This window comes from Micropterus dolomieu, linkage group LG03 (genome assembly GCF_021292245.1).
Source record: "Micropterus dolomieu isolate WLL.071019.BEF.003 ecotype Adirondacks linkage group LG03, ASM2129224v1, whole genome shotgun sequence".
NCBI lineage: Eukaryota > Metazoa > Chordata > Actinopteri > Centrarchiformes > Centrarchidae > Micropterus > Micropterus dolomieu.
Window position 1 is genome coordinate 8,521,565 of NC_060152.1, and position 137,938 is coordinate 8,659,502.

Below are 137,938 nucleotides of genomic sequence, written 5' to 3' on the forward strand. Positions count from 1 at the left end.
GAATACAGCCTCAATTAGGGATGCCAATAAAGTCTGTTTGAGTTTGAATTAAATCTGCTCCAATGATCTGAATTGTTAAGCATTATATAATTATATTATATATAAGTATTTAAGTATTGCGCTCTATGGAAGTGAACTTTGGGTCCACTCAGTCATCAGAACTACAACAGATAGAAGAAGAATCCCAATGAGATTCTTCATGCAGAATTCTGCAGAAACATCCTATACAGTCAAAGAAAGTCTCCTCCAGATGCATGTAGGGCAGAATTAGGGCAGTTTCCACTGATAATAGATCCCCAAAAAAGAGCACTAAACTTTCTGATGCACCTCAGATCAAGTCCCCAAGACTGACTCCAAGGCAAGGCTCTTAAAACCCAAGAGCTGAACCCAGAAAAGAGTCCCTTATGCCAGCCAGTCCTGAGATTACTAAACCCTGCAACATGTCACACACACCTTTCTCAAGCCAACACTGCTTTACAAACACCAGTTAGAGTAAACCAAATGATCACTCAAAGCAAAAATACTTATTTGGAACAATGTGAGAAAGAGACAAAAAACAGAAGAAGAACACAAACTAGAATGTTATCTGGCCCTAAACAGAGATTACTATCTCTCTACTGTCAGAGATATCAAGCAGAGGCAGCAAAGTACAGACTCAGTGAACACACCCTTGCAACTGAAAAAGGGAGACATAAAAAGTCCTGTTTACCAAAAGAATATAGAGTCTGAACGGCCATGATTTAATTAATTCTTGTTGTGTTATATTCAAAATGTAAACTTTAGGATTTTGCTGCAAACAACTTTAGCAGCAATGTTTAACCTAAGCATTCATGCCAATGAAGCATGCTGAATTGAACTGAATTGAGAAACAGATTCACAAATGTGCAGTAGTGCTTTGCATTTTTCACATGTATAGGTAGTGCGCTTGTCATAATAGCAACATGTCTGGAACCAGTGCATCGTGTTGATTGTGCCAGTGAGAAGCTTTGTCATATCTTGCCTGATCTTCAAAAGAAGATCCATAACATATAAAGAAATTACTGTTCTCGAGTGCACTGTTGAGAGACCACGCAAAGATGGGCTACCATCACTTCTTAGACCTGATCGAGATATGGTATCTTGAAATCTGTAGGCTGTGAAGATTGATACATGTGCTCATTGAATCAGTCTTTTGTTTGTGGGACTTTGTCAAAGGCACATCGCTCCATGTTCCATCTCTTGGCAGAGGTCTCACTGTATTTCTCCTGTTTGTTGCCACTGTGACAATGCTATTGTCTTTCCAATAATTTTGCCCTTCAGTTCCAGAGCTCCCATATCTTCTTTTTGATATTTCATTGAGGAGTGCAATCAGAATCAGAAGTGAAGTGAACAAGTTGTCATGAATGACTTGAGGCACCTGAGCTTGCTCTGCAAGACCGAGAACGACACTGGGTTTCTGACCCAATCCCGTCTCAGGGAGGAGAGTGTGGGGGTCACCATACATGGAACCAGTGGATAAGGCAAGGCTTTCTAGCTTGTAAGCAAAATGGATTGGTTTACCTCTTATGAATTGCTTACATTCATGTCGGCTATTGTATGGGATTATGATTTCATCCACTGACAGCCATTGCTGAAATTGCATGACTTTGTATGACATGCTTGAGCACAGAAAAGATAGGGCTTACCTTAAAAAATAGGTCATCAGTGATCTTTGTTTTGCCAACCTCATGAACTGAGGCCCAGTTCATGTGTGATCTCTCTTTGGATGGGTGGATACATCGGTAGGAAAACATCCGGCTTTGTTTTACCCATTCTACATCATTTGGGCTGTATACTATGTATTTGCAATCACAGGGGTGGCAGGCCTTCACGATCTGTTGATAATGAAAAGCCAAGGGCCCCTTCCCCCTCTGTGTTGGGGGTGTTGAGGGGGAGGTCATCATCACTGATAATGTTGTTCCTGTCATGATCTGTTTGCACAAGTTCAGCACATGTGTTAAACAGCCTGGCAGGCAAATTGCCTTCTCCCCCTCATGGTCCATACTATATCTGACCTGTTGCTATCCCAATCACTGAGGACAGCATCTTCCTCATTTTGAGGGATGACTACAATGTTGCAAGCCTAGTCTGGGTGGTCAGCTAGATCCAACATATCCAGAACTTGACTCAAAGTGAAGAACGCAAGGTGGAACAAAAGCTGTGAATGTGTATACCTAGATGCACTGTGTTATCCCGCAGGTCACTTTTGTTGCCCTAACCCAAATGTTTACTCATTCATTGACCACATTCTAAGCACAAGAAGAAGAAATTGATAAATCATATTCTGTGCATAGAAGTGAGTGTATGCATGGGTTAAACTGTGCTTATGTCTAGTTAGTAAATGAGGCCACAGGCTTTATAAAAAAGAGCACTGGACATTTGTACTCCACAGCAGTAAAAGAACATTGTAGTGCAGACAGACACATCTCTACTTTATCTACTCATTTGAAAAGATCAAGTGGGCTCTCCATCACTCTGCCCCGTTCCATCTCTTAGCCCTCCGGGGGAGAACACACAGTCATGCAATGATTACCTAACAACTGAGAGGAGTGTCAGAATGGAAGGGGAGGGGGGGGGGGTGTATCCAGTCAATTCAGTTCAGTCAGTGCTGGAACAGAAGGCAACTGAGGAGACCCTGCGTCTGTCCTGCTCTCACACTGCACCGTCTCTTCTCTTTTTGTGGCAGCTGCGCAGAGAGAATGCCGAATGATTTCTAGATTGAGATATATATACATAATAAACTTTACAATCCAGATACAAAATGCAAAGAGAAATAGATTCAAACATTCCATCACTACACTTGAATAAAAATATAAATATAAATGTGAGCGGCAATGATCGAGATCCAAGCCAGTCACGAAAAACGCAACATTCGACATATTCAGAGGAGAAGAACAGTCGCAGACGACATAAGAGATTAAGGAGATGAAAGAATTTGGACTTTGATATAATTGCGGAAACGCAAACTTGATTTTTACAGCATCGCCTAGAGATCAGTGAGTGTGATTATATTTACCTGACTACTGGGTGAAATGTTCAACCCACCTGCGACATTTTGTGTTTCCAGGATTTAAAGTATAAGCTGCACAAAAACTTTTAAGCAGAGAAAAATAAGAAGAAAGTATCACAGGATCCAAATAAAATAGACACCTGCTATTATCGGAACACCCCCATTGTCAGCAAGTCTGACTCGTTGAACTGGGGATTATGAACCCTGAACCTTCAGATCTCCAAAGCAGGTCATTTACTGGCTGAGCTACTGGTGAGAGGCTGTTTTCCTACACCTTCTCACAAGTTGAGGTGGTGATGTCACATGTGCCAGAGCCAGATAGTTTTGTCAGTTTAAATTTAAAACGCTTAAAACAGTCAAGATGTAGGTGAAATCATTCTGAAAAAAATCACACATCATTCTGCAGGTTTTGGATGTGTTGTTAATTAATTTGGTGGCATTTGATCCAAAACTGAGTTAAAAAGAAAATGTTGTTCATACTGTACAAGTTACAGCAAGATAATGAATATCACGCTTTGAAACACTTGATATCGGCCATCTGGAGAACGACTCTGTCAAGTTTGGTAGTGTTTGAAGAAAGACTTGTGGAGATATAGATGTTAATTGAATTAGTATATTCTGAAAAATATAGAGTGACTGACTTCTGAATTGACCATAGGTTGCAGTGGGGCAAACGTTTGTCACATATCAGTGGATGTGATGAAAATGTTTCAGCTCTCTAGGACGCACGGATGATTTTCTTAGATTTTTGAATTTAGGAATGTAACATAATGTAGAAATGTACATTTCTTGTAATAAGCTATGCCCACTTTGCGCAATCATTACCAATTTTTTTACATCTACTGAGTAGTGACCTGAGATCGTACTAACCGAATTTCGTATGAATACATCCAGCGAATTACGAGGTATAAACTTTTTGCAAGTGTTGCGCCACCTAGTGGAAGAATATTCCAGGACTGCTCAGCGAAGCTCGGGCTGAGCATCTGAATAGACGCGTCAAGTTTGGTTACAATAGCTTTAGCCAATTATGATTTATGGCATTTATGTAAAATTGTACGGAAAGACACAAAAGTAAAAAATTGTGAAAAAAAAAACAGATTGACGTATCAAAATTCTTTTGATAATTTTTGATCAGCGACGTCCATAGATGATCCTGCCAAAGTTTCAGGTTGATTGGCAAAACCGTCTTGGACGAGTTCGCAAAAATAGGTTTTGGAGAAAAGAGATCAAAAGTCGTAAAATCTGACATTTTTAGAGCAGAAGATCATAGGAGCAAAGATGCAAATGAATCCAGAGATTAAAATAATGAAAGAAAATTGACTCTAAACGAAGCCGTTTTCGAGATAATTGCAAAAATGCAAAGCTGATTGTTATAGCGCCACCATGACGTCTATGAGGGCCATTTTTTTTGCCTGAGTAGTGGGTGGAATTTGCAACCTACGTGCCAGTTTTGGTGAGTTTTTGTCTAGCAGGTTTTGCTGCCCAAACACTTTTAGTGGAGAAAAACAAGAAAGAAGAAGAAGAAGGATCAGAACAAAACCAATAGAGCTCCAGCAGCTTCGCTGCTTGGATCCCTAATAAGGGGGAGCAGCAAATTAGTAATTTAAGTAGGAGCTAAATCATGAAGGGCTTTAAATGTAATCAGTAAACTCATAAAATCAATTCTTAAACTTACTGGTGTAGAACCAGTGAAGAAAAGCCAGAAAAGAGGTGACATGATCTTGTCTCACTGAATCTGTTAAAAGCCCAGTAGTGTACAGTAAGTACATTGTTGACCCTGCAGTATGTGCTGTTGTTTATACAGATTAAACAAAAGAGATATACCCTATCAGTTGCTGAGTTTTAGAAATGCTGGTAGACATATACAGGCTAGATAAGCTAACAGGCTGCTGTCTGTAGCTTCATATTATATATACAGACATGATAGTGGTATTAATGTGCCCATCTAAATCTACACAAGAAATCGAATAAGCACATTTCCTAAAATGTAGAACTATTCCCTTAGGCTCTAATGATGCAACCAAATGAAGTAATCTAACTATTAATTCTTAAGAAATTATACTTAACTTGCACACAACCTTAGTAATGGATATTTAATTGGCTGTTCTGCTCTTCCCGCTGTATGATTGTTGTCACGAGTTTGGGTTGGTTGGTTGGGTTTTGTATTTGTTTTCTGGGTTAATTCCCCACCCTTGTGTTTGCTCTTCTCTGTAGTAGCCTATGTGTTACTTTGGTCATTTGTTTATTCGCCAGGTTTCCTTGTTATGAGTTCATCACCGTTGCTAGTCTTGTTTTACTGTCTCTGTGGTCTCTACCTTTTTTGGTTTTTGTCAGCAGGTCACTTATGATGTCTCTGTTATGTTTCGTTTTGTGACTTTCTTCCTCGTGTGTTTTAGTTACATTTACTTCCTGTTTTAGTTTGTAGTTAGTCTGCCCAAGTGTCTGTTGTCATGTTTTACTGCCTGTGCTTGTCTCTGACTGTCTGAGTTGTGTCACCTGTGTGTAACTAGTTTCTCCCCCACCTCTGTATTTAAGTGGTTGTCTGTTTTTGAGTGGTTGCCAGTTCATTGTCTGTTGTAAGCTTGTTTTTACAGGAGTCTGTATGTTTCTAGTTTAGTCTCTTGTTAGTCACCTGTTTAGTTTCATGTCTCCCGGTTTCTTGTGGATCACTCTCTCATTTGGATTTGGAAACTTATTCTCCTGTGTTCAGCCCTGCCGGCTGATGTTGATGTGTAGCAGGTATAAGGTTTATCATATTAACCGTCTTAGTTTAGCATTACAACATGCTACAAATTAGCACTAGCTGTCTCCCTCTTCTGCTCTGTCTCCCTGTCTTCCTCCTCCTGTGCTGGCCGTCTCCCTCTTCTCCTCTGTCTCCCTCTTCTCCTCTGTCTCCCTCTCCTCCTCCTGTGCCCTGCAGTATACCTGGGCAATGACTTTTGAGTCACAATTTGAGAGCATGAGAACCAGACAGTAGCATATATAACACTTTTTAATTGCAAACTATCCAAAATAGCACAGTATTTTACCTGGGTGGTTCTCTGGTGTGTTTGCTGTAGATTTGTCAGTATCGCTGTCAGATTTAAAAGCTCCATGAGTGGGAAGAAGACACAAATGTCAGTTGCTTCTTTTTAAGATATCTTTGTTTACAGTAGCAACACATTTCTACATAGTGCATACTGCAGAGTGATTAGAAGGTTATTCTGTATTCCTGTGAGCAGAAGTATTGCTGTGAATGGTGCAATAAAGCAATGCTGAACTGCTTCATCCAGCTGTCTGGAAAAAGATGGTAAGATAGCTACGCACAGCTATGCACACTCTCAACCACACATGCATGCACACAGTCTGTGTTTCTCATGTGGGAAACAGCTGTTGAGGCCTCTAGATGATGTAATGACAAAAACTGTTTTCAATCTGAACTTTTATATGCTGTGTATGGCCGTCTGCAGTAGTCTGCGCTTGATTGTTCTGCCAGGTAGACTGATGATTTAATTTACTCCTGTTAGCCCCGTGGCAGTGTATACAATCTATATACGTATGTGAGCGTATGCATTTGGAGAGGTTTCAGAAAAATACTCCACACTGACAAGCCATCACACAGAGATATTGTTATGCATGCATGTTTACTCATAGTGTACGTGGCATTTGTTTTTTTTGTTTTTGTGTGTGTGTGTGTGTATGTGTGCGGACTGTGGTGGTAAAACAGCTGGTCTTTTGTTCGGGGAAAAGATGAGTCAGACAGGTTGAGCAGAACAAAACAAAGGGCTCCAGCCTTGGAGGGATAAGACAACACACATATAAAACCACAGTGTGTATATCTGTGTGTGTGAGTGTGTGTCTCGTTCAGATGAATAAGCTCTATGATACATGTAAAAACCTCAGTGTCAGTGTTTTGGATGAGCAGATATAAAATTACAAATATAAAGCTGTGTGTGAGTCAGCTGTTCAACCTCTGGGTTCAGTTTAGTGTCATTTAACCTTCAATCGTATTATTTCACTTAATTAACTGTAACATCTCTTGAGGAAATGCACAAGTCATTGTGGAAACATGCACTCATTAAAAAATTTTATTAATCCAAATAACAATTTGTCTGCTTCTAGGTAGACGGATTCTGTTCAGAAATATGCAGGAAACACTTCTAAAACCCAATGATTAAAGGCTCAGTGTGTAATATTTCTCAGGATCTACTGACAGAAATGCAATATAAGATCCTTAACTACGTTTTCAGTGGTCTATAAAGACGTTACATAATGAACCGTTATGTTTTTTTTACCTTGGAATGTAACCTACATAACCGCAGGCACCCCCTGCTGTGGAGGTCGCTCACTACTTTAAATGCGTCTGTAGAAGAAGAAGAGGAAATAATAATAATAAACAGTCTCTGAGAGTCTTCTGGTTTATTAGAAGTAAGAAGATAAGTGACATTTGGAAAAATGAACGAGCACACGTGTTATTTAGCACGAGAGCCGACAGCCTGTGGACCTTTATACCATGAAGCCAGAGGAGTCGGGACAGATGCAGACAGATGACAGCAAAAAATCACAGACATAATCAATGTGGATTTTTCCAGATGGAAGGCTTTGACGTGGGACAGATGTTTTCAATGCGGAACTCAAGTTGTCTGTTTTCTGCTGGACAGGTAATTAATTTAGTCAGACTTTAGCGATGCAAATGAAAGCTGTTCTTTGATAGCTTTAGCTAGAAGCTGGCTATAATCACAGAGAGCCGTGGCGTGTTTCTCCTGTTCAATTCTGTAAAATAAGTAGTTCGATTTATTTCATGTAGCCATGGTTTTACTGATTAATCAAGTAAATATAATTTCTTAATTTATCAATGTAAAGAAACCTGATATCTTGACTGGCAACTCTCTGCTATCTCACAGAGGACATCTTTGTCCTGTCTCAGGCACCGTAGGTATACTGCTTGTTTGGATAGTGGAGGGGGGGTGCAATTCATAACTCTCACCACTAGATGCCACTAAAACTTACACACTGAAGCTTTAAAGTGTTTTAACATTAACGTTGTGACAAGATCTTGCAAGATTAAAAAAAAAGCTTTCTCGTGAGATTCACTCTTCATTTTTCATTTACCAGCTCTTATGCCACACACATTAATTTTCTGAAAAACCAATGTATAACTGATAACCCAACTCACGGAGCAAATCAACTCCGCCCAGCTGATGCGACATCGACATACACTGTGATGGTGCTCAAGTGATGACCCCACCTGTAAGTCCCCACAGTTGTGACTGAGGGTAACGTAACTGGTAGAGTTAAGCAAAATAACAACGTAACGTTAAAAACTGATGTGCAGCCTTGCTCTGTTTGGGATTTTGAGCTGCACTTTACTGGAGCTGCTGAAGTTAACGTGTGGATTACTGTGATGAGATGTCTGCCTGATCTGAAGTGGTGTTGGTTAGTTTCGGTTTCCAAAGTGAGAGTATAAGGCAAGTAGATAAAAAAATATTTTCAATTCTCATTAAATGATGACGTTATTCTCGGAATATTACAACTCAGAGTACACAGAAGATTCTGAATGTGCAGAAAGTTTTGAACATGAGCAGAACACCTCCTGAAACACAGGAGCTTTTAAAGTCCAGGAGTTTCTAACTGAATTAAAATAAATAACTTATCATTTAGGTGAAACGCTGGTACAATCACGTTTAAAGGTTACTTTACTACTAAATTTTAAGGTTACTTTCCCAATAAAAGACTCAAACCTGAATGGAAGACTAAACCATATATGTTGACTCAGCAGTGATGATATTAAAGGATCTAGAGGAGAAACAGATCTGAAAGCAACACAGAATGCCTGAATGATCACCTGCCACCTGAATTTAGTGTTTCCCAGTGTTTTCCATTAATAAAAACATTTCCACCATTAACTGGTGAACCAGAATGCAGGAAATGGTTTAATGCTCAACACCTTCTTATAGTAATAGTCTTAAAATCTCGTCTCAATCTCGTGAACCCAACACCATGTGTCTTCTCCGAATGAGCTAAGTGTCCCCTATTTAACATCTACCTATCAACTATCTATACCGGAAAACTTTAAATAATAGCCCGGGCTTTTATTTGCTAAAATCACTGAATAGACTCTACCTTTATTTGGGACACGCCTTTAATTATTTTTGCACAAAACTGAAATAGGCTACTATGATTATGTATTTCCCTGCGACCCGATCCCGGATAAGCGGATGAAGATGGATGGATGGATGGATTATGTATTTCAAACAGAATAGTACTTGTATAAAGTATGTAATAATATCAAATACAAGTCATTCATTTGATCCAGCTCCGACAGACCGGGTCTGTCTGGACGGCTTATGTGCTTTTATTTGAAGGCAGCAACATAACGAAAGCAACAAGATGTTGCAGGATGATAAAAGTGTGGCAGAAGTTAGCAGACAGAGAGCGATGGACTTCACACGACAGGACTCACAACTTAATTTTTATGAAAAGCTGTCTGGACTCTTTTGATGGGTGGACCCTTACAGACTGAAGGAATATAAATAATCAAGGAACGGACACATTCGGCACTTTTTTTTTTCTTTTCATCTTTTGTACCATGCAGGTTACACTGTTCGTTGTTTCCGTTAAATGAACTGAACAATTGAATTGTAGAGAATCTAACCGATCTAACGATGTGCAGCATGTCCATACTGACATATTGATCATACGTTTAAACATTAATATGTAGCATATTAACAATCTAAGCAGCTAAAGCGGGCGACCCTGCAGGGTTTAAGAGGTTTTATACATCCAAAGAACTTCTATAAAAACCAGACCAGGCGTTTAATGGAGACCTGAGTTTATTAGTCAAAATGTGTTCCCACATAGTCAACGGGGTAGCAGCTATCACATTAAAATGCATTTATTATGCATTGTATTAGTAATAGTAGCTTTATCTTTTATACTTATTAGCTTATTAGTAAAGAAATAGTTCAGAATGTTGAAGTCAAGACCGTCCAAACCGAGACCAAGACCAGTTCCCTGCATTGCATAGCACGCAATAAAATGTGGAACGAGATCATAGGTGCTTCTCAAAGTGATCTGAAAGATCCACATTCCCATTTAAAACACCCACATACAAACACTAAGAGCTGAAATCAACGTAAGCATCGCAGGGAGGGGTGACAGTCATTAATTAGGGTTATTGGTTGCATTTGAAGCAATAAGTTTTACTTCCAATCAAAGTTAGGATGTTAACAAATCAGACAATGCAAAAGCAATTTATTGATATTCCCAAAGTTATGGTCTTGACTGGTCTTGAAATAAAATCCCGAGTCCTCAATGTCCGAGACCGAGACAAGACTGAGTACAAATACGGTCGAGTCCGAGACGAGACCAAGACCATCAAAAAGTGGTCTTAGGACCGGTCTTAAGACCAAGACCAGTCTCGAGTACTACAACACTAGTTCAGAAAAGAAAATGGTTGGATTCTTTGCATTCTAGTTTTGAGTCAGTCCCACATACACTGTTCTGGTGTCATAATTACTCACCACCATGTGCACAATTTAACTTGTACTTGCTTCTGGGAAATCACTGACACTCTTCTGGATATGTTAAGAAACAGGCCATCAGAATCAGGACGATTGGGAGTTTCATCATCATCTGTTTAGATCTTTGATTGGTCGGTGTTGGAGTCGATTCTCTGCTGATGTTTACCAGGTGTGAAACCGACCTTGTGACTTCGCTTATTTCAGGCTTTCTGGTTTCCAAAGTTTTGCATTTACACCACAACATCTCAGACCCAGTGTGTCTGAAAAACAGGGTGAGGGAGCAGCCGACCCTGCAGGCTTGACCAGCTTGAGTGTATGTTGTTGTTGCTGAGCAGCAGCAGGGGCACGGCAGAAGGTGGATGGAGTGTGTCTGGTATTCCAAGAATGCACCATGACTGGTATTTTTGTCTGCATACCTCACAGCCCTTTAACTCTCCCTCACACACTCTGGGTGTCACTCACTCTGTCAAATGCCTTTCCTCATCTTTACTGAGCCTGTAGTGTACACACAGTTAAAATAATCTCTGTTTTTAGGATTTCTTTTCCCAACATTCATTTTGATGTGTCAGTAAGAATATACAGTACACCTTTCAGCAGTCATACTCATTTTAGGACAGTGAAGGGTAAATCCGAGCGCTCACTGTCACAACCAGCTGTTATTACAACACAATACACAAATAACCACAGGCAACTGCTCTTCTAAGGTACAATAGGATTTATTTACTCTAGCACAGATTAATAATCAGCAACTTCAGCCAACAAAACACTATCATTTATTCTAAGCACAATTAAAGCATGAAAGCGAGAAAGAGAAAAAGGCACACGAAGCACGGTATATCAGATCCTGGTTGGCACAGCTAGAAACAATGTAACTACCACTTTGTCACACAGTACCTGGCAGTAAAAGTTGCAGGAACCAACATAAGCAAAGATACACAAAATCCTAATTACCATTGTAAAACACAATAATTACCACTTTATCATAGAGTAACCGGCAGCGAACTTGCATTCAGCAACCGTGTTACTGGACTTGTGTCTTGATACAGTTACTGGCTTCACACAAGCAGCTTTTTCAAACTTCTCCATTTTAGGTCTCCGGATTTGCTGTTTTAGTCTGGACAGGAGGTGCACACGTAGCAAAAGGTCTGTGTTTTTAAGCTAAAGCATAGTAGTGTGGATGTAGCCTAAGATTTACACACTCTGGAGGCTGTTTTTGGAAAATCTCAGTTTGAAGAGAGATGAACTGAGGGCTGAAACTGAGAGGAAAAGATTTACAAATGTAACCAGTTTAACCAAGCCAAGCAGCTGATGAATGAGCCATTGATGATGCCAGTGAGCTAATGCAAGCTCCACTTCAGTGCGCAGCCTGAACTAACACTATGCTCCATTCCTTGGATGTAATGAAGGGTTTTGCAGAATTGTCCGATATTAATATTCTGTCTGATATTATGATTGGTATTTCAGTTGCTATTATTCAGTTCAGTGCTGTTTCTGTTCATCGTCTTATTTTAATTTTGAGGTGAAACGTGTTTCCATGATTACTTGGTTTTCGTATCAGTTTGGCTCAGTGTGGCATATTTTCAGCTCCTGTTACTGAATTTATTGCTTACTCATGAATAAAGAGTACTGTCTATGCTTTGGTGACTACATGAATATCCACTCAGCGTGATATTAAACCGTAACAGTTGTCCTCTTTCTCTCTGTCTCTCTCTCTCTCACACACACACACACACACACCACACACACACACACACACACACAGTCTCCCATATACTTCTCAGTTGACTAAACAAACAGTTCAGTTTTAGAAGCACATGACTGTCCACAGTCTTGTGCAGAGAGCCTACTGTCAGCTATTTGTGTGTGTACCTTTAACAAAGACTGATGTAATACATGTACTCTGTACACAGGAAGTATTACTGTATGCACACACACCTTTATATTTACAGGTAAATATGTAACATACAGTATGTTCATAAACATGTATACTCTGTCTTGCTTTTATGCAGCTCACATTCTCATACTGACTTCCACAGAGGCCAGCTGGATGAAAACAAAGGTAAGAGAGATTGATTTGTTGGAAAGGCAAAGGCACAGTTTTATGGAGCAACAGTCTCTTTTTGTCTCACTGTCTTTTGATTTTGCACTTTGTTTTTCTCTTCCATATCTCACTCTTTTTACTTCTCATCCAATTGCATGCATGCTATCCCTTCATTTTTGTCTTTCTCTACATATGCTGTATGTTAAAGAGCCTCATCCAACGATCCTAATCCATAGACTGTAAATAAGAAATGGACGTAGTCATGGTGACGTCACCCGTTGGTTTGTGGACTGCCGTTCTGAAGCCTCGAGTTTGGCCGATAGGGCGGCGCCATGTTGAGTTTTTGCAACCAGGAAGTCCCGGAAGTGACGATACGGTGGAGCTTACGTCCGTGTGCGGAGCTAGCGAGCTTGCTTAGCTAGGTGCAACTGTAACTCACGTTAACTGTCATTTTAACTGGGCTGATAACTTTGTCTAGCGAACAACAGTTTTAAACTAAATGTACTCACCAGAGAAAGTGAACAGCCGACTCCTAATAAGCTTTTTCAACGGTGCTGGTTAAATTTACACAGCGCCGAGGGTACGAGTCTGCTCTAGCCTGATTGACAGGTCGCCATGGTAACGACTTGTCAATCATAGATAATCCCGCCCTGAAACATACTCTGCTTTCTGGTCTATTTTAAAATAAATGGGACCATAATTTACTAAATGAACATCATTTTGTATTGAAGAAGACTTGAAACTAGCGACTGAGACCATAAACTCATCAGGAAAGTGTTTACTGGGGTAATTATTCAGCTGAGAAGTAGGGTCATTTTATTTCTAATGGAGCCGGACTTCTTTTCGCAACCAGAAGAGTCGCCCCCTGCTGGATTTTCAATAGAATGCAGGTTTCAGGGACTTCCGCATCGGCTTCATATTGTAGACCGGAAGCTTCCCGCTTGTCCTAACCGTTTCTCTTTCGACTAAATTACTCAAACTGCTCATAACTGAATGAACCTGCAGAGACACAAGATAGAGATGCAAAACAATGTGTGTATATATATAAAAACCTGTTTCTCTACTGCGTTCTTGTCTGTACTATCCCAGAATGCATTTTGCTGCCAAAAAGTGGAAATGTCGGACGAGAAAACTCACAACTGTAACTTATAATACTGCTGTTCTTGTGTGACATATAGTAGAGTACAAGAGTTTTGTATGTATGTATATATGTATATGTGTGTGTGTGTGTGTGTGTGTGTGTGTGTGTGTGTGTGTGTTTGTGTATATATATATATATATATATATATATATATATATATATATATATATATATATATATATATATATATATATATATATAGAGAGAGAAAACATTAGGGATAACAGGAGCAGGTTTAAATGACATACTGGAGTGTGATGGAAGCAGACAGAGCAGGAAGTTTGTGGTCAGCTTTCTTAAAAAGGACAGGATTGATCTGAAAATCTGACAATCCAGATAATGTAGAAGTTAACTAACCCCAGAAGATGGCAGTAATACAACAGCAATGATGTAAGCTGCTGTTGAACCTGAAAGAAGAAGAAGAGGAAGACAAACAGACAGGTGATTCTGGAGGGTTCAAAGTTGTAGATCGTGTAACTTTAAGTCTGATGTTATTCATTAATGAGCCATGTGGTGTAGTAACGTTATTCATTCAGTTTTCAGTGTTCATCTGCGTTAAATGTCATGTTCTGTAAAATTAGATTATTTTTGCTAACCTCTTGAGTCGCAGCATTAATGTCACCTAGCTAGTAGGGAGCCTTCACATTTCTGTTTGTTTGTTTGTTTAAACAGTTATTTATGTAGATTTGTGGGTCCTGGCAGAGACTTTATATAGAGGTCCTGGTCCTGAAGACCAACGTGGAGTCTCGCCTGGCTGTTAAAGGGAAAATACACCTGAAAACAGATATTATCTGCGTTAGTTAGCATAGCTTTAGCACTGTTGTGGAGGTCTCTTGCTGCTCATGATACTGCAACCCGACTGTGTAATCTTGTATTTTTTGAAAAAGTCATTGCAAATTTTTGACAATTTTAGCAACTTTCTTCAGTTAGCTACCAGTGAATTGTGTGTATAAATGTGGTTGCGCATTCTGCCATAACTAACGTTACTAAAAGTATTAACCTTACCGTGTTTAAAGTAAAGTCTTTCTGACGGCTGTTATCCATGAAGCTTTGTTTTGAGTCTTGGCAGAGACGTTTGGACTTGGAGACCCTCTACTCTCTTTAACAGCTTTAAACATACATAACATTGTTTTATCTGCGTAATACTTATATAGTTTTGTCTTAATACTCCAGGTTGGGGTCTCAGAGACTTCAGCTGTGAACCATGTTTAAATACAATTAATTTATTGTGCTTTTTGTGATATGTCTTGACACTGCTTTTAAGGCAGCACTACACCTCCAAACTCCCCCAAATGTGAATTGTGTATATTTGTATTTCTGTCATTGCCGTTGATCAGAATTTGCTCAACTTTGGGATCTCTTTTATTCCAAATTAACATCACTATGTAGAATTACTTACATTTCTTTTCTTGTGAATCATTTGTCAGTGCCAAGCCCATATAATTTAAAAAACATGAACCTTATTTGGTGAAATACCGATGCTTTATGGTCATTTCCATGTACTGTATTCATTAAATGTAGCTTACAAGCCTAGTTTGTGAAAAATTGAATGAGTTACCACAATGAGGAAATAAAGCCTCTGTCAACAAAGCAGGATTATGGGAGACAAGGTGAATATTTATCAAAATGTACTACCAGCATTATAAATGTGCAAAAAATTTATTTAATTTTATAAATTTAAACTCCCTGAACAATAGACATTCAGAACTTGACTTCTTCCTATAAATCTAATTTCTATCTTTAAATTATTTGTTGTAGTACTCTGATGTCATTGCTTCATGACCCAAATATTGACTTTGTTGTTTCTGTAAGCTCTCTCTTACCTGACAGAATGAGCTTTCTTTCTTTAAAGATACTTTATATGACTAATTGCATTTTTAATAACTTTTGCTTTTTAAATCCACAGGAGTGTGCCAGAAATGAGTTGCACTTTCCACCTCCTGGTTTCCCGCAGTGACATCTACCATGGCCGTTTTCTGCTTGTCTTGTCTCGACAGTCCGTGTTGCTCAGAGCTCTCAGCACTGGGCCCCAGATCAGCCGCAGCCTGCAGGAGAGCTACAGGCTTCTGCAACTGCCTGACCAGGGACATAGCAGTCCTGGGCAGGTGAAAGAGGCCTACTTGCGCCTAGCCAAGCTTTACCACCCGGACTCTGGGGCTCCGACTGCAGACGCAGTGCTGTTTGCTCGGGTGGAGGAGGCCTACCGTGCTGTGCTGGCGCATCAGAGCAAGACCAAGCAACCTGATGGAGGAAAGGAAGCAGAAGAGGAGGAGTCCAGAGGTACAGCACTTCCACACAGACACTACCTCAGCTACGAGGGTGTGGGTTCAGGCACACCCAGCCAGCGTGAACGTCAGTACAGGCAGATTCGTATTGACCGGGCATCTGAGCAGGTTTTGAATTACCGACAGAGGGAGCATGAGAGGGCAGCTGCTGCCGAGGGGGCGCTGGTGGAAAGGGACATGCGTCAGCGCAGCCGAAAGGTCCAGATCACCCAGGCTGTGGAACGGCTTGTGGAAGACCTGATCCAAGAGTCCATGGCCCGAGGAGACTTCAGGAACCTGAGTGGAGCTGGAAAGCCCCTCAACAAGTTTGAGCACAATCCTTATGCTGATCCAATGACCCACAACCTCAACCGCATTCTCATAGATAATGGCTACCAGCCACCCTGGGTTGTCACACAACGCGACATCCGAGAGACCACTGCTCAGATTCGAAATAGGTTATTGGATGGTAGGGTCAGGCTCGGTGACCCCATGACCTCCAAAGAGCACAGGCAATGGGAGCAGCTGTGTGCATCTGTAGAGGAGGAGTTAGTGAAACTTAACAAGATGGTGGACAATTACAACCTCATAGTACCGATGCTCAACATGCAAATGGTTCACTTTAGTTTGTCACGAGAGATTGACCGTGCTGTGAAAGGAGCCTGCCAGCACCGACTGGACCAGCAGAGAGAGAGAGACAATGAGAGAGAGAGGAGGAAGGAGGAGAAGAAACAAGCCATTGCAGTAACCACACCTAAAAATACCAAACAAGACCTGATGTCTTGGATGAAGGCTTTGCTCAGATTAACACACTAACACTCTGACTCTAAGTGAACAGGACAGTGATTTGAGATCAGTGGTTTATTTGTCAACCAATAATTACAGTCCATGGGGCTATTTCACACTTGTTCACCTGCTTATTTCTGTGTATGTCAGACACAATATTGCCACCAATTTTACTCTGTGTTACAACCGTATTGAGCAATTGTAGTTGCTGTGACTGTAAAGTGTGAAGAACTGCATGTGTTGATAACAAAGATTACAACATGAACCATTTTTATGATATGATGTGAAGTTGTTTCTGTGAAATTACTGATCTGAACATACAAACCTACCTAACACTAACTGTTGGTTGCTATGTGACATTAAAAGTTATGGTAATTATAAATATTGTGTTTGTATTTCTTTGTTGAGAGTGTTTGAATCTTGTTTAAGTAGCTGAATGTCTCATTCTAGTCTGGCAGCTACTCCAGTGTTGCAGGGTTGCAGATGACGATGGGCTCCTTGCTCCTGGCTCCGGTACCTGCAGCTTCCCTGTGCACAGCCTGAGCGATGACCCTGGACGGAATCCTCACCTTGGTCCAGTCGTGGGCGATGTACTGGTGGTACGGATCATGAGAGCTCTCCAGCTTCTTGGAGCGAATATAGCTGAGCATGATGCCGAAGGTGAAGAAGCTGAACATACCGACCACCAGGAGGATGTACATCATGCCCTCAGTCTGAGCGTGGGCCCGGGCTCCATCCACGTGGTGCACAGCTTGCTGGGTAGTGTAGTTCTGAGGTATTGGTGAAGACAGTACACTTGTGCTGTTGAGGCAGTGCTGCAGGAAGGAGAGCAGGAGCGACTGCAGCTCGGTGGTGTTGATGTGTGGCATGACTGACATCTGCTGGACACTCAGCTAACCGCAACTGAGGAGGAAGAGACTGTAAGAAAAAGTCTTGTCTCAGGAAAGGTCAGCCTAGAATTAATTTTGTTTTTGTATTATTAACACAGTTTGTATTTTATTAATATTATATCTTAATATAGGTTTTATATTTAGACAAACAACAACAAAAAAAGATGGAGGGGAATGAGACCTATATCTAACTGTGATTTTAAATAATTAAAGTTTAATTAATTAATAATTAAACTAATTTATCCAGGAAATAAGGAGATATCAATTTAATGTGTATTTAGGGACACTTGTCATATATTTAAATGATACCTCTGAAATGTGTTCTGACTACTACCCAACAAACTTCAGCTTGAATGCTGAATACACCTTTTTTGGTTGACCTTTCAGAGTTTGTTTTGGTGTTATGAGAGTGAATGTGAAATTGATTCCCACATATTATACCTACATCATTATTCAAGCTTGTTTTTAGTAGAAAGAAAAGCCTACCTTTGAAGGATCTGGAATCAGTTCCTGCTGTCATTGGGCATCAGCAGACATCGATAATTTCAAGTCATGTGTCTCCAGCAGGATTAGAAGCAGCTAGTCCCATAGCTAAACATCGAATATAAACGTACACCTCCCACTTTTCTTAGTCATAATGTGCCCTCCTTCATGCTCATGCTTTTATGTGGAAGAGATATGCAGCATGTCCAACATGTCAACACATTTAATGAAATGAAGAGGTCACAGGGCAAGGTCAAAAGCTCAGTGTAGTTACGTTGTGGTGTTGCATGAATTAAATGGCTGTCCTATACTGGTGCAATCAGCTAAAATGAACAGTTTACTGTGGATGAGAATGTTCAGAGTTAGCATATTGTCTTTAGATCAGACCTCATTCAAGCAGTGTCATGAAAATCCTAAGAAAAATATGTTGAATTGGCTTTAACATATTTATGTTATGACTGCGTGTGGCAAAGTCTACACATTATTAACACATTAATAATTAACAAATATTCAAAATTGCTTGTAGATACAGTTTTGTACCTGCTGAGCGGACCATCATCTTTTGTAGCTCAAGACTGGTGTTGAAGCCCAGTTTGTGAATTGTGTATTTAAAAATAAATAAATAAATAAAAAAAACCTCTAATGTTCACATTTTGCTGGAGGAGGAGTAGCGTGTGGTCATTTTCAGGACGGTGCCGGGCTGCAGCGGGAGAACAAAGCTGCTTTCAAACCGGAGGTAGTCTGGACAGTCTGCTGCAAAGCTCAGACTAGATTGAGTTACAACACAATCACCTCCAAATGTCCTTTAACTCTCTGTTGTAGTTGTGTGTGTTTTTGTATGTGTGTGTCTCTGTGTGTGCATGTTGCCTGAAACGTACAAATAAGTGATGTTTAAGGGAGAGATGTTTTTACTCATATTCTCTAGTGGGACTGGCAGAAACAGCAAAGGGCAAAATTCTGTCAAGAGATCAATGTATTTTCTCCAAAACATTATTAATTTCTCTAAATGAACATATTTTATAAAACACATTACACAGTATTTACACAAGAAATGTTGTGTCTCAGATGAACAGTGGATCATTGTCCAAGTTAATACTGATAAGATCATTAGTTTCTGTTTTTAAGTCATTGCCAACAAAGTAAATGCAGCAAGTGCAGTGGACATAAAAATTATATACAAAAATATTTAGTTTATGCAAGTTAATTTACTAATTTGGACAGATGTGGACTAGCACAAACATATAAATTTAGATTTACTAGAACAGTGTTGTTAAAGACATGCTGCTTAACAAACGCTTAAGCTTTGGGAGTGATGTCAATGTCATGATAAGTTTTCTCAGATACCTAGAAGGTCATGTTAATGAAACTGAAGAACTATCATTTGGTGTGTTAAAGACATGACGGTCAAAGTTCAGCACATAGAGATCTAATTTGTTACTTTGTTATTTTCAACTGATGGCAAAATTATTACAAAGACAGATTTCTCTGGCATGTGGTAAAAATAGAAGTAAAAGAGGACATTAGTTGCTACAAATGTCCTGGGTTGTATTAAGCCTTGCATATTTACATGGTACACGCCTCAGTAATATTTACTTAATAAGTCAGTCATTTGAAAGAATAGAAAATTCATGACTGGCCAATTGGATAACGGATAAACTTTTTACTTTAAGTTGTTTGGACACATTACTTTATGCTCTGGTAAATTGACATAGTCATTTTTGACATTATTCAACAATAAGAATAACCATTCATTGGATTCCCTACACTGAAGGCCATTTGTTTTTAAAAAAAACCTTTAAAGGCATTTTTTTCACAGATCCATCCAATAGTCTCATAGCACACCTTTGACATTGCATTTCACTGAAATCTAAAGGAAATCTGCCTATCAGCTTCTATTTGTACTTAACCATACAAGTTGCATATATGACTTCGCAGACCAAGGCGTTTAAAAATCAACTTCTCATACAGTAATTGTGTCTTTGTTAGAAAAATACAGTAATGAAGCTTGACTCTTGCAGAGATGATCTTTTTTCACCTAGTGGATAAAAATGACAAATAAAAATACTATTTGAAAAAATGCAAGGTAAAGAGAAAGACAGGTTTCATATGTGTCCTAAATCAGATATTGTGCAAGCCAGTAAATCTATATAATAGTGTCTTGAAAGCTAAACCTAACTCACCAGTAGTGTTACTCTAGCTGCACCCCGTCACAGTTGTCTTTTGATTCTATTAGTCTGGAAGTATAAAAAGAAAAGGTGAATTATTTAGATGTGAGAAACATCAGGGAGATAATCATAACAAATTCACAAAAACTTTTGTGACATTATATTTATTTAAAGTTAAATAAATATAACGACACAAAAGTTAAAGATTACTTGTTTTCCTTGCTAAATCAAGCCAATTGTGGTGAAGACAACTTCGGAATTAACATCTCATAATTTGGTCACAAAGTATATTGTATTAAAATGTATGGAACGGCCAGTATAAATCCAAAATTAATCACTTCAGTAAAACATCAACTCACTGTGCCTGAGCCTTGAGAGCTTTACGGGCCTCCCGAGCTTCGTGCTCCTCCGAAATCTTCTTATAACAGTAGACCATAACTATAATGAGCCACAGCTGCAGAACCACGATCAGCACGTACATCATTATCTCTGAGATCACCGCTGTCAGCTCCGGATTGGCTGGGAAAGAGGAACCAACAATGCTGCATTTTAGAGGAAACATGTCCACCAGGAGACACTGTGTTTTTCTGCAGACCCTCACAAACATAAAGTAAAGCTGCTTTAAAGTCAGAAATCATCTCATTGGATAAGACAAGCCTGAACATCGTTCAAGTTGACAAACAGGAAAATACTCTTGCTAATAATACATAGATCAGAGGAAAAATATGGATTACAGTAAAAAAAAAAAGTATAACTCCAATGACTGTGGTGATTCTCTGACTCTTCCTTATGGGCCACCAGTAGGTCAAAACTTTTACTTATCAGAGAAATGTCCCAATTATCTAGGCTACAAGAAAGATAGACCTAACAGGTTTTATTGATACAATGACATTTGGTGCAGACATTCATGGTCTTTGTGAACTATGGTGATCCCCTAACTTTTCATCCAGCACCACCATCAGGTCAAAATGTCAATTTGTTGAAAACTGTTAGGCTTTCTTTACAATGAGGATTACAGCCTCATAGAGCCCTTAGCATTGCTTTAGGCGCTATGTCTTGTTGTAAAGTCTAAAGATTCAGTGGACCACAGATAAAACAGTCAAGGCCATGAAGATTCGAGGAAATTGTCCTTGACAAGACACTGTCCACTGTGTCTTTCTTTTTGTAATTTCCTGCTCCTGGGAGACTGCTTGTTTGGACTGCAAGTGTGGCTCATTTGACCATGGACCTTTTTACCTGGCTTGTCATCTAACCTTAAGTAGAAGGTTCTTTGGATCCACATGCTGATTTTTTGGTGCAACTCATTCGATGGGATTTTCATACCTGAGAAACATTTGTTTAAATACATCTCCAAAACTGAGCCATGAGTCATGAGTGGTTGACGTGGAACCACGGTCTTATGGTTAGGTTTAATATAGTGGAATGACAAAATCGTTTTCAAAAATGGGCTGAAATGAGACAAAGCAAAGATGCCAAATAGAGGGAGAAGAAAACTGACAGCCAGTGGAGAAATGTAACTAAGTACTTTTACTACTTTTACTTTTTATTAAGATATGTACTGTACTTAAGTAACAATTTTGCAGGTTTGCTACCCCGTTTTAGAGTGAAATATGTTACTTTCCAGATTAACATTTTACGTACAAAAGAAAGGCTAGATTTATAGGATACAAAGCATTTTATACGGGAATGTTAAACCAGTGGATTCCAATATTTTTAGCTTGTGACCTATTACAAAAAAAGCAATGTCTTCCCCTGCCTTTTCACAGGTACACCCCCCTTACCTACAGCCACTACGCTGAGCTCCACCTCCTTCTCCACAGTAACATGCTCGTGATATTGCGACAGGAAGAGAGTGCGATGGACCGTGCAGCGGTACATCCCTGTGTCATTGAAGGTGACATTTTGAATGTAAATGGATCCTGTCTGAATATCGCTGTTTTGTGTCCCATGCCACTCCAGGCGGTCACTGAAATCTTCATGGAGGATGTCGGCACTGGGGTGCTCATAGTGGAAAATCTGAGAGAAGGTGGGTGGGGAAAGGGAAATCTATAAATATTCTATATTTACATTTCCTGCTCTAAATATACTCTTTAGTACTCTAACTTCTATTTATATATTGCCATAGGCCTAATACACATTTACTCTTTAGTAGTTCCAGTGTAACATCTTCTTCTAAAGCAGAAAACTACTACAAATGTTTATTCTTGTGTAAGTTTGTTGTAAAGATTAACTTTTCAAGTTAATGTAAAATGTTCTTGTGTTTATGATTGACTGCGGATGTCTCCCAAAAATGTTTAACAGCTGCTGTCCAGTTTCCAAAAGTTCATGGAGAGCTGACATAATACAAATGACAAATGTAGAGAAGTAAAAAAAACAGAAGACAGTTAATGACTTTGAAAAAGTAAACAAAGTTAAAAAAAATAGGCCTGCTAAAATGTATTTCCATCTGTGGTACTATTCAGCTTGATGGCACAGTTTCAAAGTTGCTCCACAAGGCACATGGTAGTAGATGAGAGACCTTTTGCATTCACAAACCCAACCAGATTTCACAATTTGGTGAACTCACATGCATGAACTCCTCCTCTCCCAGCGGTTTGAAGTGCCAATCTACGGTGGCTTGGGCAGGGACCTCCTCTCTTATTTTACAGGAGATGCAGCCCAGCAGGAATCCTTCTCCTGCCACGGCTTCAGTCAGGGAGTCCACCTCCGCACAGCCACCATAGCACTGAGACACTGCATGAAAAAAGAGGGAAGCAAAGAAGAAGAACATAAAGAAGCAAGTTTATTTGTATTGCACCTTTCAACAACAAAGCAATACGGCAATTTGACTTTTTAATGAATGTTTCTGATTTTGATTTCAATATTTCCAGCTGGGCCTATTTGTCGCAACCCTCCAGCTCAGAAGGCTTTTAATGAGTGTATTGTTGTTTTTATTTCTTGTCCTGTGTGAACTTACTGGAGTTTCCCCTTTGGTGATTAATCAAGCTTTCTAATCTAAAGTAATTCAAAGTTCTTTATACAAACATAGCAAAATAAAAAGACACATATAAACAGGATTTCAATAAAATCAGATAAAATAGACAATACAAATAAAAAAGTTAACAACATAAACATTACAATGCAAAAGATATTTAAAATATGTTTTGGATAAGTTTTCTGTAAGATAATATTTCATGACTCAGAGTAAGAACAGCTTCCCTTTTCTCTGATGAAATGTCTACTGTGATGGCTGCTGATTTTCTGAGTTTTATTCAACACCTAAAAATGTATATTCAAGAACATGTTAATGTGAAGTCTGATAATGAGACCCTTTTTTAGTACTTTATGAATGGCAGGTGCAGCTGGAAATATCAATCTATTAGGAATGTTGAAGTCCAATAGAATAAAGAATAAAACTATTATTATACTATTAATATTATATTATTATAGATTCACTTATTTATTACTCAAATATAAGAGTTTTTTACTATTAATTTATTTCATAACCATTTTTGTTATATCTTTTTTAATTCTCTTTAATCCCAACAGCAATCAATAAATCAAATGCATTGAGAACCTATGCACTCATTGCACATGAAAATGTGTTTTGGGGGAGTGGCTTTGGAGGGAGGGGTGGGATGTTTTCGTTAGATACTTTCAAAAGTAAGCTGTCTCTTGCTAGCTTTTCAGTTGTTACCTACCCTAGCTTAAATTTACAGTGAATGGATGGTGATGTAACCAATGTTTTAAGGCTTTTAATAAATATGCACGTCACTTAGTTTATGATCTATTTATGGTCTCTCTTTCAGTGATTACATTTTAGCCCCCCTCTTTTTTCATCCATCCATCCATCATCAACCACTTATCCTGCATACAGGGTCGCAGGGGGGCTGGAGCCAATCCCAGCTGACTTTGACCCTGGACAGGTCGCCAGTCCATCTCAGGGCCACACATAGACACACAACCACTCACACTCACATCCACACCTAAGGACAATTTCGGAGACACCAATTAACCTAGCCTGCATGTCTTTGGATGGTGGGAGGAAGCCGGAGCACCTGGAGAGAACCCACGCAGACACGGGGAGAACATGCAAACTCCACACACAGAAAGGCCGGGGCAACCGGGGTTTGAACCCACGACCTTCTTGCTGTGAAAACCCACGCCGCCCACCCCCTCTTTTTTCATTTTTAATTATTTCTTTTTTATGAAAAAGCTCTGAGGACCCTGAAATCAAAGAAATTCAGTTCACTTAAAGAACTCACTTTGAACTGTGCAACTTCAACCACCAACATCAGTAGTTAATTAAAGCTAAGGACATAAATGATTTTTGACTTACCGAAAAGACTGCAGATAACTAAAAAAGACAAATGGCATATCATTTCTGCTGGAGCAACGACCAGCCCTTGAACAAACTATTGGAACTTTCCTTGACGTAAACCTGCGTAGAAGTTTCTGTGGCAATTAAAATTAGATCACTGACATAAAGCCTCTTGATTCCTGATTAATCCCATGTCCTTCAATTCCATTAGTTCAACAATCTTGCATGTCACGTAGGCCAAAAAAGTGACTGAAAGCCTTAGAATACAGAAAGTGTTGACTAAAAAGACGTGAGTGAGTTTCTTCGCAGTAGTTTGCAGTCCCAACTGACTTTAAGGCAGCTATATTTAGAGCTTGTGAATCCAGGAGAGCTGGACGTTGTGAGTGTTGAAAGCCAGCAGGAAACCTGAGATGATGAGACCTGATCCATAACTACACAGCATGACTGTCTAAAGCAAGACTATAGCCCTGTTTCCTCTGGGAAAGTTTCTGTCATCCTAAAGATTTTCTATGCAGGCTTTGGGAATTACATTTTCTTTCATATTTTCTTACATATTATCGTTGCCACCGCTGAGTATATCATTGTCTGTCATCTGTGTTACAGTAGCTAAGTATGTAGCTGGCCATTTGTGCACTTTCCCAAGAGATGGTACACAACAGGAACATGCTAGTCAGCAAAATGACAGATATTTCAGATGAATTGAATCGTGATAAACATGGCTAAGTCCATTTCAAATCTTCATGAAGCTTATGTGTTTGTGTGTCTTTCATTTCAAAGTGTCCTTGGGATGTCTGATGTCTTTTCAGCCTTGCTTTGTGAACCACAGATCTACAAGATAATACAGCCTGAATTCCTGGGGTTCTGTTTAAGATTTCAATATCACTCTTCCCAAATGAAATGGAAATTATACTTTCACCTCAAAGTTTATTGTACTCTCACATGCTTTGTTACTGATCTGTGTTGTAGAGCTTGCTGTTTCATGGGTGGGCACTGTCTGTCCTTCAGCTGAAACACGGGATGATTCTTTGGAACACAGAACAATACTTTGATTTCTCTATCTTTGTCTGAAACTGTCATTGTCGGGTGACTCTGCAAAAAAGTGCAGAATGTTCAGTTCAAAATAGATACAACTATGAAAAGACAATTGTGCAGCTGGACAGCAGCGTTGTATCAATTAAACTTTTTCTAAGAGATAGGCCTACAAATTTTATATGATGCATTAGACTGTATGAAACACCACCAATGATTTCTATATTGCAAATTTATGGTTTATATGGCAATAAATCTCTGAAAGAGCTGTTCTGGGTGAATTTCACTTTATTTCAGAAAATTGCCATGACAGCTATTTTTTCTTTTTAAGAGATCTTTTAAACTGAAGATTGAGTTTACAATGAAACAAAGGCTTCACTTTGTGTTGAAAAGTGGTGGGGACATAAGAGCTCAGATTAGGGGTGTGATGATACACAAAAACAAGAGGAGAAGATTTTTAACACTATTTTGAAGAAATATGAATTGCTGAAAAATATTTATTTATTAGGATCCCCATTAGCTGTAACCGAAACTACAGCTATTCTTCGTGGGGTCCACACAGACACCAAATCGATACAATGTAGGACAAAATTACAATACGAGGTCTGGGGGTCACCCCCCCCCCCCCATTAAACAATAATATTCTGCATTCTGGAGACATTTTTTGCTCCAATTTATGGAATTTATGAAATGACTTTATTTATATAAAGGGAAACAAAATATTCAGCTGGCAGGTGACAATTCATAAATATAAAAATATAACAGAATATAATGCAGTAATCAGCAGGTTGTTTTATTTATATACACTGCACATTTGTGTCTTCTATATTTAAATTGCATTGCAATTTCCATATTGTGCAAATAATTTCTATAGTAAAATTTATATTTCTTGGTGCTAGCAATTTTTCAGAACATTTTTAATAAATGCTTTCAAAAAGTGATGGGGAAAAAATCAGCCATTTCAGAATGTGGTGTGGACATGTCCCCAGCGTTCCCAGTGTAAATGACACTAATGCATTGAAAACTTTAGTTTAAAATACAATATGTGCTAGGGATAGTTTATGTATTGAACAGTATGCATGAGCTAAGCACATTCCATTTGTCCTATAATAACATATTTGATGTTAAACAGGCTATGACATGTTTCATTGACTTAAAGATGTTGAAATGTTCTCCTCGATTGTGCCTAATTGAACAAAACTTCATTTCTTCTGTTTCTGTGTCTGTTTCTTGCTCTTTCTTTTTAGCCACCACAATCATATTGTTGCTGCGAACTATATTCAATAATTGTTTTAATAAATCATTTACCCACTCATTTCACAAACCTCTGTCTTGTTCATTTACTAACACCAGAAACATTTTGTAACTGTAGGATATAGTTTCTCTTCTTATCAGTTTGGATGTCTGATGTCTGCCGAGGGTCGGACAGTCTGTCAGTGCCAGTTGGCCAGTCAGAAAAACAAGGCCACTGAAGTCAAGGCTGACAAAACATTCAGACATTGACTGAAGGCCTCAGCTTGCGTGCTAACTACAGTGATTCACGTGGTTGGTACAGCCATTTGTTGACATGTGGTGGTTGTTCTTTTTTTCCTTTTTAAAGGTGAATGCCTCGTCACATGGCAAGTCAAAATTATATCCAGTCTAAGGTCATACAAATACTTTCAAAAATTGTAATATTAAAAAAAGATGTACAGGGGTAGGACGCTGTATTTTGCCAGCCAGGCTGTGTGTGTTTGCGTATATTGGTTGGAGGTCGGGGATGTTGCCGTGTGTAACCAGATGACACAGTGAGGCACTCAGCTCTTGATAAGGGTCCGTGCCTCTTTTAACCTTGTGGTAACCTATGAATGATAATGACAATAAAAATCTGTGAGAGCAATCTTGGAAATTACATGCATGTGACCAAGAGAGGGAGAGAGCAAGACCTTGAGGTTGGCACACACGTGTGGGGAAACTTCAAGGAAATGTTGACATACAATAATCCCTGTGTGTGTGGGTGTGTGTGTGTGTACTGTGGACTGTGTATGTGTGTTGTGTATATGGGGGTGGGCAGCACCTCTGTGACCCTACACACGCATACACACAGTAAGGGACACACCTCCTTTCTCGCTATGCTGGTGATGTTTTTTTTATTTTTAGCACAGATCGAGTTTCCAGTCCCCGAATCAGCAACCAGAGGTGCTCAGCAACACAACTCTCTGTATCCTGGAGCAGTTTCTTGCTCGGGCTGCATTTGTAACACAGACATCGTTCGCTCTGTTTTGAAGAGGAGCTATTTAAGCGTTGCAGGAGGTGGCCACGGGGAGTGAGAAGACAGATGATGCCCGGTAAACCTATGGAGAATTTGAAATTGCCTAGTCATTGTGATGCTCTGCCATCGATTTGAAAGGATACAGAAGCAACTGCTTGCTGAAGATCAAATCTGAAAGGCAGGTAAAGGCAAATTCATTAAAACAAAAGATGTGCACATTTCCAGGATATATGCTGGTAAATATAGTAGGTCCCTTAACAAAAAAACTGCTTGAAATGATGTAACTTTATTTCTATCAGGGCAGTGGATTTCTCTGTTTAACAGCTTCTAAAGTGGTTTTCTTTCCTAATATTATGGAAATAAACCACGATGGGGAGCGGGCATTAGAAATTAGATAAAGTTCAAGTGGTAGCTTACTTCCAGTGCCATACATTAAAACTATTCGGTTCTTTTGAATCCACAATAGCTGAAATCATTAATCATTTAATCAGTTAGCTGATCAACACTTATGTGAGTGGCATCTATTTTGATAATCCAATCATTAGCCTATTTAAGTTACTTTACAAGCAGAACTGGTAAACATCTGCTTGTTCTCGCCTCTCAGTTGTAAGGATTTGAAGCATTTCTTTGTCTTATGTGACAGTAAACTTAATATTTTTGGACTTTAGGAAACAGTGATGGACATTTTTCACCATTTACGCCAATTATTTTCTTGATTAATAAAGAAAATAATTTAAAAATGAATCAATAATGAAAAGAATCATTAATTACAGCCCCTAAATCAACAGCATTTCAGTTTCTGTGTTTAATAAACGAGTACATTTTGAACCCATGTTCATCATAAAATCTCTATGTTCAGGCACCATCTTAACTCAAAGTGTCTTGTCAATTTATTTCCTTTTGTTTTCAGCTTCAGACAAAGTGACCGGTTATTGGCCCTGTTTACAGTAGGTTATGTGTGGTGGAGGAGAAGATATCCAATATCCAGTACAGGCTGCATCCTACCCATAGATCATGAGACCATATGAAGCGATGCTGCAGGAGGCAAGGGGTGAGATGAACGCGACTATTACCCATACACACTCTGCCACACTACTTTTCCTTACACAGTGTTATAGAAATTTAGTGAGGTACAAGATGAGGCATTTTAACCTACTTATCAGGTTACAAATAATGAATGCAGTGCACACAACCTCGTTAGACACAAGGGGTCGCAATGTGTTTGCCCATTAATTTTGCTCACATAACAGCTCCCTTCAAATTAACTCTGAAATTGTGCTAAAACTGTGGATCTACCATGGATGTTTTATATGATTTGTATCCTGCTTGTTGCTCATGGTGTACTGAGAAAAGCTGTTGTGGTCACTTCACGTTTATGCGAAAAAATAATAAAATCCCTGTCGACTGCTGAAAACATTGTTTTTCTTCGCAATAAATCAACTCAACTGTAACAGTTGGCTCAATTTGTGCATGTAAAGATTTGTTTTAAATTAGTAAACAGATTAGGATATATAGTCGATTGAGGATAAAACTAACAAACACTCGTCTGCTTCTCACGCCACATCCTCTGGACAGTTATTTTCCTGGATTATACCACAAAGTTTTCAGAGGGGTGTTCGTCGTATTTTGCCGGTGGTTGTTTGTATTTGACTGCATAATAATTGATGTTATTTATAATTTCTAGATTAATGTGAGTTATTAAACGGTTGGCTGATTTATTTCGTATTAGAAACACGTCGAAGGGGTCATACTTCTTTTTCTTGACGAGACTTCTCGTAACCCCCAACGTAGGCTACTAAGTCAATCCCCCGACTGACTGACTTTGTTCCTTTTCACTTTTGGCAATATAACCTATTATGTGTTACTTCAAAACGAAGTTAGTTACGCTCCTAATGCTAAGCTAACTTTGGTTGTTAGCTTTACATTTCATTTGATAACAGTGTTTTATACCAGGGTGCTTTTAAAGTGAAAATGGAAGACGTCGGCATAGTACTTTCTCTGCTGGAAATTAAAGCCTGCTAGCCAGATAGTCATCTTTTTGTGAGTAGTTGGCCTTCAGAGGTTGGACTCCGGGGTAACGTTAACCTTAGCTAAACTTGGTTGTCTTTAGCTTTAGTTGGCTAAAGACTAACTGTTCGCTGCAGCCGGCAGATGCTTCTTTACGCACCTAAGGATGTTGATGTGTTCCTGTGAAAAAGTGGATTTTAACATTACTCCCCGCACCGTCGCTCGGCTTGTTTTCGAGGCCGAGCAAGATAACAGAAACGGAGGAAACTCATCTAATGGAAGGTAGGAGTTCAACATTAAGTCTTCCAGGCTGCACAGTTTTTTTTAGTGCCATATAATTAAACTTCACCCGATTTCTTTCCTCATACCCCTTTTGTCCTTCGGTGTTTAATTGCACACATCATGTGAACAGATATCAGTGGCTGGCAGTGTTTCACATAAGTGCAGACCGTACAAGTGTTGAGTTTCTTAAGCCGAAATGAGCAGCAACAATGTTGAGCAACGAATTTGATATCGCAGGATCAGCTGTTCCTGTCCACTTGCTTCACGCTGCAGAAACATGTATTTGCTTGCGTGCACCGTAGTGTTCTGCATCTGCAATGGTCGTGGTCGGCGTGTAGTGTGCACAATCAACAGCTTGATCTGGCCTGAGTTTTAAGGCAGAAAGATCAGGCTTGCGTGGACCAAAGAGTGAAGGCTGCACGGGGGATTATGGTGGATTACTTTGGACAAACAAGTCCGTGCCAAGATTGTTCTTGTTCAAACAGATCACAGCAAATACTGTCCGACATGCTTGGGCCCTTGTCTTGGAAGTGCCTGCTGTGAAGGCAAACAATGGAGTGACACACACACACACACACACACACACACACACACACAACCCTTCCCTGTCTGAGGACAGGCAGTATGTTGTCATGTAGTTGTGACCTTGGTAGCCTGTAGTGGCATTTAGACCTTGTTATTGGCTGTATGAGCTGTGTATTTTCAAAGGGTGTTGTTTATGTCTGCTTCAGTGTCTGGAAGTTTCTGTGGTGAGTTTGTCTGTTTTGTTCTTTCTGGCTAGTTTTAGGATCAGCTGTGTTTGGAAATGCTGTCATTAAAAAGAGCACCTGCTTTTTTTTGTCCAGAGACTGGTCTTGGAGTGGATGAAATTTCTCGTGGTGTCTGTTACTGTCTACTGATAAACGCAAATTGACTGGTGTCTGTCAGTGCCATGTTCATCCAGTGTTGGCTATTTCTGAGTTGCTTGAAGGGAGAACATTAATAATGAATAATGCTGCTTAAATAATTAAAACAATTCTCCAAACCTGGGCAAAAAGAATGCACATAACATAAACTACCACACTGTAAATAAATCCTATTGATTGGCCTTCTAACGGGAACATGTCATCATTGTCATATGATACCTCATATTCCCAGAACTGGCAGAGGAGACAGTATCAAAGTCCAGACGCGAATAGTCGTAGTCTCGCAATCATTTGTTTTCGTGGTAAAGTTTCATTCATATTTTCAAGAAAACATTTTAGAAGATTGATAGTCAGAGATAGGACAGCCTTTTGAATGCAAAGTTTCTGCTCTTTTCACTCCTTAGGTATAGATACTTCCAGACACAGGTCTGTCTTTGTCTGAGCCTTCAACTCTCTCAGACGAAGATGAGCCTGACAATGCAAATATAAGCTTGAAGTCTGTCAAAAGGAGGAGAATGGCGTGCTGAAGAAAAAAAGTAAACACCAGACAGTGCAAGAGGTGCAGAGATGGAAGCGGTGAGGCACAGGAGCTAAACACAGAAGAGGGATGTTCGGACATTTCAGTCACTCTTTGCCAATATATACAGACTGAAAGACTGGAAAAGGATTGCCTAAAGAACACTGATTAAGAAGGCATGTGAAATTGTCTGAAAAGCCTCCTCCCAGCCTCCTGCTGGATCATTTGTGACCGTAAGGGAACGCCCACACTACCGTTTTTACCACATATGGGGAAATTTACTTAACTGATTTGAAGACATTTCCTTAAGTTCACAGGCAATGTGGAGAACACCAAATCCTTTGTAATTATAGCTAGTGTTACTTTCTATGTTGATTTATCCAGAGGAAGTACTTGATGTGTTAACCCATCCTGTTTCTACAAATGCAAGCATGACTGGAACATCTTGGTCAATCATGGGTCAGCCTCAACTCTAAAGATGCAACAAGCTCTTGTTGGTGAACTTGACTGAAAGAGAAAACTAACCCCTGGAATGCTCTGAAGATGACTATGTCCTCTCCTGTGGGACCAGATGCTATCACTCTGGCTCAGCCCATCCCCGTCCCCACGCTGACTGTCCTGCCACCATCCTCAGATACCGAGTCCTGGTCTCGGTCACCTAGCCCCAGACCGTTGCGTTCCAGCCGCCATGGTCGATTCCACCGCAGCAGGACCCGAACTAAGAAACGAAACGAGGACGAGCAAGGCTGCACTCCTAAGCGACAATGGGGTAAGAAAACGCAAATTGTAATAGAGGAGACTGCAGAGAAGGGCACCATTCAAAATCGAAGCTCCTCGCCCTCCCCCTCTGTGGCCAGTCAGATGGAGGGGGAAGAGCAAGGTCAGGACAGCCCTTCACAGGACCTCCTCCTGCCACCGTCTCGCTCCTGGTCTCGTAGTCCCTCTCCTAGCCGGCGATCCCGTTGGTCCCTCAGGAGCCTGCTCAGCAGAGACTCTGACTGGGAGAGCTGCAGGTTAGTGTGCTGGCAGCATTTGTTTACACTCTCATGACCAGAGGCTGAAAGTTATTATTATGCAAGTATCTGTACATATACAAGGAATTTGACTCTGGTTTTTCATTACTCTGTTACATTTATCCGTAAACTGCTTTCACGAAGATGGCAACAAAGTTGAACAAAACAGGTAAAAATAAACCCCTTAATTCATTCAGTCAACAGTTCTGTCTTCGAGAATGGGCTCACTTATCTTACAGCAGCACCACATAGGGTTCAGTGGCTTAGAACAAAGCGTCAGCACTCTGTTTGACTCCCTCAGGAGTATTCTACGTTTATAGCTCTGTAAAACCTCAGACAATTTGCATTCAGGCCTTCTGAGAGCAGATTTGCCTGCAATGATTGACTGGAGTGAGTAGCCTCTCGTTTGTGCATGTTGGTGGGGGGAAAAATAAAGTCTTACATCTGACAGATTTACGCTTGGTCGACTTTTCTCTAACGTCCCAAGAGGTTAACTATTTTAGAACAGGGTGTGGTTAATTAGCTAATGACTAAAACTGAGGACAGATTACACACTGTTAAAATCCTAATTAAGTTGAGTTGATTCATAGTACGCTGCTATGACGTCAGACAAAACAATCAGGCCAACACTCACATTGTAGAATTTCAGTGATGAAGCAAGCCCTTGCTATTTAAAACCAAGAAAACATACTCGACACATGACCTTTAATGGATTGGTATTTTAAAATAATAGTATAACCCTTAAGGAAAGATTACCTCTTTTTTTAATAAGCGAAACTGAAAGGTTATGTAAACTGTAAACAAAGAAAGTGAGACTGCTCTTGTGGCAGCAAGCAAAAACAAAGCTGGGTCGGTCATAAGGAGCTAGAGGCGGGGTTCATGCGCCATTTATCCTTCCGTCGAAGCATGACATCACCTTCAGCCAATGGGAGTGGACTCTCAGTCTGATGATGTCATGTGAGTCCAATCAGAGGAGGTTCTGGGCACCACTGCAGTGGACTACAGAGAGGGCAAGCAGAGGGTGATTCTCTCCTGTGCTCCATATAAACAGCTGTGCCCTTGTCCTCTTCATTTAAACATCATTTTATTGACCCAGTTATATTGTTTTGCAGGATATCAATGAAACGTAATATCCACACGATCTTGGGTAAATCCTAACACACATACAGGTTTTCAGAGTAATGCTCCAGCACACAAATGTCTAGTTATGTAAACCATAATTCAGAGAAGCCATAAAAGAAAGCAATAACCCTATTCACACTTGGCACTAAAATTTAGCTTTGGTTATCCAATCCTGGGTTTTCAGCTCAATTCAGAGCGAAAACACCCTGAGGAAGCCTTATTGCTCAAAAAACATTTGGACTCTTCTCACCAGATATACAATGTACTTACCTACAGAAATCTAATGCAGCAGGCAGCTCACAGTCTATGACCATGTTTAAGTATGTTTGATATTGAAGGAGCAGGATTTATGGTAGAGAGGGAGGAGTCCTGCCAATTTGTGCTATATAGTCTTTGTGATCCTGTAATAATTCTTTGGTTACCACATAGTAAATGTATTATATATTATAATACTATTATAATATATAATAGAAATACTAGAACTACTAGACTAAAGGCCCATGTTAACCTATTCAGACTAAAAATGCAGGTTTGTCCCATATTATGGTGTTGGTCTGAAAGGTGTTTAAGCTTGCTATAAAGGCTCCTTAGACAGGCACAACAAACTACTTGTGTCTATGTCTTCATCCAGTGTTGGCGTCCAGTCAGTGGACACAACTCAAGGGAGATGTTATCAGTGATTGTTTTCAGAAAGGACTCCAAGTTGCTAAGCTTGTGTGGCTGTAGCTTTTTTAGTCATGTCTTGTGTGTCAGTTTCCACCTAAGGCAATTGAGGACAACTCATTTTATTCTATAAAAATATCCATCCTTGCAAGAACTGACATGTCTACTAGCGTGATTACTTTCAGTAGAAGGCAACTGATGAAAATAAATTGATAGCTGTTACCAAAGCTGGGAACTCGAAACAGCTAACAGGTTAGTATCTTTGTGTTCTTGTGGGGGCTAAATCTATTAAGTGATCCACTATATTGATGTCTTGATTGTTTTTTATATAGAACACTGGTCAATAAAGGCGTACCTGCATATGATGGATTATTCAGTTTCTAGATTTGCTCACTGCACTATATAAGTTTCTAGCGTTTGAATGTTGGAGTTGCAATCTAAATGTCTGTCACCAGATTTGCAAATGTAAAGCTGCCATGACTTGCTTTGGACCAATGCATTTTCTACAGTACAGCTGAAAGGATAATTCTGCCTTGCACAGAGACCTTGTTCTACTGATGTAAACATGTTGTTAAATTGTCATAATGGCAGCTTATCACGTTTGGCTTTACAAATATGCCAAAGGGACATGCACTTTTCAGATGCCTTGTTTGAAGTGGCCCAGGCCACAATGATTTGTTATTGAAGACAAACTCCCCCTTCCACCTTTTTATATACAGGGCAATCAGTGCAACTGTGAAATCAATCTGTATAATGTGTATGCACATTCAGTGCAAATGTACACACACATTGTCAAAAACACCTGACTTAGCCTAGGTAAGGTCAGTTTTTCAGAGACAGAATGTAACTTAAAATGACGTATTTGCAAAAGACGTTTACCATAGCCAGATAAACCACACAGTGACCTCCGGAATGATTGTGTTTGATTATAATTGTGACTTCTCTTTATGTTTCTGCCATACCGTATCAGTGCAGCTTTGTGACTTTTCCTAGTTCACAGAGTCTTCAGTTGGTGTGTTCACATTCTATCAGATTAATCCACTTTTGACACTAACCTAGTTTCAGACTTTCTTCTAGGTTTCTTTCATTGTTAGCACACCGCCAGCACAATGAACCCATTTGAACCTATTTTTAGTGATCCGCTTCTATAGTCTTAGTTTTTGTATTATTGATAGTGTGCACCATGTGTATTCCAGAAGCTATACAATCTCCTAACTAGCCTAAAGACATTGATCTGTACTCTCAGAAGTTCACACAAATGTCTAGTTATGTAAACCATAATTCAGAGAAGCCTGCTCTCATTTCTCTTGCCCTGTTGCAGTGAGATATTTTTCTATAGGCAGGAAGGAAACGAATGTAGTATGTTTACATTGTGTACTGTATACCCACATCCTGTAAAAATGGTTTGGCTTTTCTTCTAAGCTGCATTGCGTCTTGTTTCTTTCCCCTTACTCAATATCTACCCGGCCACCGTGAAACTAACAGTATTATAGGCCACTGGACCTCGGAAAAGCAGATTACACAGAGAAGACAGAATGGTGGAGATGTGGGCCTGGCTCAGCCCAGTGTGGATTATGATGTGGACTAATCCAGAGGAATGGACAGAGAGATTGAGGGTTAAGGGATTTTGTGGGCTGTGGGCTTTGGCCAGGTGGATTCACTACAGGCAGTCATGGTCTCTGTATACAATTCTGGTCATGTTTAAGCTTTTGTATATGATGCTATGCTTAAGGGCCTCCATCTGATAGTGTCAAGATATTCATCACACAAAAAAACAACCTAACTTATTTTCTTGATTTGGTCTATAAAATGACTGAAATTTGAAAGAAAGTGCCCATGACAGTTCCCCAGAGGCCAAGGTGAAACTGCTTGTTTTATCCAACCAACAGTCCAAAATCCAAAGAGGTTCAGTTTCTTATCACAGTGGACTAAGAAGTCCAGCAAATATTCACATTTGAGAACTTCGAACTGTTTCACCATTTTGGCACCTTTGCTTAAAATTGACACACACATCATTCATCAATTATCAAAATAGTTGATTAAACCACTAATCATTTAATTATGAGGAGGATTATCCATAATATAAAACACATTGTACCTGTTGTGTTGCTTTGTCTTGCTGGAAATGCTACAGATCCTCACAAATGAATGCTGAAGCTTGTTTTGAGCATGTTTAGTTAATAAATGGAGGAAGCATGTAGAGGCTACACATGTGGAAAAAGATAACGGTGTTAGTGCATGTTACTGCTACCTGCTGTCTGAGGTACTGGTCCCTCTGAATTCGGCATAAAACCTCCTCAGTGAAGCACCATCTCACTGTGGGGGGGAACAAGGCCTCACTGAACACATGGAGCCGCCTCCCTCCCTCCCCCCACCCTCTCGCTCGTTGCAAAGGGGATTACGGATGGACGCAGAGACTGCAAGCCCGTTAACGGGTCCGGTAAGCGGCACAGGGAGAAGCGGTCCGTCGGGTACCTGGGTGTGAGGTGCAGGGGGTCGACCACGATGGGAAATTAACATCCGACCGCGGGACGGTGGACGATGGGCGCATTTCTACCCCGAAGAAAAGAAGGCGGAATAGCTGAAATAACACCCCTGTAGCGCTTGGCTTGCTTTCGCTGTACACAGACACACACCAGGAACGCCGGTGCCATATTGATATAATAGTGAGCTGCAACGTGTTTTAGTGGATATCAGCTGGATCGCAAACGCCTCATGACATGTTCGAGTAAGTGATATGAAGACGGTCTCATCTGCTGTGATGAATACTGGTGATCTGTCTTTGCTCCTCGCTGTCGCACGTTTGGTGTGGTTTTATGAGTCACAGCATGCAAATCTCACTAGTAACACGGGTGGAGAGGCACAGTTTGTGTAAAAGCACAGCCGCAGTCTGATATTAGCTGTATTAAACTGATAGCTAGCTGTGTGTTTATGTGCGTCCTGTCGGCGCCCCTCGGCCACACTGTCTGACTGGAGTCCCCCACCCATCCATCCATCTCTCTTCCCCTGACCATATCAGCCTCCATCCTTTTACAATCCAGTGCTTCCTAACTGAAACGAGTTGTGTTTATTCCTCCCGACGACTCGTGTTTGACTTTGTCTCGTTTCATAGTGTTTGTCCAGTTGTGGCGTTGCTGCACTGGGTAGTTTTTGGGTAGCCGGTGCTAGCTGCCCATTACTAGCTGCTCTGTGTCAGCTTTAGGTAATGTGTGAGGATATTAAGGTTAACTGCACCAGAGAGACAGCTAGAGGTTTATGTCGAACATTCTGGCAATGCTGCCGATTAGCCTTGTACATTTGTTTGGATGAAGGATTTAGCCCAGGTATGTAAACACATGCTGACAGTTTCACATCAACGTCCTGATCACACTCACGCTGTCTGACGGCATAAAGGCCTGTTCAAAGCGGCCGCTGGTCTTACGTAGGTTTACTTCAGTTAATGCTACTTGTCAATAGACGTGAGGTTCATGGATGGACCCCCAGCTGCACTGCTCCTTGTCCCAGCCATCAGTGGCCTTGCCTTGGGAATCATTTTTGTCTCATCCCTTTTCCTCTGGAGCGCCACTGAGAACTGCAGCCACCTCGGCAGGGTCCTAGCTGTACATTTTCAACCCTTTTTCTTTAAGTGTTGAAAAATGCTTTTCAAGATAGACCTGGCAAAGAGGAAAGCATGAAAAACATAGACCAAGACAACTGCCACACATCAAATACAGTATAGAGAATATTCTGTTTTCAAAGCATCTCAAAAAAAGTAAATACTAATTTAGGAGCAAATACTTTCAGCTGTATATTGTTCCAGAAGAAAGAGGCAGCGTATTTAAAAGCTTTGTTGTTGGGCTATTCCTTTTGCCTTGATGTGCAACTGTGGCAGAAGAAGTTCCCTTCAGGGATCAATGAAGTATTTCTGATTTGAAATGGAAAGAGAGTTTGATGGACGGAAAAAGGAATTCATTGTCAATAATGTGGCAAATTGTCCGAGGGATACGCCAGTTGCACCATAAATTAGGAGGAGAGACTGTACAGCAAGGCACTTAAGCAGAAACATCTGATTCATGGTGTCTGCTCAGGATTATGAAATGGACAGTGACGCATAGCTGTGCGTGCTTGAAAAACAGCAGCTAAGTTTGCTAATGGTGAATGTGGTCGTTTTTACTTACTGACGAATGAGGTGCAGCCATGGAAACTGATATGGTGTAAATTCAGCTATTTTATTAAGTCGCAGCACATATGGTGGCAGAAGTAGGATCACACTGAAGTGTATAGTGTGTGTGTGTGTGTGTGTGTGTGTGTGTATATATATATATATATATATATATATATATATATATAAAATGTAAAATCATGAATCAAGTGTTTGTGTCTTGAAATTGCATAGTGTAAAAAGATTTCTGTCAATTGCCTCTGTATCTCTGTCTTTACTCAAGTTCACCTGAAGGAAAACTATTTGAAAACTTGTAATTACAGCACAAACTCTCTGAAGCTCTGACTTGGTAGTGTTTTATTCTAAAGGAAACAGAGTTCTGTGTTTTGTAGTTAAACTTTTGGATTGGATAGTCTTAACACCCATTATTGAACGGCTTTAAAAATACCCTCACCATTTGGCTGCTGTCCAGCTGATAACACTTGCCTAATATGGCCTTTATCTAGTCTTCATTAGGCAATTTAAGATGGCATGATATTATCAAATAGTAAATGCCTGCAGCCTTTCTTCATAGCATGACATTAGGCATTACAGGGCAAAATTTAGCAATGAAAGAGTTTGCTCTGTTCACATCTGAGCTAAATTTGTATCTATGTCTTTTTTTTTGTCTCCAGTACGGCCAGTAACTCTCCACGCAGCACCCCCGGCAGCTCTCCCTCCCTGCGGCGCAGGGTCCTTGGGGGTGGCAGGGCCAGTGAGATCGAGGGAGGAGGAGAGAAGACCAGTGGTGGAGGAGGAGGTTCAGATAGCCCCCTGCCCTCCATACCTTCTGCTTCCTCCCTCACATCCGCCTACCCTCTTGCTTCTCGCCACTTCAGCCGCAATGCCAAGGTAACTCTGATTATCCACTTATCAAGGTCATCGTTACAGATGGGTGCTAAGCTTGAATGCTTAAACTACTGCTCCCCAAGAGGTCTGTAGATATGAAGACATGGAGAGATGAGGCTAAAGGCAAGAACTTAATATCAGTGATCCAGTTCAGACAAGGTATTGATATGTAAACTTTATGCAGAGTAAAAGACTACAATCTTGTAGCGTGTCCTTATCAAGATAAAAGTTTCATGATTACTTTAAAGAGTGTGATGTAAAACAGCATATAATAATAAGCAAGCAAACCATTGTGCACCATTCTGGCAAGAATTATCTAGGGTTGTGCAGAGGTGTGTCCGTATTTATTTATGCTTTAGAACGTAACTGCCGTGGAAAAATCAGAAAATACTATTTGTCTCTGATTCACTGCTTTCTTCTTAACTTTCTACTAACTTTGCTCCTTCGCTTTCATTCGCTCTCTAGCTCACTCAAGAAGGGAAGGGACTAACTTTGAATTGCGTGTTTACAATCCTACTCATTCTGCCTTTTTTAAAGACCAAAAATATTTCTGGGTGGGAAAATGGCATTCCACTTTCATGCTAGTGAATTCTCATCTACACCAGATATCCTGCAGTGAATGTAAATGTTTGATTTAGCCGTGTGAGCTATTATAATGTTAACTGTTTCTGTAATTTTGTGTGACAGGCTCACAACAGCTTGTTAAACTATTGACTGTTCATTTCAGCTGGGTAGTGAAACGTACCTTTTAAAATGGAGAAGTGGTGATTGTTCTGACACCTTAAGGTTACATAAAACAGGCTTAGCCTAGGGAATAGACTGGCAGAATCACATGCACTCAAATATCAAAGTGGGTTACTTCAACAACACTATGTATGCTGATAGATTTTTCATACCTGTATAAAATCAGTTTGTACTGTAAAGTCTTTATTGTTGCAGATCATTTTGAGTACTGCTCACTACTAAATAATATTCTTTTCTTTACAGAAAATGCAGAGCTGGTACAATGTAAGTACAGTAACATGCATTCGAGGGTGCTTGATTTTCCAGATGCTTTTCTGATTTTCCTTCCAGACAGGTGGAACTAGTTGTTACAGTAAAATGCTAATAATTGGTGTTGAATAATTTTGTGTTTATCCTTTTGGTAAAAAAAAGTGTTTTTCTCACTTGCTTAACCAAATATACAATCCAGCTCACTTCAGAATACTGTGAAGGCTAGTTATGAAGTAAAAACCATGTTCTCCTTTCTCTTTCCTGTCCTTACCCACAGGTTCTCAGTCCTACATACAAACAGCGGAACGAGGATTTTCGTAAACTCTTCAAGAAACTTCCCGATACAGAGCGACTTATAGTTGGTAAGTGGGACACATAAGTGTCAAAGGCATGTTGGCATATGATAAACTCTGTGCTGAGCTTGTGTGGGGAAGCTACACCATTCACTCAAGAAGATTAAATATTCAGCAAAACCCCTCACATAAAATCAACCTCTGGAATTGTTGAAATTGACCTTCTTTTTCTCTCCCCTGGATATTTCCTCAGACTACTCTTGTGCTCTGCAAAAGGACATACTACTTCAGGGTCGCCTTTATCTGTCAGAGAATTGGCTCTGTTTCTACAGTAACATCTTCCGCTGGGAAACCACTGTAAGTCATGCACACACTGTGTACACATATCGCACGCGCGCAGTCAAACACATATCTGTTTAAACCTAGTTAATGTCACACCTGCAATCTGATAAGAAGTCCTTTTAATGCACTTGTATGCAGATCAATATAGATACGCTCAGGCTCTTGGTGAGATAAGAAATACACACTGAAACATACACATGGAAAGTCTCTCTCCTTATCTATTCAGATCACTATCCTGCTGAAAGACGTGACCTCTCTGACCAAAGAGAAGACTGCCAAGCTCATCCCAAACGCCATCCAGATCAGCACTGACAATGAGAAGGTCAGACTCGAGCACAACAATATTTCAAAGAACTGAAGTATTTTAATTTTACTCCATTAAACCAACATAATATTTCTGTTATTAACACATTCTCTATCCTTTTACCGTTTTAAGTTAACTGCTGCTACAAAAACGTGTTTTTGATAGGGTTTACTTTAAATAACCAATTTTGCCAGGGAAGCAGTATGAAATTCCCTGACTCAACTTTGAACTTTACTGACAACGACAAAGAAAACATCCCAACAGAGAAAAAACACCTGTCAAATTTACTGTTAATATTTTCTTTCCTCCTTTTCCTCCCTCCTTCCTGTCCCACTGATGTTCAACCTCTCAGCACTTCTTCACATCTTTCGGAGCAAGGGATCGCAGCTTCATGATGATTTTCCGACTGTGGCAGAACGCACTGTTGGACAAGGTACAACCTCCTCTCCCACCCTCCAGGGGGTTTATGCCGGTGCCTGGTGTGACACAGCTAGTAGTTAAGATCTTAGAATAGAGCACAGTGTCAATAAGTAGGAGAAGGCCACAAACACAAGCTCGGAAGAACAATGTAAATCACTGTAATTTGAATATAGACATTTATTTGGACAGAGTAGGTGCAGAAACACAGCAGCTTAGTATTAAAGCACATGGCAACAGACAGCAAGATGAAACATGTATAGGTGGAACATTACAAGATGTTGACTCATCACTGTCAGGCTATTGACTTACTGTTTAACCTGCAAAAGGCTATCAAACAAATTACTAATTTGCTGCCAAGACCAATCATCAAATGCTATAGTATGATTAAAATCGGTTACATTGTTAACTTCAAACTTACTAATTTTCTGATATGGATGAAATGTGTAAAATGTAGTTTATTGTGAAGCACAATTCCAAAGTCTGACAATAAGAAAAGACCAACATATTGACTATTTGAATGTCATTGGTTCTAAAAGATGCATCTCATGTGATGCATGACCCTTATGGATTTATTCACTGTATTATGCAGGTAGAGAAGTGACTGCATATGTGTAATTTACACTGGGGACCACTTTTTAATATGGCTGCTGTTGTCCCCACCACTTTTTGAAAGAATTTCTAAAAAATGTTCTGAAACATTGCTTGTGACAAATAATGTTTAATAACAAATGAATATGCTGTAAGAAAGTTTATTTGCACAACAAGAATTGAATAGGAATTGCGATGCAATGTAAATATAAAAGAAACAAATCTGTGTTGTTCAAAAAAACTAACCAAAAAACAAAACAAGCTACTGATTTACTGCATTATATAAAAAAAACAAGCTGCTAATTACTGCATTATATTCCAGTATGTTTTCATATTCTGAATTGTCACCTGCTACCTGAATTTTGTGTTCACCATAAATTGGTGTCTCCAGAATGCAGGAAATTAAGTGTTTAATGCTCAAAATCGTCTGGGGGAGGCCCCCCAGGGCCAACAATAGTATGTTTCATCAAATATCTTCTTGTCTTGTTCTTGTGACCCCAAAATTGTGCACCATCACATCTTATGGCCTAAGTGTTTCGTAAACTGAGCCCTTAAATGTCCCCACCACTTTTCAACACAAAATGACGCCCTGGTTGGATGTACTTATTTTTATTGACTTAAATGTCACCTAATCTGTTGTTCAACTCATTAACAGAATTAATTGGTATTCGAGGGGCATTGATAATTAATCACAACTGTCACACTATATTTCACAGATGACACATGAACAGAGGCGTCTCAGACTTCTGATTATGCCTCTCTGTATCGTGTAGTCAGGGGTAGAGCTATAATAAAGTATGGCAATACATTAAAGAATTTCCCCTCGGGGATCAATAAAGTATTTCTGATTTCTGACATCAATGTACAAATCACTCATTTTAGTTTGATACTGATTAACTACTTAACAAGAGTTTTGTGTTTATTTTGCAGTCTCTATCCCCCAAAGAGCTCTGGCACATCGTACACCAGTGCTACGGCACTGAACTGGGCCTCACTAGTGAAGACGACGACTATGTCTCCCCCACCTCCGAACATATGAATGGCCTACTGTGAGTGTGTAAAAACATGCCCTGTATACGGTGCAGTGCATGTTATTTGAGAGTTATATATTGGTGATGTATGTGTGCAGGCATGTTAACACACTTAACAGACTGAAAGAGTAGCTAAGTAGTTTGTGTGAGGGAAATGTGTAATTGGTTATTTCTTTCTGTGTCATTTGTTTACATTTACAATTTCTAAGTAACATTTTTGATGTAATGCTTGTGTCAGCTAGAACAGGAATATGCTCTTCTATTTATTTCTTTTTTCCCCCCTAAATACTATTGATTGTCAAATAAATAAAAACCACTAAGCATCAATAATCATGCTGATTCTGCCTTTGCTAGTGCTGGGAATTTTGTTTACATTAAAACATTTAATCATCAGTTATGTAAATTACTTCCTTACTTAAATTACAAGTTTATTTAAAAAACATAAATACCCCCAGAACAACTGACATTTAGCCTGAGGGGGTATTTTTCTATTTCTTCAGTCTTTAACCAAATAAGTGGATTCTCACTTATTAGGAGGTGTGTGTGTGTGTGTGTGTGTGTGTGTGTGTTTTTGCCTCAAAGTCATTAATTATTAATTTAAGTTTCATGAACCAGTGTTTTTAATGTCAGCTAGCATTAAGTGCCCGGTTGGTTAAAGATTTCCCACTGCTGGCCCTAAATTCTCTAACAAACACTTGGCTCTTTCTCTTTCTTTCTCTCACAGTGTGACTTTCTCTATATGCATCTCTGTCTCACTCACTTCCTCTCCATCCGTTCTCCAGGCCAGGAGACGATTCAGTGTCGGTCACAGATCTACTAGACCTCAGCTCAGTGTCTGTTCCCTCCACGGGCAGCTCTCCCCCTCCGCTGGTGCCCTGCGGTCCAACCAGCTCTCCCTCATCTACCAACCTCGTGGGCTCCTCTCCGCCTTCCACCGCCTCCTGTCTGCCCATAGAGGTGCCTTCCTCATCTGGACAAAGATTCACAACAGAACCCATTGAACTCGTCTCGCCCAGCTTGCTATTATCCTCCATTTCCACCAATGCCTCTGCCCCGGGCTCAGCTACTGCCTCCTTTGTGAGTGTTCTTCTTGACATCCCCACGTACTTAGGCATACAAAATTGCAATAGCTAGTCTTCAGTGCAGTGTGATGCATAGTCTGGTGAAATTCCAGGTCTTTTTTTAAATTATTGCTTCATTAGCAAGACAATTGTTCAAGAATGAGAGACCTGCACCACCTACAACGCTGCCATCATTATGCATATTGGAAAAAATACAGGTTATTCCATACAGCTATAGACTGTACCAAATGCTTAAACAAAGAACCAACTTTCACTTTAATAATCCAAAGTTTCAGTACAGACAGAGAAGATGTATCCTGCTGGTGGTGTTTCAAGATGTCAGCTTGATATTTGTAGACAGCTGGTTAGCTAGTGTTAGCTACATGGCAGGGATGGACTGAATAAAGTAGAATCTACACACTGCTCCAGCGACTCCCATGGCTTCACATCTGATAACCAAAGATAATACCTCATCATTAAACTCAAACCAAGAGCTCAGATCAGTTTTATTTCAGTCTCCCTCTTGTAACTAAAAAGACGTCGTTTGGACAATGTTTATTGCACATAATGTATTATCTCAATTTAAATAGTAAAAATTGGTGTGAAGCTTTAGACATGTAGGATCAATGAATAATTATCTCTATCACTCATGATGTGATTGGTTGCACAGATGGAACATAATTCCTGTCATACAGGAGATTATAAGTTAATATTTTTGAGTGAGCAGGATCATCGTGCAGCTGTAGAGTGTAGTTAGAATGTGAGTTATTTTTTAATAGTCAGCACATAGGCTGACCATGTTAGACTGTGATCTTACAATCATGCTTCTTAATCTGTCTTTTAAAGCTTCAGCTATATTTTTCATCTTCAGTTGCTGGTCCCTGTGTTTTGTCCCCGTCAGATTTAAAGCTAATCAAATATATTTAAATTAAAATTTAGGCTACAGCTTAATACACAGTCAGAATCCACCACTTTATCACCCATTAAGGAAATGTAAGTCTGGTAAATGATAGTTAATGGACAACAGAGGAAAAAAGCTTACTTACTGACACTTTTCCTACACTCAAGCTGTTTGTTCTGTAGATAAATGTGCGCAGTTTTTATTTACTTGTTGCCATGGTGAATCAGACTATCGGCGCTCCATTGATGATGGCTTTTTTTAAATCCCCACGCACAAATTTAACTCATTGAAACATAGTGAGGGCTGATTGAACTGACTCTGACCAGCTGTTCTGGAACTGAAAACTCTGTGTTTTCCACCTCAGAGTTCATCAACTCATAGTTCAAGGTTTGGCTCAGAGTTTGTTAAACTTGCTTCTGACACAGGGTCCTGGTGGAATCTGTGTTTGTGTAATGTCAGTGTGTTAACAAGTAAATCATTTGTACGCTTGCAACATATACAGCATGTCCAGTACAAGCTGGCATTATTAGTGCTTAGTCATTTCATTTTAACACTCAAATTGATGTACTACTTTAATCTGTCTGCTGGAGTTGTTCTCCTCAATCATCTATTCACTCGCTCTTGAAACACTGCTGACATGATCCTTCTAGAATATCTCTGTCTTGTAAAACCCTGATCCAAATCCTGTCTATACATGTGATTTTTTTTATTTTTTATTAACTGGATTCAAATTACTGTAGTGTTTGGAACAGTCACAAAATAAATATAGGGCAACACAGCTTCTGTGCTTCAATAAAGGCAAACATAATGCATTTAATTTACATTTAAAAAAGCAATTATTATTAATTAAAACATAATAAAATGCAGTAAAATATAATACAAATAGACAAAACATTCTTGACAGGAAATACAGGCTGTATATAGGTAAGATAAGTGTTAAGAAATTTTTTGATTAGTCCTGTGTCCAATCAGTTCTGCTCAAAAACAGCTGCTGTGCTCGTTTCCCTGGCAGATCAAGACAAAGCCAAACTGAAGGGAATAAATGGAGTGCTGTGTTGACTGTGTGTCAGTCTCAGATTAATTGCACGGTTGCAGTGGTATGTCTGCTCAGGCCGCATCAACACGAGGTCAGCTCAGCTGAGGCCTCTTTACTCTCAAGTCATATGACAATGGGGTGATTTCCCTACAAACCTCTTGCTAACTCTGGTGCACTTTTTCCCCCCTAACTGCATCAGAGTCTGGAAGAGGGAGGGGACAGCCTGTCCGAGTCAGCCAATCACATGCTGCCCCCGCAAACCACCTCTCTGGGAAACCTCTCCTCATTGGACATCACCAACGATGATGAGCTGCCCACAGACCCCAGCAACTCCTCCGACACGCAAGAAGAGAGTGAGTGTTTTATTTGGGTGAACAGACCACAACAAGAACCCAGTAGAGATGGGGAAAGTGTACATTTTTATGAATATTAGATTAGAGGACATATATTTTATTTCACTTTTTGTTTTGTTTAATGATATACAGTGTGAACTAAAAATCAGTGAAAACACTTCGCTTAGTTGTTCTGAACTTGCAGCCAAGGTACCATAAGGGCAAGGCTTTTAAAAATCAACCACATGGGAATGGGGTTGCAGATTCAGTGTCAGGAATCATTGCAACTTAAAACTTATTTTGATAAACTCTCATGGGATGTCTTTTATGCTTTTATACTATTTTTAAAGGCTGGTCTTCTATTTGTGGTGTCTTCTGAATTTACTGTGCTCATTTAAGGTTGTTCAGCTTTACTGTGAAATAATTTTGTCTTTATGAAAGTGCTAAAGTTTAGTATTTTCCCTTTCTTCGCTTCTCTGTGAACAACACATTCCCTTCTGCTTGATTGCTTCCACCTCTTCTTCCTACCACGTCAACAGTAATTGTAGGGAAGCTTTTTCAAACACTAACATGGAGCGATTTACTGCTCTGTGTGTGAATCTGCCCTGAACTAAATCAAAAATGCTCAGTAGGCCATCACCCATTCAGGAATATGCAAAGACACAACCGCATCTGGGTTTCCCCTGAATTAATTTGCATTAAAATCCGTATCACAGCTGGAGGAAGTGTGATTATTAAAATGTAAAATTTACCTATATTACCAACATATATACATAAGTATGTACTCAGAGATAAGTTTAACATTACATTTGGAGGCATTTTTAGAACAGGAATCTGCACGAGATTCACAACTCGGAACATAACAGGGATCTTAAACCACAGCTAAAATATAGTGTGTACTAAATTAACCAGAAATGGGAACTGAAACACAATCTAAAGAAAAGTGAATCTTTTCTGTCTTTCATCCTGACCTTCAGGTGAAGTGGAGTCGTTCTGCGCTGACCTGAGCGGGCGGCTACACATCAACACGGCCGTCCGCATGAGTGTAGACAAGCTGCACGACCTGATCTTCTCTGCTGACACACACTTTATCCAGCACCTCTTCTCCCAGCGACACTTTACTGGTGGGTTAAACACAAATATGATGGTCAAAACTGTGTAACTGCTTGTACACAGTTGGTATGTAAGAATACAGGTTTTCTCTAGGGTTACACAATTGCCTTTGATTTTTAATGATGGATTATTAAGGCACTTTTTGTTTTTATTGGCTCATTGAACCCATGTTTGAGTTCTTTCTCATGCTGTGAAACTGTGACTTTGACTTTGACATTGCCCAGAATGCATTTCAGCATTAACTTATTGCATAATATAAAACGCAAGAGAGCAAGTTTTTCCTGTTAAGACAGTGACAGTTATGACCTGGTATTTGTTGTTGCTCTGCTACTTACTGGACTATTGAGGCTACTGTCTCATTCATTCTTTGTCTGGCACTTTAAACGGAAGTTTGCCGTTGGTGCTGTTGATATTGTGCCATTTTTCTGCCACTAAGCTCAGCAGTAGGTAGCACTGCATCTATTTGTGTTGTTTCCACAGTGTTAATTATACTTAGTTCACACCTGCAAACATGTCATCATCTACATTTTCTTAAACTGTGGTTTCTGGTGATGTTTTGTTGCTCTAAAGCAGCTGTTTGGGTCCAGCTGATAACTTCAAAAGTAGTAGTAGAAGTAGCAGTAGCTTTATTTGTAGAGCACTTTTCAGTACAGGTAACAAAATGTAACAACAACAATCAAATCAGCAAAAACAAGTCAGGATAAAATGACACCTATAAATAAGAATAGGCCTCACACAGTGGTTTACGACAGTCATTATATAAAACAAACCTTCAATATGCAAATAAGCAAAAAATAAAAATGGGCATCACACAGTAAAAGCCTTTTTTGTTATAATGTATCTTAAGAAGTTAGATAAAACCAGTAACGGACTGCGAGCTGTACCCCCCAAAACCCAAAGATATGCTGTAGCCCACTGTATTGTGCCACTAATGAGGGTGCCACACTGGCTGTTTACGCTGTGTTAATCACTCTCCATCATTGCTCTATCTTTTCTTTACCACATTTTCAGGCCCTGCTTTGACACTGTACAACTATTATTTTAGTTGATAGACAGACAGATAATCGAGATCATCTTTGCAGAAATGCAGTTTGTATTTTGGAAGTGCCTCTGTAGTGGTTTAAAAGAGGACAGCGGTGGACCTGTGGAGTTGATTTGGTCAGTGCCTACCCCAGTTGGAGGCCCTGCCCGCTTGGGAACATTGTGTAGCTCTAATTGGGGCATTTCTTTCTTCTCTCTCTTTTTTTTTTTTTTCTTATGAAGGAGCGTGGATTGACCTCTCTTTTTCCGCCTCTCTCTTTCTTCAACCCCTCTGAATCACATGGTCTCTATCCTTTTCATTTACAAATTGTCAACCTCTCCTTGGCTTTCTCTCTCTCATTTTCACAAAATCTCTTGGGACTTTTTGTTCTCTCTTGAGTTGCTCATGTTCTCCGTTTCTTTTCTCTCTCTCTCTCTCACTCTGTCTCTCACTCACTCACAGACCTGTCGGTAGGTGAATGGCAGCAGGACAGCAGCAGTGGGAATACCAGCCGTGTGCTTAGCTACACCATCGCCCTCAACAACCCCCTCGGCCCCAAGACCGCCCCTGTGGTGGAGACGCAGGTCAGTCCATGACAAACGCCTGCCATTTTTCGTTTAGTTATTTAGCCCTTTTGCACACAGGCTTTGCTAATGGCAAATAACCAGACAGAAACACTATGCTTATTTAGCTGGAACTTGAGTGAAACTATTATTTAAGTTGTATGTAATGTGTCTTGGGGATCTTTAAATTTTAGCTTTGTAATGGTTGGAGTTTCAGGCCCAGTTAGGGGTTCCAGTGCAGATGTCAGTTACTGAAAGTGATAATGTATTGTAACAAAAACCACTAATCTTACGCCTCATGAAAACAAATCAAGAATTTATTACATAATTTGGAAATAAATGTTACATCTGCTCAGACCTATATCTTTACAAGTCCTTCAGTTTTGTCATGACAACATTTTGTCAGACATTTTAAATCATTCAGAATTAATTAATCAGTCTTTGTAGCACTTGTGTTAAAGTGCAAAAACTTACTGTTGAAATGTTGTGTTGTACTTTTTCCTTTTTATACTGAATACAAAACATAAATCCTCAGAAACCCACAGAGAATGAAGGCCGGGTTATGCTAGAAAAGAAATGGTTTGTATGACATTCTGTCAGACCATGTCAGAAATCAAAACTCCAAATGGCCACACAGGAGGGCGAAGTGAAAAGCCACCTGAAGGGAGGAGACGTGAAATTGTTTATTGTTAGACGTGATATATAGTCATAGTGTTGCACTCGGTTGTTTACATGAAAAGTGAAAGAAAAATAATGGGGTGGAAAAAAGAGCTTGAGAGAGAAGTTCAAACCCTGCTTACTTTCTCACATCCACACAGCTGCCCAATCATAGCATGAAGCGACAGTGAATATTAGATTATTGGTTTCAGAAAGCTGGAAATTGTTGGACACAGCCCCCACACAAAGGTAACTAATAAGTTTGCATACTATTACATACCTCCCCTTTTCTTCCTGCTTCCAGACATTGCATAAAAGCAGCACCAAGGGCGAGTGCTTTGTGGTGGACTCGGAGGTCATCACTTCAGGCATCCCCTACCAGGACTACTTCTACACTGTCCACAGATACTGCCTCACCTCCATCAACAAACACAAGAGCCGGCTCAGGTAGGTTTGTAGTTGTTTTATTCATTTATATCCATCTAGGTGGGATTTTCTTTAACTTTGGGATCACCCATTGACTGTAAAACAGTTTTTACAATACTTTCATGTTGGATTTGCTGCTCTCCTATGAGAGCTTATCGGATTTCATGACAGATCCTGTTACTGTTTCATGATGATAAATGTACAACTTTGACTCAAAGTTACAATTTATGTTTAGATACAACAGTTAATAACGGTTTCATCCTTGATTTTGATAAAGGATGAAGAAGGGACCTGACACATGACTTCAACTAATGATTTTTAATAAACATCATCTAAGCATAAACAGCTGCATCACATTAAAGCCAGTAAGATTAGTGGTGTAAAAAGGGGAATAGGATGAGTGGGGAAATATATGTGGTACTGTTCTGAGGTGCTAAAGGAACCCTAAATATAAACCAAAAAGCATTGAAAGGGCAGCAAACACTGACTTATCGTATTAACCTGAGCAGCTGCTTAGAAAAGCAGTGAGTTTTCCACTTGCCTTGTCTCCTGCAAAGGGAAACACGACACAAAAATCCAAACAGAGCAGAGAAAGCACCGCCAAGTTTGATCACCTCTTTACATTTGATCTATAGGATCCTTGTTTACACGTGTGCTCTCGGTTTGCAGCAAAATAGATGATGCAACCTGTCTTGAGTGGGTAAGTCCCTCAGCCTGGGGACCAGAAAGTCTCGCTGGTATGAAATGTCCCATCAGAGCCTTCTCTTGCTGTTTTCGTAGGATGTCCCTTGCTGCTTTTGTGATACTTGAAAAAAGCTAGTTTGAACACTGAACAGCTACTGATGATGTTGCTTATTTATTTTTTTTTTTTTCTTCTCCAGACATTATTTGCCAAACATATTGTATTTGATTTGATGACACATCAGCATGTTTCCAGTACAAGTACAAAAAGGTTTAAATATCATTGGCACAAGTCTTGGCATCATTCTCACACAGAGGAAGAAAAAGAAAATACAGACACAATCGTTTTTCCACTCACAGTAGCCTCAATAGACTGTTATGAAATATGGCCGCAAGATATGGCTCATTTAAATAAGGGCTTTCACTGGCTTCCTGTCTGCTTCTCAATATCCGTAACTGTCTCACTAGTTGCCTTTTTTTAATTAATAATCTGAATAGAATCCAAAATGGAATAAACTGGCTCTACTCAAACTATTATTTTAGCCAAAATTGATACTTTGTTTATAAAGCTAATAATGGAAAAGGCTGTTAACCTTTATAGAATTACTTAAAACAATAAATTTGACCTGGAAAGACAAACCACTATCAGTTCTACTGTTTGTCATTTACAGCATCTCTCTAGCACTTTGTTAGAGTGGTGTGTCTTTCTCCCCAAAAAAGCACCTTTGGAACATGGAAACACGATGTCTTAGCCATAAAGTTTACTTAAGCCCTCATGTAAAAACTTGGATTGATCAGTTTCAAAGAAAATTAGGAAAGCAGGAACCACCTCAAGTTCCCGCTCGTTATGACGCTCAGGTTCAAAGTCATAGGAAATGTATGATATAATTAACTGAGAACTGTTCTGATTAATTTTAGATCAATATTCATAGTTTTCAGTCACGTGACATGCGTGGTGACCTGGACGGCAAAACAACAGACCAACATAGCGGCTCACACCATGACTGCCCCGTAGAGACGCCTGAAAAACAGTCAAATTTTATTTGGATCACCTTTCAACTTAAGAAAAAGAAATATATGAACACAAACGGCAAGTGTCGGGAACCTTGTGGGAACATTTTGGCAATGCAAAAGTAACAAACTCAAAGTAACAGTGTATCACTTGCTTATTGGTTGGCAGGCAGCAGAAAATAACGTCTTTTTTGCCCTCCAAGGAGCGTTTTCCCTGCAATGTGATGTGACGTGAAAACTTTTATTAAATTGTCTGTCAGTGTATGTTTTAAACAGGATTTGTTTGCCTTTTCTCTGCCCAGAGTTTCCTCAGACATCTGCTACAGGAAGCAGCCGTGGAGCCTGGTGAAAGCATTGATTGAAAAGAACACCTGGAGCGGCATTGAAGAGTATTACAGACACATGGGTGAGTCACATGGTTGGCCAATTCCAGTGTATCTCTGTGTACACAGTCTGTGGAAACCAAATTGACCTATTCAGGCAATTTTCTCTTTTGTGCGTAACCAAACAAAAGCAAAGTGAAACTGCATGAGCAGGGAATATTTGATATGAAAGCCCAAATGCACAGTTTCATGTTGCAGATCATATAACACAAGAGGGCTACTTATTGTCCTATTTGTGTGTTTTAGCCTCAATATATTTGCCAGCATCATGTATCTGTTAATAATGCTTTTGAGAGTGACTCTTAGTTCTTTGTTTTTAGATCAAGGAATGATTTTCACCATCTATACAAAACATTTTTTTTCAATGGCTTGCTTTGTATTTAGCAAAAGAAAATGTAGTTTGCTTATTGTTACCTTGTTTGTGCTTCACTGTGCAGAATCATGTATGTGCGAGTTTGATGTTAGAAGGCTGTGTTGACATTCATCTGTTGAAGGAGGAAGGTTTATCTGTGCTCATCTTCAATCTGAGTTAATACATGTACCTACGACTTTGAAATCAGAACTTGTTAGGAAACCACTTGTGATCCAATATGCAATTTATGCAAGTGTGATGTTGAAATTTGAAACAGTCGGCGCACGTACACTGAGAATTGACTTTTTACTGAAGTAGGAGACATCTTGTGTCCAGGCGTCAAACATTTGAAAAACATTTTTTAATGTGTCCTAACATGTCACTACTTTTCCCACATAATATGCACACATAATTCATCTAAAATGTTTCTTAAATGATGTCTGGTCAAAGGATAAAATACCACGTATTCAGTACCAGTGTTTGGTTGTTACAGGTTTTGATACTTAAGTGCTTCTGGCACAATTTAGTTGGTGTATTCTGATTGGCCCGTCTGTCCCTGTCTCTGTTCCTCCACCTTACCCTCCTGGATTGTACTTTAATTACTCCGTCTCTTTACTTTCCCCCCAAATGCAGAGAATGAGGTGTGCAAGCTGGAGACGCTATTGCAGACTGACGTTTCCGTGGTAACCACAGGTGAAGCGGTGGGGGCCGACGCTGCCAAGACCCCGCCGGCCCTGCGCCGCCGCAAACGTGCTTGCTCTCGGCGGCAGGGCGAGAAGGAGAGAGAGAGGGAGGGAGGAGGCATGGGCACAGGAGACCGAGGGGACAGAGGAGTCGGAGAGGAGAGGGACAGGAGAGACACCAGTAAGTCCGCCAGGATGCAGTTGTAGAAATGTTTTGAGTTGCTGCTGGAATTCCAATCCTTGCCACCGCCACCGACGTGACGGGGTCATTGACAGAAAGCCTGAATCCATCTTCTGTGCCATAGAACCCTCTGGTGGTTCTCTTTGGAGCTACATGACAGAAACATCAGCCTTCGGTCACTGAACATTTTACTGGGATCTTTTTGCTGTTTATGAACTGAAACGATAGTATTTTTAGTGGCTGTAAACATTCTAATTTTGATAACCTCTGTTAGAAATTTACACGGTGGGAACCTTGATCACTGAAAAAGTTTAGCCTTTTATTTTTATTCATTTTTTTTTAGGTGCTCCGTATATCAAGCTGGGAGAGCGCTCACGTGGTGGAGGACCCAACAGTATATCCACTATCCTCCTCATCGTCAGCTTCATGTAAGTTAAAGTGTGCTTGTGCGGTGTGTTTGTGGCATTGTGTCCATGAATAACCGCTGACTTTCTGAATCCCTGTTTTCAGCTTCCCTTCAGGCTATTTTTACTCAAGATCATTTGCAGCATGTTTTATCTTTTACTGCACACTGATCATATGAATCTTGTGTTATGTTCACTAGTCATCTCACAAACAATGAGTTACTCATTAACGAAGATAAATAGACTTTCTCTAAATAGAGAGTGGTTGTGAGATGTTATGTAAGAAAAGGATTTTCTGAGTGTGCAATTATAAAATGGATTTTAGTGCAGTCTACACAGAGAAGCAGCTGTGTGTCATTGCATGTGGACCTCCTTCTTAGTAATACAGTAAGTCCTTTCCTATTTTGTGTAATATAGATGGATTTTAGTGGTTCTTTCCTGATCAAATCCACGGTTTGATTGTATATCTAATTATATTTGCTTCCTGCTGTCTTGGTTCTATCCTGTCTGAATGCTCCCTCATTCAGACACTATCTTCTGCATACTAACAGCCTCACAATGCCTTTCTTGCCATTTCTCTTCTTTTCCCTTCCTTTCTGCAATACTTCTTGAGCATAGGATCTGTATCAGGTTCGTATGAGAGGCTTTGATTTTATACCACTGGCTACATAAAAAAAGAACTATGTAAATGATACAGGAAAAATCCACCCTTTGTATTTTTAACAAAAATTCAACTGCCTGAGGTATTTTTAAGTAATTTGTTTTTAACAAACCTCTAAAGGACTTGACAGAGGTTTGCTAACGACACACACACCAACTCCATGTATGTACGTGTGACACTCTATGCGTTCATGCTGCCATTTTGCTTTTGTATTTCATCCAAAAGCACCTTTTCACACCTGTAGTTCAGTTTTTTTTGGTCCGGAACAAGAAACATATTTAATTGTTGCCTCTTTTAGTTCTGATCTGCTTCATGTTCGCACTGAGAAACGAAACCGATTCCATCGACTGACTGAGTCATGCAGCACTTTACTGTGTCTAATAGTTTTCATTTATCATCTTTAGAGTTTACGAAAAAATAACTCATTATGAGCATTATTAATCGAGACTGCAACCTAACCTCATTTTATCAATATTGAGGACAGTTACTGTGTGGTCACTACATTTCATGTCATATTAAATGAGGGTGAGCCAAAGCTCAACATAGGTCTGTTTTAATCCTTTTTACCTTCTGATTGTTCAGGGAAAATCCCCACACTGATGAGCTGATGCACATCTGTATTACCATTGTTATTTACATAAATATAGATCGCTTTGTTGACAGTTCATGACCAGATATCTGCTGTCATAAAATCCTGTGGTCCACTTGTAATTGGACCCTCCTTTTCATTCATTTCATTCACCATCTGGTTGTTAGCACCAGAGTTTGATTGACAGTTGTCACAAACTGGGCAAATGAACCAGAGTTTGTATGAACTCAGTCGAACAGCTTTGGTGTGGAAGCACCATCATGCTGTTGTGTAGAGTAAGGGAAAGTGTTTTTGGTCAGCATACTTTTCCTCTACCTGATTTATGTACTACCAGTTCAGTTAAACATCTCCTACATTTCCCAGAATGACTTTCAACAACCTTTTTAAAGAATAGGACGTGACTAGTTTTCATCTGTGGGCTGAACGTGACGACGCTGAAATGAGCAGCTATAGCAGAGCAAGAAAAGGGTTAGCAGCCTTTCCTCAACACACAACATGGTTTGTGGCTGCATTGCATTCTGGTCTATGGTAGCTACCCCCAACGGAGAAATTGCTGCATGTCAGTAATGTGTGATTCTTGACAACAGTAGTCCTTTTTCAGGCATTAAACTGGAAATATTGCATGTCTTCTACTTTTGAGCAGTTATCAATAGGAGCAAAAAATCTGCACAGAAATAGTTTAACAGTAATAGTTGTTTACATCACTGACATTTGTGTCAGGGTGGATTTTTCCTGCAATAAACTTGCATCGTGTTTTGAATAGGTGCTGGGTTGTGTGACACAACACTGAAGGATTTGTGCCTGTTATTTTTTTTTTTGCGATGAGTATTAGCATTTTGCTGTTGATGTCCTACTGATGTTCTCTTAGTGATTTGTTGAAGCATTTTCACTGTTTTTGAGCTTTTTCACACCAGTCAGTAAATTATGACAATTCTCTCTCTGTTCCTTTCAGTCTGGTGGTGCTAGTGGCTCTCAACATGCTGCTGTTCTACAAGCTGTACGCTCTGGAAAGGGCGGCCCATACACTGGAGACATGGCACTCCTACTCTGTTGCTGACAGGTAAACACACCACACTGTTTTTCATACAAATAGAGACTCTATTATGGTGTTAATTGGCGTAAGGTTCTTCTTGTGGGATCTGAGGTGTGAAATATCCCTCACAGTTTTAAGTTACTGCATAGCAACAAATCATCTCTTGCTTTTTGTGAAGTAAATGCAGTGGAAACTGCTTATGGTCATCACATTTATAAGCGGTTGATTATTATAACCACATTTTAAGACAGTTTATGCTACAGACAGACAACTTGTTTGTAACATTTGCTAATTGCCAAGCTAACATTAGCTGTGCTTGTATAAAACATGCAGGATGACCGACTGAGGACAGAGCAGACTAAATGAACCCTTTCTACATGTTTACCTTACAGACAGGTGTACTGATAAAGTATTGTCTTCTTACTCGTGAAGGTTTTATTGCACATAACGAGCGGAGCTGTTGGCAACTCGTAGTTTGGAGCTAACTTAACTTCACCGTCTCCACAGCGACAGAGCGGCGTCTGCGTCTCTCTCTGCAGGGCGCTCTGTGTGTGTGTGTGTGTGTGTGCGCGCGCGACAGAGAGCAGCAGAGGCTGCAGCCTGATAAACAGTCCCAGGCCTGTTTTAATACCAAGTTTCGGTGCCAACAATAAATAAACATTAGTTTTCTTATCCATTGTGTTTCAAGATAATTCAGATTAGACTCTCGAGACATAACTACATTATAGGACCCACTAGTCTCGATAGCAGTATTGATAAGCTCAGACCATATTGATTTTCGGGTTTTGGAATTTTGGAACCGGGTCCTTTTTAGAACCGGGTCTTGATCCCCATCCACTAATGTTGCTCCATATGTGCTGGATGTGTAAAGAGATTTTACAGCTTGTTTCTGCTGCCCCTGGTGGTCCACAAAATCCCAAATTGCAGGTTTAAAAAATACGACCATACTACTACATACATACTTACTGACCCTGCACTTGTCTTCTTCTCCTTTTTCCTCCTCCACCCCTTTCTCCTCTCCTCTTTTTTTCTCTCCTCAGTCCTTTGCCTCAGACAGCTGGAGAGTGGGCTCAGGTCTTGCAGCTTCAGAGGCAGTTTCACCAGGCTCAGCTCAGCAAGTGGCAGCAGATCCTGCAGTCCTCGGTCACACTTCTCGACCAGGTAGGTGTGTGTGTGTGTGTGTGTGTGTGTGTGTTTACTGTGAAGTTAAATGCTGGTAGTGCACGTCTGCAGGAACCAGTTAGAAAGAAATCTCATGCAACTGCTTGTGGTCATAATGTGATACATTCTCTCTGCATTATATAATCCAGTATATCTGACCTGACCTCTCTTTCTCACCACCCCATCCATGTTAATCTCCCAGATGAAGCAGTCTTTAGAAAAGCTCCACCGGGGCATCGTGGTCCCGGAGGTACAGCAGGACCCACCCGATGACACCCTCACAGAGTCCCTGACTGACGCCTGAGCCCTGCCTCTTCTGGTCAGCACCCCCCACCCTGTGACTGTCTCACATCTCTGGTAGAAAAGAGGGGCCTGGTCAACTTGGATCAGGACACAATATGCTATTCCCTCATTTCCAAATCGAAAACCAGGAATGGGACATGTAGGGGGCACTACCTACCTAGGGGATTACCTACAACTCTCCTCGCCTGACTGACTTGAAATGGCCACGTTCGCCTTCAGCCTCAACCAGTAATAACTTCAATGAACTCATTCAGACTGGAAGCTATCAGGACCACAGCAATAATTTACCTACAGTTCCTCTATATTTAGTGTATGAAAACAGGCCACTGGTGGGCCGATTCAGACCATCCACTCCACAAGAATCATAGACATTTCAAAATGGCCAACTGTGTTTCAGAATAACTTGACCTCCTTAATTTTCAGAACCCCACCCCCATTATATGACTATCACAGACTTCAGCTCTTCTTCTGACAGGCAACATTTTATAGGTGCAATGGGAAGGGATCAATGATTGTGGAAAGTGGTCGCTCTTCCACTTAGTCCTGGGAACAGTTAGATACCTTTTGCCTCCAGTGAACGCCTGCTGAAACAAAATGGGGGGGGGACACCACCTGCTGTGTGGATGAGACAAACACCCAGAAGGAGAGGGGAGAGTGCCGTCCCCAGCAGGGCGCCTCTCTCGCTCTTTCTGATCTGACAGGGATTTGTTCGTCCATGTCAGAAAGGGGATGAGGGACATTACAACCCCAGACACTTTAGTTTTCACCCTTATTTTTAGATATAAATTATACATTGGAAGATAAACACCCTCCCACTCCTCCCAGTCCTGCCTGGGTTTTATCTTTTTTCAAAATTCCTGTCTTGGGTTGGTTGTTAAGACAGCAAGCTGCATCTGACTGTTACAGTATTTATAATTACCAATGACTTTTGATCTGAAGTCCTGTCCTGCTCCTTAAGAAGTCATTGGGTGGGTGTTTTGTGCTCTGAATTGCTGTTGCAGTGCGGACCAAGAGGAGCAACACGAGAAGCATTACTGTCACAGCAATAACGACAATTGTGATTCTAGTACTTTTTGAATGTTTCAAAGTAGTATATAATAATAATGATAATAATAATGATAATAATAATGTGTTGTGCGTGTGTAGAGGCAGTGAAAAAATCAAGCAAGGAAGACTTGACAGATGCGTGCGTGTGTGTTCATGAGGCGTCCTCAATGTTACATTTTCAGATGTTAAATTTTCATATTAGCGTTTCAAGAGTTTGTTTTTGGAGATTTCTCTTTCACGTTTGGTTGCTCACTCTTTGTATCACAGAGCCAGACTTTAACAGTTTAGGATTTACCATAGACTTGATCAGGTAGAAACCTTAATATCAGAACAGTCAGCTACTTCGTTGTCCAACTGGGCCGGTGTTTCAAAACAAAAGGACCAACCAGAATTTTGTAGGCTTGTGTGAAGAAAAAGGGAATCGGTTTCCTCAGTATTGTTTTTTTTGTGTTTGTAAGATTAATTTGACTCACTGTTTTTATTCAGTTCTTTTTTTCTTTTTTTTCTTTCGTTTTCTATCTTTATTATTTTGTCGTCTTTATTTGTTGCTTATTTTGCCAGTCCTCTCCATCCACTGGATTCAGGCCTCTTCTGATGATGTGAAAACATCTCACCCATCTGTTCTCCCTCTTTGTTTTTGTTTTTCTTCTTCTCATCACTCAAACCCACTCTTCCTCTCTTTCCTTTATGTGCTCTTCCCCTTAGCCCCACTCTCTCTCTCTCTCTGTCTCTCTCTCTCTGTCTGTGTGTGTTTCATTGAAAATGGCGGCTACAGAAGCATGTTGACCATGCTGTGCGTGGCCATCCGTGGATGACAAAAGGGTGTAATATTTATTTAGGGAGGGAGGGGTTGGATGGGGGTGGTGTCTGTGGTAGATTGAGAGAGCGAGAGAGAGAGCTGTATGAGGAGCAGGGATGAGAATGTACTGTAAAGATGTGATTGTACACCACACCATGGAGAGAAATGAAAAGTTCTAAAAGATGCAACAACTCCTTGCTCATCTTTGAGTCTGTGTGTGTTTTTACTTGAAAATATTTGGGAAAAATGTATTTATTTTCACTACTGATCTAGCTGTCTGTTATTAGGTCCAATAAAGGTCAGTAAATGGTTAACAAAAATGGCCATCACAATATCCCAAAGCACAAGTTGACATTATTTAAATTGGTTGTTTTGTCCAACAGTCTAAAACCCCCAAATATTCACTTTTATATCAGAGAAGACAAAGGAAAGCCACTGTTCACATTTGAGAAGTTGGAAAAAGTGAGATTCAGCATTTGGATTAAAAAAATACTCAGATTCTTCAGGTAATTCATTGTATCAGGTCTAGTTTCTCTTGAGTCAGTAAAAATCTACTAATAAAAAAGTATAAAAAAAGTATTCCGTTAACAATCATATGACAAAGAAAGGCATCTTTCATTTGAGAAATGTTTGGCATTTCTTCTTTCCTAAACATTCCTAACATTAATTGATTATCAGATTACTTGCTGATCAATTTTCTGTCAGCCAGTTCCACTCTATTTTACTTTAAAGTAAAAAGCCTTTCTTTAAATTAAATCAAGGACGGATATAACATTACTGAGTTCACACAGTGATAAGAGATCTTCTAAGAGCAATTCTCTGTTCAGGAGAATCCAGTCACGAGGTGAAAGTCCCGACTCAGGGATTTGTGCTCGTGCTGAGTTTGCAATTTTCAGCGGTCTTTCAACAGATTGACATTTCTGTGTAGCCTGAAAGTCACAGTGGCTTATCTTATCTTGAAACCAGAGGACACCAGTTTAAATCCCTGAGTCGACTGAGAGAAATTAAATTAAACCCCCTGAACTCAAGCGGCTCTTGTTTAGCAAAGACCAAACTCTTGGATAAGTTAGTAGAACATGCTTGAAAAATACTGAGGACAAAACGTTTGCCACCATCAGTTCATTGCACAGAATGAAAAACCAACTACAACGTTGGGGAATTACAGTAGTAGACATGAAAGTTTGATCAGAGGCACTTAATTGTTTTCATTTTCATGCTGTTACATTATGTCCTGCTCATTTTAAACACTGCACACCAGTGGAAAAACAATCAAAAAAGGTAAGACTGTCCAGCGCAATAGAGGAACATTCAAGAAGTTCAAGCAGAAAGTTTTTGTCCTGAGCTGCAACTTCTACATTTTCTTTTTCGATCAATTGACTTGGTCTTAATTGCTTAATCTAATCTTCCCAGAGCCAAAGGTGATGGCTTCAAATTAGCAGTTGTTCCTGATTAAAAACAAACAACAACTTTTGCTTGATAAATGATTTCTGATTGAGCCATTGATTGGAGTTGAGTAAAATGGTGTAAGGCTTTTCACAAGTGTCTAACAAGTTTGTATCTCAAAAGGTTGTGTTACACCACCTTTATTTGACCTGTTATGACCTGTCGAACAGGCTCGTAACTAAATGCTTTAAGCGTTTGTGAGTGCCTGATATGAGGAAAGAAATGTTAAATTATCCCTAAGTGTTAAATCAGGAGTTTTTCTCCATTCCAGCCTTTTCCAAAATAGCCTCTGTCTGCTATACTGTTATTATGTAGTTACGATGACCCCTGTGCCCCCACACTATTTAATCCTGGATCAAGCATTATTATCGTGAGGTGAAACCCATCCATCTGATGGTCTGTACAAGTTAAAATATATTTGTTAATTCTTGTTTGCTCAGACCCAGATGAGCAAAAACGTACCTACAGATCACATGTGTCGACACATGCTGGTCTTCAAAAAGTCATGTTTTCCCTTAAAAAATGAATGTGTACTTGCTGGTGTTAGTGAATGAAGTATTAAATAGGATTTTGGAGAAGCATAGTTTCATGGTTTACAGATTTGGATGGAAATAAAATGAAGTGTGAGCTGAAAGCCCTGACACCTCACTGCATATCAACCACCTCCATATTCACCTTTTATGTAAGTAAAGAATTCCAACAGACACGTGGCTGATTTTCACATGAATTTTATTTATTTCTGTGAGTCACTTTTTCCTATCTCTTATCTTTTTTCCTTTTTTTTTTGCCAACCAACACCTGCACATGAAGTGAAAACTGCAGTTTTATTCATTGCTGATGGTAAACACGTGGACACAAAGCAGACCAACAATGTGGTGTTCATTTCACTGGTTGGTTCATCTGTGTAAAAGGTGTTTAGATGATGTGAACTGATGCATACCCTAAAAAGTAAATCCATCAGTAAGTGGTGTATAAAATAGCTTGAATGGCTTTCATATAGGACGTCATTTGTTTTCTTGGCTTTTTTATGCTTGTTTCTCATTGGACATTCTGTTTGTACTGGAAAAAAAATATCACAGCCTTTGTATATTGCATCAATAAGCATGCAGTTATTATTCTGTATAAATTGAGCAGGTTGTGTGTGTCCCCTTCTTAGTATCTCAAAATGTATCAAACTCAGTTTTAGTACAAAAAAGTTGAACAGTAAACATGTAGAACGGCAGTGTTTGGCTGCCATCTAGTGTTCAGTCAATAACTGGCCATCTGGAAAGAGAAGCTTATGTTTTTTTGTTTTACAAACACTAAAGATTTGTTACAAGGCTTCAGCTTTTTCCTTTTCCATTTTGGTTGCCACTGGCTTCACGCTGGGAGGCACACTGTACAGGTTTTGTGGTACATTTGCCCACGGCAGTTCATAGCAATTTGACAAGCTGTTAGGTTTCTACAAAGACACTAAGACATCTGTGTGAAATTACACATCGGCAGGAAAGTTTCCATTGTAGACAAATTCAGCTAAAGGTGATACTTTCACATCACTCTGGAAAAATTGGTAAAGCTACATTTTTTTCTTTTCTCACACATTTTGGGTGTGATAGAAATTGGTTTGGTGTGACAGGGGTAGGCATCATCTTTATATATGAAACAGGAAGTCACACTTGGGCCTGAGATGCCATTTTCTGCGGAGATATTTTCTGAGCTCTAAAACATGCAACTTCAAAGAGGAAATCAAAATGAGCAGTGAGCCTGCTGCATTACACAGCCAGTGTAAACAGGGTGGTGGTGTGCTGAGAAGGCCTGTAATGCTTTAATTGAAACAGGAATTCCACTGACATTTAGCTTTAGATTGTTGTTGCACAAAGTATTGGCTGATTTATCATTATGAGCTCTCGGGATCGAGTAAAACACAGTAAAAACATCATTGCCTCGTTTGAGAGTTTAAGATAAAACAGGATCTCATCTCAGTTGCTTCTCCAGTCCAAATGAAACATTAAAAACATGACCGGCACTATGTTTTTCTATGAAGTTTAACCTAAAATTGACAGTGGCTAATGACTGCATGTCCCTTTATTTGAGAACTAAGAACTACATTTTCACAAACACCCCGCAGTGACGAGCTAAACATTTAGCAGAATTCATGTTTAACATTGCTCTTAGTGAGCTCATGTGCGAGTGTGTCATCCTGAAGGAAAACAAGAGAGAGACACAGTAAATAGAGAAAATAAAAGGTCTAGATGTGTTGTCAGTCAAGGTATGACCGTTAATATTGGTTTGCCAATTTATTAGACTAATAAATAAATCGATTAGTGTCTTTTAAGTTTAGACATCGGCCTGTTTTGTGGCCACTGCTGATATGATAGACCTGCAGTTATGTTTTTTTCTTTGGGGTTTTCAGTTATTGTGTACAATTTGGTTTAAATGCTGTTTTCTGATGCAGATTTTAATTAAATTCAAATACTAAATACATATTTTTTGGGCAAAATGAGGACAAAATATCAGCCATTGTAGAAGTGTTTCCTCAATCCCTCGCCAAACGAGTTCACACATTGCTAATTAAGCCTATCAACAGCAGGTCAATCTCTTTGTATTTGCAGTACACCCAAGTTTTTAAATCTGGTGTCTGTGGCGACAGGTAATGATTCTTTTTATGCCAACCAGCAATGACTGGTTTGTCAGAGCTGAACGGGGGAGCAACCCAGAGCCACAGAGAGCTCCATGATCCGCCATTGCTGTACAAAAAGAACATTTCTTATGGAGATTTGTTCATTTTGTTTATTTCTTTTTATAAAGATTGTATAGTTTGTGTTAATATGCTGTGCCATTGGTGTGTGTGTGAGAATGTTAGTCCTCCTTTCTGAATAGCAGTTGGCACCTTGCATGGCAGCCACTGCCATCAGTATGAGAAAGTGTGTGTGTGTGTGTGTGAATGTGATGTAGTGGTCGGAAGACTAGACAGGTGCTTTTAAGTGTAGTTACCATTTACCATTTAATAATAGATTATTTTATTGGAACTGTCAATTTTGATGGATTTTATTTTTTGTAACTATTTCTGAACACAAGCTCATCTGACAGCATATATCATGAGCACGAGTCAAGTGTGTGTGTGTGTGTGTGTGTGTGTGTAATTACTCTCACTGCCAGAAAGTAAAAGTATTTTTTGTTCTCAGAATGTTTTGATTAAAAACAGTTATGATTTGTTAAAAGACGGCTTTATATAACCAGTCAAACACAGTGTAATGGAATATGACAAAACTGATTAATGATTTTAAAAACAAAACTGTGACAGAACATCAGAAGCATGGTGTCGGTTGTTTTGAAAAGCTCAAAAGCATGCAGATAGTGGTTATACAATGTAGTCTCATAATATACTCTACATGTGTTAAAAGATTTTCTGTTCATACTTATTGACCTATATACAGTACTACTCTCTCTTTCCCCCTCTGTCCAGTTGGGCCACCCCCAGATGTCTCCATCCTGTATTTCAGAACGGGATATAGCCCAGTCCTTTCCAACCTTTTCCAGAAAGTCACTTAAAAAACCTTTCTATGAAGAGCTTTCTCCTCTCTGTGGTTCTATTTTTCCATCATGTGGAGAGGATGGTGGGAGGTGAGGGCGTGAAAGTGGATGTGAGAATCCTCAAGGAAGTCTTCCTGATTTCTTTCTCAACCTGAAGTAAAAAAACACAAAACTGTCAGGAAAATGAATAATGGATTGTAGAAAACACAAGATCTCAATCAAAATATGGAGAGGAGACGGACAAAAGTGAATAGTGAATAAATTAAGTAATTTGAGGGCACAATTTATCATAATTTTGAGGGTAAAAATAATTGAACTGAGGGAGGGAACAAAATAGGTCAATCCCACAAACTGGTAATTGAGGGGGTAAAAAATGTTCCCTGTGACAATTATATAATGGCTGGAAAAAAGTTAAGTGTAAACACACTGGTTGTGTTAAAATAAAATAAAATCCAAGTCTACTCTTTTCCTTAATTTTTCCTTCATTGAATCTGTTGTCCTGCACCTACATATAGGATGGGGTGTGCACACAACTACCTCTCTATCTTAAAGCAATCTGAGAAGAGAAACTCTTAGGGACACTTAACAAGTTGTAGACATTGCTTCATTTTAAAGAGTTACAAGCAAAAAAGAGAAGGAAAAGACTTGCATGGCTAGCTCTTATTTAAGATGTAATTGGACCATTAAAAATAAACAAGATATGTTTATAATAGTATGCTGAAAATGTTTTACTTTTGAACCCGTTCTGCCCTAATTGTGGTAACACTGCAAAATAAATAAGAAAGAACAAAGAAGAAGAAACTTAATTCAGACATCAAGTTTAGTGAGAATCCAGACCTACCGGTGCTATTCTGCCACTTGTACACCTGCACAATTATCTTTACTTTCTGACGCTATAGCTAAATACTCAGCCCTGAAGGAAAGAAAGTGGAAGAAAGGAGAAAAGGGAAAAACAGACAGTCAAGATCAGTTAATCAGAACAAAGTATCATTTCAGTGAGGAAAAAGGAAAAGTTTAGTTATTTTGAAAAGAGCAGACTGAAACAGATTGTGACTCTGCTGTCCAATGTGTGGCAGAAAGGAAAAACAAGGGTGAAAGGGGTTGGTGGGAAACCAGGACATTTGGACCAGCAGGAGCTGGACATGAAGGACTGACACTGGAGAGAGGCTGGCTGTGTGTGTGTGTGTATGTGTGATTCTAAGTGTTACTCACGCGCTCTCTCTCAGAGCTTCCTCTCCTGCAGCTGCAATCTTCCTATAGCAGTAAATCATCTCAACCACCAGCCAGAGCTGCAGCCCGATGATGGAGACATACATCATCACCTCAGACAAGATGGATGCCATTCCCCTGGTGACTAGAGCGACAGAGAGGGATGTAAGGGGAGACATGTTGTATTGGTGTGCTTACAGAAATGGGGTTGGGTTTAATTTCTACCATGAAAAGGATTGGGGCTGCCCAGGCCATACATTTTTAAAAGATTTTAGTCATAATTCATGACCCCCTGTGCTGAATTACAGTGCATCATTGTCAGTCATCAGTGCAATTCCTCACTTCCTGAATCCCGCTGCAGAAGCAGTTAACCTATCTGATGTCCACAAGGGCTCAATGCTGTAAAAGCCCCACAGGATAAAGGTTACCCCTCATCATAGCCTAGTCACAAAACAAAAAAACTTGCTTGTGTCAAATAATGACAATTCAGAGGATTAAGCGTTGAACGGTGGGGGACTTTAATTTAAATCCGATACATGTCTTTTTGTCAAATTCTCCTCAGTGTCTGCTAGCTGTCTGTTCTGTGTGTGTGCTGAAAACAAATCTGGTGTTTGTACCCAGCTCTGGCCCTCTGGCCATGTGCCCTGGAAACAAACAAAGTGGTCCACACCACACCACAGAACACCATTCGAGTCACCCATTATTTGTGTGGCAGAAAATTACTTAAGCTTACTTTCTAGTTGGCCAAAACATGCTGTTAGGATGTTAGCTATAGTAGCAGAAGAGTTGTGAGTATCACTCATAGACTGTATATAAAAATCACTGTCTGGAACTGGTGTGCTGGCTCTGGGAAACCGTCTCTGCATGTTAGCTTCACAGCTGCAACTGTTTGCTAACCCACAACTTAGCTAACGTTAGTTACATTACTTGCTGTGTCGCTCTATATCATGGTATTTGTTATGTTGTTGGATTTCTCCAGAATTGCTTACTCCACATTTAAAGCACCCATTTTAAGTTTAAGTGACCATACTTACCTGCATTAACATTTTATTTTTTAACTTTGGGGCAACAAAACAAGCTAAAAACACATTTTTCCACTTGTTAAATATGTCAATGTGACAAACTTGTGGCCACCTGAATGTTACCACCTCCAATTAGCACTTTTTTTCAGGAGTAAAACATCGGAATCTTTATCAGTTAAATGCTCCACTATGTTCACCAGCTAGTTGCTAATTTTGTCCGATTGCATATTACTGTAACCGACATTAATACATTTACTTGACCACTTGGGGGCAGCAAAACAAACTCACAAACAGCTGCCATTTTACACATCCAGCAGATTCAGAGCAACACTATGATTCATTTTGAGTCCTGTTTCTGTCTACCTGGTGAATATAAGTCTGATTTTCACTCTCTTTTTAGCTCTGTTTTGGTCTCTACCAACTCTACTTAACATAGCTGCTCCACTATATTCACCAGCTAGTCGCTAACTTTATTTGTCTACTGTTTGGTGCTGAGCAGGTAGTGTACAGTGGGTTAGACAGATTCATTTGATCTATTGATAATATGAAAATATTGATTGGAGCAGGGTTTATTAATGGCAGCTGTGACAGTATAGTTTGCTAAAGGAAGCATGTATTCTGTTCAAGAGTGTCAGCACCATTACACGAGGGCCCTACTAGTGATTCATCCCTTTAAGCTGCTGCCACGAACATGTTGGTTTAGACGTTTCTATTTGGGTCATATCTGTTTGGCGAATTATTTTAAGCTGTGTATCCTCTTGGATAAAGCCTTCCAAAGTTTTGTTTTATTGGAAGTTATTGTGAGATCTGTCTTTTTTTCATTGCATCTCATAATTCAAAAACAGAACTATATATTAATATAACGAGGTGAGTCATGAAAAGGTAAGTAATGCTTAGGGATAATGAATAAATAAATAAAAATATATGAATATTACAGTGCAAGAATATTCCTGAGAGTTTCCTTCTTGGATATTTATGATACTGTATGTGGAAGAAAACCACATCTGCAGCACTGCAGCTTCATAAATATAAATTTCAGCTCTGCTTACAAGGCTGTTTTTCCTTTTGTTTGGTCTGGGACCTTCAAGAGACACACAGAAGACAGTGTTTATCTAACACAGCCACATGACATAATCAATTGCTGTGTATATACTGAAACAACAGAGCTGCCCTTACTTGTTAAAAGAAAATCCTACATGAATAAATCTGTGATGTTGAATGTTATTTTCTGATTTTGTGTTATAATGTACTTTTAAACTTCATCTACTACAAGAATTAGAAATTAAACATCAAAATAACTTAGCACGCAGGATGTCTTGTGATTGCATTGCACTGTGGTCTTAAAGTGGTCATATTATGCTCATTTTCAGGTTTATAATTTTATTGGTTTAATTTTCAAAAACACCAAATTTTTGTCATACTGCACATTGTTGCAGCACCTCTTTTTACCCCTGTGTGTTGAACGCTCCATTTTTAGGAGTGAAGAATCTCTTGTATTCGATCTTTGTTGGGAGTTGCACAATTGCAGTACCTAGTTAAGGACTACAGCCAATCAGAAGCAGAGTAGAGCGGGTGTGTTACAAAGTGAGGCAGATATGTTACGTGAGTAAGTAAAAAAAGTCAGCCTGGGCTCATAGTTACCGAACTGCTAAAACTGGAATATAGGACTTCAATAAACCAACCTTGTTAGTCCGAATATAAGTGCCCGGAGGCATTACCAAGATGGCTGCGGAGTTGCAGGACTTGCCTATAAGAACCTTGCCTTACTCACAACTCTCCTGCTACTATAGCTAACATCACAACAACAGCATGTCTTGGCAAACGGAAAAACTAAGCTGAATGTCTGTGGGCAAGTTATTTAACGTTACTTAACGTTACTTGTCCCATGGGGATAAATAGTGTAAGTGTTTTGAAATTGAAACTGAAGTTGAAAATTGAGACTCTTCCCCTTCAAACATGCACAACATTATTCCCCTCTGTCCTTACGTTGTGGCACCACGTTAATGACAATAAGCTTCCTGGTTTCAGTTTGAAACTCGTAGTTGGGATACTCGAGGGTGCGGCTGAATATGCACTGGTAGGTTCCTGTGTCATTGAAGGTCACATTGAGGATGTAGATGGAGCCGTCCTGTAGGTCCTTGGTATTCTTGCTGCCATTCCAGTCCAGACGCTCCTCAAAACGTGAGTCATGGATTACAGGCATCTGGTCTTTATAAGTATATAACTGGAAGAGATTTTCAGAATGGGATTTCTTTTAAAAGGAGGCAAAGTGAAAAGAAGATTGTGAATCATCAGCAAAGTAATAACAATGGTTGTCAGGCATACAAGTGTTGAAAGACCATATTGTGGTTAGTGTCTCTGTGTATTTTAATTCTTTTGCTACAAATGCTTTGCGTTATTGCAAGTATTTAGGCTGAGGAATGTGTGTTTCCCTCCTTACACGCAGCCTGCTGTGAAAATGAACATTTCCACACCTGAAATATGCTTATACTTACACGAGGGATAAGGCTAGCTATATTCTGTGTTTTTGTTATTGTCAACAAATCTAATTAAAACAACAAAACAAACAATAGTGAGTGGTGATGACGCAGTGGATTAAGACACATGCTTGGTGTGAGAGAGTCTGGTTCAATTCCCCACTGTGACACATCCACCAATGTGTCTCTGAGCAAGACACCTGTCTGTGGCACCCAGACCTAAGCTGATTGGTTCCTAATTAAGATGTAAGAATAAATATTTAAAAAACACTAACTGATTTTTTCAAACAGCTGGGCGCTGTAGTTTTTAGCAAAAGTTACTCAGACAGGAACAAATAGTTTATTTGTTGGGGACTATTTTTAGCTGTGGATTAATACACATTTCATACTCTGTGTTTATGGTAGTGAGTTTGACTGAGAATAAACTACACTGTGTGTGTGTTCACGATAATGAAGGAACATGTCACTGTTTTTGGAAAGCAATGGCAACCTATAGCATGGGATTGTGTGAAAATGATCTTCATCCAGTTCTTCACAGCTTGCTCCCCTGATTGGTGGCTCTAATAAATAATTATTTAACAGAAAAGGCCATGAACAAGCTTAGGTGTTAAACTCTTATTAATGTATAGGTAAAGGTATTGATTTGGTACTTTCACTCTGATTGTTGATTATTATTTCAGGTAATTCAGGTGCTTTAACAGCATGACTCTTCGCTAAGCCACGCCTTGAACATGCAGCTGGCCAATCACAGCGCAGTACGGGACTCCCTCTAAGTGAGGTCCAACGCTTTCATGGCTGCGCTCCATTGACTCCTAGGCAAAAGGAGGTGTTTTCTAGCTTTCTTTTGCTGTATTTTTCGAACATATGGTGAAACGCTGTTCGGCACTTGTAATAATTACAGTCGCTACCCAGAGAGGTTGAAAGGAGAAGTACGATTTATTCCCTTTCCAAAACCTACAACATATCCAGAAAAATATAGGCTGTGAATTGTTCCTAATGTAATGTTAGTTAGCTGACGCTAGCTGACTTACTACTGAATGTACTATATAGCCCTTTTGTTCTGCTTTTTGATGATTGTAGTGAATAGAGACTTACCCGGCTGTACAGGATCAGTGTGATCCTTAATAATGTTGTCCTCTTTCTCAATAGTGAGATAATGTGGTGGTTCACTTTTACTCTGAGATCGGTAGGCATTAGCTTCTATCATTATTTTTTTCATGTCAGTTTGAGTCTGTTTGACAGTCTGAAAACAACCTTCAAATTCACAATGCAACTGCAAAACTGCGTGCTTCCTTCTGATCTTTTTCCCCAAAAATTTGACAATATTTCTCCTGCCTGACAGGTCCGACAGTTTGTCGGTCTTAGCAACAGTAACTAAGGAAGCATGGCTTGATTGTGCTGATCTGATGATGAAGTGATTTAAAAGACCCTGCCTCAAGACAATTGAGTCTGTGTGTTCCCCTGTCGTGGGTCGTAAATATATATCCACGCATTAAGTGGTGGAAAGTAAAAGTACTCTACTTTTAGTACATTTCTGAGATACTTGTACTTACCTTCTGTATTTCTATTGTATACAGTAGGCTATTTTATTTTATACATATATCTTAGTAATTGTATTTTTGTGGCCTGTAGTCCTATTTATTAGTAAACAACAACAGAAAGCTGCTGCTGATTTCTCCTGGATGTTTGTAGGTGTAAAAAACAGATTGTTAAGTGTTGTTATGCTGCCAACAAAGACTCTCTGCCATCAAAAAACTGAAATCCCTTTCTGTTGCCCCACCCCTTCTGCTGTTGCTGTACACTTCTTGTACTCTTCTCCTTTACAGCTCTACCTGTTATTTCAACATACTCACTGTGCCCAATAGGAACAAACTCATACGCATCACAAACAACACCTCTAAAATAACTGAAACCCAACCCCAACCTCTCTGACCTCATCCTCTCAACCCATTCTTCACTCTGCCGTAGATACAAATCCCTGGCCTGGAAACTGGCTTGCTATAGCAGGAGTTCCAACCCCTCTGCTCTGTTCAATTGGTGTCAATTTGCGTATAAATGTGCTTTCTGATATGGTCATGTTGTTTGTATTTAAATATATGTGCGGATTGTGGAAACAGATTTCCTGAAAAGGACAATAAGGAATCTGATCTAATCTAATGAATATTCACAACACATCCTTTAGCTGGTCTCCACATCACCACTGCTGCTGCTTTTCCATATCGAGCGAGCTGCAGTTATGGCCTCACCTCTGCACTTTGTGGTGAATTAGTGAATACAGATTCTAAATGGGCTAATGGGATCACTCTTGCTCTAGGTATATACTGTAATGGCCTCTTTGCTTTGCCTGCTTTGCGGACTCCTTAGGTAAGCAAAAGCAGTGTCTTCCAGTCGACACAAAGGGAGGGGGAAAAAGCCCATCATGAAAAATGCCAGACTCGGCTCTCTCTCATGATAAATGCATTGCAGTCTTTTCCCAGAAGAGGAGACGAATGTAATGATAACTAATTACATATGGAAAGAAAAGTGGTTGCATTTAATGTAAACTTTTTTTTATTCTTGACACTACAACTGTGGGATTTTGCAGGACTACTTACAGCCCATTTACTCAGCAGCAGGCTTTTGCGCTCATTAAAGCTCAGGAAAAAATTGAGGTTGGTTTCCTGAGTCAGGCCTTTTGCAGGAAATTCAGGATTCATTTTTATTTGTAATTTTAGTTTTGAAGGTAATTCACTAATGAAAGTTCAGCCCTTCAGTCTTTAAGTATATGTATCTACTGGTTGATTTAATTTCTTGTTTCCACGAGAAGGGAATGAGGTTTGTTCCTGTCTCTTGCTCGTTTTTTAAGCAGAACTAAGAGGGATCACTCTAAAGGTAAAGTATCTCCTCCATTTTAGCATACCTGCATATTGGCTCCCAGTGGATTTAAAAACATTGTGGTTTTACCACAGAGTGTTACATGCCAGCCTATTTCTTGGCCATGCACATTAACTTCCAAGAGACTCCGGTGGGTGCTGTGCAAACCCCATTGTATCAACAAAACTGTACTTGGATTTTGTTACCTTTGGACAGAGCCATGCTAGTTGTTTCCTCCTGTTTCCAGTCTTTGTACTATGCTAAGCTAACCAGAGCCTGTCTGTAGCTTCATATTTACCATGCAGACTTGAGAGTAGTATTTATCTTCTCATCTAACTCTCTGTATAAATCAAATAAGTGTATTTCCCAAAAATGTCAAACTATTCCTTTATTCCTTTTCTTTGAGAACCACTTTTTCAAAGCTTGCCTTGTCATTTATCTTATTGCTACTCACATGGGAGAAGTTAGACTCATCTGAAGCCTTGAAGTACCAGTCGACGGAGGCCTCGGCCTTGACCTCGCCCCTCATCTTACAGGAGATGCAGCCCAATTTAAAGCCTTCGTTGGCCACGGCCTCTGTGTTTGAATCCACCTCCACGCAGGCCCCATGGCAAAGAGACGCTACAGAGTGAAAAGGACACAGTTAGAAATCTCTTGTATCACTTTATTGCTCTTTGTCTATTTTCAGGTCACAGGGTTCAGAGGTGAGAGCCGTGGGTGGCTGTCATCCTCTATTTTCATGTACCCGTGACTCGGGGGAAAGCTTGATACACCAGCAGCGCTCTGCTGTTTTATAGTATCACAGTACGTGCAAGCAAACTGTCGAAACAGCTATTGTGAATTTTTGCGTGCTTGCTCCCAATGGTTCTTGCATGCGTGTTTTTTTTGTTTGTTTTGCATCGGACACAGCTTATTTTCTTGCATTTTTTTTATTTCCGCTCATCATTTCAGTTCATATATTGTGAAATTGATTGATTTGGTTTTTAGTTTTGTAGCAATTTACATTTTAAGTGTTTTTCTGTCTGTGAAACTGAGTGGAAATAAAGAGGTTGCAGTGAGCGATACTGGTTTCTTGCATTCTGTTGGTAACTGAGCTAAATTCATATATAGAAGCGTGAGTCTATATATGCCATCATCACCATGACACATACTTCTCATCGGCCAGGAGTTACACACCTGTAACTCCAAACGTTTCTTTTTCACACTGCACCTTGCAGTGTCCACTGAGGCCTCAGCATGGCTCTCAACCAATGATCTTGTGCTATTCTCAATTTTCATCTTTGGGGATGCTTTTGTTTCGAATTGCAAGATGAGGGGAGGGAAATGAGGGGGAGGACAGGAAACACATAGCAGAATGCTGATCAGAATAACTCAGGGTGAACTGAAAGAGGGTGCACATCATCCGGTGCCTCATATACACAAATATATAAACACAATAATCTATATGTTTTAATCCCTGGTATACAAATATTGCAGTGCCAAAGTGAGACTTGCATTGAAGAATTGCATCAAAAGAGAAAAAGAGATGCCACCCCACTGCAGAAAAACATGGAGGGGAGGAATGAGGGAGGAGGGAAGAAAGAGAACGTTAGCACAGGCCTCATTAGAAACAGCCATTTCTACAAAGCATGGGGAGATGGGGAAGCAGGAGGCAAGAGGTCTAATGGTAGCTGAGGCACTGCAGAGAGAGAAGGGGAGAGAAAAAAGGGAAGGAGAAAAAGAGAGTGTTGAGAACATAAATTAACACTTCACAAACCCAAACGTAAATGGACCAAACACAGACCCGAACCCAGCTGGACCCGAGAGCGACTAAACCCGAGCCTGAATGTGATTTAGTGAACCTGAACAGCGGCTAAGCACTTAGTTTCTGCTGATCTTCAGTCTCAGATTTGCTGTACTAAAGCCACATTTAAGCAAATAATCGCTTGAATTTGGTTAAGATGGATAAAAATGCAGCACATTGATGAAGGATCTCATTTCATCAGGTCCTATTAGGCCTGCTGAAAACATAAAGGTTAATGCCTTGTTTCATTCCAGTAAAAATGTTGCTCTCACCAGGTTAATTGCTGAGATGTGGGAACGCAACAAGGCATCAAAAATGATCAGATGATCACACTGGTTGTAAATATCATACCTTACAAAAGACTTACTGGTTCATTTCAATTGTGTGCTCAGAGTTTTTCTTTGCAATGATGGATTAATACTGATATCTGTGGTGCACTCAGTTTCAGCTACCTCAAAAGAAAGTGGTTTTGATCATTAGTTCCTAACTTTTTTTGTCTGATGCACCCACACAGTCCTGTCAGATGAGCTCAATATAAGATAAGAAAGATTTTATTGATCCCACACTTGGGAATTCACTATTCACTACATTTCAAGTATCCCTTCATCAACGCCAATCTTATTTAAAATGTATTTGTTGGAATTTATTTTTAAATGGAATGTTATTTAACTCTATTAATTATTGAAACACCAATATTATTATAATTTTTTTTTCATAGGCTACATGACATTTGTTTTGTCGATGTTGAGGCTTGGCCTAGTTTGTTTATCTTGGATTGGGCCTTTCGACTTTTCTGCTTATTTGCTAACTAGTTTTCAGGTGCTCTCGATTGCCTTGGGGTTTACAACTCACTCATTGGTTATTGTGACCATAAATGTACCAAAGATCAGCCTCCACAATCTTTTCACGTATCCCATAGGCAGCTGCAGAAGTAGTCCACCAACCTGGTGTACATGTATCTCTGGGTCGGGACAACCTGTCTACATGTCTGGGTGCTATGTTGGAGCTTATTTGTTGTGTTCCCAGAACTCTGAAATTACTTTGGTGAGTACAATGTTATAATCACTGATAGAAACAATGGCCACAATAACTCAAGTGAGGAAAACTTGTCTGAACCTACAAAACAGGGTTCAGTTAAGGCTGGGTTCTTGGGTTTTCGGGTTTTCTGGGAAGAGGGTCTGCTGAGGATTATAACAAACACACCTGAGGGAAACAGCATTTGCAAATACTTTTCCTGAACTGCTTGGAGAACCGGTGCACTTATTCATAGAAAGCAGTGCAGTGATTGGAAAATACAAAGTTGTATTTTTATTTTTCAGTTTAGTCTCTGCTCTAATTAGCTTTCCTGTCTGTTACATATGTGACCTGATTGTGTTAATTACAGGCTTTTGTAAGATGCATCAGTGCTGCAGCTCAGTTGCCAATTGAGGTTGATGAAAGTATTTGATCACTTAATGTCCCTGTAAAATCTCACGGGACTAATTGACATTTTTGTAATTAGAGACTAAATTTTAAACATTAATGTTCAATAATATATATTTTGACTCAAGTACTGTATGTGAGTGATTCTTTCACATCAGCTTCTACTGTGTAGAAAAGAAAGAGACAGAAAGAGATAGAAAGACAAAGAGACACCAGACACACAAAAGAGCAAGACATCCCATGCAGAAAAGGGTTTGAGATGGATGGCGTATTGACTGCTCAGAGAAAAGGAGGTGAGACCTGGAACACAGACAGAGGAGACATTACAGTGACAACAAAGCACATGTTTGACAGACAGCGGGAAATAAAAGGATGTCTGAAGACAGAAGGGAACACTTAAATTGCAGGACAGAAGCATAAAAAAGAACAGAGACAGATGTAAATCTAGCAGGAACAGCAGCACACACACACGCAGAGTGAGGCAGTAATCCTGAGGGAGGTTAGTGACGTAGGCGAGATTGTGCAAGGTGAGCAAGGATGCTGCTGACTGTCTGAAGCTGACACAGCAAGTTAAGAAGACAGCGATAAGACCCAGCAAGAGAAAGACGAACATGCAAGCAGACACAAAAGGAACTGCACATCCAAAGTGCAGAGTCAGAGCCACCAAAGTGCTTTAGCAACGATTCTCACCAACAGCACACACATGCAGACAGAGCATCAAAAATGCAAATCCATTGCGTAATCTGTGGATTTCTGGATTATGCAACGGATATTCCAGAAATTGCAGATTAGGAGTTTTTTTCCTGACAGGAGGCTGGCTCTTTAATCCATCATCTCACTAGCTGAATACCGAAGAGCCCTACAAAGCAAAAACCTTATAGCATTAGCTGCACAAAAGACCATCCACTCTGAGCAGCGGAGTCGGGGTAGGGGGTCAGTGGGGTGGCTTCCTGGGCTCTAGCCCCAAATGTTTTCTGAAAAGCCCACAATCTTTTAGGTTTTTATATAAACTTAAACTTTGTTTCATTTCCCCTCAGACGCTCTGACTGGACCGGCTAATGGGTAAATATCGCCATCCAGCCTATAGGTCCCCTCTATGTGTGTATGTGTCTTTCAATCACTTATGTCACCTCAGTGAGCTAGCTAGCTAGCTAACCAGCTTATGGACTATGGAAACAATGTTTTTCACGAGGAGTAAACCTCAGCCACCCTCCACAGAAAATGGCTCAGCAGCATCAACAACTGAACAAGTTACAGGTGTGAGTGAGTTGGTGAGGTGATAGCCTAACATTGCCTGCTAGCTAGCTAATGTTAGCTCGCTAGTAGAGATAAGCTTTATGATACTGAAGGTCCAAAGCTTGTTTCACTCCTGTGAAACGCACTGTTTCAATTCATTCTGCCGGAGCTTGTGTCAAATGAAGAATATTATCTGACTGCTGACGTTCAAAGCTTCAGACATCACTGGTGCTTGTTTTACAGCTAAACTCTGTGATCACATTAGTGGGATAAGAAGAGAGGAGAATAATAGAGAGATATGGTGATGTACATTAGAAAGACATAATCCTAAGTATGAAATTTCCTTCTGTTAGAAAGTAATAACTGTACAACTATATGCCAATTTAGTGAATTGAATCACTCTCCAATCACATCACATTGTGACTCATGAAATATCAACCATGAAGTTAAAAAAAACACAGTGACATTACACCAAAAAGGTACATTCATGATTGTGTCAGTAAAATCTAGGCTTTTTTCACAGTAACACTTATATTTAATGCAGTATACAGATTTAATAATATTTGCCAAATTATTATAGCATGGATTAAACATTCATTCTGAGGACTCCAGCATAGTATAACAAAAACAGGTTTCAAGATTAGTAATGCTGTTTACAACAAATTCCTACCCTACCTATGTTAAGTAGGCTAAATTAAAAATACTAATATCAGACAATTTTTTGCCTCTTTTTAGGTAGCAGGAGTAAAAATTAGTCCTCAGTGATTGTTGTTTTATAATGATAATTGATCATTTAGCTTATTTTATGCAAAGCGACTCACAATTGCTATATATGTCAGAGGTCGCTCGCCTCTGGAGCAGCTAGGGGTTAAGTGTCTTGCACAGGGACACATTGGGGGGTGTCACAGTGGGAAACCCGGTTCTCCCATACCAAAGGCATGTGTCTTATCCACAGCGCTATCACCACCCCATGGTTATACTTTCATGATGACATCCAAAGTTGGATGTAGGCTCTACAGGATGATTTTTTCCCTGTGCAATTATCATGTTTTGTTCAAAATGATGTACAGATTTTTGGATATTGTATTATCTCAAATGGCTTGAAAAATGCATATAGCTGCTGTAAATGGTGAAAAAATCTCACTAGGGGATCATGCCCCCAATATCTGCCTGAGAGCTAGCTAGCTTAGCATGTTGCTGGGCACTAAAGGAAATACAAAAAAAGAGATCATGGTTATTTGCTAAAAATGAAAGAAGGACAACAGAAAATTGCTGAGGCAACAGCAAAAAGAGATGAGACAACATCTGTTTCCATGGATGGGCCACCACAGACATAAACACACATACTGTAGGCATACATAACCTGGCATTTCCCTTGACACCAAGCAAGTAAGTGTTTTTCCACTGGAACAAGTAGACAGTAGTAGACCAGTGAAGCACACTGCTTTGAGTCTCTATTTCATTTTACTTCTCAAAGCTGTTATATTGCCGTGGCTGGTGAAGCGATGGCAGGCTGGTTTATCTTTATAGAACAAGCCTGAAGAATCCCTTACTGTCTTTATGTCTTTTCTTAAAACAGCTGATCCATTGGTTCAAGAGCTCAATTTCTGGTCTGTGGTGTTCGAAAACCAAAACAAGACACCCAACATATGTCTTATTGTGATTTATGAACAAAACAAAAATCTCAGACGTCTTAGTAGCTCTCAACACAAGGGGATAAAACTATGACGTTAAACTTATCAAGTGTCGCATTACATTCACTTCTTTTTCTGCCAAATTATGGAAAATAAAGAAAACAAAAACATCCCACACACAAACAAAAATCTCTTTCCCAAAAATTATTACAAATGAGCAAATATCTACTGGCATATGTTATAGAGTAGTGTTTCCTTGAAAATATGTTTATATGCTTGTAATTTGCAACAGCAAATACGTTTTCAGAGAAACACATTGCCACAAATTACAGTTTTTAAATTCTCTATCACTACAGTATGCGTGATATGGTGCAGATGGAGATTTGTCTAGTTTCATGTTGAGCTCACAGAATTCCTTTCTGTTGTAAGCAGTGTGTTCTGCAATTCATGCTGAAAGGCTCTTAGTGCTGCATGTTGAATGACATTTTGTTCTGCAAGATGAAAATACGAATCTATTGAAGAATGAAGAATGAAACACAAGGCGCACATTCATTCTTTCTAGACTCAGTAGTCTATTCAATTTGTGGCACTCTGTGAGCTTCTCTTGTCCCATAATATTCCATGTAGGCTCAACAAAGCTTTTTTTATTTGCAGACATTTTGACTTGTGGAGATTTTTGAAAGAACAGGTGTGACTAGTAATGTGAATGATGGCTTTGTTATATTGTGGTGCTCTCTATGGCCCTGGTGTTATGCATGCTGGCTTACTAACATCATAATCTCAATCGAGCGAAGCCCCTTTAATGTTATTAGTTGCACCTGTGCTTAACCTGGCTACCTGGTGAATGTAAGTCCAATATTCACTCTCTTATAGCTCTGTTTTGGACTCCACCAAGTCCTGATAAAATATCTGGCTCTCTGTTCACCAGCTACTCTCTAATCTTTGTTTTTTTGTCTGCCTGCTGAGCCAACAACGCCATCTTCGTTTTTTGGAACTGAAAGTGACCATGATCGGACGAGAGGGTGGAGCTAGCTAGCTTGGTTAGTAAGGTGCATACGTAATTCACATTAACTGTGATATCAAGTGGGATGCTAATTTTGACTAGCAAACACAGGTTTAAAGCAAAATGTACTTTGGAAGAAATTAACAGCCAACTCATTAGTGTCTTTTAGTACAACGGAATGCTGAACAAGATATTTTGAAGCGATCAAAATGTTACGGAAAACACACTGTTTAGGGGTCAAAGTTCTTGAATGAAAGTGGCAGCACCCCAAAAATAGGTTCCCAGCTAGTTAAATGTACACAGTGAAGTGGATAAGAGTTGCCTCTATCCTGATTGACAGGTTGCCGTGGTAGCGACTTGTCAATCACAAGGTTGCCACGGGTCTATTTAACCCTAGATGGGACCATCCTTACATCAGGCTGTATTGAAGAAGACACGAAACTAGCGACTGAGAACATAAATTCATTAGGAACGTGTTTACCGAGGAAATACATTTTTTTTTTAATTTGTCTGGTTTGGTGGACACTCTGGAAACTTAAACAGTTTTTCACATAAGTCTTTCACAGTTCATACTAGACAAACTCTAAAATGATGGAGGACAAGCTGATACTTAAATTTACTCTTAAGATTTAATACTTCAATGCGAAATGTTTACAAACTGATATAATGGGAAATGAATAAAAAATGGTATCTGTCATGTCACTTTAGTACATGTATTCAGTGGGTCAATATCTCAACAGATGTTGTTCTCATGACATGTACTTTTTTATTTTTTTCCAGATGGGTCTATTTTTTCCACTAAACACAAGCAATGTGAAAAAATCACACCAATATGTAATAAGCTATAAACCAATATGTTAATAAGCACTGACTTCACAAACAGCTTTTCATAAGCATTTTCCCACTGTTCAGATGAGCAAATAAAAAGTAATATACTTAACTATATTGACAGTATTAACAATAATCATTGATAAATCGATGAGTTCCTGGCTCTACATACAAATTTAACTTTGTGGAAGGCAATCTCGTCCTTCAAACGCCCCTTTCACTCCCCTGACTCCCACCCCACTTGAGGACACCCTGGTATTACAGACTTCTGTCACACAGCTGGATGAACAGGGGCTCAGGTGTGCTCGTCTGTCTGTGTGTGTGTGTGTGTGTGTGTGTGTGTGCGTGTGTCTGCCTGTTTGTCTGCTGTGCGTGGCACAAGTTAGCAGCACACAGACAGCCTGAATTAGGGCACAGCATCTCACTCCAGATTTGAGGGTTAGAATGAATCTTGCAATAAAAAAAGCAAATAGAATTAATATGAAACTCTTTACAGTATTACATTTAGAGGCTGCAGAGTCTGACAGCAGCTGCAGATGGGGCACAAGTGAACGGTACAGTTTTAAATAAAATCACATTCATGTTTTTGTTCAGATTGCAGGGCCACTCAGATGTAGTGCATCAATCAAGAGCTCCTTGTTTACAATGCCTGCTGTTTGTATGAGGTGATGAATATAGATCCAGACATCCTATCTGCTGTATGTAGCAGCCATTGCGAGTTTTGTAGAACAAGCTTGTACAACCTATGACATGATATTTTATCAGGGGTTGAACTGGAAGAAGTGACTTTAATTGTCACACAAAACCTGCAGAGTCCAGATTCTGTTTGATTCTGTAAGCTATAACTGTTAAAAAATCAGCAAAAAAGCTGAAACATTTGCTTTCACAACATACACCTTTTATTCTAATGAGTTGGTTCCTACTTTAAGAGAACAGTATTCAACAAAATTCCTAAAGCGAAAGTACATACTTTTAAAACACTTGCTGCACCCCTCAAGTAGTTATAATTAATTCATGTTCTACCCACCAAAATAATCAGCTTGTCTGTAATGTAATTTCCAATTTGTGCAGATGCAGTGGTTGGGGTGGAGTGATGGAATGGACATGAATCTAAATGGCTTGCAACTGAGAATATGGTGTATTGTTTAAACATCCTGTTGACAGTGCTCTCCTTTGACCATAAGTTTGTGCTTGATCCATTTGCAGACTAAATAGCTCTATGCTGCCACTGCGGAAGCAAAGAGTCTCTCTGCTGCATGCATTAGGCTTTATGAGCCTCTGTTCCGGCTTGAAAGCAAGGACACACAACTCCGTCAATTCACTGTTGGGTTTGTGTCATATTTGAAGACAACATGGAGAAAAATACATCTAATAATAACCATTTATTGCATGTTGCTCATAGGGATTTTTCTATTCTCATAATTAATTACAACATTTTACAAAATCCTTTATAATTTATGCATCTTCAGTCCTGATATTCAGAAACATATTTGAACTCTTTTCACCACATGGTCTGTCCCAGATGAACCTGCAGCTTCTAACATCCGGTTAAAAAAATATTTTCTTCTCATCTTGAAAGTGATTTGCTGTATGTATCCAAACTTTTTATTAGTGACATTTAAAGCACACAAAAACCCATCAGCAACAAACACTCAACAAATAGAATAACAAGTTTACTGGTAATCCACAGATTTTTGCCGTTTCTTTCGTCGGAAGAGACAAGCAGTTGCAATGAGATCCGTGGATTCTTGTGAATGATCATGTCTGAATTAAAGCATTTTTCATTTGTAGCATCAAATGATATTTCTTGATGAGTTACAGGGATATCTATGTGTGTTTTATTGTATTTTGGGGCAAGCCATCTCTTTACTTTTCCTGTTTCTTCTTTTTCTGATTGGATTTGCCCTCTGCAGCCATCGCCAGCTTAATTCAGACTGAGGTTAGTGTGACAGAGCGTGGGTTATTAAATCACCCTAGTTAATATTTAACTGTTATAATACATATGTTTTCTTTCCTTGTGCACTGCTGCCTTTCAGAAACTTCTTAAATTCCATCTCATGCTTTTGTCACACATGCAAATGCACATTTCAAAATAAATAGGGCACAACTGCTATTTCTATCAGCCACAATCTGTTCCTTTACTCCTTTTTTAGCAGATTCTATCCAATTTCCTGTCTCGTCTTATATCCTCATCCCCACTGCGTTCAGCTCCAGATGTGCTTACTAGCTTCAGTCCTTAACTAACCCACCGGCTCCTCGACCAAACTGTCTCTTTCTTTCAATCGAGGTTGTATAACCGTCTTACTTTTTGCCAAGCTTCATTCAGCTCACTATCTGCTTCCTGGCTCAACTTTCTGCTGCTCTGCCTGCTTGTTTCAACTTTATATCCTGGATATACTTTCACTTCATTTAAAGGAATAACAGCAGTTCTATAATTATTCTATATTTTTGAGGGTATGAATCTGTGTTGTCTTGTGCAAGTATGCGTGGTTAGTAGTATAGCAGTGACTGAGTGAGAGACCAAGAGCAGCTGGCTGACAGTGATCAGTAAATCTCTCTTTTAATGCATTGCTTCCTTGTTGAGCTCAATTTTAAATTGCAGTGCTTAAAATGAGATTATATGATGACAACGTGACAGTAGAGTTTTTTTCTCTTTAACTTGGCTTGGGTCTGTGAAAGAAATTAAGCTAAATAAATAAATAAAAGCCTTTCAATGAAAAAAAAATGTTTTCATGTGTGTAAACCATTTAATATGTTTAATATGTTTAAATTGCTTCCTGTCATTTTTAATGCATGCCAATTGATTGTTTTAGAGGCCATAAATAAAGAACCGTGGTTGTGATTGTACTTTTTTTAAAGACAGGCTTGTTAAAGATTATTTCCTTGCTTCTCTTCCTGTGGGTGTCAGGAGACTGACAGTAACTTAAAGGTGATGGATCATATAACTCAGGCAACTTTCATCTCAGTGGAAGGTACTTTTCGCGCTATAAATGAATAAATGGCAGTAAATGGCTTCTTGTGAAGGTGAGAAGTTCGTGATCGTGATATCTCAAATGATACAGATACCAGCAGGAGGAGTGGAACTATTAAGGGCAACTTAGATGTTTGGCTGAAATTTAAAGGAACATATTCTCTTTTAAAAGTCATGATGCTAGTGTCGCTGGGCTGCAGTAGCACATAGGGTGCACACACAGTAGAGACCTGACTTGAGTGACACACACCAGCTGCGCTGTGCTGTAGAAATGCTCATCTTTCTTACAGCGCATGCATGAGTACCTTCAAATGAAAAAACAAACAAGTGCCAGGAACAGGAACACACATCTATAATGGGAGCAACAGAACATGTTGAAATTGCATCTCACTGAGAACAGCCATTGCTTTGATCTAGAGCTGAAATGATTTGTCGAATAATTGATAAGTTGAATGACAGCAAATTAATCAGCAACTATTTTGATAATCGATTAAAGTTTAAGCAATTTTTTCAAACAAGGACACCAAATATTAACTGGTTACAGCTTCTCCAATAAAATGTTTCCTATCACTGTCAATTTAATATATTTTGGTTTTGGACATTTGATGATTTCATGGATGGTGTTTAAGAAGTTGTGACTGGCAATTTCACTGTTTTCTGCCATTGTAAAAACCAATTATAAATCCGGATCGAGAAAAACATTGGCATATTAATCAATAAGTAAATGATTATTAGTTGCAGCCCTATACACACACATAGATACACACGTCAGAGGAACACTATGCCCCAATGAGAAATGAATGATCTACATTGTTCTAGACCTTTGAATACACAAGTAGCTTCTATATCTAAATGTGTGTGGATGTGTGTTTGCATGTACACATGCGTGCGTGTGTGTGTGTGTGTGTGTGTGTGTGTGTGTGTGTGTGTGTGTGTGTGTGTGTGCTGTCCATTTTAACAACGCCACATGGCCTCATCTCATTACTCGAAAAAATAATAAAACGTGAACAGCTGGGCTTTTAGCAAGCAATCCAGCACAATGATGGAACAACAAATACTCACTCGAACATCTGCATCTGAACACACAAGCATACACATCCATCCATCAACACACACACACAAGAACCCGCAATACATTGACCACAAACAGAGCAGACAGCGGCAGTGAAGGCAACATCAGACAACAGGAAACACCTCAACAACAGTAACAAAATGCACAGTCAGTGAATGGGGTGTGTGGGGTTGGATGGTGGCTCACCCTCATGCCAAGGTGTTGCCTTTGTGGCATCGCCATGGCAACACAACTACTGTCCACTCACCTTGAAGCGCCAGGAGGGCCAGAGGTAGCAGCAGCAGGTCTTGTGCTGCAGACATCCTGACAGGAGAAAGAAGACTTGCAGCAGCTCTCAGCTGCGTCAAAACACACCGTGCTCACACACACACACACACACACACACACACTTCAGAATGGGAGACACAAGACAGATCTACAGCAGATATTCCAGCTTGGTGATGAAAACCTCAGAGCACTAAAATGCCAAAGATGTCCTGATGTCCTACTTAAAAGTCTGGGAGGTGACTATTTCCTGGGGGACTCTGGGGTGTGGTCCAACCGGATGTCCTCTACTCCTCCTCTTCTTTTTTCTCCAGCTAATACAATGGCTGGACGGAGGGTTGGGTGGGCATTTTTGTGGATCTGGTCTTCTTGAGCACCTGACGGCTGCAGTGTGGAAGGCGTGTGCTCTGCTGACTTGTTTCTTCACCCTCACTGGACCCAACTCACTCTATTTTGCTGGAGAGTCTCTCTAGCTTCTCAGCGTGTGAGCGTACAGAGTGACCAGAGGGAGGAATCATTCCGGGTTTCAGGTTTCGGCCTCTTGTTACTCTAAAAGGGTCTTTGTTCAACTATTTATACTCTGTGGCACTCAAGCCTGTTTAGCTCCACAATGAGACTGTGTGCACCAAATATTTCCAGTATCCTGATACAGATAAATCGCACTGTCAGTGAATAACATAACATAAAATCTACTGGAAGACTGATTAGCTGATCTGATAGGAAACGATGAGGTGTCCGATGGAATCTGTGCTGAAAATGGGAAATGCAGCTTGTAAAAGAGTTGTGCAATGGAGTTATAGTGCAAGTGTGCCTGTGACAGGAGCTGCACTCGCTGACCTTTCCCACATGCAGGACTACAGATCTGACCTGGGCAAAAAGGAGGGCCAGTGCTTCATAGAGCCACAGTGTGAGGGAAATGGCAAAAGCAGCGTGAAGTATCCTCGTGCTTCTTTCCACCTCTCTTCAGCTTTGGGTGAAATTACAATTCTGACTTTTTTATTGTTATTGCCTCATATCAGTGTTATTGCTTTCTTTCTGGAGTCAACGCAGCAGTTTCACAACTATAGGCTTCTTCAGATAAAGCTCTAGGCAGAAATCTAGTGCAGAGTCGGGCTGACTTATTCAAGTGAAATCATCCGCTGTTTGTGCACATCAGTTAAGCCATTTGATTGGTTTAGCGGCTGTCTGGGCATGGTCCTCTCAGGCTTGACCGCAACAGCACAGGTGGCTCTGGTGCTCTGATGGATCACCACCAGCACAAGACACGGGTCTGAAAGCGGGCTGGAAAGCATGCACTGAACAGCTAAGGGGTTTCTTTACACGGCTGCACGCCTTCTGTGCGTCTTTGGAGACTAAAAAAGTGCGCTATTAATTTGTGCATTCCAGCGGTGTGACTGAAGTGAGATAGGGCGTGATTGTTTTTGTGTTTAAAAAAATCGGGTGATCATAAAAGAAACTACAATCTTAAATCGGTGATTTTGCAAAAACAAAATGCATAAATGTGTGTCCTCTTCTTTAAAGTCCAATAACGCAGCAGAGCCGAGCGCTGCTTCTCGGCGGTCTCCTTTACCAAAATCCCCCAGAAATCTGCGCTTTTCCCCTCACTGATATCCTCGAAACGCCTCGTCCTATTGATGGATCAGAGGTGGACTGCTTCCATCTCGCATCAGGCAGCCAGATGCTTGAAGTCTCCCTGCTGTCACACCGGGAAGTACCGGAGAGATTTGAGGGTCAGGGCGCAAAAAATCTCCTTCTTCTTCTTCTTGCGTTCAAGAAGAGACGGTGGGAAATGTCTTTTGGAGACCTGTATATTCCTCCTGGAGATGCTGACCGGGTAGTCAAAACAAAGAGAAGCGGATCAGGGACACACACACACACAAATCAGTAACCTCCAGAAATTACATGGTGTGTCAGGATGCGGCGCTATTCAGTCTTTGGCATGGCTGAAGGCTGAGTGAGGGAGGTGCATGCAAGAGGAGGAGGAAGAGGGAGGGTGTGATGCATTGCAGCAGAGGGATGGAGAAAGAGGAGGAGGGAGAAGTATAGAGCCGTTGTTATGGCAACAGGGATTTTATGTGATGTTTTCATCCCTTCCAGAAACCCCCACGTGTTGGCAAAGAGAACAGGGATGTCACAGAAAAACTATCTGAGGAGAATGAAGTCAATAAAGAGAGACCTATTTTGCATTTAGCCGACTTGATAGCCTACATCAGAGTTAGACCTACAGCTCGCCTGTCTGCTTTTCAGCAGCAAACCCTATTTGTGTATCTTTAACAGGAGGCTCAGCAATTAGGGCTCACCACAGCTGGATTATGACGAAAACGGTTAGTGTGCTAGACTGAATATTATAAATGAGGTTATTGCCACACTTCATCACAGTTAGACATTAAGTTACATTACAGTAGTGAATGGGTCTTCCACTGTGATATTGTCCTGCGTTCTTATGTTGCATTATTCTATGGGCTATTATGTGGGGTTATGTAAATGTACAGTGACTGCTGTGTAGCCTCCCTGAGTATTGGTAAAATGACAATAAATGTAAACTGAACGTTAGGAGCAAACAGTGGCAGATCTGCCCCGCCTTGCATCACTATACCGTACCTGCAGGTTTTCGTAAAAACTATTAACAAAACTTCAACAAATCCCTGTGCATTCAGCGCAACTTGCAATTTTGAACAATAGTCACAAATATGTGCCAGCATCTCACGTTTGCCTAAATAATTACAGCAAATTACCGTTTTATTGTGGTTGAACATAAGGAAATTGTCTATGAACGATCACTTTGCCACCGCAAAACATACGCGGAGAATGGCAGGAATGCAGGACGTTAGACAAGACAAATTGACTGGGATTCAACACCATGTGTCCCAAAACAGGGTAAAAGAATCAAGGTAAGCTGGTTTGAATGTGCATGGAAATGGTTAGGGTTACACCCACGAAATCCTGGAGGGACTTTTTAATGGTTCAACTATAATTATAAAGTTAGAAATAGCACATCTACCTTTGCAGTTTTCACTAATTCCTACAATTTTATTGCAAAAAAAAAATGCCCCAAAACATTGCAACATTTAACACAATTTTCTTTAGAAAAGCTGCCTCAAAATCAGGTATTTTAGGCTGCAACAATCACAAAAAAGGCCCTCCAAATCCTGAAGGGACTGACTATAGGCTAGTATAAACAAATCACTCCACATTTGCTTTGTATCATTACATCATTTCTTGCAGGCAAAAATCAACACTTTGGCATAATATTGGTGATAGCCGACACAGGAAAGTATGGATCGCGTTAGCTGTAATGTAAGCTGTAAAGTAATGTGGAAAGCCATACAACTATTTTGCACTGTATGTTATCAGCAACTGCTCGGCGTTAGCCGGCAAATTAACCTTTATTTTTGTATTTCACCTTTATTTAACCAGAAAGAAAACTCATTGAGATTAAAAATCTCTTTTCCCAGAGCGTCCTGGCCAAGACAGGCAGCAGCACAATTAACAAGGTAGCAGACATTAAAACACATAACATAAACATAAAACATATAACAATTTATGATGGGAATACTTGGGGAGTTACAAGGTCATAAAATATCTACAATTTCATATATATTTACCACAAGTAATAAACTACAAGGATCGCCCCAGTAATCATTCATAACATCTACAGCCAGTGTGTACAGCCTCCATGTCACCTTATCTAATTTGAGCCAACTAAAGCATAACATATGTCACGTGCTTTGCAGTAATGTTAGTTTACCTGTCCAATAGGATAAAAGCCAACTCTGTGTCGGTTTTGTTGGTTTCAAAACAAAGACCTGATTCCTTCACACAAGAAGCAGAATAATGGCTGTTCCAAGCAACATGTGGCGTGTGGTTCATTTCTATGAGAGGTTACAGTCAATTATTAATAAGTGATTTCATTGAAAAAGAACATAGGCCTAAATGCCCTTTAATGAACCTATCTGACTCACTGGATGCTAAAAAATATATTGATATTGATTTTGCAACTTAGTCCATTATGCATTATGTCTATATACATTATGCTGTGTTACACATTGATTTATACTGTAACTGCTTACAGTAATCACAAGTCAGTGTCACTGTCAAGCTCATGTCCTTTGAGCTAACAGTTGTGCAATTCTGCTTCTGAATAATCTGATTCATCATTTGGAAGAAAAAAATAAATAAATTACATGTCTGTCCAGAGGCCTGTTGATTCATATCCATGTTTAATACAGTATCTTTTGTTAATATTTAACAAATTGTAAGGTACAGTATACATATACAGTATATTTCGACTGCTTTAGCTAATTTTACATTTACTGCTGACATTTAGTGGCTCTCTGGTGAATTTCAAAAGGGTTAGTCAACTTAAAACCAATTAATCCATAACTACACGGTGTCAGGGTTCTGATGAGTACACACAGAAGAGAGACCAAGACACTAATGCTGCATTCTAGGCAACTCAGAACTGGGAAATTTCCGACCTCCAACTAGAAAAACTATCCTGGAACGCCACCTGAAATCGGATTTCCTACTTGTGAACTCGGAGAAAATATATGTACCCCGACTTCACAAGTAGCAGCTGAATTACGTCACAAAAAACTGTCAGTGCCCATGGATGCACACATTGTAAATGGTAAACCATAAACTAAAAGGCAACAAAAAGTATATTTGCATGTATTTAAATTAAAATAATACATACAGTCATATAGTAAAACCTGTTCTGCATGTACACTGATGTAGAAATATGTTAGGCCTATTAGGTAGCTGGCTACAGTAAAGAATCTCATAAAGTCGCCTTCTCTGCATAAAAGTTATTGTTAAAAAGCCAAAACATTAGGAAGTATAACCTACAACATTGACTGACTTGAGGGTTACCAACTGATGTAGGGGTACACAGAACTAGTAAAGTAGGCCATTTCTGTCATTTGTTGCAGTTAAACTGACATCCTTTTAATTAACACCTAAAACACTGCTGAGGGTGCAACTGTGTGTACACTTTGTCACGGTCAGCCATGGTTTCACTTTCGGCGTCATGCACCACCATGCACCTGGAACCCTTTGAGGTTGGAAGACATGGCACAAGAGCAGAGATTCAGTCCCAGGGTTTAATCCAAAACATGGAAAAACAAAGCTTACAGATAGTGGTGGCTGACAAGATCCAACACAACTGTACACGTAACTCCAAAGCAAGCAGAACACCATTCAAACGACACACAACAATGACAGGACAGGGACTGAAGAGAAACACCAAATATATATACACAGGGGTTAACGAGCAGGGCGGGAGCAACACAGGTGACCGGTATCAGGACTAACAAGGCAGGCAGAGAGACAGAAGGGGAAAACAGCAGAGAGACTGGCTGGCAGGCAGATTACTGGAGGGGGAACAGACATAACACAAGTTGCTGAACACTAAACATGGACCATATCAAAGTAAGCAGTAACAGATCAGAATAATAAAAAACAACAAACTAATCCAGACACAAGCAGACAGATCCCAAATACACTAACAACAAGGAAGACAGACTGAAGCAAAGATAAAACAGAACTCAGATTAGACATGGGCAAAACGCAGAAGTACACAGACCAGGAGTGAACACTAAAGTACAGGACTAAGAACTAAGCCACCAAACTAGGAACTAAGATACGAGACAAGACAGATACTAAGTAACTTAAAGATGCAGATGAATAATCATAAAGGCTACACAGAGACTAAAGCAGAATGACCAAAACTGGCAGAGAACATAAATTGACATCTAGCAAACAGACAGACAACCTTCCATGTGTCAGACGTGACACATGGAAGGTTTCTCATTTACTTTCCTCATCATTTTAAACTGTCAGGTTTCAAACCCACTCTTCTTCTGCATTCTTTCTCAGTCGTTAAACCACATAAACAGCCAGGAAGGATCATTTACACACCCTCATACAACCACATGTAACATGACCACAGTTTCACAGACTTGCTCTATGAATCAGTCCACTGAGCGTGTGTGTGTGCTGATCTCTCGATTTGGCCATTTCATTATGCCAGTAGTGAGGATTACTTTGCAGATTGCATCCCTGTCCCCTCCCTGACAAATGCACCATTCCTGCGTGTGTGTGGGTGACCTTCCTGTCCTTAATTCCACCAGCATCCCTTTTCATCTTTTTAAATATATGGATTAACTGCAACAGAACAAGTGAGGATGAAAACAGAGACAGAAAACAAAATAAAGAGTAAAAGGGACAATAAACAAACAAACAAGAAAATAATTGATTACACTGCTGTATCTCTCATACAACGCATGTTGGCACAAATTCTCCAAAACAGAGGTGGACGGCACACAACAGAGTATATTGCTGATCAGATGCAGTGTCATATCGAGCAAGATAATCCAGAAATGGCTGCCAGAATTTATTAAGACTAATGTAAGATACTAGTGAGCTCAGTCTTAAACTGAGCTACAGTATCTGACTTCCAGTCTTAAAATTACTTTCTTTGTGATAACCATTCTGTACATAACAGAGAAAACCCAAAATAGTGCAATCTCTGTATCAGGTGCCATCCAGTAAGATAAACTTGTTCACTCATTCACAAATGTAAACTTATCTTCAGTGATTCTTATACAAAAATCATGTTTGATGCACTGATAGACGATGCATTTGACTTAAGAGGTCAATTGAGTCTATTTTAGCCACAGATTTTGCTTTTGAGATTTGCTCATTTGATTAATTGTTGTTTAGGTTTATGCTTTATGTTAAGCCAATGCCATGTGGGTTTATCTCTAGTTATCACATAAATGATTCACAAATGTTTAATATGTAAAAGAAAAAAAATGCTTGCCTCTTTTGTGCAACTAGCCTCAGTCATCGTTAGAAATAGAAAGCGTTGTGGAGGAACTAATGGTGAAGAAGAAGAACAGATTTCTGAGGAAGGAGGAAACTGAGGTTACAGATTTCTGATGAAGACATAAAAAAAAACAACATTCTAAAACAAAACATATGACTAGTATCAACATGGGTCTGTACAATCAACCAGAGAGCAGTAAGAATGCATAAATTAGAGAAATAACTTTGTTCTTTTTGATATGCATTTTAGATTGGTAGACAAATTATTGCAGAAGTTGTGGTTAGGCAAAGGAAACAATAGATGCAGATCATCCCTCTAAGTATTTGGAATAAGAAGTGATTTGCAATGATGTCTTAATAAACAGTATATTACAGAGACATACATTGTTTTGTGGTGTGCTTTAGTCACAGGGACCCTCCACTTTAAAATCAGAGTCATCAATGAGATTATTTTAATGCCTTTAACACATTTTGCCAAAATGTTTGACGTGCATGTTTCAATGCCAAAAACGTCATGATGTATTTGATGCTGTCATATCATCACTTGCTGCATCCCAATTCATTTCAGGGGCTGACACAGTTTACATGATTTACATTATATGCCCCAGTAGTGTTTCTGGAAAACAGTCCACACTTCATGTGATATATACACCAGTGACTGTTGAATCATTCAAAGGAAAGCACCTGGTAAATATGACGTAGTCCCGTGATATTTCCCAACTTTAAACGTTATTGACAGTTGAAAGTAGCATTGGCTCTGATGTGGGAGGCACATTTTAATCACAAGCCACCGTGCCTTGCTTTATCTTCATCCACCCACCATAGACTCCTAGTTAGACACAAAGAAAGAACAGATATTTCTTTGTTTAGGAAATCCAGAAGCTTACAGAACTGCCAAGATTGTGGATGGATTAATAATGCAGAACACAAGAAAATCATCCACCATCCATCCATCAGTGCTATCAATAAATTGTTGGGACGGCTTTGTTGCAGCCTGTGTTTAAATGTGCACCCCACATCAGATGTTCTGTGAGCCAATGATACTGCCACACTAGTTGTATCAACTGGTGTCGAAGCCTGGGGTCAAAGCAGGGCAACTTGCACGGGGAGTTAATAATGACTGCCAGGATGCATCATGAAACAACTGACCGGTTCAAAATGGATTTTGGGATTCTGAGAGCTGAATGTGTCCTATAAATGTGAGGGAAAGAGAGCAACATTTCTAACATGGGACAGCCTTGTGGAACCATTACAATGCCTTAGGACTTTGAAGGCTGCCGCCTCTGAATTCAGATGCAGGTAAATATTTGACAGTGGTTTAACTTGAATTGACTGCGGCTGGTCCCTTTGATCCTGAAAATGCATTGGAGAGACAAGTCTCTTTTCTCTGATGCCAGCATGGATTTTCATTGCCAAGTATCTCCGTTCCAGCCAGATGTTGACAAACTCAGCTTCTGCACATAGGCAGGGTAATTACGAGGCCCAGCAGGATGGTGATGGGCACCAGGAGGAGACCTATATACATGGCCCATGGTTCTGGAAACATCTCCACACCTGGCGTTGAGAAACACAAAACCACTGCTATTAAGTATAATCCTAAAATTAAATCACACATTGATGCAGTGTTGGATTAACTGAAATCCTTTCTTGTGTAGAAGCTAATTAAAATGAAAGGGGAAATGACCAAATTACAAAAAAAAACAAAGACAAAAGGCAAAGAAAATGCAGCCAACATTTTTCTTAAACAGCAATAGCAGCAGAAAGTGAGCGCTTGCTGCAGACTCACCAGAGGTAGTTGTGGGACATGTTACAGAAACATTTTTAGCATATCCATCTTCTTCTAGGGAGAAAACATTTACATATTGTGAGTCTTCACTTTAATGTTATCATATTGCATGATTTCTTGGTAATGAAGCATCTTAAACATAAAACTGCCTGCAGTTTTAAAATAACGCTCACTGATGTTTTCATGCTTCGACATTTTTAGCTGAAAGTCTTGAGGGAGAAAGGGAAGACAAGCTTTCTTGCAGATGTTAGTGGATATGTCCAGATGTTGGGAATAAATAACTGAAATTATGCTGGAACCACATATGTCAGAGTTAATGTGAAGATTGTGTTTGAGCCTGCAGGGCACGTATGACATAATTGGGTAAAGAGAGTGTTTTGTTTTATAATCTGCAGTACAGCTAAAGGATCATACTGTTTAGCTTGAACAGGCCCCCTTCACATATTCAAGGAATTTTATTTTGGTCTTAAGGCCTTGATTTCCTTTGGTAAAGGCATAAACTTCCATTGCAATGAAAACTGTAGACTAGAATAATTGATAAAAAAAATGACATACATTTTGACTCAAAAGAAAGGACTTAGTATTACAGATTATTACCAGATGGATGGTAGTGGAAGATGCTTTTCATTATCAGATTTTTGTTCAGGTGCAGCTGACACTCATATTTTCCAGCGCTCCTCAGAGAAACAGCCTCAGAGAGCGTGACGTAGGGCAGAGCTGTGACATTCTCTCCTAGAGCAGATTCAACAGTTTGGAGTTTGTATCCATCATGAAAAATGGACAAAACTAATCGAGGATCCTGGGTCACGTTTACTTCACACCAGAGCAGAGAGTCATTGTGACTGGTGAGGTTAAACATCATTGTGTCTGAAAAGAGATACAGACAGAAACACAGGATAAGAAAGAACACTCAAACACAAGGTTTGAAGGTTTTGTCTATTTTCCTAAAATTCTTCTCAGTCCTCTATTTTTTGTCACTGCAATTTCCAGCTACCATGGAGACATTTTTATTTTCATTCACACTGAAAACCTGGATATTAATAAAGATTTTTTATTTGCCTTAAGAAATTAGCTTAAGGCTAGAAATTGGACAAACTGTTCACATGTTCTGCAATAACCTTTTAAATACTTGTTTGCATGCAGGTTGTCAGCAATCAGAGACTGGCTTATTTTAATTGTATTAGTGATATATAAATAGTGCCTTTTCTGATTGCTGCAGTTAGAAAACAGGCTCGTCAAATAAAAGAGCACACCTTCTTTCTCTTTGTGCAAATTTATCTTGAATTTGCATTGTTCCGCTGTGAAAACAGACGTATTTGTTTATTTCAGTTTGAGATTTACTACACCTTTTGTTTGAATTATTTTACATACAATTATCCCTTATGCCCTCCTCAAATCTTGCACCCTCTGGACACCTTTGTGGTAAAAATGTACATGCATACATAAAATAATTTTACATCAATATTTCTTTCTGCTTTTTTTCATAATTCACTTCAAAAACTTCTACCCTGCTCAAAACTGCCAAACATTTAATGATTTTCACCCTTTAAATTCCAGTTTATTTACTTGAACTATTTCATTATTTATTACAAAAAGCACAAAAAAATCATTATTTTCCATAAAATAAATAGTAGGGGGATGGGGCTTTAGTGATAATTAGAGTATTGGATGTGTCAAAGAAAGACTGAATGATTATTCATAAATACAAGTGAGGGAGTATTTGACACTACATAAAAATACTAATGCAATCAAATCAATTTTGTTGGTAATATTTGACATATCCAAGACTCCAATTACCACCAAAGAACCATCCTCCTACTATTTCTTTTATGGAAAATAATTCACTTTTTTTGTATTAAATAATTAACAATTCAAGCAATTAAACTGTCACTGAAAGGGTTAAAATCATGAAAATCATTAAATGTTTTTTTAGAAGTAAGTCATTTATGAAAAAAAGCAAAATGCATAGATAGAGTACAAATGACATGTGACACGAGTAAAAGACACTGGAAAAAAAAGTCAGGTTATTGCAGAAAGCTGACTATAACCTGCAAATCCTCATCCCTGACTGGACTGCAAAGACTTAATTACACAAACTTTAATTGTATTTCCTTTAGAGTTGCCACATTCAATGCAGAAAAATAAGGGACACCTACCACAGTGGGGGCCACATATACATATATATATATATATCATATCATAACTTAAAACATGTTTTCAGGAAAGGATTAAGATTGATACCAATGGACATTATAATAAGCTATCTGCTATTGTATTCAGTGTGAACAGATGAACTCTCTATCACAGCTCAAAAGACTAGTGTTCATATTGTCATAGCTGAATACACAGCTATGACAGTGAAACCACCAAAAAATAGGATATGAACTGTATTTTATTAACTTATTAAATCAACATGTCCATAACTTATGAACTATAAATAGGCTAAAACAAATGCTTAGATACGATTTGATTGGAAAGACTTGTGTGCAGTATTGGAGCACGTAGGCCTACTTCCTTTTATAAATGTTTTCTTGTCACAACTTGTGCAGCACTGAGTAGCTGTTTGTCTTTCAAACTATGAACAGGAGAGTGATCAAGAGCTCACTCCTAGTGAGCTCCACAGAGCACCTGTTCTTGTTCTCACTTTGTTGGTATCCTTTCCACATAACCAGTGGATGCTGCGATGCTGATGTGGCTGCTGATGGACAGGATGAGAAATTGCAAATGAACTTAAGTAATTGTAAAGGGTGGTGTGAACACAGACATCTACAAACATTTCTAAATTTAATTCATCACCGTTTTTATGATTGGTGACTGACAGGCCACCGTGCACCACAAAGAACACTGGACGACCAATTATGCAGTTTGGCTTGATACTCATCAGGTAGGACATTTGATTTCTCCCACTCTTGTCGTCATCGGTTCTTCTGCATCCGCTTTCGTTTCAGAGGGGACGCGGGGGGGTGGGGGGTTAATCAAATCAACAATGGCCCCGAGTATTACCCAGTCAGGGGGAGAAAAGGACAAGTCCCTTATTGATTCAAAACGGGACGCGCTGTTTAGTTCTCAAATACGGGACGATTCCGTATTTTAAGGGAGGGGTAGCAACCCTAAATTTCCTTTAGTATTAAACCCAAGTAATGCTACTAACATTGTGATACAGATAGCCATGTAAATGTTATTTAAGAATAAATTCACTAAGACTTAGGCCTTAAAAAGAAGTAGCCTACTCAGATATTTTACTTAAGCAAAATTAATACCACACTATATGAAAATGTTTCTTAAGTAAAAGTACAAAGGTATTAAAATCACAAAGCACTTAAGTAGCCTACTCATTATCATTTTTCAACTCATTTCAGAATAATGTACATCACATTATTTGATTATTATTGATGTGTTAATAGCTTTAATGTTGCAGCTGGCAAAGGTTGGGCTAATTTTAATTTATTTGTATTTATTTTATGTATTACTTTACATAGGCCTACTGATGGATAGCTTGTGAATTTCCCCTGGGGTCCAATAAAGTCTCATTGATGTAATATTATCATAATTTATTTATGTATTTTGTATTGTTAATCTGAATCTGCAAAGATTCAAAGTAACTGAAGCTGTCAGATAAACATAGGGGAGTAAAAAGTACAGTTTTTACCTCTAGCAGTATAAAGTAGCATATAATAGAAAAACTTGAGTACAAGTACCTCATGATTTGTACTGCCCCTCAGATTTTCTTAATCATCCAGATAAACCAACCTTTGTCCTAATTGTCTGGACTTGAACCAAAAGCCTGAGATTACATGCAGATGTTCAGACTTTTAAAATATTCTCATGTCTTTCTCTCCCTTTGACGTATATTTCATTTGGTACCACCTTTACAGCAATAAACTGGAAACGAATAATCAAAAATCTTGTATTTACCATGAACCAACAGGAAAGTTCCATTTCCTATCTTCCTGAAACTTTTAGCCCTCTGTGTGGTCATGGAGAGTTTGCAGAGGTATTTCCCGCTGTCGGCCCAATGGACATTCTTGAGGTGTATGGACTTGTTTGAAGAGTTTGCATTGTTGTCCAGAAGGTCTACACGTCCCTCATATCTCCCAGAGGGGAACCACACTTTGGTTCTCACAGGGCCCTGTGTTACGTACACCCAATACAGAACCGGTAAGGTCACCATTTTCTCACTGTGGGATATGTTGAGCTGGCACGGCATCATGACATCATCACCCAGAGCAGTGGTAAGCACTGGAGGCTGGTGGACTGTGACCAGACAGCAAGTACCTGAAAAACAGCCATCAAAGTAAAACAATATCAGGAAGTTGGTTAACCGTAATAATCTCAGTGTCTCACAGTAATGCTCAACCTCCACATGGGTGGTTCTATTAAAATCGTGTTAGGATGCTTGTGAATATAGCCACAGGCAGCAACTGACAGGGTTGAAGCAATATGAGTTTATGGTTTTTATCTGGGAATTTGACCAACCAATTTTCAGCTTAATAAAGAACACAATTTTGAATTTATGATCATATGATTGCTGCAGTTCCACTTTTATTCTACACTTCAGACAGCTGGAAAATACTGATCCATCTATTGAGCACGTTAAATTCACAGGTAGGTCAAGCCATGCCCCAAAACAACAGACAGGAGAAGTATATGGATATAAAACCTATGACTTCTGAGGGGATGTTTTATAGACTGAAGTTTGGGGTCATGCCAACTTTGCAGTCACTGGACCCAAAAAATAAACATCCAAATCTACACAAAGAGATTTACCGCTCAGGTGGAACAAGAAACTGCATGTTGCCAAACTTTTGTTCAGACTTAATATTTAAAGGAAATAGTTGGGCTTGAAATTTTCCTAGCAGCATCAGTACAATTTTGTTTTTGTATTAAGCATCTAGTAGGAGGATATGTGTCTTTATCCACTGTATGTTGGCTTCAGCAGTCAGTTGTTGAGGTTCCCATTCCCCTAAACACAACAGCCAAGGATTTACCAAAAACCTGTCAAGTAAAAGTTGCCACAAATTCTTTACATTGTTTTATTATGTTAGCCAAGAGTTGCTGCACGATCTTCAAAGGGTATAAGTAATCGAGGATAAAATAATGATACAGAGAGAATGTGAAGGCCTGATGCTCAGTCAGTTTCACACCCAGCGATTATTATAAAATCTGAGGCAGGTTAAGGCACAAACCACATAACTGCAACAACATCCTTTAATCACTTCAGGCTGGTGATCTTTGTTGCATACCTCTCTCTCTTTCTCTCTTGTCACCTGTCTTCCCTTACACTGTCTCTTAAGAGACAAAATATTAAAAAATATTTTGTCTCTGTCCACTAACATCAAGTTAAGTTGGTTGGTTCTCTCTGCCTAGTTTTGTCATGGAACTAAAACAAATTGAGCAACTAAGAATCAGACAACAATTGTTAGAGACAATTCTTCATCTAACTTGAAGCTTGTTGTTGTTGTTACTGAAAAATACACCAATACAGGATTTGTGCATACACCACAATACCACTGCTAAGAAGGAAAATAGCATCAACTGTCTCTCCTCATTTGAGAAATAATTTGGAATTGCCTGCAAATGAGCCTACAGAACATTTACGATTCAAAAAAGGATCCCTTTTACAAACACACACATTTTTATCTGCAAGTCAAAAATCTTTATATACTGTACCTGAAACCATAAAGTAGAAAAACATCCATTGCCTGTCAGACAAAATTATCTTCAACATGTCTCGGGACAAAAGAAGACGTTACCTCCTTTGAGTGCAACAGATGAAGCACACGCAGGTCTAATGTATTGTCGTTTTGGCTCAAAAGTGAAAGCACAGTAACAGGATGTGGTACTTTTTGTTCTTTTAATGAATAAAGGAGAACAAGGACTTGTTTTCGGATGTGCGAACAATTTCCATTTAAGTTCCAGTTATTCACACATTCTGGAGCTTTCGACTGAATCACAGTCTTCATCAGCAGGCTCAATTTTCAGGACACTGCAGGTACTCCATAATTCTGAGCATTTTTGGGACAACTCGTTCGTTTTGGCTTAAAAATTGAGCTTGACAGTCCAGTCTTGATCTTGGAAACAGTGATCGACAAAACAATCTCCACTCAAGATCCACTTACTTGCTGGTTCTAAAGATTCTGACTGTTTCGCAAGCAAGTTATTTGAGATTGTTTTATTGTTTCAAAGAAGCGGTATGTAACGGTAGTAACTGTTATGCTCAACTCTTGGGACAATGTGAACAACAAGCTCTGAAAAATGTATCTGCTGTTGAAGACCATGTGATCAGAAGCTGCAGTACAAGCGAGTAAGTGGACCTTACTTGTGTCTGCTGCTGTTTTAAGGTCAAGAAAGAACTTTCAATTTCATCTAGAATAACAATTCACATGCAGAGTTCTTTTCTTCATGCAGGCTTCACTTTACCTTGTTTTTCAACTGAGGCGACCGACCATGATGTAATGATGCCTTTTAAACAAACCACGATCCTCCCACGTAAGGATTGACAGGCCAATGAATTGCTGATACACATGACCCACTTTTTCCATGTGCGCTCCCACACACGGGAAAGGTTATAGTTCTAATCCAGTCGTCGATCTTTAATATTAATCAACTGTTTAACAGTTGAGCTCTGAATGGAAAGTGCAGTGGTGTGCAGATGTGTGAAGACTTTATGCACACCCACTTGCACAAGACAAGGCTCTTTGGGACCGTTATACACTTGCCTGTGGTGAAGTTGTATAAAAACAATAAAATAACTCTCAATTTTCATGTAAATCATACAAATTGTATGTCATTCTATAATTTTTGGCATTCATTCTTTTACCTTTATATATTTTTTTAAAGATGGGAAAATGTGTATTTGCTGGGTTTTAGCAAGTTACTCATAGATGGCGAGGTTAAACGAGTATGTGTCAGGGGAGCTCTCTTCATCTACAGTTTCAATCTACTCCCTGTCACCCACTTAAGGGTCCCCTCAGTCAAAACTAACAGATATCCATAGACATTAGGCCTACACATCATGAGTATGTAGGCCAACTTGTAGAATGATGTTCATGCTGTTCTGATGATACTGCTTATTCATTGATGCAGTGTTGCTGAGTCTGTGTGACTCTTAAGTGATTTTACGTATGTTTTCTATGTTGAACTTATGCTGCAAAACCTATTGCAATCAGGGACAAATTTAATATAATTATAATTTGAACTTGAACTTGAATGAGGAATGGAAAGTTCTTCTTATGCTCAGTGATGAAAAGGGCCACTTCTGTTGAGTTCAGGTGACCATTAGAGATGGAAATTGAAAAAATAAAGTGCTAAAATGCTGAGGAATATGAGAATTCCAATTTCAACAGTAAATATTCAATTATTTTGACGTTAGGTAACGAAGATGGTGGAAAGATTACGGTGCACATACCAGGCACCAAATGTTCAGAGAAGAGGTGAAGAAAGAGATCATCATGTACAACAATTTCAAACTAATAACGGTGGTATCAAATCTGACAGTTTGTCGGTCTTGATTACATGTTAGAAGAAAATGCCTTCTGAGGTAAAAATGGGCTAGATCAATTACAAGATGAGAGAATTCATTCCAAGCCTAATCAACATTGTGTCAACTTATTTGGCAAGAGAAGAGAAGATTCTACATAGTAAAAATATATAGCCTACACACTATATACAATCAATATGCAATTAACGTTCTATGTAGATGTTTAAATATTTACACATTTTAAACACAATATATGATAACAGTTATCTGCAATCAGATAAGTAAAAAATGTAATCACAAATAGTCAGTTAGGCTTGAAGGAAACAGATTTCTATATATATAAGTCCCGCACTCTGGCTTTTAACTTGATTTATCTCGATGAAAGTAGTTCAGGGACAATATCTCTAACTACATGCTCCGATACAGTAGGTGGCGTTATGCTCCTTATAAGTAGATTAATGGCAGCTTAAAGAAGACGAATAAGAACTCCATTCCCCATACAACCTTCTGCCAACGTTTTACGTATTACGTCTTTTTTACGTTTTAACGTCAGTTGGTAGGCATATTTCAACATGGAGGACATCGTAGCTGTAGAAAAGAGCCCGGTATGAATTAGGAAGATTGTTTCCTGTTTTGCAACTAACTAATTGACAGAGTTTCTGTGGTAGGCTTTTGTAAATACACATTTTTGAGTGTTGCTGTCAATGTGTTTTTTGTTGCTATCTTTTACCAGTTGTTAGTTCGTTGAAATTGCAGAAACGTAAACCTGCCAATTCATTCTCTACTCATTGCAGTTGATATGTCACGCAAGTTAGCTGTTAGCATTAGCATGATTTTAGTAGAGCTCAAGACAAACAGTGTGTTTAAATTAAGTTGAAGGTTTTATAAAACTGTATCCACCAAAGATTGATGTTGATATGTTTACCGATGCGTTGAAACGGCTGTTATCTGTAACGTGTAGGCTAGTCGGATTGTGTTTTTACGAGCGGTTAAGTTAGCTAGTTGTTAACGAGCTAAGTGTAGCTAAGCTAAGGTTAGTGTTGTCTAGTGCAATGTAAAAACCTAGCATTCAGTTGTTGTTTTTGGGAATGTTTCCATAAAGTTAAATTTTTGCTATCCTTCGATCCTGAGCTGAAAGTAGTTTGCAACGTTACTATAAATATATAAATTTCTGTTTGTTGGGTATAATACAAGCTCATCACTGATGTGTGAAATACAATAGTTTATAACTTACATGTGAAATGTTGTTGTTTTATTGTCACTCACAGGACGAAATGCCAGCAATACTGACCTCCAGACCTCAGACAGGTCTGTCCTTTCTGGCACCAGAACCAGAAGATCTTGAGGACCTTTACAGCCGATACAAGGTCTGATTCATACATTTGTTTAGTTTATAATCTGTCCAAATTAGATCTGTAGATTTCAAAGGTGAATGATATGTTTTATTTTGTGTGTTCATGGATAACAGAAGGCTGTGGTCTGCTTAAATTCAGGTGTATTTGATTCCAATACAGAAACATATAAATCAGATGACTTGAAACAAACTTGTACAAGTTACCCTTTTAAAACCTCAGAAACGCTGCCCACATCATTATTTTTCAGTGACTCTAGAGACATTATTTAATTAAAAAATGTAAATATAGTCTGATTAGAACATTTTGCACAGATCATATTTACATAATGTTCACCTAATATATACTGTCTACTTCTGTTCATATTGAACATTTCAGAACAATTAATTACTTTGCACCTCTATAGCGAGAGACAGGTGCGTCAGAGGGGGTCAGGTATGTCAAAAGTTGCAAAGAAAACTCCCATTCTAGCACCGAAACGTTGTGTCAGTACATATATTTTTTAAGTTAGACATATTGAACATTTAAAAGAATATCTGTTTCGGATATTAACTTTTTGGTGCATCTGACACTGACACTCAACATTTGAGCCCAATATTGCTGTTTGACATAACTTCAAATAGTTTTTTTTTAAAAAGTTATGTCCTAGGACATTTTATTATTTTTTGAGTGAATGGGGGGGAAAACAGTTCCCAAAAACTACTGTATCTCTGAACTCTCACACATAGGCTATTCTGTGTGATCTCCTTTTGATAACTAATGCCATAAGTAATGTAATATTGTTTCACTTCCATTCACTGAGCCTCCCCTGAAACCAGTTGGAGACCCCCTAGGGAGGCCCGCCTCACACTTTGAAAAATCCTCGTTTACTTAGTAATGTATGATCCTACATATAGTTAAGGGTGATGTTTGTTCTTAAATGTTCATTGTTTTTAGTGGTTCTTCAACTCTTTGTGTCTACTCACAAGCCAAAAACTTTGGTCTGTGATCTCCAGCAAGCAGATTTATGATACTTTCATCTCCTGCAGGCTCTAAATTTTCTTTGATCATCTCCTTTTGTTGTATATTTGCAGAAGCTGCAACAGGAACTGGAATTCCTGGAGGTGCAGGAGGAGTACATCAAAGATGAGCAGAAGAACCTGAAGAAAGAGTTCCTCCATGCCCAGGAGGAGGTGAAGAGGATACAGAGCATCCCACTTGTCATTGGCCAATTCCTGGAAGCTGTTGACCAGAACACAGCCATTGTTGGTTCCACTACAGGTACCATTAAAAGAAGAAAAAACAGAAAAAAACCTAAATGAGAAAGACCTACATCTACTAAAAATAATTATGTGCTGGCAATATTAATTTTAAGTTATAAAAACATAGAGAGGAAGCTCTGTTTGACCCTGCTGACCTCAGAGCATCACCTCTACTTCATGTTGTTCCAGCAGGAAAGTTTGCAGGATGTCCTGGAGATAAAAAGTCTTTGAATATACACTAGAGGTCTTTACAAGTCAAAAACACTTGAAAACCTGGAAAAAAAGGCAGCTGAATCATTGCAAATCCCAACATTATTAGTACTCAGTTTTTGCTAGTGTTGCATGCATGCATCCATTTATATTTATGTATTCTTCTTCGTGTGGCAGTTGTGGTCTTAAAAAGTCTTGAAAGGTAATAAATCAATTTTGTGTAAATTAAGGCCATTACAAAGTATTAAAAAGTCTTGATCGGCATTTAACAGGGTATTAAATTTTGTAGATATTTTTGTCTATGTGAACATCCTTTTTGTCCAAATATTTATATTGAATAGCCAAAATTACTAGACAGGCAGAACGTATCGCGTTATTATTCTGTGTAACGTTAGGCGCAGAGATCTAGGATCTACCGTGCGAGCCTGTCACACTCATACGCCCCTAAAATAGATCCGTGCGAACCGGAAAACGAGCACAACAGACCATAACGTTCCACCACGCCGGATACCCAATGCTAATTGTTCAAAACATGGTTGGACTGAGCTCTGTGGCCGCTTGAACTGCCCTGTTACTCAAAAACAAGAGCAAGATGCGCTGTCAGCAGGTGAAGCGGTAAGACGGCAGACAACAGGGAAAAAATATAAGCAGCATATTGGTTTGGCTAACGTTAGCTGGCTATTTAGCTACATCTGTGCCTTTTTATTGAAAAATGTTCAACTTTTCATAAAGCGGATGCGCTCGTCATTGTCACTTTTCGTGAATAGATTAATCACAGCCTGGACGGAGCTGGATTATTATTATTATTTTTTATTTTTTTTTATTTGATTTGCTACAGCAGACTTTCCAAATGTTGAACTAATCGTTCTGCCTAAATAGTTATGATTTATTGACGAGTTAGTAGGCTACTTAAAATTAAAGTTAGAGACAGACTAACTGTAGAATATTTTTCTTTCACGAAGTTAATGAATAAAAAAACAACCCCAAAATGAAACAGCTGTAACTGGAATTAATATTATTATATTAGTGGTAAGCTATGTACTATACTATTATAGAATATAGATTATACTGATTATAATGAATATAGTTACAACATATAATTAACTTATTAATATAAAACTAACAGTTTACTATTACTACTACTAATACACTCACTCATTTGTACTAGTTCCTCCAGGTTGTGGATCGAGCCACTGTAGTGGAAAGATTTAGCCAGAGCCAGGATGCCATTGTGCCAATATGTGCTGCTTCTAGCCTCCTCCTCCTGAGAGCAACATGTTCCCCTTGTTCTATTTTACATCTGTTTTACCAAAGTTTACACAAATCATCTTTAGGATGCAGACAGCAGCTGTTGATTGCAAATGTCTGTGCTACACTGCCTACACTAAAGACGTTATCCATCACTCAGTTTATTCTCTTCACCTTTGTTCCCTTCTGGCCTATTTGAATTAAGTTGTATTGATTCAATGGTCGATGAAAGTTATCACAAAAAGAGTGTTTAGTTTTTAAGTTAGTTAAGTTAAAGGTGGGTTGTGTGGTTTTTAGTGGCTTCTAGCAGTAAGGTTTCAGATTGCAACCAAAAGCATACGCTTTACATATTTGTGACTGAAAATAAGTTACAACTATGTCAGGTAGTTATCAACTGTTCGGCGTTTGCGGGCAAGCTAACATTATCTAGTTTGAAAAAACTAAAACACAAAATCACACTGTTTCACATGTTTTGCTGTAATGTTGCGCACATAAACATCACAGCCTGTTTAAGACAATGGATTTTCACGGGAAATCCAACAAGTCCTTCATATAGAAAACAATAGGCCTTAACAGGCTGTTATAGGCAACTGAGAAAGTAGGTGAATGCCTCAATTTTTAGGTGAGGTTACAACCTGGTCACGTATAGGCAATAAAATGTTATAAATATGTTTAAATTCCTTTTAAAAACTCCACAATTCCCCTTTTGTGTGAGGCTGACTTAACCGGTTACAGCTCCAAGTGGCGCGGCAGTCTTAAATTATGTTGAAAAGGTCTTAAAAGGTGTTGAATTTCACTTCTGGATTCCTGTGTATATACCCTGTAGAGAAAATCTCAACAGAAGACATGGCTACTACGTGGGATCATAGCATTTAAAGACACACTAGATTTGGAACTGTGCTGGACTGGTCCTTAAGATGTTAGGGGATAGATGTGGCATGTTAAAGCTGCCATCTAGTTTGCAGTCTGAACACTAAAATAGAATCTGTTGTTTCCTGTTTCCACACATTTGTTATTTTGGTATGTTTTGTAACTATTTATTTTTAAATAAATAAATTAATAGATAAAGCTGAGAATGAAAACCTGAATTCATGGCAGATGATGCATTCAAACTGTAAATGTGAATGCTTTATCATGTTGAGGCTTTCAAAGTCTTGAGGGAGAACCTGGAAAAGATGTGCTGTGCGCTGTCAAATTTTAATTATTCAGTGTGAAGTACATGTTTTAAATATGTAATGAGTTCTTTCCCTGTGTTCTTTCTCCTTTTTATTTAACACTGTTCCCCTCTCAGGGTCCAACTACTATGTGCGCATCCTGAGCACCATCGACAGAGAGCTGCTGAAACCCAATGCCTCAGTGGCCTTGCACAAGCACAGCAACGCCCTAGTGGATGTTCTCCCTCCTGAAGCTGACAGCAGCATCATGATGCTGACGTCAGGTAAAACACTCTCTCCCAGGGGATTTCTAGACAAGTTTATGAAATGGCTCCTCAACAAAGACGACCGTGGTCATATCTGGAGACTACATTTCTCTATTAATGTCATAATTTTGTTTTGTTGTACCAAATAATCAATTCACTCAATTCTTGATCAGTTAGCCATTTATCTTATCCATTAAAGATGTGGTATTATGCTTTTTGTTTTTTTCCCTCTCCTTTATTGATTTATATACCTTTTTTGAGCATGTAATAGGTTTGCAAAGTGAAAAAGCTGGAAGTCCAGCCCAAAGGGCGTTCCCATCTCCCACAGAAAACTGTGCTTGAAAACAGCTCATTTATAGTCCAGCCGTTTCCCTGTGACATCAACAGGGATGAAAGCTAAAAGCGCCTCATATAACGCTCGCCAAGCGGCTAGTCCGACACGCCCTCTAAAATACCGGTGGAAAAACATTGAGCTGCAGCACACACCTCCTCTCCCTTCCAAACACTAGCTACCCTCCAGGCAGTCAATGGACATGAAGTTGTTCCTGTGATGTAGAGACAGAGCTCAGTTATAACTTTATGGATGAAAGATACATTTGTTACAGATTAATAACTCACCACTCTGAAATTGAAGTGGTTTACCGGCTTCTTGCTGACCCGCACCTTCTCTGCTTCTGATTGGCTTGTAGTTCTTAACTAGGAATTGCGCGTGTGCAACTCCCAGCAAAGATCTTTTAGAGACAAGATGTATCACTCATAGCTAAAACGAAGCCTTCAACACACACGGTGAAAAGAGGAGTTGCAGCAATGTGCAGTATGAAACAAAATATGTGGTTTTTGAAAATGAAACCATGTAAACCTGTTCTGGTTACGTCCGTAAATAGGAACCTGAAAATGAGCATAATACCACCTCTTTAAAATTCTTAGACATTGTCATTTTCTTCTAAGCTGTTGAAGAAGGTTGGGGATTTTGAATAGAGTTTACTGTGTTTAAATAGCAAAGCTGATATAACTTTTCTTTTTTCTGTGCTTTTTCTCCTAGACCAAAAGCCAGATGTGATGTATGCTGACATTGGTGGTATGGACATTCAAAAGCAGGAAGTCAGAGAAGCTGTAGAGCTGCCACTCACACACTTTGAGCTCTACAAACAGGTCAGATATTCAAGTGAAATGGGACATTCTGACATGAAAACCGGATTTTACACTGCTTGTCGCAATGAATGAAATAACATGAATTTGCTCTCTGATGTTGAAAACCTGTGCTAGATACTTAATAACTCTGGTCTATTTACTTTCTCAGATTGGCATTGACCCACCCAGGGGTGTCCTTATGTACGGACCTCCAGGTTGTGGTAAGACTATGTTGGCCAAGGCTGTGGCACACCATACTACAGGTAAGCCCTCCACATCAGAGACCTGTATGTGTTTGGCACTGCACAGAACCTAAACCCTTGATAGACAACTGTTGGATATTTTCTGAGGATTAGTATGTTGGGCTTCACCAAATCCAGCCAGTCCTCAAACGGGCATTGCACAACCTGCTTAGCGTACTGGCAAAACAAACACGGAAAGTAACCAAACACAACAGCTGCTAACAGCGGCTGTGAAAGATATCAATTCAAACAAAATCCATTTCCCCTTTTTTATGTTGACAATGCATGATGGTTTGAAACACTAACATTTTGTCATTACTTGATGACACTGATTACTACAGAAGTGCAAGTGATATCTACAGTAGCTACTGTAGTTAACTTATAGATTATTGCTCAGGATAATGTTCTTTCTGACAAATTAATCATTGTCTAATTTTTTTCTGTACCCAGCGGCGTTCATCCGTGTGGTGGGCTCTGAATTTGTTCAGAAGTATTTGGGTGAGGGCCCTCGTATGGTTCGTGATGTCTTCCGGCTGGCAAAGGAAAATGCCCCGGCCATAATCTTCATTGATGAGATCGATGCCATCGCCACAAAGCGTTTTGATGCACAAACTGGAGGTATGAACGTGTGTGGTTCACAAGCCACAAGCCAAACCAGTAACGTGTCAAAGACTGTGTTCAAACTCTGGGCAAGGTCGGGTTTGCTATTTTCCCCCCTTCAATCAAGATTTGTAACAGATTTCAGTTTTTATGGACAAACACAACTGTAGTTTTTCTTATTGAAGTCATTATTCTTATATTTTAAGAGATGTTTGTGTTCCCTGATTATGTCCTTGAAAATGCAGGTGCATCGTGGTAAAAATCTGACCCTCTGACCTTGTTGTTTTTCTTCTGCAGCTGATAGGGAGGTGCAGAGAATCTTACTTGAGCTGCTTAATCAAATGGATGGCTTTGACCAGAACGTCAATGTCAAGGTAAATCAAGTTCAACTGTCAGAGGAAGCTCTTAACTTTCCCCCTGCGACTGTGCCATCTCTGTACTTGCTGACTTGTGGTGCCAGTATTGGAGCTTGAGCACTGTCACTCTGCATTCACTATGCCATTATCACTATGTCTTGTGTCCATTCATTCAGCTTAGCAACCAACATTTTTTTAATTTTTCAAAACCTGAAAAGGACATCTTGACCATAAGATATTTTAGAATGCAGCTCTCAGAGCTCACAAAGAAATCAGTATTTAAAGAGGGTGGCTGCTTACTTCTAGGAAGAGTTTTTATACCCTATATCATGAGATGTTTACAATTCATTACAATATTTACATGGCATCTTTTGACATTTTAAAACCCTCTTAGGTGATCATGGCCACCAACAGAGCAGATACGCTGGACCCTGCCTTGCTACGTCCTGGTCGTCTGGACAGAAAGATTGAGTTCCCCCTGCCTGACCGCAGGCAGAAACGTCTCATTTTCACCACCATCACCAGTAAAATGAACCTCTCTGAGGAGGTCGATCTAGAGGACTGTATCCTTTTGGGCTTTTCCTGACCTTGGATTGCATTTATTATGTGTACAGTAGATATGTTTGCATGTGTGCAGTATCCTGTGGGGTACATGTGTTACTTAATGAGTCTATTTTAGGTGGGTAGATATTTAGTTCATGATGAGAATTCAGCTTAATGTCAGGGATGCTAAAATTGTATTATTACCACTGTAAAACATACAACAGGGTAGAGCTCATGTTAAATTAAAGCCAGTTTATGCAGTAAAAAAATGGTAAATCAACAATTGAACACATAGCTAGTAAACATAGTGTGAGATGCTTTTTCTTGCTGACTTGTGAACAAGTATTTGTTCTTCTGTAGTGTCAAAACTGTGGTATGCAGGGACATTGACATCCCATGTGACTGATAACAGCTCTCTGTGGATGCCACCAGACTCAGTTTATGCAGGACAATAAAGTTGTTGTTCTGGTCTGTTTGTGCTACCTGCAAAAAACAAACTCTGAATCACAAAGGCAAAATGGAACCCCTAATTAAAACACAATAGCTGGTGCATTGGCAATTTAAACAGTAACAAGGGTGAGAGTCGGCAACCTGTTCACAATTACATTCCAATATCCTTTTGTTTAAGGACTGTTGTACTTGTATTTTGAGTTGTCCTTAACTGATGTGCAGATGTGGCAAGACCAGACAAAATCTCTGGAGCAGATATCAACTCCATCTGCCAGGAGGTGAGCTTTAATTATCTGTTAAATTACAAGTTCTTTTCTTGGAGGTGCACAAAAGAAAAACTAGTGGCAATGTAAACAATCTTTTAACAAAATATAAACATTCATTTTTCCATTTCCTCCTGCTTACTTCTTCCTCGTCTCAGGCTGGCATGTTGGCAGTGCGTGAGAATAGGTATATCGTCCTGGCCAAAGACTTCGAAAAAGCTTACAAGACCGTCATCAAAAAGGACGAGCAGGAGCATGAATTCTACAAGTAGAGAGGAAAAACACATCCTGGAGGGGGGGGGGGGGGGGGGGGGGGGGGGGGATGGTGTCCAGACACACAAGTTTATTATTCATTTACGTCTGTGTGTCGGTATCTACAGTGAGTATTTTGTGGATTTGCAGTCCCTGACTTGCATTGATTTTTTTTTTTGGGACTAAATTTACCCACTGTAGCACAAGGCTTAATGTCAGATTAGCCCTGTGTCTCCAGCCTTGAGAAGACACACTACCATGTGATGAAGTGTTTTTTGTACACGCACTCTACTGGTTCCTAAAAATATCTGGCCCTGACTGTAGTTAGGATAGAACGTTTGTATCTCTATGTAGTCACTTGACAAGACAATACTTAAAAATCCATTAAAGATGTTTTCCATAAATGAAAAATGTAAATGATGGTCATTGTTTTTCTGCCTGGAAATGCATGGCTTTTAATTGAAGCTACTATTAAAATAGTATTGTTGTTATAGTTCTTGTTATCAGTTGAATGTTGTGATTAGAGCTGCTGTGAGTAGTCAATTTATCAATTAGTTGAGCGACAGGAAATTAACTCTTGAATGCTCAATTCATTGTTTAAGTAATTTTTTTTAAAAACAAAACTGCAAAAAAAGTGGTTCCGGCTTCTCAAATGTGAATATTGTTATGTCTTCTATGATATTAAATTAAATATATTATGGTTTTGGGTTGTTGGTTGGACAAATTAAGCTATTTGAATATATTATCTTAGGCTTTTGGAAATTGTGGACATTCTTTACTATTATGAAATTTTTTTTTTTAACCAAATGATTAATCAATAATGAAAATAATCACTGTAGCAGCCGTGGTTGTAATGAATGTGATGACTTATAGTCATGCATTGCCTGACCTTTATCCACACTACTTTTGCTGTGTTTTCCAGCAAAATATAATTTTGAGAGATGTTGACACAGCACCTACTCGGACACTATTGCCCAACATTTTGAGTAAGTGGTGGTGGAAATGTTGTACTTGGGGTGGAATTGATTACTTGGGACAAAATCAACATGAATAAAATGGCTATTAATATGAAAATGATTTGTCAAAAATGACCCACACTTCAACATGCATACCAAGTGTTATCTATGCTGGTATCACAACATCAGACACATACTCAAAATTCACGTCTGTAATAAGACAGATTTAGTAACAACTATGAGAACAAAAAAACTTCAGGTTGTTGGCAGTTAGAAGCGGTAGCCATACATCAGGTAAGTATACTCCTTTGTGGACATACTCTTGCCAGTGTTTGGATCTTGGAGTTGACAGAGTCGACTCAAGTGGATGCCAGTACTGGGCCGGGCTTTTTGTCTTTCATGCCGCTCAGTGGCCCTCTGCCTCTCTTGTTTTATGTCTGTCCATGAGTTGAACCATTGCAGCCTGAGGTTGCAGCTCTCCCTTCAGGTCACAAGTGGGGGGAAGATCATGCATTATAGCGCCCAAGCTGCAGTATAAACAAATCCACAGCAAGCTACACAGCAAATATCACCTTTTTCCACTAATTGTTTGGATTAACATGAAGCTGAAGACCAGAATCCCTTGAGGAATAACTAAGAATTTACTGTAATACAATTAATTTAAGTTAAAATAAAGACAATCTAAAAATCTGATCTAAATTCTCAACATAACCTGCTCTTACATCCCGAACTACAAAGTAGATAACAAAAACAGTCAGTCTGGGGATCCACGATACTGTGGCAACCCGCTGAATATGAAATTACAGTACTGGTTCTATAGACTGGAGAGACTGGTACCCACATGTGTTTCACTTGGCCTCTGGTAGGAAGGCTGTAAGTGACCTGGTCAAAGTAGTAGGGACAGAGCTGCAGGGTTGCCAGTTCTGGCCAGTGGGACATCCTGTCAAACATTTGATCCAGCTTGTGGTTTTGTCCAGAGTACTGTCCAGGGAAGAGTCTACACCACAAGGCTGACACCAAAGCTTCCATGTTGGTTTGAGCTGCTGACCGCCTGAGATTAAATAACTGGCACCGAGGTGGTTGGACAGACATTTTTGTAACTGTCCCATCAAAAACAGACAAGATAAAATTTTCAGTGTACTGGCAGACAGAAAAAAGAATTTATTGATATTTTCATGTAAGTACACATACTACATTTATGTTTGGCTTTCATTAATCAGAACTTGCTTTTGAATTAAAGAATGTGAGTAGAGTATGAGTCCTATTATATAATCAAAAGTAAATTATTATTACTTACCTTAACTGTGAAATGTAATCTCCTGTATGAAACGTGATTTATTGTTTTCTTTTATTTATTTTTATCCAATTCTAGAACATTTGACTGTATTTAAACAATGACTGAGCATAATCATATCATCTAATATATATATATATAGTCTAATATATTAGGATCATATTGATCCTAATATATTCCTAAATGCAAGAATACAAATTGTGCCCAAAACAGAACCTGCTACACAGAGATCATGGTTGAAGGAATCATGACAAGTTACAAGCTACAAGTTAAACCTAAAGGCTTAGTAGACTTTTGTTGGTTGTTAGTTTTGGACAGATGTTTGCTGTTTTACCCCCCCCAAAAGTCACATTATGGCTTTACAATCCACAAGGTATGTGGCACTTCAGGCCAACCTGGTGCGAAAAAAGCACGAATAACATTGTTTTAATAATATTCTATTGAGAGGGAGAAAAACGAAATTTTTTCTTTATAGGTAACGTTATATAACGTAATTTGGGATTTCCAGTGAAGGGGAGGGGACATGCTGTGCGACATTTGACTCTGCTCATTCGCTTTTTGAGACCACAGCATCGCGACGTCCACACAGCATCAACTTCAAAACATATCTGAATTACGGAGGAGGGAGGGCACTGTTGGAGATATCGACGGCTATCCGCTACTTCAAGAAAACAAGGGATACAAGCAACTCCTTTGGTACGAATGAAACTGTAAAATATATTGAAAACAGCACCGTGTGTGTGTGTGTGTGTGTGAGAGTGACTGCTAGCTAGCCAGGCAGCTAACTAACGTCAGTTAACCCGCAGCGGCTAGCTCGGCTTGGTTTGGTTTGGTTTGGTTTGGTCTCTTTTCCGTCACAGCTGGCGAGGATCAGTCGTTGAAGGTTGGGTAAGAATACTTTCCTTTTCTGATTTAACAGGACTGAGGCAAGGGCTTAAAGGTGATCATATCTTGCTTTGAGTAAACGTGCCCACGTCAGTCACACAAGACTTGAAAGATAATGTTATTTAACGTTGACGGAAAAAAGTAACTAGGAAACACGTAACGTTAACTTAACATTAACAGTTAACTTAATGATAACGTAAACGACTTAAACGTCGATTTTTTTCACACAAGAGAATATACACGTTTTATATGTGTATGCTTTATTAGTTAGCTAATGAAATTTACAGTGCTGCTCGGCCAACATTGTGTAATAAGCTAATGTTAGTCAAATCAGTCGAACGTTACGTTAGCTCAATTAATTTAACGTTAACGTTACCCCCAGGAAATGCACGCACAACTTTTAACTTATTTAACCTAAACAAACGTTTAAAGTTGCCTCTGTGTCACTGCTAAAAGCACAAGGACGACACAGCCAAAAGTTTTGTAGTAACTTTAATGACAACTGGAATTGGCAAGCAACTCTGTTTATTAATAGCTTAACTACTCACGAGGGGCCTGAGTTAGCCAAAGCTGATGACATGTGGTCGCTGTTAGTGTTGAAAATACTCATTGATTAGGCCATTTCATGCTACTTCCTCGCTTGAGTGCTTCGATTTCAGAGTCTCTGTTCTTTCCCCGTATTCGCTTGGGTCTTCAGCAGAACAAAAGGCTCTGCACTGGTCCCCTCCCCCTCTAAACTGTCTAAATCGATTATCTATATCGAGTCCATACTTGAGGAATGAAAGGACCAGTGTAAGTGGTAGAGATAAGCACTTAACTTTTATTAGATAAGACGGACAAATAATTGAACCAGCTGACATCTGAGATGTTGTGTTTTTCCTAATGTCACAAACTCTCTGTGTGGTCAGGATGATTCACTCTGTATAAAGTGATGATTGTTGAAATGCTATGTACAGTAATAATGTAACAAAGGTGACATTTCTAGTATCAGTGAGATAGTTATAGATCAGGGTCAAAATAAAATAAATTTACATTTACTCATTTGGCAGACGCTTTTATCCAAAGCAACTTACATTTGAGGAACAACATACAAGCATCAACAGAGCATCAAATACAGATCTACAACTGACAACGCATACTAGTAAGAGCAGCAATAAATACTAGTAAGAGCTCATAGTTCATATCACATCAAAGGGGTAAATACCTAGAGAAGGAAGAGTTAACAAAAAGTGCAATCAAAACAAAAAAGTGCAATCAATACAAGATAATTGTAGGGCATATAAGAAGAAGATCACAGGAAGTGCATGTTAGAGGTTAGGAGTTAAGAGGTGTTATAAGAGAAAGTGTTCTCGGAAGAGATGAGTTTTCAAGAGCTTCTTGAAGTTAGAGAGGGTCGCCCCTCCACATGGCTGTGGTAGCTCGTTCCACCATCGTGGTATCACAGATGAGAATAGCCGGGACTGGGATTGCTTTCTGCCATCCCTTCACACAAAGCAATCCCAGTCCCGGCTATTCTCATCTAATAACATTGATAAATGAAATAATAAAGTAAAATAATAAAATCATATCACTGTGGGAATGTGTCTCAAGACCAACTCAAACTGATTTTTGTGCGATGTCCTATAAGCTGCTGATCAGTCTATGTCTTATCCCACACAACGGCATTTGTAGTCTATCATAATAGGCAAAACAGTCAGACCATACTTTATGAAATTTATTCACAGAGCCTCTTGAAGTATATTTCAAATTTTTTGTGAAGCATAACATCTTTCCCTCATCTGCTATATGTGGGAGGGGACGCATGTTTCCATTTGAAGAGAATTAGCCTCTTGCCAATAGGGTTGTAAATGCAACAACACTGTACATGTTATTACTCAAGGCGGTGCCATCCAGTCATACACCAAATATGGCCATGAGTGAATTTGGGTCAATAGTAAGACCAGATTTTTCATTAAAGGACTTAAAAATGCCCTTCCAAAATGTTTCTGGAACTGTGCAAAGCCAGAACAAATGAGCCAGGGTGCTTCGTGAGCGCTTGCATCTGCTGCAAGCAGGGTCGACATCTGTATAGATTGGGGCTAGGAGATTAATCAAATTTTATTTTCAACAATGAGTTCAAGTTTGGGCTGCTTGATTATGGCAAAAATCACAATTATTCTGGTCAATATTGAGATCACAATCACAATTTTTTAACAGTGTTACTCATTGACTTAGGAAACGTCATGCATTTATTGATCTTTCACAATTGAATGCATCATTCATAAAAATAATCATATGCATTACCCCAAAAATAATATAAATAGTCCCAATCGCAAATAATTTGTATAGAAGAATGAAAAATGTTGTTGGAAAATAAGTCATTTATGATTCCTTTTTTTATGTCACAGCAATTAATAAAAAGCAGTAAAGGTTGGATGTAAAGAGTGCATTGAGAGCTTTTGTTACCCTTATTCCTTATTTTAACCCATTAAACATTTTCCTTAATAGGGCCAAGGGAGATGAATGGTTAGCTGATGGACTGATTGATTGAAATTGAGTTTATAACCTGAGAATTTTTCCAAAATTCTACTCTTGCTTTTGACACTTCTTCTTTATCAGGGGATTTATCTGTTTTTAAGAATGGGACTCCAATTAGGCATGAATTAAAGTGGTCTCTAGTAGCAGTTGAGTGATATGTAACATAGTAACATGTTGGTTTAGATGGAATATTAATGTATTAATAAAGTAAATAATATATATTAGGTTATGCTGTCGATTTAGAACACAACTGGTGTTTAAAGGGGAGCAGGGTACAGTTTGTCAGAAGCAACATCAATCAACTGCTTATTCTATAAATATTAACATAATATATATTTAACACTAGCTAGTAACAGTTTTAGATTAGATTTTCTGGGATGGGCAAAAAATTTAACATTTAGAAAAAGACAATGACTAAGGAAAAGTTTACAACAGGATGCATGAGAGTTACAGTATAGGGCTTGAAACAAACTTTTTCACCACCTTCCCAAAACTTAAAAAACTGGAGCACTAATATTGTTCCAAAGCAGCCACACTGACAAGGCTGCCTCCAGATGTGTCTGGAGCCAGACAATGCATCGCTGGTCTCTCCCTCTGTAACACAAATTGTTTTTTTAATTGCAAAACATATTTTTAATCATCATTTTTTTTCAATTATCATCTTACACATTAATGCAACAAACTTAAGAAAAAAGTGTGTTGCAGTATCTTTGTTGAAACGACTATCACAAGACACGGCTGTAGAATGATATCTGGTTTAGTCGTTGGTATCAGCTATCAGACTCTCGGATATGATATCTTTTTCCCATGGAACAATTGTTGGAAATCACCTTAGGCCTGGTGCATCTTTACTATATGTAAGCTCTAGCCCTGTATATGCAGTTTTATTTTGTTTGAATAGTCTCAATGTTATAGGCCCTGTGGTGTCAACTCACTTCTTCCTTGTGGAACTTGTTACTCCAGTTTTGTCGTATGTTTTCTGGCCCCATGGGGGATTTCTCATCTCCATGGTTGTCATTGCTAAGTTTGCAACCCACTGCAAGTAACTGTGAAGTGACTGTCCCTGGTGATTTGGTTATAGCGGGGGGTGAACACTACACTATAGAAACAGCCTGGGTAACCAGAGGCAGAAAGATCAGAAGAAAAAGTGTGAGGAAGGAGGATGATGATATCCCCCCCCCCCGTCAGCAGTCTGTCCAAGCAGAGTTGTACTTGAGGGAACTACCATAGAGACAAGTACCAGCTGCACCCACGATGAATGGCCAGGGCTCAGGATGGGTTGCCATGACAAGGACGCTGGCACGCGATGTTATGCAGACACGTCTTTTTTCAGGGCATGTTTGCACATTATTTTATTGCCTGGTTTTGCTTGGTTGGTGCTGCTTGCGTATACAGAATCTAAATAACATTTTAACCTTAAGTCTGTTGTATTTTCAAGACTGATAGTGGTTTGTGTAAAGGATATTTCCCTAATGTCTTGGCAGCCTAGTAAAGAAAAACTATGCTGTTGTGTAAGAGCTGTTTGCGGTCTGCTGAACACATCTGTCCAGATCAATTTCACTCCTGTGTGCAGTATTACTCACTGGATCAGTTTTGTGGAATGACATGGACCAGTTGTCCAGCTGTGGAATACAGCCAACGTCCTCGCCTTGTGTAGCTGTTTCACTAAATGTATTCCCAGAACCAGGGGCTCAGTCAGTACTCCTTGTGAAATCCATTGTAATGATTCCTAAGTCGTATCTCAGAATTTTAAGAATGAGGAAATGATAACATTACACACTTATTAATTCCTGTTAATACTGCGTAGCTGGGTGGAGACACAAATGAACGGTTGCCAGTAAAAAGCACTTAGAGGACAAGTTTAAATCTCCAGGGGAAATATATTAATGCTTTTATTTCAGACTTTGTGCCACAGTGCTGCTTCGAGGCTAATGGGATGCCAAGCATGACACTGAAGGCCACCTACTGGTGTGTTGAAATCATGTGAGGTCACAGTTTGTTAAAATATTTTTGAACGCAGTGTTGATTTTATTGTCTTTATTGTTAATTAGCACATGCCTAAAACAACCTAAAGTGAAATTTAAAAGCTGATAGCTAAATAAGACGCATGACGATGAGATTCATAGTCCCAATGCTTGATTATTCGTTTCAATAATCAGTAGATTATTTGACTATCAAAATAGTCGTTAGTCAGTAATAGCAGTTATTTTTTCGAAAATAACTACTATTGTTGTTTGCTGTGTGTGTGTGTGTGTGTGTGTGTGTGCGCGTGTGTGTATATAAATGGAGTGTACGAGCTATAAATTGCAGGCTAATACAATGCAACCATAAACTATAGCCAGTTGCCCAACTTACATTAAATCTAATCCTCTCTGACAAGGTGTGAACAAAAGTTTCCCCAAGTAAAGGGCTCAACTTGCCCGGTAGATGATGTTAAATGGTAATTTAGTCTGATCAGGCTACAATTAGGTTCTTACCTCACTTTTGTGTTTTCAAACCTTTTCCACCTCTGCTCTTTGTGTGCTCAAGCAACCACAGGTCTGGACATTATTCCAGTTGACCAAAGTATACAGATTTCTGTTTGTAATGCTCCGTATTTGTATAGCGCCTTTCTAGTCTTTTCGACCACTCAAATCGCTTTTACTATATCTGCATTCACTATTCACACACATTCGTTCACTGAGCCTAAGTGCTCAAACAGAAACTAACATTCATACACATAATCTTCCTTAATCTCATTTTACTGATAAGGCCATAGTTCTTTTTCTGTGGTAGCAGATGCAAATTAATGAAATCAGTTGCAGTTGTTACCCCTTCATGTTTCCAGCAGTTATTAAACAACATACAGGAGCTATAGCTACAGCCTTTATTCACTGACAAACCATAACCTATGCTCTCTCGCTCAATCAAGCTCGCTTGTTTTTATGTGAGGTGTGAGGCGGCGGCGTTGCAGATTCTGGAGCTCTGACAGTCTGGCTGTGAATTTGCCACGGCCTTCGGATGTTGCACAAACGTGTTAATCATCACTTTCTGTGTCCCCTTTATGGTGCTACGTAGCACTTCGTACTACGACTATCTACTATGTAGATGTGTTCGGGGTGGGACTGTTATGAAGCACGTAAAGTTTGGTGCAGATGTGAGCATGTACACTGAAGTTACAACAACTTCCTCTTTCATGGCGAATCATCGATTTTGGACGCCACGGGCACGCCGTTTGTACAACTTTTAATCGTCAATGGCTTTAGACTGCACAGCATGTTTAGGCCCCCAAAATTGAGGTTACTTTGCAGAAGGAGGGGAAAAAAATCCCTTCAGTTTCAATAGGGACCTTGCATGTTTCATGCTCGGGCCCTAATAACGTTTTATTTGTCTGATTCACCAGCTCTCGCTGCACGATTGGGGGGGGGGGAATTCCTACCGTTCGATTGATAATCATCATGATAAATGTCAAATCATTATTTCTTTCAAGGTTAAAGGCTGATTTTTGCTCCTGAGTGAAAGTTGAAGAAATCAGATGGTTAATAGTATTAATTTAAACTTTTCTTTATGATCAGAACATGACACACAGTTTCTATAGATTAAATCAACGATTCATCGATGCGTTGTTTAAGAAGTACTTTTGCTTGGCAGTGGCCAAAAGGTGAGTAAAAAGGTGCAGCTCCCCGACACCCAGTTAACTCATGACTGTGAGGTTACAGCTCACTGCCCAAAAGGGAGAACAACAAACGCACATGTATACATTTTCAGCTGAGGATTGCGGCTTACTTTGGCTAGCCTTCAACTCAACAATCAATCAAGATTTCAGTTAAATGCTAAAGTTGTTGTTACTGTTACCTTGTCTGTGGTCCTCTGGCAGAACACCGGGTGCTTTCTGATCAGATGCCGAGGCAGCATAAGTTTCGTTTTACGGTGGACAGACTGTAACATTACAGAGTTGTTGTTTTCTTTTAGCTTGAAATAATCCCGTACTTTATACACTTTCTTCTTTGTCCCTCGCTATTTTCTCTCTCATCCTCCACTTTGCTAACAGCGCCATCATAATCACGTCGTGTTCACAGCGGAAGCGCGATGTGCGACAGTAATAACTGTCCGTGCGAAACACTGTGCTGTATAGTTGGATATGATGTATGGATTAAACGAAGCATCGACGCAAAGAATTTGCGTCAATGCATTTTATTAATCAATTTAATCGATGAATTGTTTCAGCCCTACAGACTATTATAATAAAATGTTGTTTCAAAAAATATGATTATTAAATCTTTTTTCAGTCCTTTTTCCTCAACAAAATAAAATTAAGTGCTAATTCGTCTGTGATTGAAATTAATTAAATTTGTTTTCATTTATTGAGGATATATTGAACATTCATTATATTGTTATTGAGGAAAATGACATTGCGATAATCATCCTAATTATTTTATTGCCCTGCCCTACTGGAGAGTACTCGGTCCTCCTCAGTAGGCTGGCACTGATAAAATACTCAGGTAGATGTGAAAGCTTCATCCTCTAATGTAAAGATTATCTATGTGCTTCAATGGGGTTAAGACGGTGAGGCCCTTACCAGGCTGTGCAGTCTAGTCTTGGTTTTGTGGAAAGCTTTTCTATTCCTCTTTTTCTACTTTTTTGGTAAAACAAAATATATAGACCATAATTGTTGAGCATTTCTTTTTTTTGTCTGTATGGACACCAAAACCAGTGGTGCAATAATAATAAGTGGTAATGACATTGTACGAAGACAAAACTGTATACAATCAAATTCAATTAATTCTCAAAACTTTACATTTGTCTCTAAAATAAATGCTGGCTGGTGGATAAGATACATGCCGAAATAAACACAATCCCGCAACACTGTTAATTCACTGCGTTTCGTGTTTTCGTCATTAGCAAAGTGACTATCCAGTTTGCTGTTTCCTATTTGGTGCTAGAGATATGTGCACAGTGGTAAGTTTTTTTTTTTTTTTTTTTTTTTTGATGGCAAGGTTTCTTCTGTTCGTTTCTATGATTTGAACATGGATTTGTTGTTTACAGTGTAAAGCTAGCATAATCAGGAAAAAATAAACGTGCACTCCTTTTGTGGCATTGCGCTGAAAGTAGCAACCTGTCAGACCTCACAATAAGCTAAAAACTCCACGTATGTTCACAGTTAGCTAACACTATTCAGCAGTATCCTGGTAAACTATAAAACATACGTGTATTAGTACTTAAACTGTATCGCACAATATTTATTGTTGACTAGCCGGTAAGCTGTTAATTTATACTGTTTAATTTGGAGTTGGAGAAATCGTGTGCCACTGTTTCCAGTGTGATGATGGAGACACTGGGATTATTTGTTGCATCGTCATTTTAAATGAGGAAATCCACAACTTTCGTTTTTAGGCTAGTTTAAAACAGGGCATGCCAAAATGGCAGAGTAGTTAATTTTAGAAGGGGCATTACTGGCACACTCTGGGGCATCCGAGACACTGGCCTTTGGTCGTGGTGTAATTCCTGCCTTGGTGTCAACGAGAAAAATCAACACCGGTGATTAACAGTGTTTGTCCCTGCCGATCGCGTTCTTTTTTTGTAAACAGTAATTCTTCCTCTGAATGCTGAGATTCTATTTTATACAAAGCATCAGAAACTTTTCTTGGACGCTTCTTAGATTTTTCCGACATTGGCCCGGCCATACTCCTAGTTGCTTTTTTACAGCAAAGGTGGATCAGCTCGCTGTAGGGCTCTGGGTTGCTCAACCCTTCAATTGTGGCAAACCAACAGATTAATCACCACAGATGGCACATTTAAATCTCCGGTATACTGTGAATTACAGAGAATTACATGGCAATGATTGGCTTAATCAGCATTGTGTGAACTTGTTTGGTCCCACACTCCAGCTTTAGATAAATTACTTTTTTTGCTTTAGTTTAACTGGCCAAGACATATTTTCTCTGAGGGCTTTAGAAATCAATAACCAATACCTATTAACCTTTGTTTACCTTTTTTGCTCAGCAGAAACACTGCTTTGAAATCCGTTGCAGCCAATTTTCAGTAGTAAAATAGCATTGTGCTCAAGCGGGGTGACATCTCTACTCTGTACTCTGCTCATTTGATGTAAACCACATGTGCCTGGAATTTCTGGCTCAGATTATTACCAACTGTAAAATAACCCATCACAGGTAGTAAATCATCTGTGCATAAATGCTGCTCATCAGTTCAAGTCCAGGGAATGGGCTGCCTTAACAGTTGGAGAGGAATAAAACAAAAGGGGGAAAGAAAGAAGAAAAGTAACTCAGGCGTTTACTCCAATTGAGACTCAGTAGGAATGTGTGGTTAGGTAAAGTTCTTCTGTGGTTACCCCCACTGTGACTTGGTCTGTCTGCTCGTGTCTGTCCTTCTGGGTCTGCTTTGGCTATCACTGTGCTCTGTATGAGTTCTATGCTGTCCCATGATGATTTGAACAGCAGTGCCATAAGCTACAGTAAAGTGATGAGATGATGATCTAAATAAATAGTAACTCCCTTACTCTATACCCCCATCCTCTTTTATTTTCTTCTAACCTTCATGCTGGGCTTCTTGACTCCTCTAGCATTCATTCATGCAGGAATAAAGGAAGTCAAGCATGCACGTGGACATATGATGTGTATGTAATATTAATGCCCCGTGGGCACAAAAGAAAATGTTCCATTTGTTGGCTTTTGTGTGCCATCACTATTTAAAGCACACATTGCACAGTGAAGTAAAAAAAGAGAAAAGAACAGAAAAGGCTGACTTTGCTTTGGTGTGCTAGAGTATGTTATATCATGCCAAACCTGCCTCTTTTTAAATTCTGAATATAAAAAGACAGGATATCCGTGCAGAAAAGATAATGAAGTCAAAAGAACATAGTGTAACCAGACTGTTGGCTGCTTTCCCTCTCTCCCCTCTAGCTCCTCTTAGTTTGCTTTGTCTTTCTCTCTCTCTTTAGTTCTCTCCTTATCCTCAGCCTTTTAGCTAACACAGAAAGATTCGTCTAAATCTAGTCACTGGGTTTCTTTTATATGCGTGTTAAGTCAGTGCCTGAGCTTTGTTTAAGGAGGTGCCTGCTGCCAAGTTCTCTCACTGTGTAAGCCAGCTCAAGAACAATATGGCCCTTAAGAACTAAAGCAGACCAGTCTTATCAATTCTCCCTTTTTGTAAAGGCATTTGTATATCTCATTACAGATGAATGTGATGCTGGAATATGGGAGAATAGTAAGGGTGCGTCACATAAAGTTGGATTCAGTCCCTGAGTGTTTTTGTAATGCATGATGTCATCAACATTTGTTTTGTCCTTGAAAACCTGAGCGGTTTTATCATTTACATTAATCTAGTAAGCCTGGAAAACCACAAATCAATTTGTAAGTCTTAGTCATTACTTTAAAAAAAGATTAATGTTTTCCAGGTCGCTTGTTTTTGTGTTCTGGATCACATCTCCGAGTGGTGGAGTTGAATTTCCCCACTGTGGGATTAGACAGAGTCTTTATGACATGATCTTTATAAACTGTATCCATAATCTATGGGGTTATTATAGGGGCCAGGCAAAGTGTGAGGGGTCACTCTCCCATCTGCTCACAGTTCCACATGCAGATGAAAGTCATCCAAGGCTTTCCTCTCCATTTTGATCCACAAAAAAATCCCCTTAGAGAAAAATCTTTTATATCCTTGAATTGAAAATACTTGCAGTCAGCTGTCAAAGCGACTATGCAGAAACACATCAACACTACAGTTCAGCAAGCAGGAGTTTGTCAGATGTCATCAGTATGTGTTAAAGTAGGCTTTATGTTTCAGTCATAGTAAGGAAGATTTTGTTTTTGCAACCTAGTTTTTAGATTTAACCATTTCCTGTCAGTTATGATAACATGTAGTAATAGTAATAATAATAATAATAATCTTTATTTGTAGAGCACTTTTCAAAAACAAGTTACAAAGTGCTCACCATCTTCGCTAAGGAAACTCAGGAATGTGATGACACTGCTAGACTCAGGGTCCAATTTATTATCCATATGATCATTTATAAAACTACACTGCATTAAAGAGCTAATTCCTTAAAATTAGGCTAGATGTTAACATAAAGCAGTTTTCTTCAAATTATCCAGACTAACAATTATAGTTAATGCTGAGGTAAGTAAGCAAGAGACAGCTAGATTTTGAAAGTATCCAATTTAAAAAAATCCCACCTATTTCATTTGGATCGAATGAAATGATTGGCTTTGCTTATTATAGTCCTGCGACAGCCACAGATACCAGATTTCTTTTTCATTTTTATCTCAGAGCATTTCATTTATTGATGTTGGTATATAAAGAGAATTTCAACAACTATATAAAAACGCTTTGGAAATAAATTGCTTACCCCAGTTTTAATAACTTGTGTGATAGAAATGTAATGTAACATAACAAAAAATAGGCAATCATTTTTTCTTTTCCTTTTCTCCCTTAACCTGACATGGATTGACTGACAGGCTAAATGTGAAAAAGGCAAGTGCAGGAACAGTGCTTCTGACAACTAATGTACTCTGCACACGTAAGAGTGCTCATAATGCATTCCCCCCCCCCCCCCCCCCCTGTGTAAATTGCATTACATGCTCTAAGGGCTGACTATGTCAACACCATACTGAAGATTCAGTGAACAAAACAATCATAAAAGCAGCTGCACTTTGGGTATTCATCAATTTCTTCTTCATCAATGAGCTTTTATAAAGCACCCATTAGCCAAGCAAAATATAAATGTGCAGGGAAATATGCCTAAGCTTTGTGACTTTAAACATTAGCTAAGTCCACATGCATTGGAAGACTTTGCAACATTTTATTTGGTGGACTTGCTTACAAATTTTGACGTTTGGGAATAAAATCTAAGCTATAATTCTATTCTATTCAAATTAGCTTTATTGGCATGAATGTGTAACAACAATTTATCATACAGCATATACAAGCATCATACAAACTACATAAGAACAATCAACGCCATACATTTCATTAAACAAGTAATTAAAGCGTAAGTGTGTTTGTGTTAGAAAAATTAAAATATTTAAAAAAGTGTGTGTGTGTGTGTGTGTGTGTGTGTGTGTTAAAAAAAATATTAAAATTTAAAATAAAATAAATAAATAAAACTTTTTAAAAAAGAAAAATATATTAAACATTAAAATAAATAATAAACTGTAAATGTGTGTGTGTGTGTGTGTGTGTGTGTATTAATATACAAAAAATAATTAATTGATTAAAAAAAAAGAATAAAAATAAATAAATAAAGCAAAATAAATAAAAGAAATCAGTATCAAATGTAAAAACAAAACAGTTACTAAAATATCAAACAATCAAAATAATAATAATGTGAAAATTTGTACAATTTCAGTCTGAGGTTGCACTGGTTGTCCTCACTTCATGGCATGAGGAGACATATTTTGCAGCAATTATTTGACATTGGGGCATTTCTCCCAGTATATAGGGGAATTTCTGTGTCCGATATAAATTTGAATTCGGGGTATATTTGGGAAATGGTTTTTGTCAGTGTTTTATATTTGGGGCATGAGGTTAGAAAGACACACACACACACACACACACACACACACACACACACACACACCATAAATCTCAGTAGCATTCAGTGGGATTAGGATTAGCGGTGAGAGGCTGGCTACTTTAACAAGCACTAATTGATCTGCAACTAAGGATGTGCTGGATACTGCAGCAGGCCAGCACCAGAGCAGGGATATGGATTATGCAAGTTTGGAAAATGCAACATTGCAGCAACCTAAAGCAACAAGACCACTGACTTTCTTGGCTCCAAAACTTGGAAGTTTCATCCACACGGCGGTGGGTGGTTTCCCGTCTGCCATCCGCTATGGGCTGCAGGCCTCGCTTTAGGCAAGGCTTCTGGAGCCCATGCTGGGCCTGATTAGTCAAGGCTATCCAACTGTGCTGTTGAGTCTCCATGTAAACAAACACAATCCATTTGTTGGGATTGCACTGCACACAATTAGTCATTGTTTGTATGGGAAAGTCATTCTGCTGTAAATGCAAAATCGCTGATGTCAACAGTTTGAACTAAAGGGTGTCTGTCAGTGTAACTGTCTCTCCCCCCTCTTTTGTCTTTCAGAGCCGTGCTGGAGGGATTGGTCCAATTTCTGTCCATAAAGTCTAGTGGCTGTCAGTGCAGTAACCTGCTTGAGGTGTCTCATAGCTGTGAATTGTGTCACTGTAGTTAAATAGCAGTGGGAATCAAAACTCTCCCACCTCCTCCTCTTCCTCCGTCTCCTCCCCCATTTTTTTTCTCAGCCATTTAAACCCTCCCCCTAACAAATACACAGTAACCCACATGCAACCCTCTGACCACTCCTCCCACACTGGTCATGGTCCACTCCCTCTGTCTCTTCAGCCAGTCGGGCAGTGAGTCGATGGAAGCTGTGTAATCCTCTGTAAAGTATAGGGCCTGTGCGCCTGCATATGGTCCCTTTTGTCATGGCGGCTGTTGTTGTTGAAGAGGCCTCCCTCAGGAGAGAACATGAGGGAGAACAGAAGGCAGCATAACACTCACAAAGGGAGGAAGAGAGAGTGAGTGAGAGACCCTGACGTTGCCATTTATTTGACCAGAGGAGAATGAGCTTCACAGGGCAATGGATGGAATTCAATGGGGTTGAAACCCCATGATGTGGGACTGGCATTACTACCCCACACCAATCACAAATTGGACCCACAGTCTGCTTTGGAGATATTTGCCACACAGTGACCTGCCACAAGGAATGCAGTAAAATAGAGAAAAGTAGGCAAAACCTTTTTCTTGGTTTAGAATATTTTTCTATTTTCTCCTTTTTGTTTTTTTGTTTTTTTTGTTTTTTTTCAATTACTGCCTACCACAAGTGCCTTTTTTGTTACTTTTGTCTATTTTTTTCATTTATCTTGCTCTATTTTCACACCTCATTTTGCCCCAGATTACTGCATGAAACTTTATATACAGTAACTGTCACATTATATGAGTGTTGCCATATTTTAAAGAAGGTACATAGTATATTTGACAGCCACACCACCAGCCTTCATCAAATACACAGTTGACAATCATCACCTTCCTGAATTTAGTTTGTATCACTGAGAGCGAGTTTGCTCCAGACCAACGTAATTTTCTGCACTGCCTACTCCCGATCTCTGTTGCTTTGACGACCCAGATCCGTCGCCATGTTCAGTTTCCAGTCCAAATGGCGCTACATTTTCATGTTCCTGGGCATCCAGCTCGTGGTCATGGCACTGTTGTCCCGAGAGGGATACCAGAAGAGGGTCTCATACTTCATCCGCATCTTCCGCAAGCCCGACCCCACTAGTTTGTCAGGCCGCAACCACACAGCAGCTGGCATCCCTGGAGGGGATGTATATGCCAACCTCTCCCACCTATCCAAAGCTCACAGCCATGGAGATGAGATGCCCTACTGCTCTAAGACGTCCCCTCTTATAGGTGAGTGGTCTTGTCTGCTTCTGTTTTAATTCCACAGTACCTGATTAGACTGTGTTACTGAAGGTAGTTCACTCTGTCCTTCACACCTGTAAATCTCTAAGTTCAGGAATGGACAACAAAAATACAAGGGCTTGCCTGAAATGTCACTTTTTGAGCTTTGAAGCTTTGAAAGCGATACATGTAGGCTATATAATAAACAGCACGTTATTATTACCAAAAAGCTGTGTTTAACTTTTCTCGCAGGTAGGTTAGTAGTCCCAGGACTAGAGTTAGATAAAAGAGGAATATTTATTGCAGGTATGAAGTGATGGGAAATTGAGCCGGGGAAGAGCGAGGCAGACTGGAAGACTAGATGCTGCAGAACCAGGTTGGTGGCTGCAGTGCAGAGCAGTAGGGAACCGTAGCTTGGAGTCCAGAGAGTGAGAGACTGATTTGAGCAGGTCCAGAACAGATCACAGTAATATATTAACCGGGTGGGGGTCCAGGGAGAGCAGATGAGCACTGTTTCCGGTAGCAGAAAGTAACAACACGTTATTATGTAAAGTTTGCTTTTTAACTTTTTTTACAGTCTACTGTGTACTAATGTTCTTAAACCATTATAATTGAAAGCAAATTTCAATGGAGTATGAAGCTTATTTGAATGTTGGTGATCTTGATAACTTTCCAGTGCAACAGTTGTGTTCTGCACCCGCATTTGCATAGTCACCACTTGGTCGGGGGTGTTTTATGAAATTGTCTGAAATCTATTAGAAGTTGAGAATTATATTTTCACACACTCGTAGTGGCCTTGATGTTAAGGTATCTTGTTCAGCAGCAACAATGGCACCCAAATGCATCACAGTACCATAGCTGCCAGACAATTCCATTTGGCTCAATGAAGTTAAGCCATCATTTGTAATGATAGTCGGTGGGCCATCGAACTACTTAGAATAGAGTCGTACAGCTGCTGCTTGGTGGTAGTTTATTGTTGTTTTCATCAACTGCTCTCTGATTTACTGTATAAAGATTACAGCCTGCAAAATTGTTTTGTAGTGACGGGTGTATTGGGGGCAGGTTAAGTAGGTTAGACATCCTGAACAAACTAAAAGATCCAGGAAGAAAGTGGACAGAAACCTTCTGGAGTTTCACTGAAACTGGTTTAACGAGTGGATCATGACTGGATATTGTTACACTAATACCAAGCATCTGGTTGTGCTGAACAGGACTTGTGGGGGATGCACCTTGAAATGCTTGCATCAAAACACCACACATACGAAAGGCATCAAATAGGGCTGGGCGATACGGCCAAAAATGTTATTACGATTAAAAAAAATTCATATCATTCAATATCGATAATTATCACGATAAATGTCAAATCATTATTTCTTTCCTGAACGAAAATTGAAGGGCCAGATGGTTAATTGTTTGGTACAACTATACTTTATGGTCAGAGCGTGACAAACACTTGATGCCAAACAGCGGGACGCTTCACAAATCTGAGGTAGAACATTCAAAACAATTGATAAAATCTTTTTTCAAAAAATATGATTAGTAACTGTTTTTTATGTCCCTTTTCCTCAACAAAAAAACATCATCATAGAATAATTAAATGCTAATTCGATCGTGATTCTAATGAATTAGTTCTGTGTTTTGAATCATCCGTCCATTCCAGGGTACATTGTAAATCTGTCAGTCAAAACTCCAAATGGCTTGTTTGAAGAAATTTTTTTTCCCTTCGTCATTTTCCATATAACAATGCATAACCACTGTCAAATATGACAACACATAATCAGTGTTAGGGGTGCTCTTTACTAGGGGTCGGAATCTCTGGGCACCTCACGATTCGATTATGATTCAGAGGGCTGCGATTCGATTATAAAACGATTATTGATGCATCTTGATGCATAATTTTTTTTTCACCGTCACTTCTGCCACTCGCTCTCTCACATTCGCCCGGCCTCACACACAGGACACGCAGAGAGCTGCCGAGCATGGAGTGTGCGAGTTAAATTCATCACTTGAGCACTGATATTAATGATTGTGTGACATTTTAGTTGGGTGGTTATTCATTCCGCAGTGGTGGTGTGCCGAATACAGCCTGTTGTGTGCGCTCCACAGACGGTCCGGGTGCTGCACTTCCGCGAGTTCCGCCTTTTGCGTTCCGTCAACATTACGTTATCAATTAGCTTTAAATAATCGACATAATAAACATTTGTTTCGATTCATAATCTTCCGCGTCAATTATTTCTCACACCCTCTCTTCACTGCTTGTGTCATTGTTTGCATACTTTACTCACATGTTTTTTACATTGTTAACTCATTTTCCATCCATTTGTTTTTGTTAATTTTAACACGGAGTGAATGAAAACTTGTAGACAATGTAACTTTTAGGTAATCTACCACAGTGTGTTTACTGACCATGAAAGATCGACCTCGGAAATACCAGTAAATACTGGGGCTGCTTGATAATGATCGAAAATCATTATCATGATTATTTTGGTAAACATTGAGATCATGATTTTTTTAAAGATGATTACTCAATGCATTAGGAAATATGCATTTGTATAACTTTGAAAAGTTGTTATGTATGTGTTGCCAAACAGTGTTCGCCTAGATTGCCTGCCTAGGTGCTCCATGTGTGGCTGACAGGTGAACTAGTCGAGTTGATGACAATGCAAACGTTGTGTTCAGTTGGGAGATACAGTAACATAAACCAACAATGGCAGGGTTTTTCCTGGCTCAGAATGGGCCTTTGGGGGTTGACTTTGCACGCATGGTCTGTACGCGTACAGTAAAAGCAAGGTGTCACCTTATGACTGAAATATATGTATTTTCTTGTAATTTCTGACCATTTGATAAACAAAATATATCCACAGCCTGGGGGAGTAAAGGTATAAAAGTAAAGTATAATGTTAGTCTAATAATATATTTACAGGTTACACTTGATTTGGTTAATTTGCTTACAGATAGTTTATTAGTTTAGATTCAGCTTTTCACAAATTAAACCTTTCTCTGATATTAGCCTACACCTTTGTGGTTAAGGTTTGATTAGTGCTAATGTTATGTGTATTCACTAATATTAATTCCAGTTGGACAAAACAGTAATTTCATTTTTGTGGGTTGTTTTCAGTCATTCAATTATTATTCAATTATTGGTGGTCAGTCTCTCATTTTGTTTATGCAAAGTAGCCTACTAACTCGTCAATAATAAAAACCGTGCATACAGAACGAGTTCAGCATTTCTAAAGTTTGCTGTAGTGCCTCAACCTCTTTTTAATGTCCCGCCTACTCCAGGCTGTGATTGGTCGGTTTACGAAAAGTGACTTTGACGAGCCACTATACACGCGGCTGCACGGAAGTCTCCCGATCTCCCTGCGGAGATTAGCAGGCAGGAGAGAACGGGAACAGGTGAGCGTCACGTAGAGCACAGAAAACCTGTTCTGGAGAGGGCAGAGAGGGGAGCCGGTACGCCAAAGAGTAAAATGTAACAGTACCTGTGAATACCGGCACACTTACCGACACACACCAGCACAAACAGCTTTGATATTGTGAGAAATAACAGGAAGTCATCTGTTCCAGTAGCGCGAGCTCAGATATGTTGCGGAGCGTTCATGCACAGTCAAACCAACCCAGTGGTTTATTAATCCAGTGCCAGCTGCAGGTGTGAAAAAAAACCAAAACGCTGTGGATGAGAGGAGAGGTGACTGCTGGAAGACAAGACATTAAAACACATTCAGGGAATATTTGAAAAGCCTTTTTTTTTTTCAATTCTGATGATTTTGCCGATGGTGATTTTCCTTTCGCGATCGCTAAAACCTCTTAGCGGGACGCCAAAAATTTCTCTATGCAGGAAAAACCCTGAATGGGTAAGAAAAGTATAAATAACATGTCATCTGTTCAACTATAAGCAGAGAAAAAGTCCACTAGTTGCTAGGCCAATTTGTGCAGTGTAAAATGCTGTAGGCTTAAGCTAATAATGTTGACTAAGTTGTAGCAGTTTTAACTATATTTAACTAAACATGCCACAGAGCCTGGGAGTTTATGGAGGGGCAGGAGCCTCCACTGTAAAAGAAAGGGGTGGGCTGACTTTATAAAGAAAGAGAGCATCATTGCGAAACGGAATTCAGCATAGTAATCGTTTTTCTCGATTATCTTCTTTTCATAAACTTTGGAAGCCAAAACTGTAATTGAAAATAAAATTTGATCAATTGCGTAGCCCTTGTTCATACCACAAAAATCTTAACTCAAATCCTCCTTACTAGCTGTATTCCTCCAGCGCTTTCAACTTCACCTTTATTAACCCCGTCTCATATCAGTTTGATGATAACTGAGCAAACTCCATCCACTGATGATGACGGTGAGATACAGTTGAATGCTTGGGGGGGAAATAAAGGTAGTAAGCGGACCTTGTTACGTGTTTTCTTTCTTTGTCCCTGCCGCGCCCTTTTAATACATTACCTAAAAAATTTGATCCTGCTCAATGTTTGTTCATTATACATAGGGTGCACTGTCAAAGCAGGCGCAATTTTCTGCTATCTAAGCTCTGCCCTCTGCCCCTTTGTTCCTACAGTATTGCCAGAGATTTTGAACTACATGCTGATAACTGATCCACAAGGCATTGACTTCTTTCCTAGAAAAAAATAATGCTTAAAGGTCATTGGGTATTACTGAATAGTCTGTCAGGCAAGTGAACAGAAGCCATCAGGAGGTTCACTTAAATTGGTTTGATGGGGGTCGAATGATTTTCTTGTACTGCAACAGTCCAAACAGGTAATCTTGATAATTACAGCTTACAGCTCATACAAATCAAAACTCCAGTGTCTCAAAATGTAGATTTTGAATTGGAACTAAGAATTTACAATACAAAAATATAGACCTGAGAAAAGCTCCAATCAGCAAATTAACTCAAAACACCTGCAAACGTTTCCTGAGCCTCAGTGTGGTTCTGGTGTTCACAATGGACTTTTCCAAAATATTTACATTTTTGTAGATGCACTTGTATATTCCTAGTTGTTCTATCAGCCCAAGGTGACATCTTCAGATTGCTTGTTTGTCCAACCAGCAGTCCAAACCCCTGATATTCATCTTTGAATTACGGCTGAGCTATATGGCCAAAAATGTTATCACAAAAACATTTCATATCATTCGATATTGATAATTATCACAATATATGCCAAATTAAGTTTAAAGGCTGATTTTTGCACCTTAGTGAAAATTGAAGACACCGAAGGGTTAATTATGTGGTTAAACTTTTCTTTACGGTCAGAAACACTTGATGCCAAACAGTGAATCACAAATCTGAGGTTGGACATTCAAAACTATTATGATAAAATCTTTTTCAACAAACATGATTAATAAATCTTATTTCAGTCCCTTGTCCGCAACAAAATAAAGATTTTAATATAAAAATTTAAGTTCTAATTTGTTTGTGATTTAAATTAATTAAACCAAATATTTGATATATTGAACATTTATTATATTGTTAATGAGGAAAATTATATTGCGATAATTATCATTATTGTTTTATTGCCCAGCCCTACTTTGAATGAAAATAAAATGTTATGCCAGTTATATTAATTAAAAATGGTTTTGTATCCGATTGTGGGCTTTTGGGATACACCTATAAACACTGTTTAATCCTTTTTAGTGGAGTGGCAGTCAGCACCATCAGACCTGTAGCAAACACGGTTGCTACTAGGAAGCTCGTAAACTATTAATGAGCGAATGTCAATTTTAGTAAAGGACACAAAACAACAATAAAGGTTCATGAGCTAAAGCACATCAGACCAAACAGGTTCAGATGATGTCGAGTAAGAACAAAGTGAGCATTAGTAAAGCTGGAGAAACACAGAGACCCACATAATATACAACCCAGAGGAAGAGCCATCAACTGACACTACAGTAAATTTATTTACTGCGGTCATATTATTATAAAGTGTGACATAGTCTCGTTATAATATTCAGCCCAGCTCACTGCCCGTTTCGTTATCATGCAATACATTTAGCTGTGCTGACATTGCTGAGCCTCCGGAGAAAGATACACAGATAATAAAGATAGTTACTGAAAGCAGCAGGCGAGCTAACGATGTAGCACGTCGGCTAAATGCACTAAATGTACCGTGATCATGTAATGAGCGTGGATTAGTTCAACCTGCAGCTGATAAAACTGTTACTGTAACGTTGCAGTGGGGGTTTACCCTGAGTTTCCAGCTCTGTCTGTTCTCCTTGCCTGTCTATAGCCGCTGTCTATTTTTTGCTGTTATCCGGGTCCAGGTAGCGTTCATTTAATAAATTATATTATATGGGAATTAGTGTTATATACTGCTGGGAATAAACAAATAATTCTACATTATATCGTCCGTACTGGTTTTCCATCATATTTTAGCTGGTTTGAAAATGAAATCTGAAATTTGAAAACAGGAAAAGGGTCTTAAAAACTGGACTCTTCTGAAGCCATGACCAAGAAAAAGGATGAAACCCTCACATTTCAGAAGCTGGAGCAGCGAATGTTAGGCCTTTTTGCCAAACAAAATGTAATTGAAAGGCATCAAAGATCTTCAAATGTTGTATTGAAGGAGAACTTTTGATAATGTTTGGGGGCATTTCCAGTGAGACATGCAGTGTGTTTTGCGTTCAAATGTACTGTGCTACTTAAATTTGAAACAGAGTACAAGTGTCAGAACTGGTATGGGTAAATTTTTGAACAAATCAGTTCAGCATGTCACACTGAGAAAAGGTCATTTTAAACCATGATGTTACATTCAAATCAAGAGCATTAATACTATAACCAGGTTATTTGCCTTCACTCCATTGAACATATCTTGTTTCTGACTGGTAATGACAGCAGACTACTTTCTGCTCCCAGGTGGTCCGATCCACGTCAGCTTTCCATCAGGGCTCACTCTAGCAGAGGTTCAGAGGAAAAATCCACTGGTGGTGCGCGGAGGACGCTATAGGCCACCTGACTGTGAGGCGAGGCACCGAACAGCCATCATCATTCCCCACAGACACAGAGAACACCACCTTAAGTTCCTACTATACTACCTACATCCTTTTCTGCAGCGACAACAGCTCCAGTATGGAATTTACGTCATTCACCAGGTGACTGACTGACTGACTGACACACACACACACACACACACACACACACACACACACACACACACACACACACACACACACACACCCACACACCCACACACCCAAGTCATATATTACACACCAAAGGAAGAGTCAAAGGGTGAATAAGTGATTTTAATAATATTTCCCTTGCCCTTCCCTTCCCTCTCCAGTGCTTTGATTAATCTAGATTTCACATTTGGTAGAACCATAAGGTAGTTCTTTATAGGCCATTTACAGTTATCAACTACTGAGTTTGGTCTGTAAGGTGATGAAGAGTGTCCTGTGATGTGCTGTCTCTGGATGTGCATGTTAGAGGATGAGAACGCTCAAGTGGCTTAGAGGATTTAATCTCTTTAGCTGCTTGTAACAATTCATTCATGTTTACTCCTCAGCACTTTATCTCTTTCACCTCTTGAGCTGGCAAGTTTATTTGTAGAGCACATTTCAACAAGGTAATTCAAAGTGTTATACATGGAAAATAAAAATAAGATTAAAGAGGAGACTAAATGTTGCAGTGTAAGATATTAATCAAAAGCCTCGAATTTGATTTAATTAAAGAAAAGAACAGAGTTTCAGCAGACCTGCACTTTTCTGTGAGTTTATTCCAGATATATCATCTGAAAAGCTGCCTCTTCATGTTTAGTTTTGAATTTATGGACAGAAAGCAGACCTGTCCCAGACAACCTGAGAGATCTGGATGGTCTATAACTAGGTGTTTGATGAGAGCTCGTGCCACGAAAGATTAACAATGACGAGATTTTGCATCAGGTTAAAATTGACATATTTCCATAGCATTCTTGACACGCTATCACGCCGCTTCACATTAATTTTCTCACGCAGTGAAAAACAAATGTATAACTGATAATGTTGAGCCGCGGAGCGAATCAACTCCGCCCAGCAGATGCGTACACCGTCATAGTAATGAAGTGTACACTAAATCATGCCTGCATGCGTGTTGACTCAGCAGGGATGATATTACATGAGAAAAGCTTGTTGCCTGAGGCCTTACTGCATTCTACTGTTAGATTTTTATATTTTGAATTGTCACATGCCTCCTGAATTTTGTTTTCCTTTACATAAATAAAAACATTACCATCATAACTTATAGAAGAAAATTATACCAGAATGCAGGAAATTAACTGTTTATTGCTCAAATGTTTTATATAATTCAGAACTGAAGATATCTTAAAAATAGTGTTAAAATCTTGTCTCGATCTCGTGAACCCAATATCGTGTCTCGTCTCGTGAGCTAAGTGCCTGTTCATCACATGTCAGAAATATCTATTGGCGGTAAACCGTTCAGTGTTTTATAAATCAACAGTGATTCTTCTTGTCCTTGGTAGAGGGAACATATGGGTGACGCAGGAATTAAAATAGGTTAGAGATCAACAATTTTACTTCTGACTTGTTAAGGCAAAGTTCATCTGCCTTTAAAAAGATGTCTGTTGTCCCAGAAAAAGTGTAAATTGTCAAAGTGCACTGAATGGATGGTGCATGCAGTTGAGAGCCATGTGTTCAGTGCCAACAATCTGCTGAATCTCTCAGCTTCTCTTCTGACTGGTGGTACAGGGTCACTGATAAACCCCTCAGCATTCAAGGAGATGGGTGTGTTCAACAGATCAAAAATGTCCCGTCTGACTGTTGTTTCACAACGTCATTGGTCCCGATGTGCACTCTGATGTTTTTCACAGTTCGATGTGCAGCCATGATATGCAGGATTCTTTTTTGCAAAGTCAGAGGCCATATCCTTAGGAAAATAGAGTATTTTGGTGTTTTTACTGCACATGCTTCTTACATCTTTTACAGCAAAGTCACCCACAAACAGAGTTAGAGACCCAGTCGTTAGCTTACCTGTAGTCTAGTTTAGTCTGCTAGGTTTATAAATGATGCATCAGATCCTGCACTGTGTTTTTTTAGGATGATTCAGGGAAGTAACATGTGAGTAAAGATGATTCAGGGAAGTAACATGTGAGTAAAGATGATTCAGGGAAGTAACATTCGAGTAAGGCCTGGTAAATATGGTGTAACATTGTGGTAGAGGTGAGCAATATATCTATATTTACTGTTGATTGGTATATATCATATTTTTTTTAAATTGTGAATCATGACACTATTTTGTGTATTAAAACTATAAAGGAAGACTATTTTTTGTCAGCTAAAGATGAATGCGTTCCAGCTTAATTTTCCAGTTCATCCAGTATTGAAATACAGTAATGTTATAATTAATTCTTGTAACAGAGGAAGATCTGCTGGTTATTAGTCATTAGTGAATAATTTTTTCATGTCACTCACTCCCTCATACTAACATGTCAATAGTTCTCACTTCATTCACTTCTGACCATTCTGATCATTGTAACAAACAGCCTGTTTTGACATTAAGTGTTTGTGTTTACTCCGCAGTCTGGAAACTACACTTTTAACAGGGCCAAGCTGATGAATGTGGGTTTCCGGGAGGCCATGAAGGAGGAAGACTGGGACTGTCTCTTCTTTCATGATGTGGACCTCATTCCGGAGGACGATCGTAACACATACGTCTGCGACTCCAACCCCAAGCACGCAGCCATTGCCATGGACAAGTTTGGCTACAAGTATGTTCTTTCTTGTCTGCTAATGTCCTTGAAAGTGTTTGCTGTTCACAGATAGACCCACAGCACATTCTATGTTCCACATCTATTTGAAATACTTAACCGAGTTGTTGTAACCTTTAATCCTCTACAGGCTTCCGTACAAGATGTACTTTGGAGGAGTGTCAGCTCTGACACCACTGCACTACCTCAAAATGAACGGCTTTCCCAACAACTACTGGGGCTGGGGTGGAGAGGACGATGATATTGGAGTAAGGTGAGAATAGTTTAGACAAGGTCCTCTTTAGGATGAGAGGTTCTATTATGGAAGTATCCAACCAAGGTTAAAGTCAAGGGCAACTGGGCTTGGTTGAAGATACTGGAAGACGTTTCGTCCCTCATCCAAAGGACTTCTTCAGTTCTGACTGACTGGCAGGGAAACTCAGCTATTTAACCTCAGTGGGGTCGTTTGCCAGTGTCATCGATACTGCTGGTTCATTAGTGTTCCTGGTTGCTGTAACAAGTCGTTACAGTCGTTAGGACTACCAGAGGCCACGACTGAACGACCATCGTTGGTATCTTCACCTGAGGCCAATAGGTTACGTTTGTTGAGTTTCCTGGGAAGTGATGAAAGGACAGCATTGTAAGTGGGGGATAAGTGGTGGCGTAGACCCCCTCCCCTGTTCAATGACGGCTTCTCTACCCGGGTATAGATGGCTTCCTTGACACCTCTTTCAAACCATCCATCTTCTCTGTCTAAAATGTGCACCTGGTGGTCCTCAAACGAGTGTCCTCTGTCCTTCAGATGTAAGTAGACTGCAGAGTCTTGACCTGAGGAGTTGGCCCTTCTGTGTTGAGCCATGCGTTTGTGTAGTGGTTGTTTAGTCTCCCCAATATACAGGTCTGTGCATTCCTCACTGCATTGGACCGCATACACTAGATTGCTTTTCTTGTGTTTGGGTGTGCGGTCTTTGGGGTGTACCAGCATCTGTCTTAGTGTGTTCTTGGGTTTAAAAAACACAGGGATGTTATGTTTGTTGAAAAACCTCCTGAGTTTCTCTGATACTCCAGACACGTATGGAATCACAATGTTGTTGCGTTTGACCTTCTTTTCCTCCTCCCCTGTAGTTTTGTTCTTCTTGGATCTTGTGGCTGTCTTCACAAAGGTCCATTTAGGGTATCCACAGGCTGTAAGTGCCCCCTTCAGGTGGTTCTGTTCCTTCTCTCTGGCTTGGGCGCTTGTTGGTATGTTTTCCGCTCTGTGGTGCAGT

The 137,938-nt window shown here is 39.4% G+C and overlaps 8 protein-coding genes across 16 annotated transcripts in view; 4 read left to right on the forward strand and 4 right to left on the reverse strand.

Annotated features, from left to right (window-relative positions):
- The first annotated feature begins 14,000 nt into the window (after positions 1–14,000).
- Positions 14,001–17,144, forward strand: LOC123968135 (dnaJ homolog subfamily C member 28-like). 2 transcript variants are annotated; one of them, XM_046044658.1, is made up of 2 exons: positions 14,001–14,153; positions 15,619–17,144. In XM_046044658.1, exon 2 carries the CDS (start codon positions 15,632–15,634, stop codon positions 16,790–16,792), a length of 1,161 nt encoding a protein of 386 aa, XP_045900614.1. In that variant the 5' UTR covers positions 14,001–14,153; positions 15,619–15,631; the 3' UTR covers positions 16,793–17,144. The 2 variants fall into 2 exon arrangements, with proteins under 2 accessions (XP_045900614.1, XP_045900616.1); XM_046044660.1 differs by lacking the exon at positions 14,001–14,153 and adding an exon at positions 14,183–15,322.
- On the reverse strand, positions 16,823–17,640 carry LOC123968137 (potassium voltage-gated channel subfamily E member 1-like). The gene has a single exon (XM_046044662.1). The coding sequence runs from the start codon at positions 17,638–17,640 to the stop codon at positions 17,221–17,223; it is 420 nt and encodes a 139-aa protein (XP_045900618.1). The 3' UTR covers positions 16,823–17,220.
- Positions 17,641–19,780: 2,140 nt separating this feature from the next.
- Positions 19,781–24,686, reverse strand: si:ch211-225p5.8 (uncharacterized protein LOC555567 homolog). The gene is made up of 6 exons (XM_046044661.1): positions 24,619–24,686; positions 22,867–23,033; positions 22,082–22,316; positions 20,660–20,819; positions 20,316–20,369; positions 19,781–20,170 (listed from the first exon to the last, which is right to left on the reverse strand). The coding sequence occupies exons 1-5, from the start codon at positions 24,659–24,661 to the stop codon at positions 20,324–20,326; spliced, it is 651 nt and encodes a 216-aa protein (XP_045900617.1). The 5' UTR covers positions 24,662–24,686; the 3' UTR covers positions 19,781–20,170; positions 20,316–20,323.
- A 3,055-nt stretch (positions 24,687–27,741) lies between these two features.
- Positions 27,742–59,972, forward strand: gramd1a (GRAM domain containing 1A). 4 transcript variants are annotated; one of them, XM_046045052.1, is made up of 21 exons: positions 27,742–28,062; positions 28,791–28,931; positions 31,479–32,604; positions 39,205–39,421; positions 40,406–40,426; positions 40,689–40,773; positions 40,958–41,061; positions 41,273–41,368; positions 41,703–41,783; positions 43,289–43,407; positions 44,172–44,466; positions 46,587–46,740; positions 47,697–47,843; positions 49,316–49,437; positions 50,378–50,520; positions 52,494–52,597; positions 53,560–53,790; positions 54,134–54,218; positions 56,397–56,504; positions 57,518–57,638; positions 57,841–59,972. In XM_046045052.1, the coding sequence occupies exons 3-21, from the start codon at positions 32,135–32,137 to the stop codon at positions 57,940–57,942; spliced, it is 2,805 nt and encodes a 934-aa protein (XP_045901008.1). In that variant the 5' UTR covers positions 27,742–28,062; positions 28,791–28,931; positions 31,479–32,134; the 3' UTR covers positions 57,943–59,972. The 4 variants fall into 4 exon arrangements, with proteins under 4 accessions (XP_045901008.1, XP_045901009.1, XP_045901010.1 ...); XM_046045053.1 differs by having other exon boundaries at positions 27,742–27,956; XM_046045054.1 differs by lacking the exons at positions 27,742–28,062; positions 28,791–28,931; positions 31,479–32,604 and adding an exon at positions 29,627–30,169.
- Positions 59,973–64,267: 4,295 nt separating this feature from the next.
- scn1ba (sodium channel, voltage-gated, type I, beta a) lies at positions 64,268–85,393 on the reverse strand. 3 transcript variants are annotated; one of them, XM_046045056.1, is made up of 6 exons: positions 84,501–85,393; positions 72,759–72,925; positions 68,961–69,198; positions 65,956–66,097; positions 65,585–65,656; positions 64,268–64,894 (listed from the first exon to the last, which is right to left on the reverse strand). In XM_046045056.1, the coding sequence occupies exons 1-5, from the start codon at positions 84,553–84,555 to the stop codon at positions 65,590–65,592; spliced, it is 669 nt and encodes a 222-aa protein (XP_045901012.1). In that variant the 5' UTR covers positions 84,556–85,393; the 3' UTR covers positions 64,268–64,894; positions 65,585–65,589. The 3 variants fall into 3 exon arrangements, with proteins under 3 accessions (XP_045901012.1, XP_045901013.1, XP_045901014.1); XM_046045057.1 differs by lacking the exon at positions 65,585–65,656 and having other exon boundaries at positions 84,501–85,385; XM_046045058.1 differs by lacking the exons at positions 72,759–72,925; positions 84,501–85,393 and adding an exon at positions 70,547–70,792.
- Positions 85,394–90,766: 5,373 nt separating this feature from the next.
- LOC123968587 lies at positions 90,767–98,935 on the reverse strand. The gene is made up of 5 exons (XM_046045446.1): positions 98,802–98,935; positions 97,047–97,406; positions 93,729–93,998; positions 93,132–93,185; positions 90,767–92,899 (listed from the first exon to the last, which is right to left on the reverse strand). The coding sequence occupies exons 1-5, from the start codon at positions 98,857–98,859 to the stop codon at positions 92,793–92,795; spliced, it is 849 nt and encodes a 282-aa protein (XP_045901402.1). The 5' UTR covers positions 98,860–98,935; the 3' UTR covers positions 90,767–92,792.
- A 2,136-nt stretch (positions 98,936–101,071) lies between these two features.
- psmc4 (proteasome 26S subunit, ATPase 4) lies at positions 101,072–110,412 on the forward strand. Of its 2 annotated transcripts, none has more exons than XM_046045444.1 (11): positions 101,072–101,216; positions 101,880–101,978; positions 103,037–103,223; positions 105,954–106,100; positions 107,125–107,234; positions 107,383–107,476; positions 107,906–108,073; positions 108,353–108,429; positions 108,806–108,974; positions 109,627–109,682; positions 109,826–110,412. In XM_046045444.1, exons 1-11 carry the CDS (start codon positions 101,184–101,186, stop codon positions 109,937–109,939), a joined length of 1,254 nt encoding a protein of 417 aa, XP_045901400.1. In that variant the 5' UTR covers positions 101,072–101,183; the 3' UTR covers positions 109,940–110,412. The 2 variants fall into 2 exon arrangements, with proteins under 2 accessions (XP_045901400.1, XP_045901401.1); XM_046045445.1 differs by having other exon boundaries at positions 101,129–101,275.
- Positions 110,413–112,687: 2,275 nt separating this feature from the next.
- Positions 112,688–137,938, forward strand: part of si:dkey-199f5.8 (beta-1,4-galactosyltransferase 3) — a 30,155-nt gene continuing 4,904 nt past the window's right edge. The window contains exons 1-6 of one of the 2 annotated variants that reach the window (XM_046044895.1): positions 112,688–112,865; positions 125,656–126,318; positions 126,719–127,002; positions 133,847–134,082; positions 136,504–136,691; positions 136,822–136,944. In XM_046044895.1, the coding sequence (XP_045900851.1) occupies positions 126,729–127,002; positions 133,847–134,082; positions 136,504–136,691; positions 136,822–136,944 (821 nt within the window). In that variant the 5' untranslated portion in view covers positions 112,688–112,865; positions 125,656–126,318; positions 126,719–126,728. Of the gene's footprint in view, positions 112,866–112,904; positions 113,058–125,655; positions 126,319–126,718; positions 127,003–133,846; positions 134,083–136,503; positions 136,692–136,821; positions 136,945–137,938 lie in introns of those variants that run through there. The other variant, XM_046044896.1, reaches the window with a different exon arrangement.

Bases quoted from the DNA above. Each gene is read 5' to 3' on its own strand.
- si:ch211-225p5.8 (XM_046044661.1), bottom strand. From the start codon at position 24,661: ATGATATGCCATTTGTCTTTTTTAGTTATCTGCAGTCTTTTCG. The intron at 22,317-22,866 runs GTGAGTTCACCA...ACCTTCTCTCAG, and splicing joins GAGAGGAGGAGTTCATGCAT to ATTTTCCACTATGAGCACCC. The intron at 20,370-20,659 runs GTGAGTTGATGT...TTATACTTCCAG, and splicing joins GCTCTCAAGGCTCAGGCACA to ACTAATAGAATCAAAAGACA.
- gramd1a (XM_046045052.1), top strand. From the start codon at position 32,135: ATGACTATGTCCTCTCCTGTGGGACCAGATGCTATCACTCTGGCTCAG. The intron at 41,062-41,272 runs GTAAGTCATGCA...TTATCTATTCAG, and splicing joins TCTTCCGCTGGGAAACCACT to ATCACTATCCTGCTGAAAGA. The intron at 50,521-52,493 runs GTAGGTTTGTAG...TTCTCTGCCCAG, and splicing joins AAACACAAGAGCCGGCTCAG to AGTTTCCTCAGACATCTGCT.
- LOC123968587 (XM_046045446.1), bottom strand. From the start codon at position 98,859: ATGTTGAAGATAATTTTGTCTGACAGGCAATGGATGTTTTTCTACTTT. The intron at 93,999-97,046 runs GTAAATACAAGA...ATCTCTTTTCAG, and splicing joins AACTTTCCTGTTGGTTCATG to ACACAATGATGTTTAACCTC. The intron at 92,900-93,131 runs GTGAGTCTGCAG...TCTCAACGCCAG, and splicing joins ATGTCCCACAACTACCTCTG to GTGTGGAGATGTTTCCAGAA.
- LOC123968135 (XM_046044658.1), top strand. From the start codon at position 15,632: ATGAGTTGCACTTTCCACCTCCTGGTTTCCCGCAGTGACATCTACCAT.
- scn1ba (XM_046045056.1), bottom strand. From the start codon at position 84,555: ATGTCTGCAGCACAAGACCTGCTGCTGCTACCTCTGGCCCTCCTGGCG. The intron at 69,199-72,758 runs GTGAGTAGCAAT...AATCTCTTCCAG, and splicing joins ATGAGTCTAACTTCTCCCAT to TTATATACTTATAAAGACCA. The intron at 66,098-68,960 runs GTAAGGACAGAG...CTGTCGCTCTAG, and splicing joins CATTAACGTGGTGCCACAAC to TCACCAGGGGAATGGCATCC.
- LOC123968137 (XM_046044662.1), bottom strand. From the start codon at position 17,640: ATGTCAGTCATGCCACACATCAACACCACCGAGCTGCAGTCGCTCCTG.
- psmc4 (XM_046045444.1), top strand. From the start codon at position 101,184: ATGGAGGACATCGTAGCTGTAGAAAAGAGCCCG. The intron at 101,217-101,879 runs GTATGAATTAGG...TGTCACTCACAG, and splicing joins TAGCTGTAGAAAAGAGCCCG to GACGAAATGCCAGCAATACT. The intron at 108,975-109,626 runs GTATCCTTTTGG...ACTGATGTGCAG, and splicing joins GGAGGTCGATCTAGAGGACT to ATGTGGCAAGACCAGACAAA.